Source organism: Globicephala melas, chromosome 10, assembly GCF_963455315.2.
Source record: "Globicephala melas chromosome 10, mGloMel1.2, whole genome shotgun sequence".
Lineage (NCBI taxonomy): Eukaryota > Metazoa > Chordata > Mammalia > Artiodactyla > Delphinidae > Globicephala > Globicephala melas.
The window spans coordinates 31240910-31385088 of record NC_083323.1 but is presented as its reverse complement, the minus strand read 5'-3'; the positions used below and the strand labels follow the sequence as shown (position 1 = coordinate 31385088).

Genomic DNA, 144179 nt, shown 5'->3' with positions numbered 1-144179 from the left:
TGCTGTACACCCGAAACTAACACAACATTGTAAATCAACTATACTCCAATAAAAATTAAAAACAAACAAAGAAAAAACCAAAAAAAAATGAGGGATTAACTTTAAAGTAATAAACTCATAAACTATAGAAATATGTGTAACAACATAATTATACCCACTATTTTCTTCGTTGTTGTTGGTATTAACCAAAGCATTTACCTGTTATGTGTAAGGAATGGGAGAACTAGAAAGGGAGGAAGGATTTTTCTGTTTAAAGCAATGGATATTTATTTATTTTTTTCATGACTCGGTTAAATGTGCAGTATATCAGCCTGGAGTAAAAATGAATATTCTCTACCCTTAGTTACAGATAATTGCCATAAAGCATGGTTAGTGATATGATAGGCACTTGCATAAGACCTTCTGAGATTATCACAGTAAAATGACTGAAAGGTTACCCTTTAAATCAGACCTGGATTCAAGATAGTTCTTTACCGTACTATTTTCGTCGGGTTGCTACCACAGATTACCACAAACTGCGTGACTTAAAACCGGGAAATTTATTCTCTCACAATTCTGGAGGCCCCAAATCAGAAATCAAAGTGTCAGCTGAGTTGGTTCCTTTGGGATGTTCTGAGGGAGTATGTGTTCTCTGCAATCCTTGAAGTTCCTTGGCTTGGAGATGCATGACTCCAATCCCTGCTTCTGTTTTCATATGGCTTTTTTCCCTGTGTGTCTCCATTTCTTCACATGGCCTTCTTATATCGATACCTGTCATTAGAATTAGGGCCCACCTTAAAATTACACCTGCAAAAATCCTATTTTTAAATAAGGTCATATTCTGAAATTCTGAGTGGACATGAATTATGGGGGAACACTATTTCAACCCAGTACATTCACTTACTATTTATATGAGTTTAAACAAGAACTTAATTTCCCTATTCCTCATCTGTAAAATGTAATGATGACAGTAGGTATCTCCTAAATTATTAAGATATTTAAATAAAACATATATAAAATGCTCAGCATATGCCTGGGCACAAGATAACTGCTGAATACCTGCTAGCTAGTAGTAGTTTTGAGAACTGTTGAGTCCAGTTCTTTCTTGTAATGATAATGCTTTTGTAACTAGTATTGAGATAGTGGACCAATTTTATTTTCCAAAGGTTGTGATATTCATCCAGCTAAATAGATTCTTCCTAAAATGTTGCAGTGGAAAACCTTGTAGTGCTGTATGTTATCAAGAATTCTCTGAGGAGTACTGGTGTGCCAGGTATTTTACAATCATAAGGATCAGAAATGGGGAAGTCATGTATCAAAAACATGTGCATTTGGAAATAGGTCACTTAAATTGATCTCTAGAAAGTGTACAACTATTTTCGACTTCTCCAGTGAACTTTACTTAAGCAGTGACTCTTTTAGTCAGTGTGATAGTGTTATAACTAAGAGAGTCATTCTGATCTCCAAGATACAGTTTCTTATTAAATCAAGAAAATTATTTCCTGAATAGTTTAGTTGCTCTTTTGGTTTGTTTATTTTTAATAGACCTTACTTTTTTAGAGCAGTTTTAGGTGCACAGCAATATTAAACAGAAGGTACAGAGATTTCCCACACACTCCCTGCCCCCACACATGCATTATCCCTCATTATCAACATCCCCCACCAGAGTGGTACATTTGTTACAATTGATGAACCTATATTGATACACCACTATTATGCCAAGTCCATAGCTTACATTAGGGTTTACTCTTGGTGTTTTACATTCTCTAGGTTTAGACAGATTTTTAATAACATGTACCCACTATTATAAGATCATACAAAGTATTCTCACTGCCATAAAAATCCTCTGCACTCTGCCTATTCATCCCTCCTCCAAACTCTGGCAACTGCTGATCTTTTTACTGTTTCCATAGTTTTGCCTTTTCCAGAATGTCATAGAGTTGGAATCATAATAGTATGTAGCCTTTTCAGATTGGCTTCTTTAACTTACTAATAGATGTTTATCTTTCCTCCATGTCTTTTCACAGCTTCATATCTCATTTATTTTTAGTGCTGAATACTATTCCATTGTCTGGATATATCACAGTTGATTTATCCATGTGCCTACTGAAGGACATCTTTTAGCATTATGAATAAGCTGCTATGAAAATCAGTGTGAAGGTTTTTGTGTGGGCACAAGTTTTCAACTCCTTTAGGCAGATACTAAGGGAACAGTTTCTTGATTGTATGGTAAAGGTATGTTAAGTTTTATATGAAACTGCCAAACCGTCTTCCAAACTGGCTCTATTATTTCACATTCCCACCAGCAATGAATGAGAGTTCCTGCTGCTCCCCATATTCAACAGCATTTGGTATTGTCAGTGTTCTGGATTTTGGTCATTCTAATAGTGTATAGTGATATCTCATTGTTTTAACTTGCATTTCCCTGATGACATATGATTGGAGCATCTTTTCATTTACCTATTTGCCATCTATATATCTTCTTAAGTGAGATGTCCATTTTTTTTTTTTTTTCCAATACGTGGGCCTCTCACTGTTGTGGCCTCTCCCGTTGCGGAGCACAGGCTCCGGATGCACAGGCTCAGCGGCCATGGCTCACGGGCCCAGCCGCTCCGCAGCATGTGGGATCTTCCCAGACCGGGGCATGAACCCGTGTCCCCTGCATCGGCAGGCGGACTCTCAACCACTGCACCACCAGGGAAGCCCGAGATGTCCATTTTTAAATCAACTTGTTTGTTTTCTTATTGTTGAGTTTCAAGAATTCTTTGTCTATCTTGGGTGTGTCTTTTGCATATATTTTCTCCCAGTGAAAGGCTTGTCTTCTCATCCTTTTGACACTGCCTTTTTAATTTTATTGAAGCCTAGCTTATTAACGACTTCTTTCATGGATTGGGCCTTTCGTGTTGTGTTTAAAAGATATTACCATACCCAAGATTATCTAGGTTTTCTTCTATGTTATCTTCTAGGAGTTTTATAGTTTTGCATTTTTTTTCACACACACACACTGTATTTTATTTTTACAAGAGACAAATAAACTGACACCAAGCATTGAAATGGATGACCACAACAAAAGCAACAATGATTGCAATTACCAAACACGAAACACACTCATACTATGTCATAATATTGACATTCAGTCCAGTAATCCTCCACTGTGACAGCTCCTATACTTTGCAGTGAAAATTGATTTGTATATCTTTTGACTCTGAGTCCTTGTGGGATTTTTTTTTTTTATTCAAACAGAAGGTCACAAAAATTATAATCATCCTCATCAGTTCACTCACTCCCATGTAATTAATTCTTTTTTTCATCTTGATCTTTTGTTAGCACTTTTATGAATTCATCAGTTTTCCATTAGAGTTCTGAAAATGCTTATTTATTCAGTTCAGCAGTATAGTCAGTTACCAGAAACCTATACTTCTCAGAGTCTTTTCCATGAATTCCCTGAAGATGAAACCCTTTTATAGGAACATATTTGCAAAAGCATCACAGTACACCCAGAACTGTCTATAAATGACAAAAGACTTAAAAATGACCATGGTTAAAGATTTGATGAAAGTTCATAATAATGCAATTCACAAGGAAATTTAGTTATTTCTGAGATATACATTTTAAAGTAATAATTAGAATTATGACTTATAACATTATACGAGAACATATAAGATTTTTAGAAAATTCATGTGATGTCTGAAACATTTATATTAACATATTTCCATACAAATAACCCAAAGAAAGTTTAGTATTAGTTTTTTTTTGTTGTTTGTTTGTTTGTTTATAGTGCAGGTTCTTATTAGTCATCAATTTTATACACATCACTGTATACATGTCAATCCCAATCGCCCAATTCAGCACACCAGCATCCCTACCCCACTGCAGTTTTCCCCCCTTGGTGTCTATACATTTGTTCTCCACTTCTGTATCTCAACTATTGCCCTGCAAACCGGTTCATCTGTACCATTTTTCTAGGTTCCACCTACATACGTTAATATATGATATTTGTTTTTCTCTTTCTGACTTACTTCACTCTGTATGACAGTCTCTCGATCCATCCACGTCTCAACAAATGACCCAATTTCGTTCCTTTTTATGGCTGAGTAATATTCCATTGTGTATATGTACCACCACTTGTTTATCCATTCATCTGTTGATGGGCATTTAGGTTGCTTCCATGACCTGGCTATTGAAAATAGTGCTGCAATGAAAATTGGGACGCATGTGTCTTTTTGAATTATGTTTTATTCTGGATATATGCCCAGTAGTGGGATTGCTGGATAATATGGTAATTCTATTTTTACTTTTTCAAGGAACCTCCATACTGTTCTCCATAGTGGCTGTATCAATTTACATACCCACCAACAGTGCAAGAGGCTTCCCTTTTCTCCGCACCCTCCCCAGCATTTGTTGTTTATAGATTTTCTGATGATGCCCATTCTAACTGGTGTGAGGTGGTACCTCATTGTAGTTTTGATTTGCATTTCTCTAATAATTAGTGATGTTGAGCAGCTTTTCACGTGCTTCTTGGCCATCTGTATATCTTCTTTGGAGAAATGTCTACTTAGGTCTTCTGCCCATTTTTGGATTGGGTTGTTTGCTTTTTTAATATTGAGCTGCATGAGCTGTTTATATATTTTGGAGATTAATCCTTTGTCTATTGATTTGTTTGCAAATATTTTCTCCCAGTCTGAGAGTTGTCTTTTCATCTTGTTTATAGTTTCCTTTGCTGTGCAAAAGCTTTTACGTTTCATTAGGTCCCATTTGTTTATTTTTGGTTTTATTTCCATTTCTCTAGGAGGTGAATCAAAAAAGACCTTGCTGTGATTTATGTCAAAGAGTGTTCTTCCTGTTTTCCTCTAAGAGTTTTATAGAGTCTGGTCTTACATTTAGGTCTCTAATCCATTTTGAATTTATTTTTGTGTATGGTGTTAGGGAGTGTTCTAATTTCATTCTTTTACATGTAGCTATCCAGTTTTCCCAGCAGCACTTATTGAAGAAGATGTCTTTTTCCATTGTATGTCTTTGCCTCCTTTGTCATAGATTAGTTGACCATAGGTGTGTGGGTTTATCTCTGGGCTTTCTATCTTGTTCCATTGATCTATGTTTCTGTTTTTGTGCCAGTACCATATTGTCTTGACTACTGTAGCTTTGTAGTATAGTCAGAAGTCAGGGAGTCTGATTCCTCCAGCTCCGTTTTTTTCCCTCAAGACTGCTTTGGCTCTTCGGGGTCTTTTGTGTCTCCATACAAATTTTAAGATGATTTGTTCCAGTTCCGTAAAAAATGCCATTGGTAATTTGATAGGAATTACATTGAATCTGTAGATTGCTTTGGGTAGTATAGTCATTTTCACAATATTGATTCTTCCAATCCAAGAACATGGTATATCTCTCCATCTATTTGTATCATCTTTAATTTCTTTCATCAGTGTCTTAGATTTTCTGCATACAGGTCTTTGCCTCCCTAGGTAGGTTTATTCCTGGTATTTTATTCTTTTTGTTGCAATGGTAAATGGGAGTGTTTCTATAATTTCCCTTTCAGATTTTTCATCATTAGTGTATAGGAATGCAAGAGATTTCTGTGCCTTAATTTTGTATCCTGCAACTTTAGCAAATTCATTGATTAGCTCTAGTAGTTTTCTGGTGGCATTTTTAGGATTCTCTGTGTATAGTATCATGTCATCTGTAAACAGTGACAGTTTTACTTCTTCTTTTCCAATTATATACCTTTTATTTCTTTTTCTTCTCTGCTGAGGCTAGGACTTCCAAAACTATGTTGAATAATAGTGGTGAGAGTGGGCATCCTTGTCTTGTTCCTGATCTTAGAGGAAATGCTTTCAGTTTTTCCCCATTGAGAATGATGTTTGGTGTGGGTTTGTCATATATGGCCTTTATTATGTTGAGGTTCGTTCCCTCTATGCCCACTTTCTGTAGAGTTTTTATCATAAATCGGTGTTGAATTTTATCAAAAGCTTTTTCTGCATCTATTGAGATGATCATATGGTTTTTATTCTTCAATTTGTTAATATGGTGTATCACATTGATTGATATGCGTATGTTGAGAATCCTTGCATCACTGGGATAAATCCCACTTGATCGTGGTGTATGATCCTTTTAATGTGTTGTTGGATTCTGTTTGCTAGTATTTTGTTGAGGATTTTTGCATCTATATTCATCAGTGATATTGGTCTGTAATTTTGGGTTTTTTTGTAGTATCTTTGTCTGGTTTTGGTATCAGGGTGATGGTGGCCTCATAGAATGAGTTTGGGAGTGTTCCTTCCTCTACAATATTTTGGAAGAGTTTGAGAAGGATGGGTGTTAGTTCTTCTCTAAATGTTTGATAGAATTCACCTGTGAAGCCAACTGGTCCTGGACTTTTGTTTGTTAGAAGATTTTTAATCACAGTTTCAATTTCATTACTTGTGATTGGTGTGTTCATATTTTCTGTTTCTTCGTCGTTCAGTCTTGGGAGGTTATACCTTTCTAAGAATTTGTCCATTTCTTCCAGGTTGTCCATTTTATTGGCATAGAGTTGCTTGTAGTAGTCTCTTAGGATGCTTTGTGTTTCTGTGGTGTCTGTTGTAACTTCTCCTTTTTCATATCTAATTTTATTGAATTGAGTCCACTCCCTCTTTTTCTTTATGAGTCTGGCCAATGGTTTTTTAATTTTGTTTATCTTCTCAAAGAACCAGCTTTTTGTTTCATTGATCTTTGCGATTGTTTTCTTTGTTTCTATTTCGTTTATTTCTGCTCTGATCTTTATGATTTCTTTCCTTCTGCTAACTTTGGTTTTGTTTGTTCTTCTTTAGTTTCTTTAGGTGTAAGGTTAGATTGTATATTTGTGAGTTTTCTTGTTTCTTGAGGTAGGCTTGTATAGCTATAAACTTCCCTATTAGAACTGCTTTTGCTGCATCCCATAGGTTTTGGATCATCGTGTTTTTGTTGTCATTTGTCTCCACGTATTTTTTGATTTCCTCATTGATTTCTTCAGTGATCTCTTGGCTACTTAATAACGTATTGTTTAGCTTCCATGTGTTTGTGTTTTTTACATTTTTTTCCCTGTAATTCATTTCTAATCTCATAGCGTGGTGGTCAGAAAAGATGCTTGATATGATTTCAATTTTCTTAAATTTACTGAGGCTTGATTTGTTACCCAAGATGTGATCTATCCTGGAGACTGTTCTGTGCTCACTTGAGAAGAAAGTGTAATCTGCTGTTTTTGGATGGAATGTCCTATAAATATCAATTAAATCTACCTGGTCTCTTGTTTCATTTAAAGCTTCTGTTTCCTTATTTAATTTCATTTTGGTTGATCTGTCCATTGGTGTAAGTGAGGTTTTAAAGTCCCCCACTATCATTGTGTTACTGTCAATTTCCTCTTTTATAGCTGTTAGCAGTTGCATTATGTGTTGAGGTGCTCCTATGTTGGGTGCATATATATTTATAATTGTTATATCTTCTTCTTGAATTGATCCCTTGATCATTATATAGTGTCCTTCCTTGTCTCTTGTAACATTCTTTATTTTAAAGTCTATTTTATCTGATGTGAGTATTGCTACTCCATCTTTCTTTTGATTTCCATTTGCATGGAATATCTTTTTCCATCCCCTCACTCTCAGTCTGCATGTGTCGCTAGGTCTGATGTGGGTCTATTGTAGACAGCATATACATGGGTCTTGTTTTTATATCCATTCAGCAAGCCTGTGTCTTTTGGTTGGAGCATTTAATCCATTCATGTTTAAGGTAATTATCGATATGAATGTTCCTATGACCATTTTCTTAATTGTTTTCTTTTTTTTTTTTTTGCAGTACGCGGGCCTCTCACTGTTGTGGCCTCTCCCATTGCAGAGCACAGGCTCTGGATGAGCAGGCTCAGCACCCATGGCTCACGGGCCTAGCTGCTCCGTGGCCTGTGGGATCTTCCCAGACTGGGGCACAAGCCCGTGTCCCCTGCATCAGCAGGTGGACTCTCAACCACTGGGCCACCAGAGAAGCCCTTCTTAATTGTTTGTGTTTGTTTTTGTAGGTCCTTTTCTTCTCTTGTGTTTCCCACTTAGAGAAGTTCCTTTAGCATTTGTTGTAGAGCTGGTTTGGTGGTGCTGAATTCTCTTAGGTTTTGCTTGTCTGTAACGCTTTTGATTTCTCCATCAAATCTGAATGAGATCCTTGCCTGGTAGAGTAATCTTGGTTGTAGGTTCTTCCCTTTCATCACTTTAAGTATATCATTGCACTCCCTCTGGCTTGTAGAGTTTCTGCTGAGAAATCAGCTGTTAACCTTATGGGAGTTCTCTTGTATGTTATTTGTCATTTTTCCCTTGCTGCTTTCAATAATTTTTCTTTGTCTTTAATTTTTTGCCAATTTGATTACTGTGTCTCTCAGTTTGTTTCTCCTTAGGTTTATCCTGTATGGAATTTGCTGTGGTTCCTGGACTTGGGTGGCTATTTCCTTTCCCATGTCAGGGAAGTTTTTGACTAGAATCTCTTCAAATATTTTCTCTGGTCCTTTCTCTCTCTCTTCTCCTTCTGGGACCCGTGTAATGCAAATGTTGCTGCATTTAATGTTGTCCCAGTGGTCTCTTAGGCTGTCTTCATTTCTTTTCATTCTTTTTTCTTTTTTCTGTTCCATAGCAGTGAATTCCACCATTCTGTCTTTCAGGTCATTGATCCATTCTTCTGCCTCAGTTATTCTGCTATTGATTCCTTCTAGTGTGGTTTTCATTTCAGTTATTGTATTGTTCATCTCTTGTTTGTTTGTTCTTTAATTCTTCTAGGTCTTTGTTAAACACTTCTTGCATCTTCTCGATCTTTGCCTCCATTGTTTTTCCAAGGTCCTGGATCATCTTCACTATCATTATTCTGAATTCTTTTTCTGGAAGGTTGCCTATCTCCACTTCATTTAGTTGTGTTTCTGAGGTTTTATCTTGTTCCTTCATCTGGTTTATAGCCCTCTGCCTTTTCATATTGTCTATCTTTCTGTGAATGTGGTTTTTGTTCCACATGCTGCAGGATTGTTGTTCTTCTTGCTTCTGCTGTCTGCCCTCTGGTGGATTAGGCTATCTAACAGGGTTGATGGGAGGGACTGGTGGTGGGTGGAGCTGACTGTTGTTCTGGTGTGCAGAGCTCAGTAAAACTTTTATCCACTTGACTGTTGATGGGTGGGGCTGTGTTCTCTCCCTGTTGGTTGTTTGGCCTGAGGCAACCCGACACTGGAGACTACCTGGGCTCTTTCCTGGGGTTAATGACAGACTCTGGGAGGGTTCATGCCAAGGAGTACTTCCCAGAACTTCTCCTGCCAGTGTTCTTTTCCCCATGGTGAAACAGTGCCACCCCTGCCTCTGCAGGGGACCCTCCAACACTAGCAGGTAGGTCTGGTTCAGTCTTCCCTGGGGTCACTGCTCCTTCCCCTGGGTTCTGATGAGCACACTACTTTGTGTGTACCCTCCAAGAGTGGAGTCTCTGTATCCCCCAGTCCTGTCGAAGTCCTGCAGTCAATTCCCACTAGGCTTCAAAATCTGATTCTCTAGGAATTCCTCCTCCCATTGCCGGACCCCCAGGTTGGGAAGCCTGACATGGGGCTCAGAACCTTCACTCCAGTGGGTGGACTTCTGTGGTATAAGTGTTCTCCAGTCTGTGAGTCACCCACCCACGAGTTATGGGATTTGATTTTACTGTGATTGCACCCCTCCTACCGTCTCATTGTGGCTCCTGCTTTGTCTTTGGTTGTGGGGTATCTTTTCTGGTGAGTTCCAGTGTCTTCCTGTCGATGATTGTCCAGCAGCTAGTTGTGATTCTGGTGTTCTCGCAAGAGGGAGTGAGAGCACGTCCTTCTACTCCGTCATCTTGGTTCCTCCTCCCTATAGTTTTGCATTATAATTTAGCTCTGTGATCAATTTTGAGTTAATTTTTTGTGAAGAGTATAAGATCTGTGTCTAGATTCATTGTTTTGCATGTGGATGTACAGTTTTTCCAGCAGCGTTTGTTATAAAAAGTGCCTTTGATCCATTGTATTGACTTTGCTTCTTTATCAAAAATCTCATGTCTCTATTTATGTGGATCTATTTCTGAGCTGCCTATTCTATTCCATTGATCTATTTGCCTTTTCCTTCACTGATATCACATTGCTTCTATTACTGTAGCTTTATAGCAAGTCTTTTTTTTTTTAACATCTTTATTGGAGTATAATTGCTTTACAATGGTGTGTTATTTTCTACTTTATAACAAAGTGAATCAGTTATACATATGTTCCCATATCTCTTCCCTCTTGCGTCTCCCTCCCTCCCACCCCTCTAGGTGGTCACAAAGCACTGAGCTGATCTCCCTGTGCCATGCGGGTGCTTCCCACTAGCTATCTATTTTACGTTTGGTAGTGTATATATGTCTCACTTTGTTACAGCTTACCCTCCCCCCTACCCATATCCTCAAGTCCATTCTCTAGTAGGTCTGTGTCTTTATTGCTGTCTTACCCCTAGGTTCTTCATGACCTTTTTTTTTTTTTCCCTTAGATTCCATATATATGTGTTAGCATACGGTATTTGTTTTTCTCTTTCTGACTTACTTCACTCTGTATGACAGACTCTAGGTCCATCCACCTCGCTACAAATAACTCAATTTCATTTCTTTTTATGGCTGAGTAATATTCCATTGTATATATGTGCCACATCTTCTTTATCCATGAGAAAGTATTATTAGCTATTTTAAAGATGATGAAACAGGCTCAGAGAGGTAAGGAACTTGATCGAGTTCACACAATTAAGTGGCAGAGCCAACATTTTAATCAAGATTTGTCTGATTTCAAAGTCCATGCTCTTTCTTACTATGAATCATCTTAAAAATTATGTTTTACAAAGATGCTTCCCCTATGAAGAATCTGAATTATGTTCTCAAGATGCTATTTATCCTTGTTCCAGGCATCACACCCAAGACTCTTGTGCCCCTCAGGCAGCTGCTATGTCCAGCACCTTTGCTGCACCCATTGTAGGGTTTTTTCTACCTCCTTTATGGCCATCTTGCAGGCCAGGGAGCTCAACGTTCTCCCCTCTGTCTCCTAAGCCTGTGGGTGAAACTTTTGATGATGAAACTAAACCTGTAGAAGGAAGATGTCTGTAGAAGGGAGGCCTGGTTCTCACAATAATGATATGGGTCTCATATGAGCAGGGGCATCATTTCATTTCAAGAAGGCTGAGCCAAAGGTCAAGGAAAGGAAAGGAAGGTCAGAGTGAGAATAGACACAGTTACTACAAAACCAGAGTTCTTCCTAGTACAATTCTTTTGTAGTAGTCTATACTCTCTCCAGTTTCAATCATTTCCCCCTTGACTGTCATCTCTCAATCTGTCCCTTTATCATTGACTAGCCTGTCAGAAACTGTTTTCACCAAGGATGTTAACACTTTTTTCACACTTCCTTCTAATAACTTTCCAACAACCATAAATAATTTCCATGTTTATGACTTATTTAATACTGTAGGTCCATTACCCTGATCTGTTTTACCTTAATAACTTTACCTCTAAGCACTCACTTGGCTGTCTATACCTCTAATCTTGAACCCTGAGATTTCTCTCTCCATCTACTTCCTCAGTTTTAGTAAGTTTACTTTTGCTTTCATCATTAGCTTCCCTTTCCACAATTTATTATTATCTTTCAGTTTATTAGGGTCTAAGCTTCATTTCTGCTTATTAGAAGCACTTTCAACAAGCAGGTATACCTCTGTGCCTTGCTGCTATAAACATTCTCCGAGTTTGTTGGATCACACCATACTCCCATAGATATCCAAATTTATCACTAATTTTGACATTTATGGAATTTTATTACTCTCTGGGCTTGCAGCATTTAGGATTATAATTATTTTCCCTCTTGGATCATAGACTGGGTTTTCCCTTGGTCTGTGCTGCCAATCTGGATAAATATCCTTCCTGAAATTGTTTAATCCTGAATCCTATCCTTGCCACAGCCTTATAGGTGAAGCTGTTACTGATTTTACCCACTTCCATATATATGATCTAGATAGCTTCCTACCCAGGCAGAATCCCAGAGTTCATCATGTCAAGTGTATATCAGCTACTCATTCTCTTATTCCCTTGACTGTTAACTGGAGCATATAGTCCATTAATCTCTAAATCTGGATCACTCTACTGATTTGCATTCTTTATTTCCATTCCAGGATTTCTAAATACTATTACATAAAACTGCGTAATTATGTTGGTTTGGCTCCATTAAAATTTTATGTTTTTCAGCCTCAGTAAGATAAGCAATCCTTTTAATCATTCTTAGTCCCTTTACACATTCCTTTCAGTAACAGTTAAAAAAAAGAAAAAAAAAACCTTATGGTTCTTCTCAAGTCCCTAATTCACAAAAAATGATAGTCTAGTTTTTATGTGACCTAGAATTTGTACAGCTTACAAAAACATCTTCAATTTTGCTATTTACTCTAACATTATTCTTTCAGCATCTTTCTCTCTCCCTTCCGTATCAGCTAATGTTCTTTGACTAGGGTGACACAAATGGACTCTCCTGAAGAAAAAATGAATTTATCGGAAAGATATTGTGAGATCACAGTATTAAAAAGAAGTCTGGAGATGGGGACTTGGAAATTTACGGGAACCAAGGAAACCACAGAGGGAATTATAAAACAGTCTCTTTGACAGCAAAAACAGCTTGGTATTCCAGCCTGACCTCTGGGATGAATCTAGTTGTTTCTAGTCTCTTTTCACTCTGCCCATTACTAAGCCTTCAGGAAGAGAGCATCCAAGTGACTTAGGCTTGGTTTACAGATGTTACTTCTTGGCTAAGTGGAAGCCCTCCACTTACACCCCATCAGACTGTAATCAACAGAGAAGCAATACTTCCCCCAAAGGGAATTAGGGTGCTATGAACAAGGGAAAATGAATGCTAGTGAAGCAATCAAAACACAACAAAAATCCACTATACTTTCTGTCACTCAGAAATAATTGGTTCTACTGTTCCCAGTTCTCCCGCAGTGTTCTTGATTCAATCTTGTATAGAATTTCTTCATAACTTTCCTCTCCAATATACTCCTTCTAATCCTGGGTCCTCTTTTTTTTTTTTTTTTTTCTGTTGAGAGCCATTATACATACCAGTCCGCCAGATTATAGACCTCAGAGTCAGCTCTCTTTCCTCTTATTTATCATCTATATTTGTATTGTTATTTTCTGAAAAATATCTCTCCACTTAAGTTTCTCTCCCTTTGTCTCACTTCAACCTGTGGTGGACTATTACAATAGCACCTTAGGTGACTTTTCTTTCTGTAAATTTTTCCAATCTAGTTTTTAATATTGCTTGCAGAATTATTTTTCTAAAGTAGTTAAAATACCAAGGAAATAAACAACACTCTTCATGACACTGTCTTGCTTTAAAAAAACTTCAGTGGCTTTTTAGCAGCTCCATGATAAAGTCTAATCTTTATATCCAGTTCTACAGGACCCTGACTCATCTCACCTCAACTTAATCTTTCTAGAATCAACTCCCTCCATTCTTTTTTTTTTCTTAGATTTATTTATTATTTACTTTATTAATTGTATTTATTTTTGGCTGTATCAGGTCTTAGCTGTGGCACGCAGGATCTTCGCTGAAGCATGCGGGATCTTTCGTTGCAGTGCACAGGCTCTTCGTTGCAGCGTGTGGCCTTCTCTCTAGTTGTGGCGTGTGGGTTTTCTCTTCTCTAGTTGTGGTGCGCAGGCTCCAGGCTGCGTGGGCTCTGTAGATGTGTCGTGGGTTCCAGAGCGTGTGGACTCTGCGGTTCGTGGCATGCAGACTCTCTAGTTGAGGTGTGTGGGCTCTGTAGTTTTGGTGTGCAGGCTTAGTTGCTCTGCGGCATGTTGGATCTTAGTTCCCTGACCAGGGATCCAACCCACATCCCCTGCATTGTAAGGCAGATTCTTTACCACTGGACCACCAGGGAAGTCCCTCAAATCCCTCTATTCTTTAAGCGTTCTTCTAAGAACACACAGTGTTATCCCAATATATTATGTTCGTACCTATTTATTATGGATATTATGATGGTTTTCCCAACAACCCTCTCAGCCATTGGATAGTAATCATGGACTTGGAGGGAAAATGACTCCACCTCCAGATCTAAGGGTGGCTGTGATTAATTTAATCCAAACATGGGAATCCATTTCCACTTATCTTTGTGATTGATTCATGTAAACCAGGTGTAAATCACTTGGTCTATGGCACATCCGTAGCCAAAGTGGTTGATTGAAGAATAGGCTTGGCATAAAAAGAAATGAAATTGAGTTATTTGTAGTGAGGTGGATGGACCTAGAGTCTGTCATACAGAGTGAAGTAAGTGAGAAAGAGAAAAACAAATGCCGTATGCTAACACATATATATGGAATCTAAAAAAAAAAAAAAAAAGACGTCATGAAGAACCTAGGGGCAGGACGGGAATAAAGACTCAGATCTGGGCTTCCCCGGTGGCGCAGTGGTTGAGAGTCCGCCTGCCGATGCAGGGGACATGGGTTCGTGCCCCGGTCCAGGAGGATCCCACATGTGGCGGAGAGGCTGGTCCTGTGAGCCATGGCCGCTGAGCCTGCGCATCCGGAGCCTGTGCTCCGCAACGGGAGAGGCCACGACAGTGAGAAGCCCGCGTACCGCAAAAAAAAAAAAAAAAAAAAAGACTCAGACCTACTAGAGAATGGACTTGAGGACACGGGGAGGGGGAAGGGTAAGCTGGGACAAAGCGAGAGAGTGGTATGGACATATATACACTACCAAACGTAAAATAGATAGCTAGTGGGAAGCAGCCGCATAGCACAGGGAGATCAGCTCGGTGCTTTGTGACCACCTAGAAGGGTGGAATAGGGAGGGTGGGAGGGAGGGAGACGCAAGAGGGAAGAGATATGGGAACATATGTATATGTATAACTGATTCACTTTGTTATAAAGCAGAAACTAACGCACCATCGTAAAGCATTTGTACTCCAATAAAGATGTTAAAAAAATAAATAGGCTTGGGATCTGAGAAAGAAAGGTACCTACTGTTCTGAGAGCTTTCTCCTTTCCTTTGGGTATTGTAATGTGAGGGTTTGAATCTTGGAACCATTATAGCTGCTTTGCTCTGATGAGGGAAGCCAGCCTAAGACAAAGCCACTCCTGAGATGAGGTATCATAGAGAAAGAGAGCCAGAGCCCCTGGGTGAAGCCAATCATGATGCCTACCTGACTTCAGGACCTCCAGTTACATGAGTCAATGCATTTTGTCATTGACTAGTCCATTCTGAGTCAGGTTTTCTATTACTAGCTATTCAAAGCATCCTGATACACTGTTCTCCATGATTACCATGTCCCCCCCACCCCATTTCTATAATTGGAAAATATTAATATCTACTCTTCTTTTAAAGACAACCTAAATTGTTACAACCTCTGTGAAGTTTTCTTTATCTCATGAGCAGCAGTCATTTAGGTTTTTATTCTCTGTTCCATTGTACCTTGTTCTTACTTCAAATAGACATTCATTTATTCAACATATGTATTTATTGAGCATTTTGTATGTACCAGGTTCTTTTATAGGCACTGGAAACAGAAATTAGCAAGTTGACAAAAATCTCAGCCCTCATAGAGCCTATATTCTAGAGGGCAAGACAGAAACTAACCACCAACAAAATGGTAAGATGTAAAGGGATATAAAGTATTATGGAGATAAAAGTATTTTGGGGGCTTCCCTGGTGGTGCAGTGGTTAAGAATCTGCCTGCCAATGCAAGGGACACAGGTTCAAGCCCTGGCCCGGGAAGATCCCACATGCCATGGAGTAACTAAGCCCGTGCACCACAACTACGGAGCCTGTGCTCAAGAGCCCACAAGCCACAACTACTGAGCCCACGTGCCACAACTACTGAAGCCCACACGCCTAGAGCCTGTGCTCCGCAACAAGAGATGCCACAACAGTGAGAAACCGGCACACTGCAACAAAGAGTAGCTCCCACTCACCTCAACTAGAGAAAGCCCGCGCACAGCAATGAAGACCCAACACAGCCAAAAATAAAAAACAAACAAAAAATAAATTTATTAAAAAAATTTTTTTAAAGTATTTTGGAGATAAATTATGGATAAATAAATCTTGGAAAAGGAGGTAGAGGGTGCTGGGGAGAGACTGCAATAGGGTGGTCAGGGAAGATCTCACTAAAAAGGTGAAATTTGGGCTTCCCTGGTGGCACAGTGGTCAAGAATCCTCCTGCCAAGGCAGGGAACACGGGTTCGAGTCCTGGTCTGGGAAGATCCCACATGCTGCGGAGCAACTAAGCCCGTGTGCCACAACTACTGAGCCTGAGCTCTAGAGCTTTCGAGCCACAAGTACTGAGCCCTCGTGCCACAATTACTGAAGCCCGCACACCTAGAGCCCGTGCTCTGCAACAAGAGAAGCCACTACGATGAGAAGCCCACGCACCACAGCAAAGAGTAGCCCCTGCTTGCTGCAACTACAGAAAGCCTTGCACAGCAACGAAGAACTAAAGCAGCCAAAAATAAATAAATAAATAAACAAATTTATTAGGAAAAAAGCAGTGGAATTTGAACAAAGATAAGAAAGTAAGTGGATGTCTGGGGGAAAAGTAAGGCAGGAGTATATGTAACATGTTCGATGTCAGTGTGCCACTGAAAAGCAGGCATATCAGTGTAGTAGAACAGGAGTGAGAGAGGTAGAAGAGTGGGCCAAACTGAAAATGGGGGCCAGATCATATAGGATTTGTAAACTGTTGGCTCTGAATAGAGAGCTTGAGCAGAGAATGGATCTGACTTCTCTTTTTTTTTTTTTTTGCCGTACGCGGGCCTCTCACTGTTGTGGCCTCTTCCGTTGCAGAGCACAGGCTCCGGACGCGCAGGCTCAGCGGCCATGGCTCACGGGCCCAGGAGCTCCGCGACATGTGGGATCTTCCCGGACCGGGACACGATCCCGCATCCCCTGCATCGGCAGGTGGACTCTCAACCACTGCGCCACCAGGAAAGCCCTGACTTCTCTTTTTAAGGACTCATTCTGGTTGCTGGATTGAGAATAGACTTTGGGAAACATTTATCACACTATATGATTATTAGCTGTTTACTAATCTCTGGCATCTCTTCCCCCTTTGATTGAAAAAGCTGCAGCTTGTTTAAATATCCTTGTGACTTACAAGTGTTTGAGAGACAATGGGAAATCATATATTTGTTAAATTAGTTTTATTCTCTTCATCAGGCATAAGAAAAATATATTACCAAGTGCAATCTGAAAAGATTACAGTAAGCTTAATTTCAAAGAAAAGCAACGCTAAATTGATGAAAGGCAGTGGAGTGTAGGAAAAAAAAGTTAAACTTGCACATAGGTAAATAAATATAGGTTACAGTTTTAAAATAAAGAATAGGTTGTCCCTGGATTAAATGAATTAAGATCTAAGGGGGGACAGAATTCTAGCTTAATCAAGTGTGTCACTTTCACATCTAAAATGACACTAACCGTACTATAACGCTGTATGCCTCCATTAAAATGAAAGTATTGGTGAAACATTGGAAAGTTAGTCATTTTCCAAATGGCTGAGTAACAGCAGCATAGACAAATCATCAGATAAGTATCCCATAGTTAAATAAGCTTGTCTCCTGAATCTAAATCAAATTATATATTTGAGGCGTGTGTGTGACTTCCAAATACAAATTTGCAGCTTCACTGAATTTTCAGATAATTCATAATTTTCGCCAAACTTATTCCTTTGCACCGTCATTTGTCTGGTATTTGAAAAGCTGTATTCACAAGTTCAGCCAGAAGATATTTATAAGCCCTATGGTGCCGGGCGTTGGCAAAGGTCCTCCCTGGACATGTACTGAAGGGAACAAGCCACACAAGCGCTTCCCTCCCACGTAATCCCTCTGGCTCATTGAAATTGGATGACCTTCCTGGGAACTCTTTACTGTGGCCTCTGTGCGTGCCAAAAGCCCGAGAAAGCTTGCTGGGTTGTTCTCATTCAGATACTGAGCTTGCTGGGTTCTCATTCAGGAATCTTTAGACACACTTCCTTCTTGCTCAGTGAAACTGCTAATTGGCACAGGAAACATCCCAGCTTTGTCCATTTTCTGTAGAAGCTGGAAATGCTTCTACCTGACTGTACCGGCAGAATTATGTTTTCAGTGGTATGAATGCCCCAGACATTTCAATGATAACCTTAGGGATAAAATAATACACATAATGCAGTTGGTTAAACAGTCTCTTATGTCACGGAATAAGTGGTTACAAACAAAGATCTTCTGAAATTGGGGGCTAAAAAAAAAATGGGTGCTTGGGATATAGTTATTTAAATTTGATTAATACGGTACATAGTGCCTTTCTGTTCTTATGTTCTTTACCCTAACTGGTCCATTTGTACTATTATACATTGAATCTGTTTGTTACTAGTTACAAGGAAGAGGGACTGTTGTGGTCGGTTTCCAAGGAAAGTTTTTCCTTCAGCTCAGAAAAGCATGTTACATTGCCAAGAATGAGGGATATTGTCTCTGTATTTGTCGTTGACCAGGAGCCCATGTCTCCCATATGTATGAAGGAAAAAAACCCTCTCTAATCTGTATTTTTAGGTCTTGTCTGCTTCTAATGAACTTATGTAGAGTGACAGGCAAAAAAGAAATAAAATTACTCATGAGAGCACTTGAGCTGGGTGTCGAAATCTTTTTTAGCCAGTCTTGACGTTTTGAATGTTTATTTACGTCAGATTACCAAAAACTACCTTACTTTTTTACATATGTATATGCAAATGTGCATAAGTATCTCTTTTGAATTCAAGTAGATGCATAAAGGTTTTGTTGAGTCTTTAGAGGGTAATTATGCTCTTTAGCTGTTAGTTTCATGCTTTAGCAGTGATGTTTCTTATCAAGTATATTGATATGAGCAAAGTCCATTCAAAAGTATCATTAAAAATAAGAGATTATTAATATTTTGCTTTGTGTTTCTAACTGCATATTGTGAGGTTTTGGAGTATTCACTGAGAGCAAGATAGAATTCATGAGATCACTGTCCTTGTGTTAAAAATTTCATAACAGGATAACTAGGTTGCTGGTTGTGTACAGAAAAATCCAGTCGTTACTCATGTTTACTGTACTTCATGTATAAGAAGTTCATTCGTGCTGCCCTGTTTCCAGTGTTAGAATGTATTTGATTCATTGAAATTCTATGTGCCCACGATATATCCGGAACTGTGATAAATGGTTGAATGGATAAAAAAGAAGTCTCCTAGAGAACTTTTGTTTAGGTCCTCTTTGAATTGTGATTTCTAATACTTGCCAAGCTGTTTTGTTGGAATTAACTTTTAAAGGATAGTTTCAAAGGGTAATATTCTATGCCTCCCAAATTAAAACTCTATTAGTTTGTGACACAAAACTAAAAACAATTTTCAAGATCATAGTAAGTCAAAGAGGTTAGTGCTGAGAAGGAACAAACTGACAACTAAAACAGAATCGACGGTTCTAGAAATAGAGCCAAAATACACATGGGAGATTTAGCATGTGGCAAAGCTGTTATTTCAAAGCAGTGGGGAAAGATCAATTATTTAATAGGCAGTGTTGAGACAGCTGGCTAGCCATTTGGATGAAGATCAAGTTGGATCTCTATCCTAGAGTTTAATAAATTCTTGTAAAATAGTGGTTGAAAATAATAATAGAAAAACAAACCCTAATAAATTAGAAAAAAAAATTGGACACAGTTTTATTTTTTTTCTTTATTTAGGATCATGTAATGGGCAAAATATGTTTAAACATAAAATATCACCTATAGGCTATAAAGAAAAGGAAATGGCAGAATTGACTACATAAAAATTTAAGGTATCTATGAAGCAAGAAGTATCATAAAAATGTCCAAAGCAAAAAGACAAACTGGGAAAATATTTGCTGAACATATAATCAGAAGGCTAATTTCCTAGATATACAAAATATATTCACAGACCAATAAAAAGATAAACCTGAAAGAAAATTTGGCAAAAATATAAAGAGAGTTCATAGACAAACATAAATGACCAATTATTTATGCTACAAATGTGCACTGAAAACCTACATATGCCAGGACTATTCACAGTGCTTGAAATATATCAGAGAACAAAATGGACACAAATTCTAGTGCTTCAGCACATTCTGTCATGAGGAATGGTAGTGGAAAAGACTGTAAATAATACACCTAATAAATAATTATATAATAGGTCAGCACCAAGGTTCCCAAACTGTATGCCAAAGCATCTCTGTAATCCAGCAAAATGACAGGGACGATGGAGGTTGTCTAAATTTTCAAGGGGAACACAGCACCATCTATCAGACAAGGTACACATTACTACAGCTTAAAATTCATGAGTTCATGCCAAATTGTTTTTAGTGGCATCACATCTTCTCAGAGCCAGCATTTCAGTGGTTGCTACAATAGCAAACTAACACTTAACAAAAATCAAGGTGCATCAGGAAATGAGGGTGGTGTTGTCCATTATGTTTCCAAGCGTTGACAAGCCATTCAAGGCCCAACAGGCACACACATCACATTAGTAAGAAAGAATAGTTAATTAAGAACAAAATATAAATATTATTTTCTTTTAACTTATGTCTATTACTTTTTCAAATGGCTATTAAGTTGTTTGGACTTAACTATTTAATAAATGGAATTGTTAGCTATTTCTTTTGGCTAGAGGGACTGTGAAAAAAAAATATTAAGAGACTAAGGGCACCATGAACTGATAAAGTTTGTGAATCTCTTTGTTGGAAGGTGATGAAAAAAATTCAGAACACAATAATTGGCCTGAGCACTGACGGTAGAAAGGGGGAAGATTGCTATTTGAAATAGGGCTGATAGTTTGGCCTTTGCTGAGACATTTGGGCAAAGCCTAGAAGAGGTGAGGGAGTGAGCCACTGGGATTCGATACCTGAAGGGAGACTGTTCCAAGCCGAGGGCTCAGCCAGTGCAAAAGCCCCAAGATGGGAATGTGCTAGGAACATCCGAGGAGTTCAATATAGCTAGAGCAGAGTGGGCCAAATGCAAAGTGGTAGGAGGTAAGGTCAAGTAAAGGTCAAGGAGGAAAGTTACAGGGACCATTAAAGAACTTTGCTGTGAGAGAAATACAGCATCATTGCATTTTAAAATAAGTTTTAAATGTACTTATATTCCAAAAGGAATGAATAGCTTAGTGAAAAAACACATTTGACTCTCGATATTTTAATAAGCTCTACAGCTGTTAAAGTTGAGATATAGAAAGTTTGAACCACTATTGTATATATTTCAATATTCATTTTTTTAAATTAATACATGTATCTACTTAGCTTTGTACCTTTGAAGGGAATCATTTAATGACATCATTGTTTAAAATGTAAAGCTGTCCTTGAGAGTATTACAGGCTACAAATCCTTCTTTCCCCGCCCCATTTTCTCCTACAAAAGAAATCCTTCCAGTAAGTAGTTAAGCACAGCAGTGCCCAATTTTCTATTTAAAAACAACTGTGCATAAAGAGTAGAAGAAGATAATTTGTTTTACAGTAGTTTTCACCATCAAATCTCTAAAGAGAGTGAATTATTTTTAAGCAGCAGTCTTTCAGGTTACATTATGTTCTGAAAGCTTTTAGAGGGAGTGTTATGCTGACACCCTTGAAAATATTTTAGATGACAAATATTTTACATTATATGAATATTACATGATTATGTTTAATTATACACATGATTTCCTTTTGCCTGAGATTAAAATCCTAGAGAGTCTTTATGACCCAATGTAAGTACAACACTTGAGAGGGTTCATCTCAGAATGAGAATTATTAGGGTTACTTACAAATAGATACTAAAATCACTGTTCATATACAAAAAAGAGTGATATACCTTTAGATGTACTTAAATCACAGCCAAATTGTTATTAGTATAAAATTTATCCTGTTGGATAAATAATTTTTAACTGTAGCAAACAACACTAGTCATAGAATAATTTTCAATTAAGAGAAGTATAAACCTAGGGTATAATTTTAATATTTCCAAGACTTTATTTGGATAATGGAAACAAAGAACTCCTTTTAAAAACATCAAGTTAAGCAGGGGTTTCTGTGTTTTTTCCTTTTTTTTTTAAATTAATTAATTTATTTATGGCTGTGTTGGGTCTTCGTTTCTGTGCGAGGGCTTTCTCTAGTTGTGGCAAGCGGGGGCCCCTCTTCATCGCGGTGCGCGGGCCTCTCACTATTGCGGCCTCTCTTGTTGCAGAGCACAGGCTCCAGACGCGCAGGCTCAGTAATTGTGGCTCACGGGCCCAGTTGCTCTGCGGCATGTGGGATCTTCCCAGAGCAGGGCGTGAACCCGCGTCCCCTGCATTGGCAGGGAGACTCCCAACCACTGTGCCACCAGGGAAGCCCTCTGTGTTTTTTCTTTTGTTTTTGTTTTTGTGGTAAGATCAGAAGTTCAGTTTTGGACCTTAACTTTGAGATGACACTCAGATATCCAAGAGGTGGATCTGGGCCAGATACATTAATTGGGTGTGTTTGCTATATCTATGTTACTTAAAGAAAGTAGATTGAATGAGATGATCAAGAAATGAGTGTATTCTGACAGAAGAGGGCCAAGGACTGAGCCCTGGAGCACTCCAACACTGACAGGACAGGAAGAAGATGACGAAGGAAGAGAAGGAGAAGGAGTGAATAGGAAAGAAGACAAAATAAGACTGAACATATGTACCAGGGAATGTACAGCAAATGGGGATTCTGAACTGACCAATGGAATTCATTGAATAGAAATCTTGATAAGAACAGTTTCACTGGAGTAATGGAAATGAAAATCTGATTGGCTTTAACAAAGAATGGAAGATTTCTACTCTAGTAATCCTATAGGTAAATTGGATCAACCCTCCAGAAAAGGCAAACAAACTAGACAAAATAGTAAAACAAACAAACAAACAAAAAAACTTTTCCAGGGGACTGGTGAACTAAAAAAACTCAGAGAGATATGCAAAGCATTCAGGGGTGCCTTTATCTCAGAGCTATCTACTGATAATGGAACTGCCAGCTAAAAGATTAAGAAGCAAAGTAGAACTTACAACAAATTCTCAGGGCTGGTGGACAAACATTGGACTCAGGGTTTGCCAGGGAGTATGAGCCCTGGTTTTAAAAAAAAAATCCCGGACATTGAGTTGGGATCCTGAAGATGATGGAGTGAATAGGAATAGACGAACCCTCCCAGGGATCCAAATTTAGTTTCAGAAGATCTCAGTTTCTCATTAAGTTAAGGCAATCAGCGGGGAGGGGGCTGACTTTGCCCCTCAGAGGGTATTTGGCCATATCTGAGACATCTAGTGAGTAGAGATCACAGATGCTGCTAAACATCCTAAAATACAACACAAAAGTGTACGGTTAATGGCAACAGTGCTGAGTTGAGAAACTGGATTAAGGTGATCTGGAGTTGCTAGTGCCCCTAGCTGCCTCTGGACACTAATAAAATGTTCTTGGGATGAAAATAATGCTATTCTGGGACTCAGGCTATATGTACAATTGGTTGTATACAATGTCTAGTGAGAAGTCAGAAATGATCAGGTACGTGAGGAGGTAAGACAATGAGATCATAATTAAAAGGAACATGTATGAAGACACAAAATGAAATTATCTCATGAATTTTATATTTTTAACTTTTTCATTATGGAACATTTCAAACATACACAAAAATAGAAAAAGTAGACATGAAAGAAAAATGAACACATGTATTTATCATCCAGGAATAACAATAAACATTAATTCATAAATACTCATCTCATCCATCTCCAGCAACACTGAATTATTCTAAGAAATTTTCATAACATTTCAATTTTATGTATTTCAGAATGTATCTCTCAAAGAGTATTTTTTTTAATATATGTTATGGACTAAATGTTTGTGTCCCTGCCCAAATTCATGTGTTGTAGCACCAACCTTCAACCTGATGGTATTTGAAGATCTGGCCTTTGGGAGGTGTTTAGGGTTGGATGAGGCCACGGGGGCGGGGATTCATGATGGGATTATTGCCCTGAGAAGAAGAGACATCAGAGAGCTTGTCCCTGCTCTTTCTTTCCTCCCATGCGCTTGCACGCACGCGCACACACACACACACACACACACACACAAAGAGGTTATGTGAACATACAGCAAGATGGCAGCTGTCTTCAAGCCAGAAAAAGAGCCTTCTCCAGAATCTAACCATGCTGGCACCCTGATCTCAGAGTTCCAGCCTCCAGAAATGTGAGAAAATAAACTTCTGTCACTTAAGCCACACAGTCTATGGAATTTTGTTATGGCAACCGAAGCTGAAGAATCCAATATATAACAATAGTACCATTATCACTCCTTAAGGAAAAAAAAAAAACCTTTTAATATAATTCATTATCCAGCAAGAGTTTTAATGTCTTGAATTGCTTCATAAACTGTTTCTAGTTGGATTGTGAGAATTAGGACCCAAACGTTGTTCTCAAGACAAATCTACAAAACAAACATTCAGAGAAGTTTAGCTTCTTGCTTTTTCCTTCCAGAGGAGGCAGTTATCTCCTTCTCCCACAGGTAATTATTTAATTTGTTTTATGATTTAACATTCTATATTTTAAATATAAGCAAAGATACACTTATATTCATAATACCTTCCCATTTCTAAGATAAATAATAGTATATTTATATTTTCTTTAACTGCTTTTGATGTGATACATTTTTTTGCTACAGTTTGCTTCTTAACCTCATAGTAATTTAAATTTATTTCCTCAATCATCTTTATTCATTTCACATCTATTTAAGTAGTTTTTCAATTGTTTAATAAATAAATACAGAAACGACAGAAAGGGATCCTTTGTATCTATTTTACATGTTTGAATCAGGAGTTTATAATTTCTCAATTGTTTTTATGAACCATTCCAAAATATCTTTCCAAGTTGGAGTTAAATGATGTGTCTGACTTTTATCAATTTTTTTCTTCTCATGTGTTTTGACCTTTTGTTTTGAATCTTTAAAAAATATATGTTAGAAGTCTTTAAAATGTCATTATGTCCCAACAGCCTTACACTGGGGAGGACATCTTGTTACACAAAAACACATTAGAAGGTCCAAGTTTTCATGTGTTTAAAATACTCTATCAACAATAGGACCCTGAAAAGAAAAAATATTAATAGTTGCAGAATACCAAAGTAATCAGCAATTTTAGGTACTGTGTAAACTGCTTTTACTCTGATGAGATTAAGGGAATGAATTGAATAGGATACATACTCTATGTTCTTACATGTGCTTTTAAAAAAAATCCTTGCAGCTGCTCTGTAAAAGACACTGTTAAGTGAATGATAAGACAAGCCACAGACTGGTAGAAAATACGTGCAGCAACACATATTTGACAGAGGTCTAATCTAAAATATGCAAAGAAGTCTTAAAATTCAACAATTAAAAAATAACCCAATTTTAAAATGGACAAAAGATTTGAACAGACATCTCACCAAAGAAGATATACAGATGGCAAATAAGCATATGAAAAGATGCTCATTTGTCATCAGGGAACCGCAAATTAAAACAACAATAATATACAATTACCTACCGATTAGGATAGCTAAAAAAAAAAACCAACAAACTGACAGTAACAATGGCTGGCAAGGACCTCTCACAGCTGCTGGGAATGCAAAATGGTACAGCCACTTTAGAAGACAGTTTGCATTTTCTCACAAACCTAAACAGTCTTACCATACAGTCCAGCAATTGCACTCCTTAATATTTACCCAACTGATTTGAAAAGTTATGTCCACAAAAAATTGAATGTTTATAGCTGCTTTATTCATAATCACCAAAAACTGGAAACAACTAAGATGTCCTTAATAGGTGAATGGATAAACAAACTATAATACATTCATACAATGGAATATTATTCAGTGACAAAAAGAAATGAGCTGTCAAGCCATGAAAGACATAGATGAATCTTCAATGCATATTGCTAATTAAAAGAAGCCAGTCTGAAAAGGCTACATATTGTAGGATTTCAATTATATGACATTCTGGAAAAAGTAAAAACTATAAAGACAATTAAAAATCAGTGGTTTCCAGAGGTACAGGGGGAGGGGAAGGAAGACTGAATATGTAAAGCACAAGGGTTTTTTTTTTTTTTTTTTTTTTGGTACGCGTGCCTCTCACTGTTGTGGCGTCTCCCGTTGCGGAGCACAGGCTCCGGACGCGCAGGCTCAGCGGCCATGGCTCACGGGCCCAGCCTCTCCGCGGCATGTGGGATCTTCCCGGACCGGGGCACGAACCCGTGTCCCCTGCATCAGCAGGCGGACTCCCAACCACTGCGCCACCAGGGAAGCCCAGCACAAGGGATCTTTTAGGGCAATGAAACAATTCTGTATAATAATATAATGTTGGATATACAATGCTATGCATTTGTCAATGTCCTCACATACAGATTTTCTGGTTCTATAAACATGGCAATTTTGTTAAATTCTATTGTGTTTCCTCACCATTAAGAGAAAAAGAAAGTATGGTTTGTTTATAAATGTACACTCTGCCTTACTGAGTATTTTCTGGTAAGGAAAGCTACTATTTTGGTGAGGCATTAATAAATCCTGATTCTTTCATTTACAATTTACAGGTGACTGTGATGATTGTGAGAATTTTCCAAAAACTGCCTTCTGGTTCCATTCATTTTAAACCTTGTTTCTCCTCCTTCACCCACATACTTCTGGGGCCAGGTCCATAGGACACATTCGCCAGGACATCATGACACAGCCTCTGACCACACACCTTTGGGTCATGATGCCCTAGTGAATTGGCACAGTGGTCAGTGGGACAGTTGCTGGAAGCCATTTGCCACACAGAACATCTACTAATACCTAAAAGATAAATGCAATGACTGTAAATTTTACAAAAATATATTTCTATGTGAATGTATTGCTAGGGCCCCTGCTATGACTTATAAAAGATCTATGTAAGTGAGGACCAAGCATTTAAGCTTCTCCAGATTCACAGAAAATCAGCCTCCAGGTGCTAGGAGTCTTTGGAAGTTCCTTTAATTTTTTTCACTTTTCAAGGTGAATAGCAATCGGGATTGCTAACAGTGAGAATGGGGAATGAGGTGGGTGGTTTGGGAGAGAAAATAATATGAAATAGCTATGAGAATGGAAATAGACTAGGGAAATATAATTATTGAGTAGCATTAGGACCCACCTGAAGTTCACGGGAAGGAATTTATAGAGAAACCAGTAGGCATGATGGTATACTGTACTGCAGCTATGTTTAGCCACACAATATAGACAAAGAGTGGGTGGAGAACTGGATTTGAGCAGGGGCATCATTTACCAAGCACATATTAGGAAGTGAGGGGGGTCAAGGGAGAAGAAGCTGTAAGCAAGACAATGATTCTAATGCTGGATATGAATTTTCACCTGCATTAGGAGAGGAGAGGGGATATCAAAGGTTGACAGTTAGTGGATAATGGTAGAATCAATAGATTGACAGGCCTTGTGGATCAAAGGATCGTTGGAATTGAATCCATGAGGGAGTAAACTAGAAAGATACAAAGTGGTGGCAAGAAATAGGATGCATGGAATTGAGATATGGATGAGTTGCTGTTATTGAAAGTGACAAAGCGTACAGGGTGCATCAGACTAAGTGGCTAGGGTGGTGTTGAGGACTGGCTCACTAAGAGAGACATTTCAAGGACCAGAAAGGATAGGGTGTTGAAAGGATCATTTTCTTTCTTTCTTTTTTTTTTTTTTTACATCTTTATTGGAGTATAGTTGCTTTACAATGGTGTGTTAGTTTTTGCTTTATAACAAAGTGAATCAGTTATACATATGTTCCCATATCTCTTCCCTCTTGTGTCTCCCTCCCTCCTACCCTCCCTATCCCACCCCTCTAGGTGGTCACAAAGCACCGAGCTGATCTCCCTGTGCTATGCGGCTGCTTCCCACTAGTTATCTGTTTTACGTTTGGTAGTGTATATATGTCCATACCACTCTCTCGCTTTGTCACCACTTACCCTTCCCCCTACCCATTTCCCCAAGTCCATTCTCTAGTAGGTCTGTGTCTTTATTCCTGACTTACCCCTAAGTTCTTCATGACATTTTTTTTTCTTAAATTCCATATATATGTGTTAGCATATGGTATTTGTCTTTCTCTTTCTGACTTACTTCACTCTGTATGACAGACTCTAGCTCCATCCACCTCATTACAAATAGCTCAATTTCGTTTCTTTTTGTAGCTGAGTAATATTCCATTGTGTACATGTGCCACATCTTCTTTATCCATTCATCCGATGATGGACACTTAGGTTGTTTCCGTCTCTGGGCTGTAAATAGAGCTGCAATGAACATTTTGGTACATGACCCTTTTTGAATTATGGTTTTCTCAGGGTATATGCCCAGTAGTGGGATTGCTGGGTCATATGGTAGTTCTATTTGTGGTTTTTTAAGGAACCTCCATACTGTTCTCCATAGTGGCTGTACCAATTCACATTCCCACCAGCAGTGCAAGAGTGTTCCCTTTTCTCCACACCCTCTCCAGCATTTATTGTTTTGAGATTTCTTGATGATGGCCATTCTGACTGGTGTGAGATGATATCTCATTGTACTTTTGATTTGCATTTCTCTAATGATTAATGAAGTTGAGCATTCTTTCATGTGTTTGTTGGCAGTCTGTATATCTTCTTTGGAGAAATGTCTATTTAGGTCTTCTGCCCATTTTTGGATTGGGTTGTTTGTTTTTTTGTTATTGAGCTGCATGAGCTGCTTATAAATTTTGGAGATTAATCCTTTGTCAGTTGCTTCATTTGCAAGTATTTTCTCCCATTGTGAGGGTTGTCTTTTGGCCTTGTTTATGGTTTCCCTTGCTGTGCAAAAGCTTTGAAGTTTCATTAGGTCCCATTTGTTTGTTTTTGTTTTTATTTCCATTTCTCTAGGAGGTGGGTCAAAAAGGATCTTGCTGTGATTTATGTCATAGCGTGTTCTGCCTATGTTTTCCTCTAAGAGTTTGATAGTTTCTGGCCTTACATTTAGGTCTTTAATCCATTTTGAGCTTATTTTTGTGTATGGTATTAGGGAGTGATCTAATCTCATACTTTTACATGTACCTGTCCAGTTTTCCCAGCACCACTTATTGAAGAGGCTGTCCTTTCCCCACTGTACATTCCTGCCTCCTTTATCAAAGATAAGGTGACCATATGTGCGTGGGTTTATCTCTGGGCTTTCTATCCTGTTCCATTGATCTATCTTTCTGTTTTTGTGCCAGTACCATACTGTCTTGATTACTGTAGCTTTGTAGTATAGTCTGAAGTGAGGGAGCCTGATTCCTCCAGCTCCATTTTTCGTTCTCAAGATTGCTTTGGCTATTCGGGGTCTTTTGTGTTTCCATACAAATTGTGAAATTTTTTGTTCTAGTTCTGTGAAAAATGCCAGTGGTAGTTTGATAGGGATTGCATTGAATTTGTAGATTGCTTTGGGTGGTAGAGTCATTTTCACAATGTTAATTCTTCCAATCCAAGAACATGGTATATCTCTCCATCTATTTGTATCATCTTTAATTTCTTTCATCAGTATCTTATAATTTTCTGCATACAGGTCTTTTGTCTCCTTAGGTAGGTTTATGCATAGATATTTTATTCTTTTTGTTGCAGTGGTAAATGGGAGTGTTTTCTTGATTTCACTTTCAGATTTTTCATCCTTAGTGTATAGGAATGCCAGAGATTTCTGTGCATTAATTTTGTATCCTGCTACTTTACCAAATTCATTGATTAGCTCTAGTAGTTTTCTGGTAGCATCTTTAGGATTCTCTATGTATAGTATCATGTCATCTGCAAACAGTGACAGCTTTACTTCTACTTTTCCGATTTGGATTCCTTTTATTTCCTTTTCTTCTCTGACTGCTGTGGCTAAAACTTCCAAAACTATGTTGAATAAGAGTGGTGAGAGTGGGAAACCTTGTTTTGTTCCTGATCTTAGTGGAAATGCTTTCAGTTTTTCACCATTGAGGACGATGTTGGCTGTGGGTTTGTCATATATGGCCTTTATTATGTTGAGGAAAGTTCCCTCTAGGCCTACCTTCTGCAGGGTTTTTATCATAAATGGGTGTTGAATTTTGTCAAAAGCTTTTTCTGCATCTATTGAGATGATCATACGGTTTTTCTCCTTCAATTTGTTAATATGGTGTATCACGTTGATTGATTTGCATATATTGAAGGATCCTTGCATTCCTGGAATAAACCCCACTTGATCATGGTGTATGATCCGTTTAATGTGCTGTTGGATTCTGTTTGCTAGTATTTTGTTGAGGATTTTTGCATCTATGTTCATCAGTGATACTGGCCTGTAGTTTTCTTTCTTTGTGACATCCTTGTCTGGTTTTGGTATCAAGGTGATGTTGGCCTCGTAGAATGAGTTTGGGAGTGTTCCTCCCTCTGCTATATTTTGGAAGAGTTTGAGAAGGATAGGTGTTAGCTCTTTTCTAAATGTTTGATAGAATTCGCCTGTGAAGCCATCTGGTCCTGGGCTTTTGTTTGTTGGAAGATTTTTAATCACAGTTTCAATTTCAGTGCTTATGATTGGTCTGTTCATATTTTCTATTTCTTCCTGATTCAGTCTTGGCAGGTTGTGCATTTCTAAGAATTTGCCCATTTCTTCCAGGTTGTCCATTTTATTGGCATAGAGTTGCTTGTAGTAATCTCTCATGATCTTTTGTATTTCTACAGTGTCAGTTGTTACTTCTCCTTTTTCATTTCTAATTCTATTGATTTGAGTCTTCTCCCTTTTTTTCATGATGAGTCTGGCTAATGGTTTATCAACTTTGTTTATCTTCTCAAAGAAGCAGCTTTTACTTTTATTGATCTTTGCTATCATTTTCTTCATTTCTTTTTCATTTATTTCTGATCTGATTTTCATGATTTCTTTCCTTCTGCTAACTTTGGGGTGTTTTTGTTCTTTCTCTAATTGCTTTAGGTACAAGGTTAAGTTGTTCATTTGAGATGTTTCCTGTTTCTTAAGGTGGGCTTGTATTGCTGTAAACTTTCCTCTTAGAACTGCTTTTGCTGCATCCCATAGGTTTTGGGTCATCGTGTGTCCGTTGTTATTTGTTTCTAGGTATTTTTTTATTTCCTCTTTGATTTCTTCAGTGAATACTTTGTTATTAAGTAGTGTATTGTTTAGCCTCCATGTGTTTGTATTTTTTACAGATCTTTTCCTGTAATTAATATCTAGTCTCAGTGTTGTGGTCAGAAAAGATACTTGATACAATTTCAATTTTCTTAAATTTACCAAGGCTTGATTTGTGACCCAAGATATGATCTATCCTGGAGAATGTTCCATAAGCACTTGAGAAAAATGTGTATTCTGTTGTTTTTGGATGGAATGTCCTATAAATATCAATTAAGTCCATCTTGTTTAAAGTATCATTTAAAGCTTGTGTTTCCTTATTTCTTTTCATTTTGAATGATCTGTCCATTGGTGAAAGTGGGGTGTTAAAGTCCCCTACTATGAATGTGTTACTGTCGATTTCCCCTTTTATGGCTGTTAGTATTTGCCTTATGTATTGAGGTGCTCCTATGTTGGGTGCATAAATATTTACAATTGTTATATCCTCTTCTTGGATGGATCCCTTGATCATTATGTAGTGTCCTTCTTTGTCTCTTCTAATAGTCTTTGTTTTAAAGTCTATTTTGTCTGATATGAGAATTGCTACTCCAGCTTTCTTTTGGTTTCCATTTGCATGGAATATCTTTTTCCATCCCCTCACTTTCTGTCTGTATGTGTCTCTAGGTCTGAAGTGGGTCTCTTGTAGACAGCAAATATATGGGTCTTGTTTTTGTATTCATTCAGCCAATCTGTGTCTTTTGGTGGGAGCATTTAGTCCATTTACATTTAAGGTAATTATCGATATGTATGTTCTTATTCCCATTTTGTTAATTGTTTTGGGTTCATTATTGTAGGTCTTTTCCTTCTCTTCTGTTTCTTGCCTAGAGAAGTTCCTTTAGCATTTGTTGTAAAGCTGGTTTGGTGGTGCTGAACCCTCTCAGCTTTGCTTGTCTGTAAAGGTTTTAATTTCTTCATCAAAGCTGCATGAGATCCTTGCTGGTAGAGTAATCTTGGTTGCAGGTTTTTCTCCTTCATCACTTTAAATATGTCCTGCCACTCCCTCTGGCTTGCAGAGTTTCTGCTGAAAGATCAGCTGTTAACCTTATGGGGATTCCCTTGTGTGTTATTTGTTGTTTTTCCCTTGGTACTTTTAATATGTTTTCTTTTTATTTAATTTTTGACAGTTTGATTAATATGTGTCTTGGCGTATTTCTCCTTGGATTTATCCTGTATGGGACTCTCTGTGCTTCCTGGACTTGATTAACTATTTCCTTTCCCATATTAGGGAAGTTTTCAACTATAATCTCTTCAAATATTTTCTCAGTCCCTTTCTTTTTCTCTTCTTCTTCTGGAACCCCTATAATTCGAATGCTGGTGCGTTTAATGTTGTCCCAGAGGTCTCTGAGACTGTCCTCAATTCTTTTCATTCTTTTTTCTTTATTCTGCTCTGCAGTAGTTATTTCCACTATTTTATCTTCCAGGTCACTTATCCGTTCTTCTGCCTCAGTTATTCTGCTATTGATCCCATCTAGAGTATTTTTAATTTCATTTATTGTGTTGTTCATCATTGCTTGTTTCATCTTTAGTTCTGCTAGGTCCTTGTTAAATGTTTCTTGCATTTTGTCTATTCTATTTCCAAGATTTTGGATCATCTTTACTATCATTATTCTGAATTCTTTTTCAGGTAGATTGCCTATTTCTCCTTCATTTGTTAGGTCTGGTGGGTTTTTATCTTGCTCCTTCATCTGCTGTGTGTTTTTCTGTCTTCTCATTTTGCTTATCTTACTGTGTTTGGGGTCTCCTTTTTGCAGGCTGCAGGTTCATAGTTCCCATTGTTTTTGGTGTCTGTCCCCAGTGGCTAAAGTTGGTTCAGTGGGTTGTGTAGGCTTCCTGTGGAGGGGACTAGTGCCCGTGTTCTGGTGGCTGAGGCTGGATCTTGTCTTTCTGGTGGGCAGGTCCACGTCTGGTGGTGTGTTTTGGGGTGTCTGTGGACTTATTATGATTTTAGGCGGCCTCTCTGCTAATGGGTGGGATTGTGTTCCTGTCTTGCTAGTTGTTTGGCATAGGGTGTCCAGCACTGTAGCTTGCTGGTCGTTGAGTGAAGCTGGGTGTTGGTGTTGAGATGGAGATCTCTGGGAGATTTTCGCCATTTGATATTATATGGAGCTGGGAGGTCTCTTGTGGACCAGTGTCCTGAAGTTGGCTCTCCCACCTCAGAGGCACAGCACTGACTCCTGGCTGCAGCACCAAGAGCCTTTCATCCACACGGCTCAGAATAAAAGGGAGAAAAAGTAGAAAGAAAGGAAGAAAAGAAAAGAAAAGAAAGAAAGAAAGAGAGAGAGAAAGGAGGGAGGGAGGGAGGGAGGAAGGAAGGAGGGGAGGAAGGAAAGAAAGAAACAAGATAAAATAAAATAAAGTAAGATAAAATAAAATAAAGTTATTAAAATAAAAAATAATTATTAAGAAAAAAAATTTTTTTAAGAAAAAAGCAAAACAAAAAAAACGGATGGGGGCATCCCTGGTGGCGCAGTGGTTGAGAGTCCGCCTGCCGATGCAGGGGACATGGGTTCGTGCCCCAGTGTGGGAAGATCCCACATGCCACGGAGCGGGTAGGTCCGTGAGCCATGGCCGCTGAGCCTGCGCGTCCAGAGCCTGTGTTCCGCAACGGGAGAGGCCACAACAGTGAGAGGCCCGCGTACCAGAAAAAAAAAAAAAAAAACAGACGGATAGAACCCTAGGACAAATGGTGAAAGCAAAGCTATACTGACAAAATCTCACACAGAAGCATACACATACACACTCACAAAAAGAGGAAAAGGGGAAAAAATCATAAACCTTGCTTTCCAAGTCCACCTCCTCAGTTTGGGATGATTCGTTGTCTATTCAGGTATTCCACAGATTCAGGCTACATCAAGTTGATTGTGGAGCTTTAATCCGCTGCTCCTGAGGCTGCTGGGAGGGATTTCCCTTTCTCTTCTTTGTTCTCACAGCTTCCGGGGCTCAGCTTTGGATTTGGTCCCGCCTCTGCGTGTAGGTCACCTGAGGGCGTCTGTTCTTTGCTCAGACAGGATGGGGTAAAGGAGCAGCTGCTTCGCGGGCTCAGGCCGGGGGGAGGGAGGGGTATGGAGTGCGGGGCGAGCCTGCGGCGTCAGACGCCGGCATGTCGTTGCACTAGCCTGAGGCGCGCCGTGCGTTCTCCTGGGGAAGTTGTCCCTGGATCCCGGGACCCTGGCAGTGGCGGCTGCACAGGAATGGGGGTGTGGATAGTGACCTGTGCTCGCACACAGGCTTTTTGGTGGCGGCAGCAGCAGCCTTAGCGTCTCATGCCCGTCTCTGGGGTCCGAGCTTTTAGCCGCGGCTCGCGACCGTCTCTGAAGCTCCTTTAAGCAGCGCTCTTAATCCCCTCTCCTCGCACCAGCAAACAAAGAGTGAAGAAAAAGTCTCTTGCCTCTTCAGCAGGTCCAGACTTTTCCCCAGACTCCCTCCCGGCTAGCTGTGGCGCCCTAGCCCCCTTCAGGCTGTGTTCATGCAGCCAACCCCAGTCCTCTCCCTGCGATCTGACCAAAGCCGGAGACTCAGCTCCCAGACCCCGCCCGCCCCGGCAGATGAGCAGACAAGCCTCTCGGGCTGGTGAGTGCCGGTCGGCACCGATCCTCTGTGCGGGAATCTCTCCGCTTTGCCCTCCGCACCCCTGTTGCTGCGCTCTCTCTCCTCTGTGGCTCTGAAGCTTTCCCCCTCCGCCACTCCCGTCTCCGCCAGTGAAGGGCCTTCCTAGTGTGTGGAAACCTTTTCTCCTTCACAGCTCCCTCCCACTGGTGCAGGTCCCGTCCCTATCCTTTTGTCTCTGTTTATTCTCTGTTCTTTTGCCCTACCCAGGTACGTGGGGGGGTTTCTTGCCTTTTGGGAGGTCTGAGGTCTTCTGCCAGCGTTCAGTAGTTGTTCTGTAGGAGTTGTTCCACGTGTAGATGTATTTCTGGTGTATCTGTGGGGAGGAAGGTGATCTCTGCGTCTTACTCTTCCGCCATCTTCCCTTCTAGGATCTCTAATGATGTTCTTAAAATAAACCTTACTCACTAGAATATAGAAAAGCTGGATTCATAAAAGTCTCCAAAGGAGGAAAAGGAGGAGGAGGGGGATAAGGAAGAAGAAGCAGCTGCAGCCAAAAGGATCATTTATATGTGTATCAAAATCCCAAGAAATAAGACAGGAGTACAGATGAGTGACAGTGAAGTAGGTGCTCATGCCATCAAGAAATGAAGGAGAAGAACCTGAGAGTTAGTACATGAAAGCAACAGTGAATAGCAGTGGGTATGTAATCTGATAACATGAGATTCAAATCTGGGAGGGATTAAGGAGTGATGACCTAGAAGCAGCAATGAGGACCAGAGAACCCACTGCCAGACCCAGTGACAGTTATGGAGGAAACACAGCCACCAAATGAGAGGGCTGAAGAGGCAGATATATCCTCAAAAGACAGCCTCATTTTCATTTTGAAGAAAAAGTTCTAAAAGTACATTGGATTTTGCTAAGTATGGACTGAAATTCCAAAAGGCACACATTATAGTACAATTTCAATGTCCATCTATAATTTCCTGGCTATGGTAGTGGATAAAGGTTTATTTGGGCTGATGCAAAGTGTTACACATTCTTCTAATAAATGGGAAAAGTAAGGTTAGAGGATAGTATTACATAAATATGTATGTACACATAGTTTTTCTGAGGGTTAACAAGAAATACCTGTTTTCCTGTGGAGGAAAGAACTTTAATGTTGGAGGGAGAATTTTACCTTTATTTTATACTCTGCTGTAGTACAATATTGCAATGCATGATGATGTGAGATAAAATATGAATACTTATTGGGTCTTTGATATTAAGGAATAATTTTTCTTAGGTGTGACAAAGGTATTACGTTCTAAAATTTATAATTTAGAGATACACATATAAATATTTACAGATCAAATATTTGTAGGTATTAGCCTAAAAATAATATGAAAGGGGTGGTGGGTAAGTGGTGTAGTAGGTGACTTAGATAAAATAAGATCATTCAGCACTTAAATAAGATTGAAGCTAGGTTATGGTTACATGGAAGTTCATTACACTACTCTACTTTTGCATATATTTCAAATTGTCCATGATAAAAAGTTTTAGAAAATAACTTTTAACTTATTGAACATTGCAATAGGTAATACCTATTCAGATTCAATTTTGTTTCAATTCCATGCTTTATTATTGCATTAAATTGGGGGAATGCAATGATATAAGTCTTCACGGTCCTAGTCCTCATGTGTTTATAACTTAAAGGGGAAAACAAACAATTAGCAACCCCCTGCCCCCCCCCCCAAAAAAAATTATGAGATGTGTCGAGGAGGGCTTTATAAACCATGTTGAGTTTGGGTTTGGTCCTGAAAAATAATGAGAAGCCATTTCAGTGTTTTAATCAGAGAAAAGTATTATCAGTTGTCTCCATATTATTCACTCTAACATGAGGAACTGATTGAAAAAGGGCTAAATAGTGGAGGAGTGCGATCAGTTACAAGGCTATTATCGTCTAGGCTTATATTGATGGAAGTCTGTAATATAAAGCGTGAGCAGAGGAGGAAAAATCAGCAAAGAAACTGAAAAGAAATGGTGGGTGAATAAGTGTGATGTCATAAATCTAGAGGATGTGGTCTCAGGAGTCCAATACCAACCAGGGGCTAGGCAGGATGATTACTTATTGCCTAAACCACATAAGCCATAATGGTGTATGATCTTGCCATTCCATCCCTCTTCTCAGAAGCACGCAATGGCTTCGCATGGCCCCTAAGAAGAATCTGCCCTCCTGTGGCATTCAAGGCTCTGGTCTCATCTCACTGTGTATCCCTTTATGCACTGTATGCTCAGGATTGGATTTGATGGGATAAATTGAGAAATTTTAAAACTACTTGCTTTGGAAAACACTGCTCAGGCTGGGCATAATTATCCTTCTTTATCAAAATTTCTCATCCTTGTAAATCTTAGCCCAAACACCAACTCCCCCATGATCATCCCTAGGCTATCTATTTCTTCTTCCTGTGTGCCCCAAGTACATTAACTAGACCGCAGTTTTGCACTTAGGTAATTACTTCACTGTGGCTTTATGCAGTTGACAGTGGTTTTCCTATCTTCTCCCCAACTAAGTTAGAAACCCCTTGAGATCCAACAGTGTATTAATTCAATTTTACCTTCTTTGATTACTTTACCTATCTTCCTTGATTACTTAACCAATACATATTTATTGGAATAAAATAATTTATCTCCTTTTGTGCATATTAGAATAAAATCTAGATTAATGATGTTTTCCATAGAAAACTTTGAGTTTACCTTAAATGCTCAACCATGTTATGAACATGTGTGATAACTTTAAGATAATGACAGGGCAAATTTGAGTGCATAAAATTCTTTATTTAGAACAATAAAGTATGTGTATATATAATGTAATTTCAAATTCAAACCTGTATAAAAAAGGGTCAGGACATAAACCTATTTTAAAAAGTACACATACAGTACATACACATCACATTTTACAACCTTTTTTATTTAACTTCAGTCATAATAAAACTATAGAATAATGTTGACATACATTTACATTACAATATGCAAACTCCAATCTATGACTGAACTAGCAATATATCTGTGCATCCATCTAAATGTCTGAATACTTTAAGTCCATTGATTTAAAAAATAGTGGCAAGTGGACACTATAATCACACATTAATCCTTAGAATATAGGAGAATAGGGTATTTTGATTGGAAATTTTTATTTAGTGAGTCATAGCTCAGAAATCAAGTAACTGAAAATACTATGTTTTTTTAGTTTAAACAATTTTATTTTAAAGAACAACATAAGATGTAATTGGAGACGGCGGTTATAAATACATGTACGATGCTTAAGAAACATTTTAGGATCAAGAATATCCATTTTAATATGGATTATTTCTAAAACAGTATCTTGTTAGGAAATGAAAGTACCATTATTTTATCTTTACAAAGGCATTTCCAGCAACACCATAAACTGTGTGATCAAACACCACAAATGAACTGGTTGGAATTTCAATCTGAATGTTTATATTTTAATGCCAATTTCAGAATAATACTGTTTCAAAACAAGCTGGCTTTCTCTAAAATTCTTATCCCACTTTCCAATCCTGAAATATAATTTATGGTTTACCCATCTCCAAACGGATTCGAAAGTATCTTTTTGCACTTAAAAACTTTATGAGCATCTTACATTTTCTGCTCTTAGCTTTTAAGAAAAATGAGAGCATTTAAATGCTTGATTTGGTACACTTCCAAATGTTACACACATCTCATCTTGGGTAAAATGTACTCTTGGTTTTCATTCTTCAGAGGTGATCCAAAAATGTTTATTTAAGCAACGGAAAAAGCCATCTCTTGTGTAAGTGGTTATCCGACTCACCCTACAGGAGACTGATTTTCACTTTTACGAATGGACCCTATTTACATTACAAACAAGAACAGCCATAGCTTTTTATGTTCAAATTGCTTATTCACAGAGATCAGAGTTGGATATTTTATATGCGATAGTTTCAGCTCTATTTTATCATCTTTGTCAGTCACATATCAATAGGTTTCTCTCATACCTATGGTATGACTTGACTTCACCATATAGATAAATAAAAATTGAGAGCCAAAGAAGGGCAGTGATTTACCAATACCTGTTAATGGCAGAGTGGAAGCTCCTGACAATTTTTCCTAACATCCATCCCACTATGTCCAACTGCCTTCTTGAAAAATATATTTCTTAGTTAAATTAGAATAGGTTGGGAATGGCTAAAAGCCCCATACTGGAATTACATTTTGAAACCAGAACCTAGCTTCAGAAAAACATTAAGAAATATCCATGAATTCTGCGTGGAGTTTTCTATTAATTTAAAACTTCATTTGAATTAGAATACCAAAATATGCCACAAAGTTTCTCCGGAGTACTTTAATTCTTACTAAAAGCAGATATTTCATTGTGAACATACTTTATCATACATTGTCATTTTTCACATAGTTAATCCTTTTCAAAGAGAATAGGGTACTTGTTCTGTTAAAGTATTGAAAAAAATAACTTGTTTCTGACTCATTAGAAAGTGGCTGTGTGGTAAGCACATCAGATTATAATACAAAATCAAGCAACGCTTTGATATCACAGGGCAGGCACCGTTTATCAGTGCCAGTTTCTCTATAGATTTGGGTTCTACCACAGAGGTACAAAGCTTAATTATACTTTACTCTAAAGTATAATTTAGCATCTGCAGACTTCTGAAACCATTTTAAAAGACAATTTTGAAACATTACAAAAGAGAACTATCAGATACATGGTACCAGTTTAAAAGGTGATTTCACAGTTTAAGATGTCAGTTGTGAGTTTTCCATGATTTATAAAGGATGTTCAGAACACATATTGGATAAAATAAAGCAAAGACATATATGTATATATATATTTTAATCTCCAAGTAGATATGAGAGTTCATTCCCAAGCAACTACCAACCAAAGTAATGTTCAACATTTTTCTATTGTTCGTGTATTTTACTGAATTTTAGTGTTTTAAAAATTGGTAATCCACACAACTCTCAATGAACCAATACATTTAATTAGGCAGAATACATCTCCCCTTGCCTACCGTGCCAGATTTCATAACTTGCTGAATTTGTTTATTTAACCCTATCAATTAGGACCATGTCCTTGTGTGTTAAAACCCAGCTACCAGCTTTGAGAACAAAAGTACATCTATTATACTCTAAAGCTCATTAAGCAGCATTTTTACATACTTACAAAAACTGAAACCATTGCTGAAACAAACTATTAGATTGAGAAGTATCAATCTTCTCAATTGACACATGACCTACACACATACTCATGTTAATCTATGTCTATTTTCTTCAAAACAATCAACATCACACACTGAGACAGGTCCTTTCAGCCATTAAATTGATCTCTGGTTTTATTATATATAATTGGTTGCACCATGGGATATTTGAGGGACTGAATAAATTAATGCAACTTCCCAAAGCATCTGGGTTGTATCTTAGAGACATGACTAGTGTTTGAGGAACCACAGCACTTTAGAGGAGGGATCGTAGAAATCATCTGAGCTCTTTGGTATAAAAAAGAGCAAGGGCCACTTACTAGAGTTGTATTTGAATTAGCTTTGAACATAAGCTAAAATCCAGCTCTACTAGAAGTTCTTGGACTTTTGAAAACAAAGGAAAGATAGCAGTTTTTCATGCCCTTCTCTATCACTGCATTGAAAACAGTCATGTGATGGTGATAGACATGGCAATGATGTTATCACAAGGATCAAGTTAGAATGGAAAGCTTTGGATTCCTGTATGTGTACGTTTGTGATATATTAAAAGAATCTTCATCAAAATAAACCAAAAGAAATCATTCCTTGACCTTAGTCAGATGGTCCTTTGAAATAAAAAAAATTGGCAAGGGAAATTCACTTAATGTCTTACAAGTTCTGGTTTAAAAATGCAATGTCCATCTTGGGAATTCCTGCCAAGTTCACTCAATATGACAAAAACGCTGTCGCATATTTTAATAGCAAACTGACATGCGTAACTACATAAAGCTTTCTTTTTATTTTTAATTCATAAACCTTAATGAATACAGAGTGCCTGATTTTAAATAAATGGATCCTTTAAACAGATAATGGTGATTATACTATAAATAACTAAAGTTTCCTGATCCCCTGCATTCTTGTAAAAGCCAAGTCACCTAGTTTTCAACACCCATATTAGCATGTGTGTGGTTATCTAACCGTAGATACTAAATATCATAATTTATATTTACTCTCTCCCACAGCAGAAATTGAAAATGCGGCCTCCATACATTCAGTGATTTCTCCTAAGTCCCTTTACATAACTCTGTGATAGTTTTAGAATATAAACATTTTGTAATATAATTTGCAAGCACAATTTGTACACGCCATAGTGGTCAAGGGCGAAGGCTGACTTCACCAGGGGTGCCAGATGCCCCCCTCGGCAGACTGTTCTGCTGGGCAGTGTCCACAGCTTCTTCGTGTGATGACTCTTTCGGAGTCTCTCCTCTGCAAAGGCATCACTGTTGTGTAATTCAGTACTGGCTCCCCTGCATGACTAAAGTCAGACAACCATGTCCGTTCGTCTAGTGGGATACGGTTGAGCACACTCTGTGTCAGAAAGAGACCAAGCTCAGACCCATATCATTCCTTGATCAGCAGCTAGAAGGCTGACCTGCCCCTACCCCCACCCTCTTTTCCCACTGCTTTCTAAATGAACAGTGGCTGATGCTATGGAGTTTTTGTTTTTTGAATTTTTTCTAGATCCCTTTGATAAAAATGATGACCCCCACTATCCAGGCTGAAATCTACTTGCAGAGACCAAGATAACTATGAACTGCAGGTTGTAACTGTAAAATAAAGCTATGTGGTTTTTCAACAATTAGACGTTTCTGGAGGCATGCAAAACGGTACGTGCAGCCTGGGACACGTGCTTTCTCTCCCAACATCAGCTGCAAGTTCTAATTGAGACCACAAATCCCCCAGGTCCTTAAAATAGAGTCCTGCTAGGTGCAAGTTCTTCTTTACAGATGATTAATTCAGTGCCAGTTTCACAGTAAAACACTTTGTTCCAATTTCTGAATCATCCACATAGTCATGGGTAGCAAGAACAGATAAAGATGCGGTCTGTCACTCCAGACAGAATAGGAATTTGTTTAAAGCTGCTTCATTTATGAAGCAAACATGAACTGTTACCCGCCTAGAGAAGAAAAAAGAGAGATTATAGCATATCTGCTTTCTACCTTCTTTTCGTTCTCAGTAGCTGAATTCATGTGGCTTTGAATGAGTAATAGATTTACAATGCATGCTTCACTTACACAGCCTAAAATAACTTGACAAATGTTTCCTAGATGCAGTGATCAGTCACTTGCTGATCTCCCTAGTAACATTTTACATAATCTGAAATGATCTTACTGTTTACTGAGTGTCTCTTCCCATTAGAATGTAAGCCCCATGAGGAACATAGAGCTTTTGTTTATCTTTTTCACTGCTGTATTCCAACACCTAGAACAGTGCCTGGTACAAAATAGATACGGGTGTCCCCTGCTTTTCAAAGTTCCCTTTATACCACTTTGCTTTTACAAAACACCTACTTTAGTACCTGTTTTCAACAAACGAAAGAAATCCAAAGAGGATTTTTGCTTTTATGAAAAAAGGCAAAAAGAGACCGTCGCATTCAGGGTTTGTTCTGCAGTGAGCCTACAGAGGCAGTGTGCACCGCCAGCAGTGAGAGTGGCACCGCCAAGTTCTTCCCCGGAACTACACTTAGCCTCTCAGCATAAAGCCACCATAACTTTGAATTGTGTCTACGAGCATCTGTGCTTTACATAGATTTATTTTATGCATCGCATTAGCAAGATGTATCCTAAGGTGATTGCGTCTTTGCTTTAGGCCATTTTGGTTTAAGACAGGTTTCATTGGAATGCTCTACTTTTGCATAGCACTGGAGGGGGACACTTGTACTCAATAAATATTTCTTGAACATAGAGTGGATGAATGAATACCCTGTGGCTTTCATACCCCCAAGCACAGCACAGATTATCTCCATTTCTGATGAGTGTTATCAATCTATGTAGCCTTGAATTTCTCTAACAAGCCTTTGAAGAGGTTGTAAACAGGTGGTGAGGGGAGAGGGTCTGAAGAACAATGGCGGTGTTCAGAGTGGAGAAGTGGAGATTGATGGAGTGGCATGCAAGAGATATCTGGGACAGGCGGAGAGGCTGATCAGAGGCCACCCACAAATGACAGCCTCCTAGCCACAGATCAGTGCCAGTATCCTGACTGCCTAGCCAGGTTCTAGCAATCACTTCTCCCAGCTGAGGAAAGAGCAGCAGTAGGATCTCCTTCAGTGCTGTCAGCCAGAAGAAGAAAGATAGAAATCCTGGCACCACATTCCTGACAAAGCCTCTGGGGAAGTTCATTTGGCCTCAGCACAGCTTACTGTACTTGCTGAAGCATGAAAGCCAGACTCTGTTTTAGCTTTTCAGTGCTGGTGTTAAACCACTGAGCTTTGGACTCAGCTTTCAGATTTTTCAGCTTTCAGGTGAAGTATTTGTACTTCCTTATCTTTTTTTCTTTTTTAATTATAGGCAGCATTTGCATGCTATCTTCAATCACAACCCCTAAATAAATGTGTATTTTGCATTTAGTTTCTTCCCTACTCTTTTCCTATTTTGTCCTTATTTATCAATCCCAGAACCAGAGATCACTGGTTTTAAAATGTTTGAGATCATTACATAGGCTATATATAAAACTTTATAGTATGAGTGATAAGAAGTACAGTGTTTTTTTCCAGTAATATGCTAAATGTATATTACTCTAATGTAATATACGAAATGTATGCAATCATTAAATGTAATATATTGAAAATGTAAATATATAAAATGTAATAATATACTAAAAACCATATTACATGACAATTTACCAAAGAGAGAACTCTAAAAAATAGAAAACCTGTATTTAGGAAAGCAGAATTAAATACTGGAGGAGAAATTAACAGGCATTAAGAGCAAATTTCAGAAATGCAAATTACTTAGCAGATATTTTAAAAATAAAACTTGGTTAGAAAAGCAGAAGGAAATCACAAAAAAGCAAAAAATATATATATTTTTTGAAAAAGCTACAAATAACTTGAAACTCTAAACGTAAGCGTAGAGAAGCAAGATTGGAAATCTATTCTGATTATGTCTTTGGATCATTTCGCAAAGAAAACAAACATAAAAACCAACAAATGGTTTCCCATAGAACGAAACTACCATTTCTATAATAATACCATGGATTCTGGCAACAACCTCACGAAATAAATAGGGTGAGTATTATTATCCTCCCATTACATTTGAAGAATCAGGGGTTAAAAGACAACTGACTCATCCAGGAACCTACAGCTAATTAAGGTGCAGATTAGACCCAAGTCTAATCCCTTCTAATCCTCTGCATCACAATGTATCTATACAGAGTGAGCTCCAAACCAAAACCTTCAAAATTCTAGAAATTCTTAGGAAATATGTGGTAAAGAGTCAAAGATCTGGCCATTGGTAACCAACCATTATTGAGTCCTGTGCAATCAATGTCCCAGCATAACTTGCCCTCATCCCTATTCCAATTCTAGGATCGACTTTCTTCTGTCTTAGATCTACTGGAAACTTCCAGGTTGTGTTTCTTTTATGAATCTCTCCACCAGCCTAATTATAATAAGAATTACTTTCTAGGGGTTTCCCTGGTGGCCCAGGGGTTAAGAATCTGCCTGCCAATGCAGGGAACATGAGTTCGAGCCTTGGTCCGGGAAGACCCCACAGGCCGCGGAGCAACTAAGCCCGTGTGCCACAACTACTGAGCCTGTGCTCTAGAGCCCACAAGCCACAACTACTGAGCCTGCGTGCCACAACTACTGAAGCCCACACGCCTAGAGCCTGTGCTCTGCAACAAGAGAAGCCACTGCAATGAGAAGCCCGTGCACCACAACGAAGACCCAACACAGCCAAAAATAAATAAATTAAAAAAAAATTACTTTCTACACTTACCATGCTGGGATAAGTCCCTAAACACCACCATCTCAGTATCTACAAACTCATGCTATTTACCGTCAACCAAACTGGGCCTTCTCCGTGATTACACGGTCCTTCTCCCAAGGTCTCAATTAAAATTCTTCGTGGATGACTTCCCAATCCCCAATCTATTATTTGCAGCGCTTACTGTACTCTGAATTTCCAGTGAAGCATATTTGGCCACTGGTTAATAATTCCTAACGGCTCCTTCTCCCATTTTTTTCTATTGGCACTGCCATCTGGTTAGTCCCATAGGCTCCAAATCATCCCTGATTACTGCCTGTGATGTCAAGCCTCACATCCCATTAGGAACTAGGACTTATTCTTTTACTGCAGTGACTCCAAAATGGCCTATGCTTTCCTATCTCCATGGCTGTGACCCTAGTTCAGGTTGTCATTCTCTCACACCTGTTTTGAAGATTGGCCTCCTAAGTGGACTCCTTGATTCCAGGTCACCACTCCCATCCATCTGGCCACGCCAACGTCTGATTACTTTCCGAAACCTCTGCTTTGATTGTATTATGTCTTTTCTAAACCCTCCAAGGACTCCTTATATTACTCAATGAAGTGTAAGCCCTGTACTTGGAATTCAGACCTTGTTTCAAACTGATGCCCATCCTTTCTCAGCATTTTAACCCTTTATGTGTACTTCTACTGGAGTCCAGCTGTACAAACTCTTGAACACAGTCTGTACTTTCAGCTCCCTGATTTAACTTATGCCATTTGCAGTATCTGGATTTACCACTTCCCTATTGCCAGTAAAATTTTAGCAATCATCCAAGATCCAGTTCCATACAAATGCCACCTCCATCACCCTTACAATAAAGCCTTTCTCCAAATGATTTCTCTCCCCAGTTAAATAAGACAATTGTATATGGGTGGTACAATTCTATGGGATGCCATCTGTACCAGTCATTATCTAGAGCTATGTTCAGGGCACATCCTCTACAACCATATGCAGTGGCTTTGCCTTTGACTCATTATTGCATTTCTTTGTCAGCTTCTTTTGTTGTTTTTTAACCAAAATCTCCTTTAGTCTGTTTTAAAATAGGTTATTATGCATATGTCTTATCTCCTTTTGTAGGCCATAAGCAATTTGAGGACAGAACTAGGTTATATTAAGCTTTGCATCCAACAGTGCACGTACTAGAGCTTGTTGGTGTCACATTTGTGGTTAGAATGAAGAGTAAAATTGTGCTATGATCTACTCTATTTCTTTCTCTTAAACTGTGCTACACGCAACCCAATAAATGAAAAATTCTTCTGGGATGCCACATACGTATACTTGTCATTAGCTAGTTGACTAAATACATTTTTAACTTTTTGCATAGATAATTTCACGTTTGATGTCAAATAAACACAGCTTTTGTATATTTTCTCTTAGAGGCAACTTCTTTTGTTTCTGGGTCATTATCTACATTCCTTCCTTGTATTTAAAATATCAAATCCTCCTCTTCATTTTCCAATTATAGGTTGGAGAACTATTCCATATGTTTTCTATTCTAGTGTTCCAATATTTGTCCTGGTTTAATTTCTTTTAGTTCATGAAACTTCTATTTCAGGGAGAAATCCTTGCCACAAACCTGAGTCATTCCTTATATTTTCCCCTTTTTTTGTGAAGCAAGAAAATGACTATAATCCAAATTATATCCAATTTTTAAAATATATAATTACAACTCCATATTTCATTTCTATCTTGGTACTTTTTACTACTGTTCTTCTTATTTCTTGGCATATTTCCTCTCCTACCATGTCACAGTCTGTTCCCCCAAGCCTTTCCCTCCACCACATCCCTTTCCCCAAATTATACTCAAATTTCCTTGGCAGGTTTTACCAAACCTCTGTTGATACAAGGAACAGGCTTTCTGTATACGATGGGTACTCAATAAATGGTTACAAATGATACATATATATTTTGACTTCGGGGTTTGCAGATTCATGATAATGAGCTGCTTCTATTTTCCTCCTTTTATCTATCTTGCCCTCAGTATTTGAATTCTTATTTACTTCTACCTACACACGTCTATTTTTGTTTTTACTCCATAAATTTTATTCTCACGTTACTGCAGTTCTCTGAGGTATTCATCCATCTCTCCATTCATTTATTCAACAGATACATTCATCACTTGTATGTGCAAAGTGTAAACTATATAGTTTAATGGGATTCCAAAATGATATTCAGAAACCAATCCTGTCCTCTAAGAGCTTATGGTTTAGAAGAGGACACAAAACGTCTATGTAAGTGGCTGTGAGTAAGTAACGTCTATGTAGGTAATGGTAACTAATACCGTATTAATATTGTATGAAGTGTAATACAAAATATAATTAGAGGGCCATAAAAGAGAGATTACTTTCATTTGGGAAGTTAGCTTTTTGGAGGTGGTGGTTCTGAGCTGAGCCTTGAGAGAGCTTTGCAGAAATGGTGAGAAGTAAGGTCATCTATTTTACACCAGCTCCTCAATGGTATGTGACGAGTTTATTTCTAAACAATTTGGGGCTTCTTTAACCTAATTTCATTCGTTTAATTATATGAGTAACATTTCAGATTTTAAGAAAAATAATTTAGCCATTTCGCATATGACTGTATTCCCCCTTGCTGTACATACTCTGCTGTCCTACTGACCAAAATCAGCAAATTAAACACACACATACACATACAAGATAAAAATAAACCTTACTGCACTTTTTAAAAGATTGTTTTAAAACATCTTATTTTATTGCAGTAAGAACACTTAACACAAGATCTACCCTCTGAACACAGTTTTAAATGCACAATGTAGTTTTTTTAACTCTAAGCATTATGTTGTATAGCAGGTCTCTAGAACATATTCATCTTGCAAAACAAAAGAACCTTAAAAAAAAGGCCACTTCAGCAGAGCTATCTTCCTTACCACTTGGTAAGATTTTCATTTAGGGTTTATTTATTCACTCAGTCACTTCAACAGACATTTATTGAGCGCCTACAGTGCTTAGGCAACAAGTGAGGTACTTGTGAGGAGATATAGCAAGAACCAGACAGACTCACTTCCTGTCCTTGTATATTCCCTGACCGGCATGTGTAAGTTGCTTGACTACAGCTGCTTTAAAATGCCATCTTTCTTTCTCCTAGACAAGTGCCCTGGGCTTTTCCATCATAATCCATTTCCCAAATGTCACAGGACAAATGCCACAATTAAACACCACATCACCTATGTGCCAAAACAGGATCCCAGTGATGCCATTGAAAAGCAAACCACAGAGAACATTACTTGAGCCTTTAAGGTTCAATTAACCATTTAATGTGTAGTTGGTGGATGTCTGGCTTAAGGGAAGTGAAACAGCAGTGGGGAAAAAACAGTAGGTTTGTACTGGGATTGGAGGTCAAAGACATGTTTCTTGGAATAACAATGATTTCAGCTTGGGGAATACTGCACCCGAAAATAAAAAGGGTCAAGTGAAGGGTTTATTCCTTTACAGTGTTTGACAGGAAACATGAGGCTAGAGGACAGCTAGGATGGGAGCAGAAGAGAGGGTGCTTTTCGTGCTCCAGACGTGGTGATCAAGGGCATGATTCAAGGCAAAAATGAAGTCTGTGTAATAGCAGGGTTAAAATGTTAGAGGCATATGCGACATAATTACTATTATTATATGATGTTATTTTTGGGTTGTTGAAAAATGATGTTTGATAAAAGTGAGTTCCTGGAGGAGACAAAGGCTCTGTGACCCAGTTTCCCTGGGGAAGGTTCAATCTAGAGAGAAATCTCTGAATCTGGGACAGAAGGGAAAGCTGGAAGGACAGTGACCTGTAAGGAAAAGGTGAAGCTCACCGGAGACCATGTCTGTAATAATCGGGCGAGTAAATGATCCTCTAACCACGAGGGAGTGCAGGGGAAGAACTGAAGATTTAGGAAGATGAAAGAACACTTATACACCACTGTAATAAATGGGGGTTCATGAGCAGAACAGAATTAACAGTGAGTTGGCAGAAGTACAAATGGGAAGAGCATGCATGACGTTGGATCAGGTTAGTGCCATTCAGGGTGCTCCCTGCACCGCGTCTGCAGCTTGGGAGTTGAGAAAGTAGACAGGAGAGGGGAGAGGAGGTATAAACATCAGTGCCCTCTGGTCACGTTTTCCTAGTCTCCTTTCTCCCCAGGCCCTTCACAGACCCACACAATCACAACAGGTTATCTGTCCCCGGTTTATATTCAGTGTGTCCTGGGCTCTGGACGGTGATGAGGCACAAGTATTATGTCATGTGGCAGGTGGCGCTACCTTGACAATTTCCCTCTCCTACTGTATGGGATTTTTTTTTTTTTTTTACTGTATGGGATTTTGACCTTTTCTACTTTTCCTTAAAATAGCAGGGCAATGTTTTTGATTTTCATTTGTTTCAGCATTTAACAAATGAGATACTTTTCCTATCATGTTAATCACACCTAATTGAAATTGATTTTATTTATTCTTCTTCTATTAATAATATTTTATTTTAGTCCTATTTAGTCCAAAATATTTTGCCCCTTGTCTAATTTATTTTCTGGCCTCAAAAATAGGAAACACTCAGAAATTCCCTGGTGGCCCAGTGGTTAGGACTCCATGCTTTCACTGAAGGCACGGGTTCAACCCCTGTTTGGGGAACTAAGATCCCCCAAGTCCCAGTGGCGCAGCCAAAAAAGAAAAAAATTAGGAAACGCTCAACTGTTAATGCTTTGTATATCTCCCATACAAGATGAATCCACTACACTGGAATAATACTGCTTGCCTCTCAAAACTTGAGAACGCACAATTACATAACAGCTTCAGCTAACATACTGACCCCAGCTTGATAGAAGACTTAATAAATTTTGGTGTCTAGGATGCTGCATAGTTCTTGTTACATCTTTTAGCTTGAATTCTTAATACTTACCAATGTACGAAAGTAACAGTGTTGATACAAGCCACAATTACACTTCTTGAAACTCTCTCTCTTTTTCTTGCAACATACTGAAAAAGAATAAGAAACATGCTTATTTGCATTTAGACAGAGATTCTGAAGCAACCATGATCTGGGCATTGTAAAGGGCAGTTTTTATTTTTCTGTAAATACAGTAGCAAAAGATTGCAAAATTGAGTGGGAAGCTTACCTTCATAATATTACTGTAGGGAAGAGGGAAGACTTCATCTGCTTCCACATAGTCTCCCCAAGTAGTTAAAAAATTCTCTACGCATATGCAGATACACATACGGAAAATGCTTATATGCACTTAATTTGTGAATATGTACACATACAGCATAAGAGAAAATAACATGCCAAATGAAAACTATAACTGAATGTAAAATCAAAGCATTGGTCCTGGAGCAGTATGGGATAGGGTAAAAATGTGATCAGCGTCAGCCACCATAAGTGGCAAGGTCTCACAAAACAATTTTTGTATTTGGCTTTGAATAAAATACTGAGTAGGTTGAGAAAAATTAAGGGCTCTGAAAGCCAGAGTGAGGTCAAATATATGAAGTATGCAAGAGAAAAATAACTGAAAGTATCTTGACTAGGAAGTGATATTAAGAATGGGGTTTAGGGCTTCCCTGGTGGCGCAGTGGTTGAGCGTCTGCCTGCCGATGCAGGGAACACGGGTTCGTGCCCTGGTCCGGGAAGATCCCACATGCCGCGGGGTGGCTGGGCCTGTGAGCCATGGCCACTGAGCCTGCGTGTCCAGAGCCTGTGCTCCGCAACGGGAGAGGCCACAGCAGTGAGAGGCCCACGTATGGGCAAAAAAAAAGAAATGGGGTTTACAGAAGAATGAGACAAAGGTGGAGTTTAGAAAGGCCGAGGAAAAGAAAGATTCTGTGGTAGCAACTCAGTCAAGACATAATAAAGATATGGATGAAGATAATGACTATTGCCAAAGAAAGAGCTAAGCATGTCTTGGCTATAGTGTGGAAAAGAGGAGAATAAGCAAACGTGCCTCCTGAGCTCCATGACCAGGAACGTGAGCAAGATTCTGCTGTTTATAGAAATAAAGAGAGCAGAGACGATACCATAAGAAGGGTCATGAAGACAATTATATGAAGGTATTTCCCAAGTAAATGGAGATGTAGGATTGAAGAGACAAGGAGAGATCAGAAATGTGGATAAAACTTGGAAGACATCAGTTGGGAGCTGCCACCATAAGAGTGAAACACTTCTTAAAGATGTTATGAGCACATGCACGGTATGTGAAGTGGCAAGGTCAAGCTTACTTATGCACACATTTAGTAAAACAAAATACCTTATCTCATTATCCTCTTCATTAATCTGTATATTTTCAACTGCCCTTGTAAGATTTGGTTGTTTCTTCTGGGAAAAGAACAGTGATATATACATATATTATAAAAATATCAATATATCATGTACTATTTAAGAGGTAAACAGTCTCCACTTCTATGTTTTCGTCAGCATGCAGCATATAAAAATACTTTTGCAATAAGAAATTATGAAAAATGCACGGTTTTATCAACTCAGCATTTTTAGGATGTTGGAGATGAAAGAATAATAAAGAAACTGAAAGATTTAAATAGTAATCAAATGAAAAATATTGTTTTCTTGGTAGGATCCTTTCTTAGAAAAGGGCAGTTTGTTAGCTAATCATTGATGTAATATAGTATGAACAAATAAATATATAAAGTTCAGAAATTTTGTGATCAAGGGGAAAGAAAAAAAGAATAGCAACACTTACCTTCCAGTATAAGGCTCCAACAGCAAACCCAATTATAAGAGAAAAGAATGCCGGCAATGCTACGGCTGCCCATTGTAGGCTGGAGTCTTCAATGGGATTTGAGGCCTTCCCTGTAATTTAAACAGTACAGTGGTGAACACAGTACCTCCATGCCAGAGGTTTTGCTCTTATCCTGTGGTTGTTCCCAACTGTTTCCGAAATGTACTCTTGACCTATCTGTTTAAAATATTTAAAATGCTGATTTTCCTGCTTGCAGTGCAAGTCCATGTAGTCTCCAAAAGATACAAGTTGAAAAACGAAAGAAACACCACAGACAGAGGGCTATTTGACTTGGTTAATGCAGACCCATATGGAACACAGATGACATATACCTGCAGATGATTTCTATCATCAGGCAAATCCATCTTCCATGCCTTTATCTTCTAATATCTTCTCACTTTCTCACACTTCACATCTTGCCAAGAAATTTTAAAGAAGACATTTTGCAACCCGGATCAAGGTCTGGATGCATGCCTCGGGCTATGTTTGGCCTGCCTCAAATATTAAGTTAATACCTGTACATTGTGGTTAGAGTACTTTTAGGGACCTCAAGTTTAGAATTATGGTGTCTCCTCATCACATCTTCAGCTGACATTTATTGGATGCCAGGTAGGGCCCCGAACTGTACCATGGAGTAAAGGTTTGAATTTTCAGACTTTCTGTGTTCGAAAGTCTGAGACTACTGAACATGAAAGAATGGCTGGAAGTACCAGTGTCTCCTTAAGCTGACTCTAAATATGTAATTTAGTGAGAGAGAAGACACACACATGAGTTTAACTTGGGACACCTCCCTTCACCCTGCTTTGCTCTTCCATGAGAAGCAGAATGATTCAGGAATTAAACAACACATCTCCCCCAAGCGTCTCTTGTTCCCAACACAAAACTTAACATTTTGACAGATTTTTCTGTCTATCTCCTTACAAGGAACAGCTTAGTTGTTTGAAAACATTGACACATATGTGTCAACTTGTAAGAGTTAAACTTTCAGTTTTCTGTTGAAGATGTAATACAGTTAGAAATTGTACACTTTCAACAATCGTATGATCAAAATGTAAACCAATCCAAGGGAAAGTGACTGTTTTGGGCTATGATATTTTGCAATGATACTTGGGTACTGTGTCAGCCTATAGTCACCTATTTAACATATAAAATACCTAAAGTACATGATATAAAAGAACCAAACCACTGTATGTGTATCAGCATTTAAGATGGAAAAATAAACTCATAGATTTAACCGAAGAGGCAAGAAACAAATGTTATCTATTATAGTGAGAACAGAAATTGCCCATTTCCCTACCATTGGTAAACCTGGTACAGGAAATTCATTAATTCTATGATTCTTATGTTTCCAAAGAGGCTCTCAAAACAGTAAGTCTGTGTGTGTGTGCTGGGGTAGGAAATGGGGGGGGGATGTAGTGAGTCATGGGTGTCCCTTATCCTAAGGGACATTGGGTAAAGTGGAATCTTCCATTCACGTAACCATGGATCACTTCCTTAAGACTAGACTGACAGCTCTTTTGGCCCACCTCACATCCTATAACCCCATGGGAAATATGTTTTAGGCATCTTAAATTAAAGCTCAACATGAATTCTATCACCAAATTAAGGCTTAGTTATAAAATGGGATTTGGCATAACTGAAGTAATACTGTTATTCCAATAATATAGCTATTTTAAGGGTTATATAAGATTATGTGTACTTGTCAGGGATTTTACTACCATTTATAAAGGTGTTTTCTATGAGGAAATGGATTTGGAGTTAACACGCAATTCTGACCGTTTTAGAAATGCTTATATCGTTATCTGTAAATAATTTGGCTGTTTGTGTTTATATTCCAGTGACATGTTTGAATTCTCCTTGATGGCCAACCCACGATGGCCCACACTGTCTATTGGGATTGCTGGCATGTGATTATGATTTGGCCAGGTGACATACATAGACATGTGCAGAGAGAACAAAGAAAGCTGTTAATATTTTGTCCCCAGCTCCAAAGGAAAACTAATGGGCTAAGATGGTGCTATGGAGAACTCCATTACCTATGTTTGGGCAGCCAGATGCCCCAGAATCAAGGCAGCTAAAACCCTGCTCTTCTTGTTCTATCCAAAAGCCAAATCTTGAACTGCATCGATCAGACCAGAGGAAAGACCACACCCACCAGCAATAAGCAAAAGGAGCTTACTACAGAGTGAGGTGTTCTGGGACTCCCCACTCAAAATCTTTCTCAGGTAGGAGGACAGCCCCTGAGGGAGGTGTTTCTTTAGAGGCTAAAGAAAGCTCACCTCCCTCTACCAGAGCACTGTGACTTTTTAACCACTTTAAACTTCCACCCCTAGGACTATGGCCCTGAACAAAGTTCTGGAATCTGACTAACACGCAGCAGCAGTCCTCCGGCAGGAGAGAGGGAGGGAGAAGGGAGGGGGTCAGACCCACAGGAACTGCACCTCCCTCCCACAGAGGTGTCACCTCACTTTGCTTATTTCTCTTGTTAATGCAAATGGCTTCACAGCCAGGCCTTGGCTAACTCTTCAGTGATCCTGCCATTCCTCTTCCAGGGAGAGAAAAATTGATGTTATCAGAAAAGGCTTGCTTACGCCTCCAGGGCATAATACTTACTACTGCTGCTATCAGCCAGGGATCAATGAGATCTGAATTATGTGCCTCAAGGCCCATATGAAGGGTATTAGGGCCAAAGCTTTTCTTTTATGAAAAGATCGCCCCAGAAAGTGTATGGGGTGGTGGAGCTCATCTGGACAGGATTTGAGTAATCCCAAATTCCTGGGTTGTTTTCATGTTAATTGTATCATTATTATGAAAGCTGTCCACAGTTCAAAATTTGTGGGAACTGATTTGTGTGGTTTGACTAATAACATCAGACATCTCTACAAACGCAGAACACAAACTGTGCAACAATTTTGCCGAACTCCTCTGTAGAGTAAGTCTGCTTATGGGGACCATGCCTATGAACATGGCTCTCTCCTTGGTCCTTAAAAAGTATGCAACTCAGTATTCTCTCCCTTGATTCAGGTTCAAAGCTCACCGCAGGCTTGCTGGCACTTCAAAGCTCACCACTGACCCAGCCTCGGTGCTAGATCTCATTGTTCTAATAATTAATGATGAACACGTACTATACATCAAGCACGGCTCCAAGTATACATGTGCTAACTCACTTAAAACTCACAGAAGGGCTTCCCTGGTGGCGCAGTGGTTGAGAGTCCGCCTGCCGATGCAGGGGACACGGGTTCGTACCTCGGTCCGGGAGGATCCCTCATGCCACGGAGCGGCTGGGCCCGTGAGCCATGGCCGCTGAGCCTGCACGTCCAGAGGCTGTGCTCCGCAACGCGAGAGGCCACAGCAGTGAGAGGCCCCCGTGCCGCAAAAAAAACAAAAACAAAAACTCACAGAAAACCTGTGGAGAGATTATCAACCTCCATTTGATTGAGGGTTCCAGAGATTAAGACAGTTGCCCAAGGTCACATAGCTAGCCAAGGTCTAGAGCTGGGATATAAACCCAGGCAGTGTGACTCAAGACTGTCTGGAAGATGAGTAAGTTAATGCCAAAGTAAGGATTTTCTTCTCTATTATTTAAATATACTATCTGTAAGAATCTCAATCATTTTAAAGACATCCTTTTAGCTTGGTACTAAGGATATTACTGTAACTTTGAAAACACAGTTCCCTTTGGATAACTTATACACTTTTACATTATCCCATGATTTTCCCTTATAAGCTACAGAGAGGGCATTATACCTCTGGATTCCTCCTTCATATGCACTGGTCCTCTGGCCAGCCTGGCCACATTTGGGGTCTGTCTTATCCCTGAAAACCAGCATGCTTTCTTCAAGTTTCCCTGACCCTACTCCCGAAAAAGTCTTACCTCCTTTATGCTACAACTAAAAGCTTTTACATACTTCTATTATACATATTATATTATAAATAATATATATTATAAAATACTATGACTTTTTATTTGTGTCTGTTTCTCCTATGAGAATGTACACCACATAAGAGCTAGTCTTGTGCATGGGTATCTAAGTGCCATAGTCATTCATGAGTGACAACACCTGGCCAAAAGCTGATTATGCAAGACCCATATTTTTTACAAAAAGGAAGAAAAAAGAAAGGAAAACAAAAAAGAAGACTGGTCATTCATGTTGCAATTTAAAAAGTACCTATAAACTCAGAGGTACAGGACCAAATAGGTGTTTTATATTCAGTTTGTCTTTTAAAGTAAGTAGAAAAGACTTTTTCTTCCAACCATGATTACAGCATATTAGCCTTCCCAACTTAAATAATTAATTATTATACTAAACAAATTATACGAGGCAGCTATTTTCAGACATCAGCCAAGAGGCAGCCCAAGAGTGTAATCCCCGAGAGAGGAAAAAACACACGTGGTAAGGCTCACGACTGTCCTGATTTTCTGGCTGGGAGGCACCTTCAGACTTAGTAGTCTCACTGAGGTAGGGAATCAGAGAATGAAGTTCAGCGTTGCTGCCCTAGCTGGAGTTTATGAGGCAGGGTTATTTGTGGGAAAGGAGCTGTGCAGAACAGGAGCGGTAGAAGTCTCTGGAGGAGTCTCCTTAAGTCATTGGTTGACTAATAAGCTGTACAGGCACAGGGAACGACTTCACAAAACCTGGCAATAAACAATGCCCGGGAAGCTATGACTTTAACAGAGACCCTGGCAGTCAATTCAGAGACGAAGGAGTTCTGACAAGCAAGAATGGAGAGATTTTCCAGGTACTCAAGAAACATCTCAGAAACTCTGTGCCTTAGAAATAAAGCTACTCTCTCGCCTCCCTCTAAGAAAGCTTAAAAAACATGACTGGGAAGGAAAATAAATCTGATCTGCTAGGAATTGAACTGCCTACCAGTAAAAAAAACTCAAAAGTCTCTGAAGGAATGCTACAAAATCCAGATATTCAACAACATAATATCCATAATATCCAACATATGTTCAAAAATTACTAGCCATCTAAAGAGAAATGTGACCCATAATCAGGGAGAAAAAAATCAGTTAATAGAAACCAAGCTGGGATGACCTACATGTTGAAATTAGGAGATAAGAACTTTAGAGCAGCTGTTATAACTATATCCAAGGACCAAAAAACAAAATATTGTTATAATGAATATGCAGATGAAAAATCTCAGCAGAAAAATGTAAAATATAAAAAGAATCGAATGGAAATTCTAGAATACAAAGTACAAACTTAGAAATGAAAAGATACACTGGAATCAAACCTGCAGACTGTATACCACCAAGAGTGAACCCTATGTAAACTATGGACTGTGGGTGATTATGATGTGTCCATGTAGATTCATCAACTGTAACAACTGGACCACTCTAGTGGAGGATGTTGATAATGGGGGAGGCTATGGGTATGTGGTGGTGGGGGTATGTAAGAAAATCTCTGCACCGTCCCCTCAATTTTGCTGTGAACCTTAAACTGCTCTAAAACAATAAAGTCTTAATAAAAAAAATATTTAATGGAAAAATGAAAATTTACTGGAAGAAAAATTTAGATTAGAGATGTCAGAAAAGCCGGGGAACTTGAAAACAGATAGGTTGAAATTATTCACTTTGAAGACTAGAGAGAAGAGAGGTTGGAAAAAAAACCAAACTGAACAAAACCTCTATGATCTGTGAGACTGATATTATCAAATTGCCTAACATATATGGGATTGGTACATGTGTGATTCTACATGTGTGTGATTCCTCTCAAAAGGAGCTGAGAATGAAGAAAAAAATGTTTGGAAAAATTATGGCCAAATTTCCCCCAAATTTGAGGAAAATAAGCTTACGTATCCAAGAAGCTTGGCAAACAACAAGAAAACCACTCCTAGGTGCATCTTTTTTAAACTCCTAAACAGAAGAAAATTTTGAAAGGCAGAGGGGAAAAATGATCCAGTACATACAAGGAAAAACATCATACAAATGCTGCCTGCCTTTTTGTCAGAAACAACAGAAGCACGAAGACAATGAAGCGACATCTTTAAAGGACTCAGAAAAAAAATTCTTTTAACCCAGAATTCCATGTCTAGTAAAAAGTACCTGCAATACTGAAGGCAAAGACATTTTTCAATTAAAAGAAAAAGAAATTGTTTTGGTGGCAACAGATCTGCACTACAAGAAATGCTAAAGGAAGCTCTTCAGCCAGAAAGGAATTAACACTAGACAGAAATTTGGATTTACAAGAGGGAATGAGGAGTAACAAGAAATAATAAATATGTGGGTAAATATAAAAGATTCTTTTTCCCTTCTCTTACTTTCTTTAAAAGACATATGATAGTTTAAAGTAATAATTTTAAGACTGCATTGTGGGGCTTATAACCTATGTAGATATATGTCAACACAGCACAAAAGATGGTTGTGGGCAAGTGGAACTATCCTGCTTCAAGGTTCTTATATTGTTTCTGGATGTGCTACAACATTAACTCTAAGTAGAATGTTACAAGTGAAGGTGTATGTGGTAATTCCTAAAGCAACCACAAAATGACGTCAAGAGGTGCTGTTGAAAAGCCAACAGAGTAATTAAAATAGAACACTACAAAAAAAAAAAAAAAATCAACACAAAAGAGGTCTGTAAAGGAGGAACAGAGTATCAACAAACAAATGGGGCCAATAACAAAATGGTAGACCCACATCCAACCATACCAATAACTGTACTAAATACAAACAGATGAAACACTGTAATTAAAAGTAAAGTACTAGATAAAATAGCAAGGCCCAACTATATCCTGTCTACACGAGATGTACTTTTAAAATAAAGACAATATGTTGAAAATGAAAGGAAGAAAAATGATATACATGAAAACAGTAAGCAGAAGAAAGGCTGGCTCTACTAATGTCAGACAAAATCCACTTCAAGACAAGAGCTCTACCAGAGTTAATATGGGATATTGCAGTAAGATATAAAGGTCACTTAATCAGGGAAGACATAACAATAATAAATGTATAAGCACCTAATAGTAGACCTGCAAAACAGACGAAGCAAAAAACTCAGAACCAAGAGGAGAAATAACCAAATCCACATCCCACATGGAAAAGGAAATCCCATTTCCTTTTCCAAAAGGAAAGATTTTTAATGTCCCACTCTCAGTAGGTAATAAAAAATTAGACAAAAAACTTAATAAGGATATAGAAGATCTAAACAACACTATCAACTACTTGGATTAAATCTGAGAATGCTACACCCAAAACTTAAATAATACTCATAAAATGTCTCAATAAATTTCAAAAGATTACAGTGTATGTTCTCTGACAATAGTGGAGTTAATAATAAGATATCTAGAAAAAACACATATTTTTAGACAACAACCCACTTTTATATTACCCATGAATCAAAGAAGAAATCACAAGGAGAATTAAAAGAAGTATTTTAAAGGTATGATAATGGAAACACAACATATCAGAATGTGTAGAATATAGCCAAAGCTGCTTTTAATGAAATTTATATATGTGCTTATATTACAAAAGAAGATGGTTTAGAGTCAATGATCTACTTTTTCTACCTTAAGAACTTAAGAAGTTAGAACAAATTGAGCAAATTAAACCCAAAGTAGAAGTAGGGAAATAATAAAGATAAGATTAGAAATCAGTGAAATACAAACAGAATTTAAGAAGACAAAATTTCTTCTTTGGAAAGATTAATAAAATTCATAGTTAGTAGGAAAGACCTTAACTGACTAACATACAAAGTGTCTCTTCAAAACTTTTCAGATCCAATGTGTTATGTGATTCAGAATTTTAGATCTTAGAAGGTTTGGTCCTGTAAATATTGTATATTATATAATATTTTCAATGAGGTCTGGGTAGTACCCTATAATCAAACACATTAATATTTCCTAGTGAAATGCATAGATATTCACCTTTAGAAAGATAAATATTATAAATAGCTTCATCACAATTCAGGTCAGGTTTTGTTGGCAAAAAATCCAAAACAAATTGGATTTTAGAGCTTTTTCTTTTAATTTCTGAATTGTAGCATTGCTATTGTGGATTTGTATTAAATTGATTACTCCTTTTTACAGATAGGTCTTTGATGTCCTTGAACATATGAGAGTGCCCCATTACTAAGTCTTAAGGGATGGCTTTCTTAGCTAAGATTAAAGGATGAATTTTTTTCCCCCTACAGTTGCCATGAGGCTAGAGGATCAGGATACTTAGTAAATCCAATGACCTTTATAGTGACCTTTGCCTCCATTTGAAAAAAAGACATTAGACTTCCAGGTAACTGGGTTCTTCTTCACCACCGAGGACAGAAATCTCAGAGAAAGAATATTCTCCCCTAACATGTAATTTTATAGTAAAATAACAAAAATCATCAAATTTCCAAACACACAATAGTAAATAGTGATATACACAACAAAACAGAAAATATCCTTGGAATTTTATAAAACCAGCACTTGTATTTTCCACTTTAAAAGTCCATTTTCGTCAGGCAAATTCTACGCGAAATATACTTTAAGTCAACAATGAAAAAAGTTCATAAATCATACATCTAAAAGTAATTTTATGCCTTATTTAAAATAATCTTAGCAGAAAATTTATTGCCCCGATTAAACATTATCTCTAGCTATAGGGAAATCCAATTGTACAAACCTAATATTTAATTCTCAGGAAGATCATAAGAGGAAGAATAGCAACAGAACAGTGTTAATAGTAATGATTGTAAAAATTTCCTTTAAAGCCCATGCAATACTCCTACAGATGCTAATTGGAGCCATGCATGCATTAAATCAGATACATGTACTTACTATTACTGCTACTGCTGTCATTCCTAAGGGAACTGGCTGCAACAGGGGGTAACATAAATGGTTTTGTGACACTGACTCTGGAATCTAAATAGAAAGCAATAATGTGTCAGTGTTGCATGGTGATTTACATAAATTACAGAGTCCTCAAAAGGTGAAGTGCAATATCAGAGTACTTTCCAGGTCTGCTTCCCAAATCTAGATTATTCAGATTTGAGAAGGGGACATTAAGAAGACTGGAGGTGAAGAAGAATATAATTGTACGTTACTAGCAAATATCAGATAAAAATATGACTATCTCATATATTGTTTACTCATGCACAATAAGTGTTGTTTTGGCTTGAACACCAACAAATCTACAACTGTTTGTTTCTTTCATGCCACTGATATTTGCTTTTATATTAGACATACACACATCTTTCCCTAGCTACACATATATTTGAGTCAAAGGTAGATTCTTACCTATACATATAAGACTCAAACTTGCTTTTTATACTTGTATTAGAAATGCTTATATGTCTTACCTTTTTCAGGACTTGATGTTGAAGACATCACACATTCACTAGTTTTAGAAGCCACCATCTTCAAGTCCTTGAAGGCATCGATGGATTTATTAAAAATTCCAAAGAATTTTTCAGGAGTAAACAGCCTAGGTTCTGGGCTCTTAGATGATTTTTTTACATTCTAGAAGAAGAAAAAAAATAGGATTATATTTTTCAAATAGTCTATAGATTTAACTGATGTCAAGGTAATAGACTATAAATGTGTCCTTGAAAGATTCAAGTGAAACGGACACTTTTAGACAACTGTTTTAACACATATAATTCAAATTTGTACTGCAGGGTAAATGATCCCATCCAGTTCAGTCTGGGGCTCAACTCCGGATAAAAGGAAGAGGGTGGTGGTGAGGGTGAGAAAGGTGAATACAACATCATAACAATGAAATAATCCTAACAACAAATTACAGACACTGTTCTTTAGAGATGCTCATTAAAATTATTACTCCTCATTAAAAAAAAATACCCCTCCATTAATACATGCTCCAAATAGTCAATAATTTAAAAGTCTGACGATAATAAGTACTGGCAAGGACATGGAGCAGAGGGGTCTCTTATAAGTCACTGGAATGCCATAAATTGGCACATTTGATGTTACCTAGTAAAGTTGGACATGCGCCCATCCTGTGACCCAGAAATTCCACTTCTAGGTAAATACTCTGAGGAAGCTCTTGCACAACTGCACCAAGAGGCATATAAGAAAGTTATTCCCAGCAGTGCTTATAAACCCTTACACCAATAAACAGGAGAGTGGTTTAATAAACAGTGGTGTATTGAATCAATGGAATGCTCTATAAACAGTAAAAACACACACACACACACAAAAAAAACACAGCTTTATGTGGATATATCTTATAAACATAACGCAGAGTGAAAGAAGCAAGTCTCAAAAGAATAAAAAGAGTATGATTTTCTATAAAATCCTCCAAACAAGTCAAAGCTCTATTTTAGGAATTCATAAATACATGATTATAAATAAAAGCAGGTAATAATAAGAGTTAACACCTATGTAGCACTTACTATGTACTACTCTATGATTAGTAAACGGACATTCTCTGGTATTTGGAATGCTCTTCCAGACACTGCCATTTACTGACCACCTAACTCATCTTTCATGCCCCAATGCGTATGTTATTTCCTTCATGATACCTCGTCTAATATACCCTACTTTTTGTGACCTCTACTTCTTATCAATGCCATTAGCACACTATTTGTACTGATACGATTAGCACTCTATTTGTACTGATACGATTGACATAAAAAGAGATGTTAACTCTAAGAGATGTGCTCATCTTAAAAATTTTTTAATTAAAAATTTATAAATTAGAAATCTCACAAATATGCCCCCATCCCAGCCATGACCAATCAGCACAGGTTTTAGAGAAGAGTAATAAAAAGCAATCCCAATGAATACAAAGTTACCTCAAATGAGTGTTCTTCCATGCACTCCACAAGGTCATCGACTATTTTCACAAGTTTGTCTATGATAGAGTAATTACTCAAGCCTTCAGAAATATTTGAAAACTTGTCCAGAAGATCAGTCAAGCTGACTGACAATTGTTCCACCATCTCGCTTATCCAACAATGACTAGGCTGTAAGAAATTGAAAGAAAAGAAGATAAAGCACCTATTTTAAGTACAGGTGGATTACCTGTGGATTACCCTTCAAAGCCATCAATGTTTCAGTAATGGACTCCCGGACAAAGGATTTCCTTATATCAGAACAGGTTAGTTCTTATGTTTTGTTTAAGTCATACCCAACATCTGTTTCAAAATTTACAAATGCATAAAGATCAGAGGAAACTGTTGATGGTAAAGATTTTGCTCTTCCATGGAAGTAAAATTAAGACAAGAGCCAAGACAGAGTCCTTGACAAGGTTCAGATACTAATGGAATTTAAAAGAACTTTAGGCCCAGAGGAAACTACAAAAAAATTATTGTGGGAGAGAGTCCTAGTCTTCAAGGAACTTCCAGTCTTTTGGTGAATTGGAAAATGAATCAGTGGATTAATAATAGATTATTTTTCTAAAGACCTTGATAGATTTCAAGGCTTCTTCATAGATGAATTCTCGTGCGTGTTTTTTTTTTTTTTTTTTTTGCGGTACGCGGGCCTCTCACTGTTGTGGCCTCTCCCGTTGCGGAGCACAGGCTCCGGACGCACAGGCTCAGCGGCCATGGCTCACGGGCCCAGCCGCTTCGCGGCATGTGGGATCTTCCTAGACCAGGGCACGAACCCGTGTCCCGTGCATCGGCAGGCGGACTCTCAACCACTGAGCCACCAGGGAAGCCCCCCGTGCGTGTTTAAAAAACTAAAAAGTAGCCCTGGCAGAATGTGGTCTGAGAGAGAAGTACGTTTGCCTTAGTGGCAGGACCAGCTACATAATTTGTGCGGCCAATGGCAAAATGGAAATGTATTTATTGTTCAAAAACATGTTCAAAAAAATGATTAAGAGTTTCAAGATGGCGACAGCAGAGCATGAAACCAAGCATGGAGCCCCCTCCCCATGAAGCCAGACCTGCCCACTGGTTAGAAGCTCAAGCCTTGGAGTCAGATATAACTGGGTTCAGTTCTGGCTGAGACTCCAGACAAGCTACATAAATTCTCTGAACCTCACTTTGCCTCTCTATAGAATGGGAATAATGGAAACAAGGTAGTTTTGAGGAGATGAGGTACATAATTTGAATGTAAGTTTCATGAAGGCAGTATTTTTATAAAATCTTGTTCCCTACAGTGTCTCCTGGGGCCTAGAACAGTGTCTGTCATATGGGAGTTGCTCAGAAACTAATTGCTGAACTGATGTAGGTGTGATTAAAAAATGAATGAGAGGGGCTTACCTGGTGGCGCAGTGGTTAAGAATCCGCCTGCCAATGCAGGGGACACGGGTTCAAGCCCTGGTCCGGGAAGATCCCACTGGCCACAGAACAACTAAGCCCATGAGCCACAACTACTGAGCCTGTGCTCTAGAGCCCGCAAGCCACAACTACTGAGCTTGTGTGCCACAACTACTGAAGCCCACGTGCCTAGAGCCTGTGCTCTGCAAGAAGAGAAGCCACCGCAATGAGAAGCCCACACAATGAAGAGTAGCCACCGCTCACGGCAACTAAAGAAAGCCCGTGCACAGCAACGAAGACCCAAAGCAGCCAAAAATAAAAAATAAATTAAAAAATAAAAATGAATGAGAAAAAATACTCCATCATAGGGGTCCATGTTTTTCTGGAAAGGGCTAGATGGTAAATATTTTAGGCTTTCTATGCCAAGAGGCAAAAATCAAGGATATTGTGTAGGTCCATTTATACAAGAGAAAATAAATTTCCACAGTTTCTTTTATTACAAAGTTTAAAAGGTAATGATTATACTTGAATATAATTTCTTTTGCATAATAATTGAATTTAGGGCTTCCCTGGTGGCGCAGTGGTTAAGAATTCGCCTGGCGATGCAGGGGACATGGGTTTGAGCCCTGGTCCGGGAAGATCCCACATGCCGTGGAGTAACTAAGCCCGTGCACCACAACTACTGAGCCTGAGCTCTAGAGCCTGTGATCCACAACTACTGAAGCCTGCGTGCCTAGAGCCCGTGCTCCGCAACAAGAGAAGCCACCACAATGAGAAGCCTGCGCACTGCAACAAAGAGTAGCCCCCACTCTCAGCAACTAGAGAAAACCCTTTTTGCATGCAGCAGCGAAGACCCAGTGCAGCCAAAAATTAAATAAATGAATAAATAAACTTAAAAAAATTTTTAATTTCTTTTGTAATACAGGTCTACCAGTAAAAAGAATGGAATGCTTTATATTGGGTCAACATTTTGCTTGGGGTTAAAAGCATTCTCTACCATCAAGTAGACTGTAAAGGTTTATCTGTAAAAAACAAACTCAGCTACCTGTCCATATAAAAGTAGGCAGCAGACTGGATCTGGCCTATAGGGTATAGTTTGCCAACCCCTGCTATAAATGGCTGTGGATCAATAAAGGTTTAGATTATTAGGAAAAACTTCTTAGTATGTTAGAATGGATTATAATTTTTTTAAATTAATGTGACATCACTTAAAATATAATCATTGGTCATAAATTCACATACTTGGTATACTGTAACGTTATCTTCTCTCTTATAAAGATCTTTAAAGTAAAGGTCCTGATTTATTTTTTTAACTCTGTTAAAATGTTATACTGAGAAAAATAAGGTAATTATTGGCAAAGATAAAATGGCCTTGGCTTATTAAGATCCTAAATAATTTAAAATGACTCCTATTGTAATAAAAATGTTGTAATCAGAGAGAGTAACTGATGCCATGTAAAACGAATAAAACCACTAAACTTTATTTCTTTACCTACCAGCAGAATATCTCTGTGGGGGAAGGTCGAGTAATTTATGTATTCTAAATTATACAAGAGGGCCATTTTACATTTATTTAACAGAACAGTTTTAATTAATATGATTCAGCTGAAAGGGAAACTGGCTTATCTACAGATAGGTAAGCTGCAATTTCTGGAAGCATTAAATGCCATTCAAAACTTTTAGGGAGTGTTGGCTCTGGCTTCAGATAAGTGGAATAAACAAACCCCTAAATGGGAATTAGTTCAATTAGGCCATTTCATTTGACACATCAACCAAGTTCTCAAAGACTGTGTTTCCAAAACATGTTGAGAATGAACTCTTTGTTTTGTAAAATTAACGCTTATCTCAAGCATATGCAAGTTCATATTTGCATCGTTAACAAGTCTCTTTACAAGCTGTCAGTCTTTCTTTTGGGGCTGACTGCTCTCCAAGTTTCCGCCTGTTTAGACAGTGATAATTCCCTTTAGATAGTCAGCCCTATCAGCAAGGGGCAGATTTCCTAGGATATAGGAAACAACACATTCTGTAAATACTGCCTTAATAGTACTTATTCGGTAGAACAGCCTTCACCAATTCGTTCATTCCGTTGAAATTGTGCAAATTTTTCCATGGCAAGCAGATCTCATGTATTAATCTTTTCAAACTCTGTCCTTGCTCCACTTTGTGAATAAGCTTACCTGTCCTCTCAGATCCTCTGATGTGTAGGAACCAAAATCAAATTCCCTTGTTCTGAACTAAGGTACTCCTTTTGTTTCTGTGGTCTTTGCCTTAAATGAACAGGTTGGGTTTTTTGTTGCTGTTGTTTCTTTTTGGTTTTGTTTTTTGTTGCTTTTTTGTGGTTAAAGCAGAAAAGAGTTTGTTTGTATGTTTCTTATTTTTAACTGGGAACTCGGGGGTGCTTACTGCCACTTCTGTTTGTCTCTATTTTCAAATGAACTCTATGTTTACATTCCATATTCAAGTTCTTATTTAACTATGACTACTCGCCCCATGGCCACCCACCCTTGTTTTCACATACCTAATCAACAGTCCAAGCAATCAACTTTTCCCAGTAACATTTTCAACCCTAAACCTCTAATTTCTTAGTTAAATCCTGCCTAGCCCAATAGCTGCCCTTTTAGAAGGACATTGAGTCAATGTCCAATTGACTCAAAAAAATTGAGTCAATTTTTATGAAAAATTCGTTGATATTTGATATAAACTTCTGGACTACACTGCTGAAAAATATATTTCTAAACGTCTTTAACTGTATTTCATTCATTATTCATTCTTGGAAAAGACTAATCCAAAGTTCTTTCTTGTCACTAAATTTGCTTAAACAGTTATATTTTAGCTTTTAAAGATTATTGGATTTATTAAAGATAAAATTGAGGTAAACAATATTAAATATTAGCCAGTTTTAACTCGTCTGCCTGCAAGAAAGGAAACCAGTTTTGACAAGAATATCAAGCAGTTTCGCATTTTCTTTTTAATTAAATATAGTCAATGATTTGCAGAGAGAACAAAACTCAGTGAACTAAATATTTCATTTCTGAGATGATAGGAAGTCTCTCTGTTTTTCACCTCTTCCAAGATTATGATTAGGAAATAGATAATTAAAAGTTTGAGGGTCACAAATTTAATTTTTTCCTTTACCTTAATAACAGGCATTATTGTCACTCTTTATCTTTCAGAGACCATTTTAAACAAATAGTTTTATATAAATATTAACTCACAACATATATCAGAAGAATGTAAGCTATACATAATGTTCTTTATTTCACTAGAAGAATGTGAAGAATTAATAAAGTTGATAAAGTCACCCAGGATGTCAAAGAGGTGATGTAAGGAGTACCTTTCAAATTCCTGAAGTACACATAATTTAATGTTTTATTCACCCATATACATACAAAAAGAAATATAGTTTTTGCTTTGAAAAACTCCAAACTCCTTAACTCCATACTCTTAATTTCTTACCTTCTTTCTTGGTAGCCTCTGTCTTACATTTTCTGGGTCAATTATAGCAGCTCTATTTAGGACTACTGGAGCAACACATGCTTTCTATTCATCTTTGTATGTGTGTGTATATATATATATATTATATATGTAATGTATATATATATATACACATACATATATATATACACACACACACATATAACATGTATCATTCTAGAATGCTAACTGAATCAATGATATTGACTCATTGTCCTTGACCTGCTAGCATGCCACCACAGAAGATCTGGGTAAAAACTGTGAACTTCCTAAGGGATTTTAAAATACCATAAGCACCAAATTAATGATTTAACAATTAAAGATATAAAAACTACTACAATTGAAAGCATTCTAAACATAACCAGGAATATGACCGCTTCCAAAAACCAACAATGAAAATTTAAAATAGATGATATATGAATTTCATAAGATGTATGACATAATACCTCTGTGGACCCAGAACTGGTAAATTTGAGTCGCTGGCTGAAATAAAAACATCCTGGGGACTTGCTAAATCTGGCCTGCTTTCTCATCTCCATCCCCTGCTTCATTTAAGAAACTGTTCCGGTTTAATAGTAGAAAACATTTGACACACTCTTCCACATCAGTCTTAGATGAAGAGAGAGTCCCTAAGAGCAGTCACCATAAGCCTTTTGGAATTAAAATCTGAAAGTGGACAAAACATACTCTAACATTTCTTCATGGATGCACTTGGCACTACTTTTCCATTTGGAAACTGTCTTAGATACGTGTCTGCTTCGTTAGTGGGCCTCATGGAGTTGTCTGCACTGTGAGGGATTTCTCCACAACGGAGCTGGGGTAAAATATCCATTAGAGACTCAGAGGGAGGAGAGGCCTGGCTCATAAGCTACGAGGCTGCTGAGGAATAGTCACAGTCGGTCTTCACTCCATCTTCTAATCCAACCAATCGAATTACCAGGATTACCACCCAGTTTGATCGCTTTTGTTTTGTTTTCTTTAATGAGTGTCAACCCTCAATCTTGCCAGAATTAGAGAAATAGAGGTATGGATGCCCAGGGTACAAAAGCATTCCTTTCTTTCCTCTTGTGCTTCTAGCATTTACCTACTGGCTGGGCAGACAAAAGAATCTAGAGCCATGCCACTGGAATCACAATGGTTTAGATCTGGAAGAAATGCTGAAGACCATCTGGTCCAGTCCCACCAATTTCATAACTGAGAAAACCAAGGCCTAAAGCAGTGAAGTTGCTTGCCAAGATTACACAACAAACTTAAATATTAGAAACCAAGACTCCCAAGCACTCGTCTAGTTCTTTTATCAGTGAATACAGTCAAAGCACATACAGCTGAAGTATTTTCTTCTGCTGGGCTCTCCATGACTCATGTGGTCTCACATCTGGACGAGGCACACTGGTCCTTAACCTCAAGAGATTTCTTAAGAACTGGAAGTGGCTCTGTCTCATTTCAATGAATCCAGAGCTATACTACGGAAAGAAAATTTCTCCCAGCAATCGTTGCAACCAAAGAGCAAATGCTAATCGCCTTTAGCGAACTCTCTCTGGTTTTTACTCTTAGGGCTAGAAAGCTGACACTCCCTGCCACTCTCAAACATTCCATGGGCAGGCAGATTTAAAACATTCCTACAATAACACTTTGTAAAATATTGTGCGCTCACATTACTACTGTAGAGTCTCCAAAATCTTAACTCCCTTTTAGATGAGCTGGGTTTTGTCATTTATTTTAGTCTTCTGTCTAAACAATTAATTTGGGTTTTCAGTGTTCACTGTAGACATCTAACTTTGCATTTTCTTGTTTGAATTAAAGTGATGTAGAAACCTCAATCTGATTAAGATGGTAATCAGTCCAAACACTATAAATATGTGATGTTTCCCGGGGCAGGCCTCTGAATCAGACACAAAATAGCACCATGAGGAAGGATCAGCGTGGGGAGGTGAGGGCAGCAATGATGAACTAGAGGCTGTGTCTAATTCTAACTCGGTTAACACACTTCGTGATTTTAGGCAAGTCACTTATTCAGAACTTCAGTTTCTCTATAAAATACAGGGGTCTGTCTAATCTGTGCTAGCTGATAGGGGGTCCGTTAGCCACCTTCAGCTACTTATCACTCAAAATGTGGCCAGTGTGACTGAGGAACTAAAATATTACTTTTGCTTAACTAATTCAGTCTGTTGAAAGTTAAAAAATCAATACTTGATTTGGTGACTGGAAAACTTTTAGGTATGTTTGGAAAAGCTTAGGTATGGGAATATGCATTTTCAACTGTAAACTTTATAAAAAGCTAAATGAATAAATATTTCTGATGAAAATTAATGTCTTACTGGAGTGTACTGTAGGTATGAAATGCACAGTGGATTCTGAATAAATATAAAAAAATGAAAACTATCCCACTGATAATTTTATATTGATTGTAAGGTACAATGATAACATTTTGAATATATTGGACTAAATAAAATTTAATATACTTAATTTTTCCTGTTCCTTTTTATTTTTTAAAATGTAGCTACCGGACAATTTAACATTACATATGTGGCTTCTATCAGATAGTAATGGTCTAGATGTTCTGAAAGTATCTTAATATAATCACTTATTTATTAAGATGGGCCCTGTACTTTGAGAATACAAAAGAGCCACTTAAAAATCGTATTTAATCTTATATTTTATTCACTTACCTAACATTTTACACTTACTCCTTTGAAATACATACTCTATTATATGAGAGATAGAAGTAATTAAGTACAGTGTCTACTTGACTGACATCTATTTCTATAGGGAGCACATCAAATCATAGGGGAGGATTCTGAGGATCCACACTTACAAATAGTGAACTTGCCCTGCAGCCACAGCTGACTGAACAACAGTGCCCTCCTGAGCCAGATGGGTCAATCAGAAAGTCCCTCCCCAAAACTGGTAGTAATGATAGGAACTGACAACGAGTCTCTGAGCAGGGTCAAAACCAATATGTAAATGTGGGAGCTCTGGGGCAGCGATATGCCCCCCAGGTGACTGGAACAGAGAAAAATTCTGCACAGGTAAAACAGAATGAGGCAGAGCTGCAGAGAAGGGGAAAGGAAAACCTGGTAGCTTTCCAATCCTGGCTCCAGTCCCTTCATGAGGCCTGGCTGCATCCCTATCCTTGACTGGAATGCTATTCTTCAGTCTTCTTAAAATAATGGGACTTTTTTGTTTTGTTTTGTTTTGTTGGTAAAGCTTGAGTTCATTACTGTTAGTGAGAACCAAAGGAATATAAACAAATGAGATGGGCTCCTCAAGATTTGGAAATCACGCATTTTTTGCCAACAGTTAAATGTTTACTGGTAAGTAGTTTTTGAGTAGCTACTACCTGCTTAAATGGTAAGGAAATACAAAGGAGTAAAAGATTTGATCCCTAATCTTTAGATAAATACAGCAAAAAGAGAAAATATAACAACAAAATAATTGTGATGACATAGGACAATCATTGTACGTATACTATATCTTGGGTTTTTCATATCTTAATTATTTCTCACAACAGTACTTTGAGACAAGTCCATAACGCATACGATTTTAAACAGCTATGTAAGCAATATATGATCAAGTACCCCAAATGATTTGTTTCTGGACAAATTCTATAGAAATTCAGAGATAATAAACTAAAAGGTAAGGTCCACAGAGCAGATACCACATCAGTGTTGCTGACTACTTGTCCCCCACAAGCATCAAGCAGAAGCACAAAATAGGGGTGATGTCAATTTTTAGTGGCCAAATGATATGGGGAAGAGAGCATGGTCTGGAACACTAGGAAATGGTCTTATGAGAAAGAGGGTTCTTAAGTTGACCTTGGAGGCGGATGACCACTAAAATGCTTTTAGCCCCAGGGTATTGTATAATTCTGTGGGTAGAATTTGGATGAGAGGATGGGAGAAAAGAAAATTCCTAGCAAAGGGAAGTAGTACTAGGCAGCCTTGGAATTGAGAATAAGCAAGGTGATTCTAGGAGGCAGGGATGCATCTGGCTGGAGGGGCGAGTCTGTGTTGGGGAAGAACGGGTATTAAGATGAAGTGGTTTTGGTGGGGGTAAGATTAGGGAAGGTCAAGAACATCAGATTCAGGAATTTGGCTTTCAGCCTTCAATCGCTGAGAACAATGAGAAGGTTCTTGATTAAGGAAATGACTCAATAAAAGTAGCGTAACAGAAGGTTCACGGAAACCATGATTCCTCAGAATTGCATGATACAGCTCTTAGACCTAAGAGTTTTTACAAAACGCACACATATCTAAAAGAAGATAACAGTGTGACATTGAGGTGCAGATAATGTGTGATGAGTTACAGTTATTCGCCTCATCATCAAAATCTTGTAGATTCTATTCAATTGGTGCCTCAGGGAAATTACAAGTGATTACATGTTAGGGCACTTTCCTCCTTCCTTCCTTCTTCATTTTCTTTCAGCAGATAATTTATTAAGTGCCTATCATATGTTGGACACTGAGGATAGAAGAGCAAGATTATACAATGCCTGCCCTCAGGAAGTTTACAGGTGAATAGAAGATTATCAACTAAATTCCACAAATAAACGAAAGCACTACTACTCTGAGGAGTGCTATGAAAAGAGTTTCTAATAGGAGGATATGGCTTCCTCAAGGAGAGGGAAGGCTTCCTTAAAGAAGTGACATTGAAAATGAAAGAGTCAGACAAATAACAAATGCTGGAGAGGGTGTGGAGAAAAGGGAACCCTCTTACACTCTTGGTGGGAGTGTAAGTTGGTGCAGCCTCTAGGGAGAACAGCATGGAGGTTCCTCAGAAAACTAAAAATAGAGCTACCATAGGATCCAGCAAGCCCACTCCTAGGCATATACCCGGACAAAACTACAAGTCAAAAAGATACATGCACCCCTATGTTTAGAGCAGCACTATTTACAACAGCCAAGACATGGAAACAACCTAAATGTCCATCGACAAATGAATGGATAAAGAAGTGGTACATATATACAATGGAATATTACTCAGCCAGAAAAAGGAATGAAATAATGCCATTTGCAGCAACATGGATACAGCTAGAGATTATCACACTAAGTGATTAAGTCAGAAAGAGAAATACAAATACCATATGATATCCTTATATGTGGCATCTAAAATATGGCACAAATGAACCTACCTACAAAACAGAAACAGACTCACAGACATAGAGATCAGACTTGTGGTTGCCAAGGGGGAGTGGGGGAAGGAATTTGGGGTTGGTAGATGCAAACTATTACATTTAGAATGGATAAACAATAATGTCCTACTGTATAGCACAGGGAACTATATCCAGTCTCCTGGGATAAACCATGGAATGGAAAAGAATATGAAAAAAAAAGAATGTCTATATGTGTATAACTGAGTCACTTTGCTGTACAGCAGCAGAGCAATCTCTGCTACAATCACAGCATTGTAAATCAACTATACTTCAATTAAAAAAGAAAACCATAGAAGGAAAAAAAAAAGAAAATGAAAGATTCAGGAGTTACCTAAACAAAAGGATTGACAAGCACTCTAGGTACAGAGAAAGGCATGCAGGAAAGGAACAGTGGCAGCAAGGAACATGTGAGGTTGAGGGACTGAACAAGAATTTGGAAAGGTGCCAGATCACGAGAACCTTGGAGGCCTTGTTTAAGGAGCTCCTTTTCCTAAGAACAACCATTCAAAGCTTATGAAGAGGAGGGGTAAAATGATCAGGTGTATTTGTTTTGTTTTGTTTTTTAAAGAAGAACCACCCTGTCTTCTAAAGAAGAGTTGAAACCTCGCATAATAAATCCTGGAATGGCGAGGGAGATGAGAATATCCCAGAGGGAGCAAACCAGGCAAAAGAAGGTGGGGACAGTTGAGATAGTAAAATCGTACAGGAAGGGTGCTACAGAGGGAAGATGGCTGGGAGGCATATTGTTAGAATAACATTATGTATGGCCAATGGCTTATTTAACCTTGTCTTTAAAAGAATAATGATTAAAAACTGACAAGACAGTAAAGACTGGTTCAGGTAAAAATCATCAATAGATGCTAAATCCACGAGAGAAATTTTGATGAAGAACTGTACATGGTCTTCAAGTGTCTCCCCAAAGATTGCTTCTTAGTTGTTAATGAGTAAATACACAGAAATGGTGGAACACCTGAACCAGGAGATCAAAACATGCAGCAAGAGAAGATGGACATTGTGTGCCTTTGGATGTGATAACCTGAGGACACGTCATCACTTAATGTAGCATCACGGCTTGGAATGCTTATTCTGAATATAATCATTAAAAAACATTAATTGTTTCAAAGAGAAATATTTTATCGAAAGGGGAGGGCTGTATAACTCAAAAATTTCATTGTCATAAAGACAAAGAAAGGCTGGGAAGTCTTAAAGTAAGATCAAAGAGACACGATGCATTAGTTTCCATGAACTTAGTGGGCTTAAAAGAGCACAAATTTATTATTTTATAGCTCTTGAGGTCAAAGTCCAAAATGGGTCTTCCTAGGCTCAAATCAAGGTGATCACAGGGGCTGTGTTTCTTCTAGTGGCTCTACAGAAGAATCCCTTTCCTCGCCTTTTCTAGCTTTTAGAGATCTCCTGCATTCCTTGGCTTGTGGCCCCTTCATCTTCAAAGCCAGTAGCGTAACATCTTCTCTCTGGTCCCTAAACTCCTGCCTCCCTCTCATAAGGATTCATGTGATCAGACTGGGCCCACCTGGATACTCCAGAATACTCTCCCCATCCCCAAATCCTTAATTACATCTGCAAAGACCCTTTTGCCATGGAAGGTAATATAGTCACAGCATGAGACATCTTTGGGGGACCATTATTCTGCCGATCATGGATGATATTAAAATGCAAATCATGATCCTAGATTAGATCTTGTACTAGAGGGAAAAAAATGCAAAAAAAAAAATTTGACAAAATTGAAATACAGCCAATAGATTGAAGTATTTTAGTTACTGCTAAATTTATTGAAGCAGACAACCATACTGTGGTTATGTAAGAGAAAATCCTTAGGAAACACACACTGAAGTATTTTAGGGGTTAAACAGCCATTTTGTATGCAACTTACTCAACGGGTTTAGAAAAATAACACATGTGCACACAGAAAGCAAGCATTTAGTAAAGCAAATGAGGCAAAATGTTAAAAATAGATGAATCTGTATTAAAAGGTATATGGGTGTTCTTTAAATATTCTTATAACTTTTCTGGAAATTTGAAAGTATTTTCAAATAAAAAGTTAGAAGAAAACTGATAAATATGTAATTTAACTAAAAAGGGATGCATTTTTTTACTCAAATACCACAAGCAACTCATAGTTTATATCATTTTAGAGGGGTCAGAATGACAGCAGATGTGTGGCCCAAATTCAGCAACTCAGTTTTTGTTCTTTCTATAATAACATTACTTGTAAGTGGAAAGGGTCAGAAATGTTTAGGATTTTTTAGTTTAGGAACTTAAAGGAAATCCTAACAGTCTGACACTATTATAGTTTCAAAGAGTTTAAAATAAAATTGGTAATTATTGTTAGATTTAAATACCAACCAGTGGATCACACCCTGCTATTTGTGAGAGACAATCTGCTGGGTAATTTTCTTAAAAGACCCTTAGAAAAGTAACCTCCCCTTTTCAGGAGTATATAGCTTATTTTTAAAACAAAAGCAAAAAATAAAGTGTATTCTACCCTATTGCTTTCTTCTGCCTAGTGCCTCTGGAAGAATTTTACTGCTCTGGCCCCAGAGAATCTTTCTGGTACCCATACTGGCTCCCACTCTACCCTCTGTTGTTTAAAGACAAAAGATACAGCAGCTGGGGCTCTGACCACTGACAAATAATCAGGGGCCTCTCCACTGGGAAACTCCTCTGGTCTTGGCAGAAACTAACATTTTAAAATGAAGGTAAAACAAAGCGTAAGACCCCCTATTTCTACCCAAAGGCCTATGCACGGGCTTGTTTTTCTTGCCAACGGCGGTAGCCAAGAACAGAGTTTCTCCAGTTGTGCCAGGACAGTGTGCCAAGACCAAATAATAGCGGACTTTTCTCAATTACAGAAACAAGAAAAAAAAAATAGGTGGCAATGAATCAGCTTTATTTTTACAAGTTTAGCGCTTGTTATCAATAACCGATACTGAAATCTATGATTTAGCACAATCTATGATTATACTAGCACAATCTATGATTTATACCAGCACAAAATAATCTATTTCGCTATTTTCAGTTTAACATTGTTTTTCAAAGAGTTGCGTGATTTCTTTGAGAGAGCTTGGCAGTCCCAGGCCTAAGTGCTTCTATAGTCAGGAGCAGGGTGCATCTTTATTACTTAGATGCTTCACTTAGAACACTTTTCCTTGCTATTATAATTATTTAGTTACCCACATTTAGGGTTAAAAGTCAGATGACCTAGGGTTTCTTTTTAAGGCTCTATCACTTTCTAGTTGTTTAACTTTGGGCAAAATGCTTCTGGGTTGTAAAGCTCAGGGTGTCATTTGTAAAATAGGAATCACAGTAGCTATCCTGCTTTCCTCGCAGGGTTTTTCTGATCATCCAAGGAGATTAAAAACATGAAATCATTTTGAGAATAGAAAAGCATTATGAAAAGGCCAGCTACTCCCCCCGCCCATTATTATTAAAGTTTTTGAACATAAGGCTAATTGATGTATATGTTTCTTAAAGTGTCTCATAAAGTGCTAGCTCCATAGTGTTTCCTAAACGGACACTTGCTGAGTGAGTAAGCAAATGATTAATTAAGTTTCAGGCTGCTATAATGTTACATTATTATTTCCAGAGAACTCTCCTAATTCAATAGGACATTGACCTAGACTTGCTAGGTCAACAAAGAGGATAACTTGTTCAACAAGAAGGTACATGTTCTAAGGAATTCTAAGGAACGTAGTAGAGAGTAAATATTTTAGTATAAACGAATGAAAAGAAATATGCCTTTCAAGAGAATGTTCTTGAAATGACAACCTTATAGTCTTTGAAAGACATTTTAAACACAGCACTGAGTGGCGTGCTTAACATACTTGAACTGGTAATAATTTTGATGGACTCGTCCACAGAAAGGACTCAAAGTTTAAGACAACTTGCACAAAGTCGATGTGTAATAAGTATTTTTGTTAAGTTATGGAAAGATGTCAAGTTGCAGAGCAGAGAGTAACGCAAATGATTTTAAATTAACTCAAAGGAACAATACAGTAGTTAAAATGAATCAACGTGGAACATGTTATACGTCAAAGGCATGTTGCAAAATATAAGCAAGTTGCAAAGTGATACATGCAGTATAATGGCATTAACATAAAATATGCAAAAAATTGGTATCTTATGAATGGATGTACAGTTTGCAATCAAAGTATTAGAGCAGGGCTACTGTGGGCTGTTGCACTCAACACAGCTCCAAGGGGGTGGTATCTTCAGGTCAAGCCTTGAAAACATGCACTGGAATGAAAAATTCCAGCTCAGAATACTTATTCCTAAGAGACAAAGTGAGCACTAATGGGTATAGGAAAGGGGCATATATGGGGCTTTAGTTATATTTATCATAATTCAATATTAAAAAATACATTTGAAGCAAATACTGCACAATGGTACCATTTGACAAGCTATGTGATGAGTACACAGGCATTACATTATTCCCTATGCTGGAAATATTTCTTTATGTATGAATACTGATACTATGTAATGAGAAAAACAAAATTGCTTAGTTACAGTAATAAAGGAGTACCTATAATCATAGCCACATATTTTTATTGTAAGGTTTTAAGAATCAATCACATTGCAAATAAATTCAGAGATAAAACATTTGTGTTCTCAAATTAACTCAAATTAAATAGGAGACTTATATAGGACCTTTTCAGGTATGAAAATAATTTACATAATTTTACACTCAAGCCTTTTTTGGGGGAAGACTGAAGGAAAGAGAGAAATCAGTGGCTAGCTCTAAGGAAGGTGATCTTATTTACTTTGGGAGTACAGGTGTAAGACACATGTGCTGAAATGCTCATCCAAAACTAAAGTTTAGCAGTTGCCTGAGGAAAAAAAATATGTAAGTCAAATTCCAAAGATACCTTCTTCAAATTCTGACAATTAGCAAACTCCTAAATGGCAGATAATTTCCTATCTCAATATGAATGAATGATCCCATCTCTTTTGTCAGCTACCAAAATGAAACCCAGAAATGTACAGTTTACATACCAAAACGTCCATCCCGGGGACATATCTGAGGGTTATCTTATAGTCTTTTGGAAGATTTGCCACCTACAGAGACCAAAAAAAAAAAAAAAAAAAAAAGGAAAAAAATATCTGTAAGAAAATCCATACATATCAGTCATATTGTTTTTAGTGGTTTGGAGAAAAACACCTACAAACCTATTATGCTTTTAGTTACTACTGAATTTCAATATTTACATATATAGTGATTTTTCATTCTTGATTTCCCTTTGCAATCAAAGGCACTCTCCAGAAATAAAGTGATAATACAAATCTTTTTTCCTCCAAATTCAGTTATGGGTGGCTAAGTATAATCTACTGAGTTTTGGAAACATGATTTGAATTTCAATTTCCATCTGTGGTCTTGAAATTTCCCTCTAGGATTATATTCCTATTTGTTCCTCCAAAGGATCAGTAACACAGTATATTTTTCTTGTAAGTGGTTTACCAAGTGATATATCAACATCACCATGGAATCTGTAGAAACGCAGTCGCGGGCCACACCAGACCTACTGAATCTCATGTAACAAGTCCTCCAGGTGACTCTGATGTACGCTTAAGTTGGAGAACTACTGTTCTACGTTGATCCTAGAAAAAAATGTTTGCGAAATTTCAAAAGATCAATGATACTTATGAGTGGCAAATGCTTTATCACTTAATTAATTTAGAAAGATTCAGTTCTGTGATATAACTTAATCCACTTAGCTGGTGCTGAACGTTTGAGCTGCCTCAAGTGTTTATCTAGCTTCTTTTAAAGGCTTTCAAAGACTATCTAACCCATTTCCACCAGTCACTGTGGCAATAAGTTGAACAAGCACCTGATTTAGAACCAGGGAATTTGGAACAAATCTAAACTGTACTTTGGTTTCTCTCATCTGTAAAGTGGAGATAAAAGTACCCATGTCTGACAGTCAATTTATGAGCTGAGATGAGTGAACGTGCCAATCAATCCATATTCTTCACTGAGAGCTATACTGTCAACTGACTTCCAAGGCACACATCCTGGTAACTTACAGAGTTCTAGGTTCACTTGTCTCCTTTTCTACATATAGTACCACCTCTTACATCTCACCCTTCTAGCACAGATAAAATTTCCATCTGTATCATATGGCCCGTTTATAATATGTATAAACTGACTTAGCCCATTGAGTCTTAAAATAATATACAATGTAAAAAAAGTGGTTTTGCTTTATTATATCCTCAATGGGTCTACCTTGCCTTGGTGGACTCATTTTCCCCTTTACCCTGTCTCTAAAATCATTCCTATTCCCCATAGTAAGCTGGGATGTTGTGCATGTTTGCCAGACTAGGTCATCTCTGACAAGTCTCCCAGAACACAGTCCATATGGTTTCTTCTTGGCTTTGCCAATAGCTTCTGGAATCTGAGAACAATTTGGTGAGAAAAGAATCTAGTTAAAGGCATAAGCAGTCAGAGGGGAGCCAAGGAAGTAGATGATCCCACTGTGCATGCTACCATTCTACTTCCAATGGTACCATCTCCTACTCATCTCAGCCTCCAGCCTAACACTTACCAAATATTTATGATGTGCTGGCACTGTGCTTATCAAGGGCTTATGTTGCATGATCACATCCAAGCCTCAGAATCCCTTTCACATACTATCTCTATTTAATGAATGAAGAACTTAAGGCTCAAAGAGGTCAAGAAACTTGACTAAGGTCACACGATTACTACGTGTTAAGTCTGGACTAGAATTCAGGTCTCTGACAGCAGAGCCTCCCTTGCCTCTTAGCTCAACTACATATTTTCATCTATCTACTCTCTGCACACTTGTCCTAGATATTTTCCACTTGTGAGGCTCACCATCAACCCTCCTCATGCCACCCCCAATAAAACAGTAAAGTCCTGGGCTTCCCTGGTGGCGCAGTGGTTGAGAGTCCGCCTGCCGATGCAGGGGACACGGGTTCGTGCCGTGGCCGCTGGGCCTGCGCATCCGGAGCCTGTGCTCCTCAACGGGAGGGGTCACAACAGTGAGAGGCCCACGTACCGGACCTTGTTATTTTATGTAAGCCCCAGTGGAAAACATAGCTGACCTAAAAGCTGGAATCAGAACGAGCAGCAACATGCTGTTTTGTTATGAACCAACCGTGTAAATGAAAGTCATTCCAGATGGAGAAACATGGCAAGAAGTGGCAGGTGTTCTGAACACAAGCTGCTTGACAATCTAGCCGTCCTTAAGCACAACTAACGTTATCAGAAAATAAACACAGAATTGACCGAACTGGTATTCAGATAACTTAGGATCTGAGTATGTACCGAAAGGGCAGAAAAAATGTAAGCAATATGCTGGCCAATTTTGTTTTATTAGTAATCTATACGTAAAAATTGGTGCAAAGAAACCTTACAAGAAGTTCTCTGACCAGCACACTGAAATCTCCACACCTTACCACTTGGGGGGTATATAATAATAATTTCTGCATTAAACTGATTTACTGATATTTAATTTCTGGTAGAACTGAAAAGTAATACTATTTTTGAAAAATGCTTTACAGTTTAAGTTTTCATACACAGTCTCTATCACGACCCCAGAGATATGTTATTAAGCCTATTTCACAGAAGAAAACACAGAGAGGTTAACTGGCATCCCAAGGTCACAGTCATCAGGAGTACCTACTGGAGGTAAGGATACAAATCTTGGCGCTGTGCGCTGGTCTCAGCACAGTTATCTACAGATCAGTCTCCGCATTATTACTTTCTTGGCTTGCATTGGTTTGTTTCCAATTACATTTGGAAGAGAAATTAGGAAGTCAAGTTGTATATTTTTATGGCTGCTTCATGAATTATTATATTACTTTCCAAGCATTTATAGTATGTTAAATAGCATTCAGAAAGCACAGAATTCTCTTATGTATATTGAGCACTGTGGAAATTTGATAAGAGTAGAGGGAGCCTTTGACCTAGAACTAGGAAGATAAGCTGTTCCTTCCAAGCAGTTAGTTTGATGTAGGCCTCACAACACAGGTCCCGGGGACACACTGCTCAGGTTGGATCCATGTCCTGCCACGTGCTAACTCAGAGATCTTAGGCAAACTACTTAATCTTCTTTAGCCTCAATTTCCACATGTGTAAAATGGGAATCATAGAATCGAGCTAGTGGATCTATTAAGACTAAACAAGGATTATATAACTTGTTTAAAATACTTAGTGCTTGAGCATGGTGTATGAATGAGTATGAGTATTTATTATTAATTGCAAGGGAGTGGGACATTCTAGGTATAGGGTTATATGTAAAGACAAAGACATGGGAGACCAGGGACAGATCATTCAGGCTCTAGCAGGTAGGAAGTAAGAAATACCCCGGGAAAGCCATTATTAGTGAGGGACCTAAATGTTGGGCCAAGGAGGCCAAGAGGGAGGCAGTGAGGTCCAGCGCGACCAGTTCCAGTGGAACAAGTTCCAGCGGGACCAGTGAAACCTCTGCTCCTCGTCTGTAAGATGAAGAGGGTGAAGTAGATAACTATGAACAATTCAGTCTGATTTACCTTTCTCATGGAATTAAGCAGTGGTGCTATACTGCAGGTGTTTAAGCTGGAAGGGAACATGACTGTCAATTTAGAAAGGTGAGTCTGGAGGGATGGATTGGAGCAAGGAGAGAATAGAGACTGGGGGCAGTTTAGAACACCATTAGGAAAGTACTGATTATGTATTAAATATTTATACAGAGACCGTACGCTGAAAAAGCAGAGATGTGGTTTAGATTCCAGGGAAGCATACTGTTGGGAGGGTGAAATGGATACATAACCAAGGCTCCAGATTTTGAAAAAACCAATCTATTCTCGTAAAATATGTTCAGGGCAAAAAATAAAATAAAATAGAACCTAACTGGTGGAAAATTTACCAAAGGTCCAATTATTCCAAAGGTCCAATGAACTTTGTGGTGTGGAGTGTGAGGATGTAAGTACTGTGCCAGATCATTAAATGCATAAAACTGCAAAAACAAGTCACTCTGTGATGGGCTCACTCTACTACTAGATGGGCCCATTTGCTATCTTTTTCTGGATGTCTTAAGGACTGACCATACTCAGTGACACGAGGAGGTAAAATGCATACGAGAATGGCATGTAGAAATGCCAGAAACCCAGCCAAGAAAAAGTCTTTGCAAGCCAGACAGGCACTGGCTGCCTACCATACCCTGCAGGTATTTGGACTCAGGAGAAAAAGAACTCAAAGTCAGAACATTTAACTCCCTCTCTAGATCACTTATCTAAAATCTTTGGATTTCATGATTCAAATATCATTGAGGTCTCCAAGTCTCATGAAATCAGTGGCTTCTTGGACATCTTTAGTGAGACACACTTGTCTCAGTTGTTTCTCCCAAGTTCTAGATAAGAATCAAAATGCAGCAGTAATAACTCATGATTCCCTTGACACTACATAAAATGTTGCACATATGTGAACTTTCTGAGGAAAGAGTCCAGTTTTCAGAGTGCTGGGAGACCCAGAGAAGTTTAAGAATCACTGCTGTAGAGCAAAAAACCTAACCTTCTACACTTATATTTTAAATATCCCAGTTCACTCCTGCAGCAGCTTACTGTAATGCTGGTTGTTCAGTCTTCAGAAATAACACAGGACAAAGATTTTTGCCTTTAAAAAAAAAAATTAATTTATTTGGCTGTATTGGGTCTTCATTGCTCCACGCGTGCTTTTTCTAGTTGCGGCGAGCAGGGGCTATTCTTCATTGCGGTGTGGGGGCTTCTCATTGCGGTGGCTTCTCTTGCTGCGGAGCATGGGCTCGAGGCACGCGGGCTTCAGTAGTTGTGGCTCACGGGCTCTAGAGCACAGGCTCAGTAGTTGTGGCGCACGGGCTTAGTTGCTCCGCGGCGTGTGGGATCTTCCTGGACCAGGTCTCAAACCCGTGTCTCCTGCATTGGCAGGCGGGTTCTTAACCACGGCACCACCAGGGAAGTCCCAGCTTTTTGTCTTTTTATTTCTCCTTATAAGCCATCTCTTGTTAATGTTGACTAAAAATCTAACTAACCAAGTTAATTACCCTTTTTTTCGTTTAATAACAACTCAATTAGTGATTTATAAAAAATTAACATGACAACTCAAAGACTTTTCTGGGTCATATTTTCTCAGTGAAGAATATCTAAATGAAGTTAGATGACCCTCATTCTCCTTTCAGATAGAAGAGATTAAAACATTTTTGGTTTATTTCATAGACACACTTTATAATGTGGATTCCAATTAAGTAGTACTAATTGAACTTCTATAATACGACTGCTTCCTAATAAGATAAGGTGACTACTACCTAGGAAATAAAATTCAAGAGGATGGAATGCTAATTCTTAAATTTCAGTTGATATTGACATCTTAAGTTAAAACATCATAAATTATGAACTGGGTTCTTATGCTCTAGAGATGGGCAGTTAGGGGTTCAAACCTCTATTCAGCTCCCTGTTTCCAGGTGAGGATTGTCAGGTTACTAACCATCACCAGGCCTCAGCTTCCTAATCAATAAGCTGTTGGTAAAAATAATTACCTCCTAGGGTTGTGATGACTAAAAGAGAAAATCCATACAAAGTGCTTTGCATGGATACTCACACAATAATGATTACTTTAAAAAGTCAAGGAGCAGGAGATTTTGTACCTAAGTGGTTTATCTTATAATGGAAGAACAATTTTTTCTTTATGATAAGATTGACATGCTTGGTAACATAGCCCGCTACTTGTCAGTTTTTACGACTATTATTTCTAATACGCTTCTGTCCTTTCTCTGCATACTATAAGTCCTAAATTTAGCTTAAAACAGAGAAAAGAATTTTCTACTGACCACAGGAGCAGAAATTTAAATGCTAAATATTGCAAACTAATCAAAATAAACTTTAAAAACTCTCCAGCTATCAAACCATTGTTCTTCAAGGGTCAAACAAAATTATGTGAGACCTCTGCTCTTAAAGAGAAGATATGCTTAATAAAGCTCAGAGTTCACCTAGAAATGGGAAGTCTCAGAGACTCCAATCTTCCATTTTAAGGCAGTGGTAATTATATCCAAAGAACATCGTATTTGAAGAAGAATAAAAATTCCGCATCATTCAAAACTGTCCATTCAAAGTGTGAAATTTGTTATCTAAGTGTATTTTTATAATCTTCCATTATTTTAAACTCTAAGAGTCATGTATTAATATAATCTACTTAAAATAAGTGCCTACTTCAAGACCAGGAAAACCACGAATTCTTGACTTTTAATTCTACTCTACTCATTTGTAGACTGACCTTGAAAAGACAGAGTAATTTCACCTTGACAAGATGGGGCTGGGACAGCAACCTGCCTTAAACATTTTGAGGAAGACAAATAATTACTCAATAGATAGTAAAAGATAAAAAGGTTTTTAAAAAAGCAACAAAGTCATATTCAATTAAATTCCCCCAAATGAAGGAAAAAATACCACAAATGAAAGGAACAGCAGGAAGAACAAAAGGAAAAATTAATTTGAACTATTTCAATATTTGGATTCCTCCTTAAATTAACACTTAAAAATCATTAAAAGCTACAGCTGAACCATCCCATAGATACAAGTTTTTAGAGTTTCATTCATCCCCTTCCCAGATACTTGACCCTTTCTTTAGGTAGGTCTGAGTTTGCCATTTAAAACAAGTCCTGCAACATTTTTTGGAAACAAAGCAAAATGTTCTGTAAATAGATGAACTATTATGCTGAGTAAACATGCCAGAAGGATTTCAAACGAAAACCACGGGGATTGCAGGGGCAGTAAAAAGTGTCCAATAAGAGATTTAAAAGGAAATGACAGTAAAGTCATAAATCGTGTGCTTCTGTGACATGAGAATCACCCCAAGCAAACAAACTTAATGTTTGTGGGCACAGTGCAAGGTGCCACCTAAAGCAAAGGAGGAACTGGCAGAATGGGCAAAGGAATGATTTCAGCTGAAGAAATTACTATGAAAAGCAAGGTAAAAAGGTACTCTCAACCCACTTTCTTTTTCTCAAATAAAATGTACCAAAGTTATGTCTGCAAAGAAACCAGATCCTCTTGTTCGATATAACCTCCTTTTGTCAAGGCATAACTGAAGCTTTCCAAAAGGTACAAGCTAAAAAAAGTATCTCCATGGAATAAAAGAATCTCAGAGCTAAAAAGGGTCTCCCAAGTTATCGGATTTAGTAGTTCTTATCTTTTTGGGTGTCACAGACGTCTCTGGGAAGCAGATGAAAGTTATACATGCTCTTCTTAGAAACACACATAAGGCACACGTAGGCATAATTTAGAGTTCCATTTGCAAGAATTTCAAAGTTTATGAATCCTAGATTAAGAACTAAGTATTGATCATGTCCTAGTTCCTCATTTTCAAAACCACAAGTTGAATCCCAGAAAGGTCTAGGGACTTATTTGTCCAAGGTCACACAGCTGAGTAATTAATGGCAGAGCTGGTATTCAAACACCCCGGTAAGCCTGACCTACTTGAAGATGCTTTTTTGCCCCACTGTTCTCTAGAGAGAGGCTGTGATTATCTATATCCATAAAACTCAAAAGTGACTCATGTTGTTGCTTGAATTAGTGAAATTATGAGTTTTAGGCTAAGGATGGGAACACAGCTTCTTTTCAGACATGGAAACAACCCAATATTGTAAGTATTATGGCCTAAGCGGTCCTGCCACTTCTATGCAAATAACTATCACCTGGCATATTAGTCAGAAACATTAACGTTCCTACATCTCATCTCCACAAGCTGTGATTCCGTATTTCTGAGGCAGGGCCCTGATAGCTATACTTTTAACACGTACCCTAAGAGATTGTGACTGGATGGTTCTCAAATCATATCCCACAAATGCTGATTTAAAGCAGTGGCTTGCAAACATTTTTTTAAAAGCTCAATTGTTTTTTCAAGCCAAGTCTTATTTAGAAACCCAGACACATAAATAATAAAAGCAGAGAGGCTAGGTGGACTCTTGAAGCCAGTTTGAAAACCACTGTCCTAGAAGATACAGCACAGGTAATGGGATCAGGAGCTGGGCTTCACCACTCTTGGGTCTCAGCTTTCCTATTTTGGAAGTACTTCGTCTAGATTGTTTCTAAATTCCCTTCCGACTCCAGTATCCTATGACCCCACAAATGCCACTACTACCATTACTGACAGACAGTATTTAGCAGGCACTTGCTATGTTCCTAGCACTGTTCTATTCACTTATTTAAAGTTACTCTATGAGGTTAAGTACAGTTGACCCTTGAACAACGTGGGTTTGAACTACATGGGTCTACTCATACCCATGTTTTTGTTTTTGTTTTTTTTAACAGTTAAGTACGGCAGTACTACATGATCCATGGTCGGTTGAATCTGCGGATGCAGAACCACAGCTAGGGAGGAAGCTTGTATACAGAGGGCCAACTACAAGCTGTGAGAAGGATGTTCCACTGCTAACTCCCATGTTGTTCAAAGGTCAATTGTACTGTTAATCTATTACACTGATGAGGAAACTGAGGCACAGAGAGGTTATGTGATAATAACTGTGGTAAAAAATTTATATATACATTCTCTTATTTAATCTATACTACAAAAGGTAAGTAAGAACTGAGATTTAGAAACGTAGTTACTTATCTAAGGTCAAAGAGCAGGTGTGCCAGATTCTAAAATCCATTCTTTGAACCAATAAATTAGCATAGGTTGGTTCCCACGCTATACCAGAAAATCTTTCAAATGGTATCCATTTACGTGTGGTTATTGCAGACTGAGTGATATGCACTCATATATTCATAGAGATGGGTTAGCTCCCAAACTAGATTATAAACACTCTGAGACCAGGGATTATTTTATATCTTTCAATGTCCTACTCTATGAAATATTGGCTGGGCATTAAGTAGGTCTTTATTCAGTTAGAAGTGATCTTCTAAGTCCTTTTTCGTTACTAACTTGATTTTTCCCCCCCGATAATCCAAAGTAAACACACTAATTTCATTTAGATCAACTCTTGAAATTAAAAAGTTCCCCTCTGAGTCAGGTGCTCGAGGGGTGACAGAAAGATTTTTTTCAGTTTAATGATTTTTTTACATTTGCCCTTGGGGGAAGGAATTATATTTTAGTGTTAATAAGTATCTCTTTCCAGGCACTTCTTTCTCCATGCTTCCTGCCATTTTTCACTGTATCAACTGATAGGTAACAGACTGAAAATAAGCAGATGGTCAAAGACAAGAGTGGAAAATCTTGGAAGGTGCTTATAATACCTACTTGTGCCACTTGAAAATATCGGTTTGACATTTCACAGGAAGTGGTGCTCATTAAGTAGTGTTCCTCACACAGCAAAAAATAATGACTATAAGTAATTTTTCTTAAATACCATTTTAATTTTGGACATGCTCAGCGTGTGGTCAGATACACCATCACCTTCCATCTATGACTCCTTGCCCACATATTTGAAACTGGACACCTAGGACCACTTCAGACCTCCCCTGCTCATCTTAGCTCCATGGTTCTACCAGCAGCCCCATGAGAGCTGTAATTTCCCAGTTGTGGCCTACTTTAAGCATATTTTGGAGACTCGTATTAATCTAACATTTATATAAATCCATACAACATAGATAAAACTACTCATAATAAGAAATGAGATTAAATCAAGGTCACAATACTTTGGTCTCTAAACTGTGACAGAATAGACCATGTAGAGCACTGGTTCTTAAACCTCCTTTAAGGAATGTCTTTAAATGTAGATGCCTTCAGGCCTGCTGAATCAGTGGGGCCCAGACACCTATGATTTTCGTAAACGCCACAGGTGATTATGATGCTGCACCGTGGTACACATCCTTACTTCACTGAACAAACATTTCATGAGTGCCTTCTACTGATACCAAATTTCGAATATAAACCTTTTCTTTTTAATATAGTTTCTTGATTCACAAACTAACATGCAGCTTGAGGGAAAGGATCATGATACATGTTTTAAAAAAAGTTCTTCATCACCCCACCCCCATCCTTATACCTAGCTGGGCATATAGTAGGCAAATGTTGCATTGCTTTGGTCACCAGCTCCTCAAATAAAACATGGTGATATATCTTCAGGCACTGCACCAGACCTGGACTTTGTAAATATCCAAAGAAATCTGCATGGGGTGTGTGTGTGTGTGTGTGTGTGTGTGTGTGTGTGTGTGTGTGTGTGTGTGTGTGTGTGTGTGTGTGTATTCTTAATTCTGCATTGAGACTAAGCCAGCAAGACTCAGATCGTAACATTAAACTTCTGTTTTGGAATTTGGCTATGAACCCAAAATAAAACACATAAACGGGGAAATGCATATCAAAATAGGAAAGATAAATATCTCAAAAAATATACTTTTCTTTCTTTCTACATACTACAATCCTCATTTCTTTCCTATTCTCACATCACGTCCGTTCCGTAGACAATATTCAAATAACTGAGTGCCATTTGGCTCTTTTGAACCATGAACTTAGAAAACTGCTTCTCAAACTTTGTTCATCCTGAAAGCACACACTGTAGCTCAAGTGAGCATGTACAATCACCGCTAGATCGTGAGAGTTGGGAGGAAGGCATTTCAGATGCTGTGTCATGCTCTCCCTCTCTGTGGTTTGCATCTTAAGAGAAGCATGGCACAAAGCCGGCAGTGACCAAGGGGCACCAGTGTAAAATGGCTTTTCCTGAGGGAAGAGTTCCAATGTGATGGATGTGGGAGATGAATCTGGTCAACATTTGGGCAACAAATGACTCCAACTGTGTTTACTGAGGGAGCAAACACCCACCCGCATGTGACAGGGTCTTCAAGCTGCTGGAAAGGGGAGAAAGACCATCTCAGATCTTTTGTTAGGCTCGTTAGAGAAGAGTAGGAAGGCATGTGGAAGGGAAATAAAACACTTTTAAGAGATAATGGGGAACAAGCTAGTGCTGGCACATCAGCACACAGAGAACTCGCCAGTATCCTTCACTGCCTGTGAAGGAGATGAAAAGACCAGCAAAGAAACAAAGCCACTTCCGTGGCGTGCAACAGGCCAACTTTACCAACAAGATGCTCCATGACCTTAAATATCTCCCTAGCTGCTCTCTACAAACTCTTTAGAATAACTCAGTGACTTCTCTCCTGGTCTTCGAAAAATACTAATTTGGGGCAAGGAAAAAGGAAATATTTTTCAAAAAGTACAAGAAGAAGAGTCACAGCAATTGAAAGCATTCCTTACTTACCAATTTTGTAACGTCTTTCACATCATCAGTCACACGGTTCCTGCAGATCCCTTGAGTTTTGACGAGAGGATTAAATAGGAGCAGTTGAAGATAAATGCAAGTGATAATCCAAGTCTAAATGAAAAGACAAAAAATGCTGGTGATCATCAGTGAAAATCCGTAGTCACTAAAACTATTAACAATTAACATCTTCTGCCTTAATGTGGAAAAGGGAATCTACCTTTTTTTTTTTTTTAACGCTACTGGCTTAAATACAATTAGATGCAATTAGATGCTGAGCATTCAAACTATGCTGACCAAATTTTTAAAAAATTTCTTTTAAAATATGGTTTGGATTTTTCATTTCAATGACAGTATTGTTAACTTTTGTCAAAAGCTTTCTACGGGCAATTCCCCAATGGCAATTAGGAATGAACTTGTAGCAACATGTGAAGTATTTATCACTTAAGGTGTTTTCTAAAAACTAGGGAATGCATAAAATTCATACCTGAAGGCACCAAAAGAAACTTTCTCTACTTTAAATGTAGACTGTTTGGCAAGTAGCAGCAAAACGCTGAGCAGTGCTTTAATCCGATAATCTAATAGTACACCCAGTTAAAGTGAGGGGGAGAGACAGAGATTTAGATATAGGACAGAATTTAACCTAACTGTGAGACATCAAAAGAATCATTGTTTTGAATCACAGCTTTTTGGCCATTTAATAAGGAAAAATATTTTCTAGTCAATGGGAAGATATTCTTGAATCCTAGCATGAACCCACACTCACACGCCCCCCAAGACACCTCTCTTTGAAAATAACTCTTTCAAATATGTAAAATAGTTACCTTTGTGCATGGCTTATTTTTTCTTATTACACTATATTTTATGTTTTTAAAAATCTGGGCATCTATTTTTTTTCTTCAGTATCTTTACAACACATAGCAGAACCTTGAATATAAAAAACTCTTAAATTTGCTGGGTGAATCAGTGACCAAGGTAAAAAAAAAAAAAAGAGTGTAATGCTTCAAATTTGATACCGGTTTATTGAGCCTGTATTATGAGACAGGGACTGAGCCAGTCACTAGAGAAACAAAGGTGATAAGACACCCTTGAAATGCAGATGCAGGTAAGTAAGTGACACCCACACCCCAGTGATAAATGCTTTGGGAACTCAGAGGAGGAAAAACTTAATCAGTTGACCTTAAGGGACAGAACTCGTGGCAGAAAGACAATGCCAAGAAAAGCCACAGAGAAAATGTGACTCTGGCTGGATTTTAGAGGACAAAAGAAGAGTTTGCAAGAGTTGACAAGGAAGGGACAAGTATTCCAGGAAAAATAAACAGCATGAGCAAAACATGGAGATGTGAAGATATTTTAAAATATGAGAGTTCTTTTAAGAGTTAACATTCATCTATGGCATCTTAAAATTACACAAAGGCCCATCTGCACATGGCTAGAAATCTTTCCTACTTATTATGTAACCAGCCATGTATTATATGGAACTGGATTATTATTTTCAATTAATATCTGAAAGCTAAATAGATATTACACTGGACCAAATTATAATTATCATTTACTAAAATTTCTAAGACTCAATGCTACCTACATAGATAATAGTGGCTTCGAAACAAAACTAAAACCCTTTTATTGTTTTACCACTGTAATCTACGTCTTTTAGCAGTAATCCTGCTTAATTTTGTTTAAGGCTACTTTGAGCATGGTGGGGTCCCACTCTTCATAGCATCATCTCCCTTGGACCAAAATGAAGACTGAATTGTGTAAATGATTTGTTTGGGGGATTCTTCTTTTTGGACAATCCCAACACATAAAATATCCTCTAATATCCCTTCATGTATGTAAGTATAATTGCTTAAACTCAAGCTTTCTTTCATACTGTCATTGCTAAGACCTAACCCTCCCTTGAAATATATTTCTCCAAGATCCTCTTCCATGATATGATTTTGGAATCCTCCCTAAGGACCTCTGTAAATGGCCAATCTCACTAATAACCATATTCATATTCTAGGCTCTAAGAAATATAAAGGCATGGGGTGGGGGAGGGGGAACTGGAGGAAGGTGGTCAAAAGGTACAAACTTCCAGACATAAGATAAATAAGTATTAGGGATGTAATGTACAACATGATCAATATAATTCACACTGCTGTACGTTATGTAAGAAAGTTAACAGAGTATATCCTAAGAGTTCTCATCACAAGGAAAAACATTTCTATTTCTTTTGGATTTATATAGATTTTGTATCTATATGAGATGGCAGATGTTCTTAATATGGTAATCTTAATATGGTAGTCACTGAATGATGTATGCAAGTCAAATAATTATGCTGTACACCTTAAACTTATACAGTGTATATGTCAATTATACCTCAAAAAGACTAGACGAAAGAAAAGAAATATAAGGGCAGAAATTCTGTTGACTTCTCTTTGCCATGTCTTATGCCTGACACTGAAGAAACTACACAAACATTTGTTCACTCATTCATTCATTCAGCAGATATTTATTAAGTACCTAGTGCTACTGTGCCAGGCACTGTTCTAGATGCTGGGGATATATTAGTTAATAAAAAAAAAAGCAAAAATTCCTGCCATCATAAACTTAGCTTTTAGTGAGGGAAGGCAGACCATAAACAATAAACATAATAAATAACCAGATTATATAGGTCAAAGGTGTGCTGTGAAAAAAGAAAAATTAGATCACACGAAAGGGGATCAGGACTATAATGCCTACTCTGCTCTACTAGCAGCATGGTCCTAGGTTCAAGGTGCCAGTCACACTCATAAGGCATCAGAGGCTTCACGCAGCACCAAGTGTACTACTGAACTGATATCTGATGGGGCCACATTGGGAAGGCAATGTTTTATCAAAGATGAGATGGAGCTAAGGGAGTTATCCAAGCAGATGTCTATGGGAGAGTATTATAGACAGAGAAGCTAGTGCAAAGGCCCTAAGGTCTATCTTGTGTTGTTGTTGTTTTCAATTGAATCTTTCAAGATATTTTATTATAAAAGTAATATATTACCATTATCAAACATTTGGAGAAGAAAAAGAACTTAGTTGGAATGTCACTACCCTGACAACTTAGAAAGTATATCTTTTTTCCCCATTATTATAAAATAAATGCATACTCATTGATTTAAGGAATCTGCTTTAAGGAACAGCAAGAATAAACCAGGGGGGCAGTGAAGTTGATGATGTCAGAGAGAATGGAGAGGCCAGATCATGTAGGGTCTTGTATACCCATCTGGACTTTTGACTTTTACTGTGAATGAAAAGGGATTCATTGCAGGATTTTGAGCATAGGAGAGATATGACATATTTAAAACTTTTTTTTAAAGACACTGTTTGGAAGTTTCTTACAAAACGGAACATATTCTTACCATATGATCCAGCAATCATGCTCCTTGGTTCTATCCCAAAGAGCTGAAAATGTGTGTCTATACAAAGACCTGCACACTGATTTTTATAGCAGCTTATTCAAAATTGCCAAAATTTGGAAGCAACCAGGATGTCCTTCAGCAGGTGAATAGTTAAATAAACTGTGGTATATCTGGGGAATGGACTTTTACTCAGCACTAAAAAGAAATGAGCTATGAAGCCATAAAAAGACATAGAGGGGAAAAAAATGCATATTACTAACTGAAGAAGCCAGTCTGAAAAGGCTATACACTGTTTTTCTTTTGTTTTTTTGTTTTTGCAGTACGCGGGCCTGTCACTGTTGTGGCCTCTCCCGTTGCGGGAGCACAGGCTCCGGACGCGCAGGCTCAGCGGCCATGGCTCACGGGCCCAGCCGCTTCGCGGCATGTGGGATCTTCCCAGACCGGGGCACGAACCCGTGTCCCCTGCATTGGCAGGCTTACTCTCAACCACTGCACCACCAGGGAAGCCCCCATACACTGTTTTGATTCCAACTACTATGACATTCTATAATAGGCAAAACTATGGAAACAGTAAAAAGATCAGTGGTTGCCAGGGGTTGGAGGGGAAGGGATGAATAGAGCACAGAGGATTTTTAGGGCAGTGAAAGTACTCTATATGATACTATAATTCTGAATACACGTAATTATACATTTGTCTAAACTCATAGAATGTTCAACACCAAGAGTAAACCCTAGTGTAGACTATGGGCTCTGGGTGATTAAGATGTGTCAGGGTAGGTTCCTCAGTTGCAACAAATGCACCACTCTGGTGGGGATGTTGACAATGGAGGAGGCCATGCACGTGGGGGGGGGCAGGGGACACTGGGGAAATCTCTGTACCTTCCTCTCAATTTTGCTATGAACTGCTCTAAAAATATAAATTATTTCCAAAAAAAAAGAGATCACTTTAATTGCTGTGACTTTAGGCTAACAATAGGTAGAAACAGAGTGACCAATTTGGGGCTATTGCTATAATCCAAGCAAGAAAGTGTCGTAGCAGTGCATTGCCCAGAGGTGGTTAGATTCTGGATGCCTCCTGAAGATTGAGCCGATAGGATTTCCTGACAGTTGGAGAGTGCTTTGAGAGAGAGTCAAAGACAACTCCAAGGATTCTGGTCTGAGCAACTGGAAGGATGGTGTTGCCATCAAATGATATGGGGAAGGCTGAGGGGTAGAGAAGGTTTGGGGGGCAGATCTGGAGTTAAGTTTTGAGTGTGCTCAGTTTGAGACGTGTTTTGAGACATCCTAGTGATGAAACTAGGTCAGGATATTTCAATCTGGATTGAGGAGGGAAGTTTGGGCTGGATATATAAATATGACAGCTTTTGATATATAAATGGAATTTTAAGCAAAAGAGTAGATGAGACCATCAAGGGAGTGAGTACAAACAGAAAAAAGAACAAAGAAGTGGGTCCTATGGTGCTCTAACCTTAAGAGGTCTGGCAAAAGATTTAGAACACACAAAGGAGCCCGAGAGAGGAGCCAGAGGAGAAGGAAGAACACAAGTTAAAAAAAAAATTAAAAAAGTAAAAGTACCTTAAGGAGAAGGTTAAACTATGAAACTACGTCAAATACTCGCAATAGGTCAAGTAAGATGAGGACTGAGAACTGATCATTGGATTTAGCAGCATAGTCACTGGTGACATTAACAAGAGCATTTTTATTGAAGCAGTTTGGGAAAGGCCAGGCAGGAGTGGATTTAATAGAGCATGAGAGGTGAGTGATTAAAACCAGTGCATAGAGAGAGCTCTTTTAAAGAGGTGTGCTTCAAAGGAGAGCAAATAAATAAATGAACAAAGAAATAAGTAAAAACAAAGTGAGACGGGAGTTGGTGAGGAATTAGGTTAGGGGGAGGGGAGAGTCTTATTTATAAGATGGTAAAAATACCAGGATGTCTGTATGCCTATGGGGATGATCCAGTAGGAGGTGCAATTGGCACTGTGGGTTAGAACAGAGAGACATCAGATGTCCTTGAGAAGACAGGAAGGGGTGAGATCCTGTCTCAAGCAGAGGGCCTGGCTTTACATAGAGTACATACTGTAGTTCATCAGTACCATCAGGCAGGATGTCTATGCAGATGCTTGTGCTTTCTGAACAATACAGTGAACAACAGCTTCCACTTACTGAACATTTACTATGTACCAAACATTTTGTCTAGCTTACCACAAACAAAATTTAAGTTTCATATATCCTAACTCTGAAGATGAAGAAACTGAGACAGAGAGAGATTCAGTGACTTCTAAGTGGTGAGATCAGGACAAAAACTCAGGTCTGTCCAATTCGAAATCCTGTCCTCTTCACCACCTCATACTGTCACAGCACTTCAAGAAAGCTGTTATATCACTGGTGAGGACTCTGACGCCATCTCTCCAAGACTTTAATCATTTTTCAAATATCACGCATATGGAGATAAGTTTGTTCCCTATTCCAAGCTAAAGCTGAATATTGTGCATTTTTCAGAACTTTTAACTTTATAATTTTTATATATGTTCTTTGATAGTTTAAAAATATATATCAATACAGACTTCTATAATAATTGCAAAATAATTTCACCAGGGCAGCATTTTTTTTTTGGATCAGTTATACACAAACATCTGTACAGATGATTTTGCTCAATTTATTGGAGTCTATTTGGTTAGGACTAAACTTAAATGTGTTAATACATTCAAATATCCCTGAGAGAATGTAAATTGGTGCAGTCACTATGGAAAACAGTATGGAGGTCCCTCAAAAAACTAAAGATAGAGTTGCCATACAATCCTGCAATCCCACTCTTGGACATATATCAGGAGAAAACCGTAATTCAAAAAGATACACGCACCCCAATGTTCACTGCAGCACTATTTACAATAGCCAAGACATGAAAACAACCTAAATGTCCATCAACAGATGAATGGATAAAGAAGATGTGACACATATATACAATGGAATACTACTCAGCCATAAAATAGAACAATGCCATTTGTAGCAACACAGATAGACGTAGAGATTACCATATTAAGTGAAGTAAGTCAGACAGAGAAAGACAAACACAATACGATATCACTTATATCTGGTATCTAAAATATGACACATGAACTTATCAATGAAACAGAAACAGACTCACAGACATAGAGAACAGACTTGTGGTTGCCAAGGGGGAGGGAGGTGGGGGTGGGATGGAGTGGGAGTTTGGGATTAGCAGATGCAAACTGCTATATATAGAATGGTTAAACAAGGTCCTACTGTAGAGCAGAGAATTATATTCAATATCCTGTGATAAACCATAATGGAAAAGAATATGAAAAAGAACGTGTATGTGTGTATGTATATACATATATATATGTATGTATAACTGAATCACTTTGCTGTACACCTGAAATTAACACATTGTAAATCAACTATACTTCAATAAAATAAATTAAAAACCAAATATCCCTGAGAAACTTATATTTCATGAGGCATTTTATTTTAAAGCTATTAAGTAAACTAATATTTTAACTTAGTATATACAGTTGACCCTTGAGCAATGCAGGAGTCATCCGTGTGTAATTTATAGTCAGCCTTCCCTATCCCTGGTTCCTCAGCATCTGGGGATTCAACCAACCTGGGACCATGTAGTACTGCAAGTATTTACTATTGAAAAATATCCACATATAAGTGGACCCATGCAGTTTCAAATGCATGTTGTTCAAGGATCAAGTACTTTGCTACTGATGAGTATTCAGCTTTCATAAAATTCAATCATTCACTCAGGCATAACTAAACGTTAGGATGGAGGAGCAGTCAAGGCAGAAATGTACTGAGAATTCTGCACAGCAGTAGTAATACCTCCCTATCAGTATTCTTGGGAGAGTGCCGAAATGAGGAGCTTACTTCTTTAAATGGAAAAGTATTTTTTCCATATTATTCTATGCAGAAATTTTTCTAATATATAGTACACACATTTCCCTGATTTCCTAAACAGTGGCTAGAAATATTAAACTTTGCTTCTCTTTGATGATTCATTTTCATCAAATAAAGGGAAGACTAAATGAAATAAGCCAGACACAGAAAGACAAATATCATATGATCTCACTTATATGTGGAATCCAAAAAAAAAGAAAAGTTGAACTCATAGTAACAAAGAGTAGAACAGAAAGGTGGGTGCCAGAAGCTAGGGAGTAGAGGAAAATGGGGAGATATTGATTAAAGGGTACAAACTTTCAGTTATAAGATGAGTAAGTTCTGAAGACCTAATGTACAGCATTTTGACTACAGCTAATAATACTATATTGTTTACTTGAAATCTCCTAAGAGAGTAGATCTCAAGTGTTTTCACCACACACAGAATAAAGGGTAACAGGATAGTTTGACTGTGGTCATCATTTCACAATGTATCCATATATCAAAACATCCCATTGTGCACCTTAAATATATACAATTTTATTTGTCAGTCACACCTCAATAAAGCTGGGGGGAAAAAGCATTTTGGTTATGTAGTTGTGACTGCCCACCTCCAAGGAGCTCCAAATTACTGTACTTGTTTGAATGACTGTTTTTACAATTTTATTTTCATTTTTGTTGGTTTGTTTCTTAGTTTACCTATTTCTCCCATACTGTCAGGTCATTATTTGCAACATATTTTTACTGTTAACATGCCCATCTCTAGCCTCCTGTAGTCCCGGAGGCAAACATAACACATGGCCCATGGGTGGTGCTTATAGTAGGCAGAATAATAGCAAAAAGACGGCCACGTCTTAATTTTCTTGGAATTTGTGACTATATTGACTTATATGGCAAAATGGACTTTGCAGATGTGATTAAGTGAAGGACCTTGACATGGAGAGATTATCCTGGATTCTCTGAGTCCCATCTAATCACACAGGTCCTTACAAACTGAGAACGTTTCCAGCTCTGGTCAGAGAGATGCAGTGATGGGAGAAGGGTCAGAAAGATGTGACACGATAAGGACCTGACTTGCCATCGCTGGCACTGAAGATGGAGGAAAGGGCCCAGGAGTCAAGAAATGCAAGTGCCTTCTAGAAGCTGAAATAAGCAAGGAAACAATCTCCCTTAGAGCCTTCAGGAACGCACAGTGTCATCGACACCTTGCTTTTAGCCCAGTAAGCCCCATTTTGGACTTCTGAATCTCCAAAACTATAATATCATAAATCTGTATTGTTTTAGGTCACTAAATTGGTGGTGATTTATTCCAACAGCAATAGAAAAATAAATCAGAGCTCAATAAACTTACTCTCTGGGTGAATTACTGAATGAATGGAGCAGTGTGCGATGTTCAAGCTCTTCCTGGTAAGGAAAACACACTGCCCCGCCAGTATTCTGGGCCCCCAACGCCTGCTTTAAGCAAAGTAGCTCAGTTTTTTTCTGTTCTATTTTTTCATGCTTCTGGGTAAAATTTTGTTCAAACAAAGGTTTCCAAGGGCAAAAAAGAAAAGAAGTTCACGCTTATGAAAACCGGTAGTGTGATGGCAGGGTATAGAAGATGGATCCAGAAAACCTCTGAGCCCCACCATGTGACCTCAAACAAGCCAGTGAATCCTTCTGAGTATCTGTTTATCAGTCTCTAAAATGAGAATCGTTTTTGCCTTACCCGTTCATGGAGTGGTGGTGAGAATCTTTTCAAACCACAGGTGTTGTGCAATTATTTGCTGTGTGGATTATAGGTTTTGGATTGTCTAGGAAATCAGGAATACAAGTGCTTAAAAACCATACAAACAAGAGTCCGGGAAAGGACTTTATAGAATCAATCTTGCATGAACAAAGAGTCTGACCTTTAGTACATGGTATGTTGATGCTGATTTGGGGGTCAGATGCATTTTTCAATTTATTTCTTAGTTCTCAACTGTGTTGAGAGTAGCTTCGGTTAATGGACAATTGGCTTCCAATGGAGTTTTCTCTCTCTTCCTCTTTCTCTAACTTCTGGAGACTCCAACAAGGGTATTCGGGTGCCTGAACGTGTGGGCACGTGCGCACACACACACCCTATTAGACAGAAAGCTGAAGCAAAATGTCCCTGCGTTTGTGACTTCTGCTCTAAAATGGATTGTTTCCATTTGGGTAATCATCTCTTGCTGTTTTTACTGTAACACTCTCTGCTTCTGCATATGACATTTTTCTTTGGCTACTTTTGGCATCGTACAACTCTTCTCTCTAGGTCACGCTTGTTGTGTGATAACCTCTCATTTCACGATAACCTCTCACTGCACAGTCACATTAAACGAATCTTATTGTCGGCAGTTCTAGATTTTTTTTAATTTAGAGGCATGCGTCAAAAGTGTCCCCTACGTACTCTGCACAAGACACAAAATTCCAATAACCCTTTCTTTGCTAAAAGTCGCCTTCAATTTATTTACATGATGAAAAAACTAATGAGAAATCCTTATGCACTGTTAGAACTAAAATATGCAGTAGAAACAGTCGTGGTGGAGGGAAGTAATAGTGACTAAAATACACAATTGTGAATGACAGATATAGCAAGGAGGTCTCTTTCTGGGAGCAGGTTTTAACAGTGGCAGATGGTACTGAAAAGGAACTTTAAAAGGGAAAATTTACAGGAAGACAAGGTTGGAGACTCTGAAGGCAAAAGTCTTACTTAAATCTCATTTTTGTTGAGAACCAATCTCAAAAGACCCCAGTGGAATATTCACCCATTCATCAATTCTTCCTGAGCATAACAGCCTTCCGTACAATAAAATGCCACATTCCAGAGAAAGGAACTGCAAAGCCCCCCTAAAGCAAACTATTTACTTGATCTGAACATGTGTTATTACACAGAAGTCAGGTTGCAGACTCCTTTCCTTTAGTAGAAACTACCATGCATGCAGCCCAAGAACATCAGGGCAACATATGCTGTTCAGGAAACCAGAAGATTCCAATCTTCTAACTTGGGGGAAAAAACAAACTTTTCTATGACCACGAGAAGTGGTTTTAAAATATTCATTGCCAGGATCCACGTTACAGACTTTTCAAAGTCGAAAAGGTAAGTGGGGCATCTGTGTAGCTCGTTTTCTTTATGCAGAGAACTACAAAATAGTATTAGGACTGCCCCGAACAAAACAGCAGCTGCTGCCAGAAACAACATTCATCTCTTCTTTAATCTCGCCTGCCAGCTAGCCAGGCAGGCAGTTCCCTTGCAGCCCAAATGTGCTTTGGAAGAGAGCCAATTGGCTCAGCTACCCAGAGCCAGGAAAGCAAGTTACCAAGATACAGGTATAGGAATTAGTCCTGAGTTCAGATTTTCTGCGGTCATAGGAACAATACCCTCCCCAAATAATCTTAACCTAAAGCAACAACAGACTGTCGGTCAGTGAATAACGGTTTAATTCTACATGACTTCTTCCTTAAGATTTTTTATTGCTCAACAAGATTTTACCATTTAACATTATGAAGGAAACACCTAAGCAACCTACACTGACTCAAATTCTTCTCTACTGATTGTCCAGTAATCTCGAAGGGTCAAAGAAAACCGCAGATTGGTCATTTTAGTGCTATGAGGAAAGGAGACATTAACAGGCCAGTTAAGTGAAACTCAAACAAGCTGAAGTCCAAGTTGGTCCACTAAAATCCTGTAAAGTTACTCACTCTTCTGCCTCTCTCAATACAGATCTTTTTGTGAAGTAGAATATTTGGTAATATGGGTAAGTATGCTCTTATAACAAAATCTGAACATCCTAGAAGTGAATTGCTTAATAGAAAAAGGCAGACAATGGCTTTAAGGTAAAAGGAGAACTTAAGGATTTCAAGGTATTCAATCTATAGGAAGAAATGGGGAGACAGAGAGAATCACCCTGTGACAGTTCATCCTTACTCTATATTTAAATGCTACTTAAAGGGAGAAATGACTCACATATATTGACTCCTACTAAGGCCCACACATAGCAGTTTGCAGACATTATTTCGTATGATCTTCCCATCAACAAGGTAGGTTATTTTTATCCCATTTTGTAGGCGAGTAACACATGATTCAATGAGACTAAGTAACTTGTTTATGGCTACTCTGCTAGTAAATCCCTGGACCAAGTTTATTCTTTTAATTTTATTTTATTGAAGTGTAGTTGATTTACAGTGTTTTAGGTGTACAGCAAAGTAATTCAGTTGAATATATATATTCTTTTCCATTCTTAAGTTCTTACAAGATATTCAATATAGTTCCCTGTGCTATACAGTAGGTCCTTGTAGTTTATCTATTTTATATATAGTAATGTGCATCTGTTAATCCCAAATTCCTAATTTATCCCTTCCTCCCTTTCCCCTTTGGTAACCATAAGTTTGTTTTCTATGTCTGTGAGTCTATTTCTGTTTTGTAAATAAGTTCCCTTGTCACTTTTTTTTTTTTTTTTTAAGATTCCACATATCAGTGATCTCATATGATATTTGTCTTTCTCTGTCTGACTTACTTCACTTAGTATGATAATCTTTAGGTCCATCCATGTTGCTGCAAATGGCATTATTTCTTTTTTTTTTATGGCTGAGTGACATTACATTGTGTATATGTATCACATCTTCTTTATCCATTCATCTGTTGATGGACATTTAGGTTGTTTCCTTGTCTGGGCTCTTGTAAATAGTGCTATAATGAACATTGGGGTGCATGTATCTTTTTGAATTACAGTTTTTTCTGGATATATGCCGAGGAGTGGGATTGCAGGATCACATGGCAACTCTATCTTTGGTTTTTTAAGGAACCTACATACTGTTCTCCACAGTGGCTGTACCAATTTACATTCCCACCAAGAGTGTAGGAGGGTTCCCTTTTCTCCACACCCTCTCCAGCATTTATTATTTGTTGACTTTTTGATGATGGCCATTCTGACTGGTGTGAGGTGATACCTCATTGTAGTTTTGATTTGCATTTCTCTAATGATTAACGATGTGGAGCATCTTTTCATGTGCCCATTGGCCATCTGTATGCCTGGACCAAGTTTAAATCAAGACTAGAAAGAAAAACACTGGGCCAATCAGATAATAAAACTGACTTCATTTATATCTAATGAACAGTTAAGTTTCATTTACAATGCCTATGCTGTGGACAGCATATAGGTCTCTTTAACTGCATCAGTTTCTAATTGAAACAACCATGTCAAATTATGACTAGGCTGGATAAACAAGTAGTGCATGTAAATCAGGTTATACTTGCGGTAGCTTAAAAAAAATTGCATAGCTAGAGGGAGAGGAGAGCTCAAAAAAAGTGATAAGTTGTTCTTTCTGGTAAAAACAAAATTGAGTGCTTTCAGACTTCTAAGAAGAGCTATTTATGCTAATTATTCATTCAACAGACACATATGGAGTACCTGATAATTACAGAAGGTAAAGATACAGAAGATATGGTCATGGCCTCAGGAAGCCCAAGCTCTTGGCGAACACAGCAGGTAGAGTATCTAAGAAGGGAAAGGCCCAGGGGGACAGCTAAACCTGACTTTGGGGTGGGGGAGGGAGACTGAGGGAGGGGCTCAGAGAGAGCTTCTGGGAGGAGACATCTTTTCCAAAGGTGAGTGGAAGGTAGCCAGGTCAACGGGAGCTGGGGCAAAGACCCCTGACAGAGAAAGTAAAGAAGCAGGTGCCCACAGAAGTGAGGGAAGGAGACAAAAATGAAAAATTAGTTTCAAGGAATAAGCAACAATAGATGAGGCTAAAAAGATATGCAGAGGTCCTCCCAATTTTGCTAATTGATTTGGATTTTATCTTAAAGGCACTGGGGAGCTCCTGGCAGACTTTAAGTAAAGGAGTATCAAGATCTGATTTATTTTTGAAAAGTTTATCAGTCATCAGAATGAAGGATACATGGGGTGGAGGGGGGCAGCCAAAAAGCCTGGGGGCAGGAGGTCACTTAGGAGGTCAGTGAAGTTATCCAGAGGCCACATGAGGAGGGCCTTAACTAGCAAATGGCAGTGGGAATGGAGAGAGACAAGTTTAAGAGGATGTAGAAGTAAAAAGGAAGAACTTGGGTACTGACAGAAAGCGTGTAGGGTATCGGCGGGGGGGAATCACCAATGACTTCCGTGCTCCAGTTTGGGTGACTGAGGCAGAAGTGGTGCTATTCCCTAAGCCAGGATATGCAGCAGAAGTGACAGCTGGGGATTGGAAGTTATCACCCAAAACGCTGGAGAATACCATTATATAAGAAGAAGAAAGAATTATCTGCATAGGAGACAAGAGAATGAGAAGCCAAATATATGAGAGGCAAATCAGTTGATTTGGGGGTACTGTGGCCAATAGGAAAATAAAGTACCAAAGGGAGAGTATAATCAATAAAATAAGCACTAAAAAGATGTCAACCTGTTGGTTGTTGAAGAGGATGTAATGGAGCTGACCTTGATGAGGACAGTTTCCATGGAGTGAGACCATGGAGGATGAACCTTAGGGGTAAGTGAGAGTGAAGGAATTTCAAGGGCATACTACAACAGAGTGGTAATGTCTGGAAGGGCTAGAAAGTTCAGTTCAGTCTTGGTAGATAAGAAGAGACATCTCTGAAAGAATGGGGCTAAAATGATAAACCAAGCCTTCTTCCTCCTTAAATAGCCTGTGCATGGGGGAACTCACCTGTGGTTAAGGAGAACCAGGTTAGCTCAGAGACTTTGCCCCTGTGTGAAAATACCTACAAAGGACTTCTACCTCAGGCTAGAATCTAGGGTCTAGGTATACAAGTTTTATTATTTTTAATAGAGACTTACGTGAGAAAATAAGTATTTGTGCCAGCAGTATAGATTTCATCAGAAACAATGGTAATAGATAGGTCATTAGCTAGTCATAAATATAGGTCTTCAGCAGTTTTATAAATGCAGAGGGAAAGGACGTATTTTACAGAGATGATAGTTGATGACTAATTCTAATCAATATTATGAGGAAGACGACATGTAACAAACCAAAATGGTCTAGAAAACTGGTGGGTGCAAGTTCACCATTGAACCTAGATTTACATATCTGTTGCTAATTCTTTTTGCTATAAGTGTTTGTTTTCAAAAACAATAAGAGCGACAGGCCCTCAACATTGGCAAGTACAGGAATATCACAATAAGAAAAAAATGACAGTTCTGAAATCCACATACCCAAATTCAGCACTTCGTGGGCACTGATTCTTTGGGGATGGCATTGTTCACTATTATGTCAATTAGTTGCTCTTAAAATTGAACCGCGATGACATGCAATCCAAGGGTTGTAGCTTTCCAAAAACAGCTACAAAAACCTAAATCACAATTTGTATTCTTCCAACTATGTGATTCATTTCTGAAATTGTGATCCCCTGTAAATCAAAAGTTCTGCAAAATCTGTACAATCTTTTGAACTCCAAACAACTGAGAGATGGAAAATGAGTGTGGGCTCCACTTGCTATCTGATTCCATGCACTGAATTTGGACTGAATGCCTAAACTTCCTAGAACTTCTTGTGGTTTTTTTCCCCTATGGCTGTAATTAAATGTGTTCAGATGTTTCGTCAGATCAGCTACTGGGAGTCTGACGAGTTTGGTCTCACAGGCCCTTTTAATTTTTAAGAAGACTCAATCTGAGGAAGCAGCTCAGGAAATCGCCAACAAAAGTTTTTGTTTGTTTCCCACCTGGGTTTTTGGACGACAAATAAACTAAATCTTTATACTCTGCTGGAACTGTTCCAAGTAGCATCTAAACGAGGGGGTCAAAGGCCTGAGCTCAAAGAACACTCACAATCTTGATCATTTTCTCCATCACATCAGATGACAAGCCAGATTTGCAAAGGTCACTGTATGAGTTTCCCTGATTATGCGATGTGTGCCGGACATACCAAGTACCTCTGGTTGAACTGAAAAAACTGCTGAAATGTACCCCTTCATGGAAGGTGCTCCAACTGAAACAAGGGGAGTTGCTGTCTTATGTTTAGATCAAAGTGTAATCATCTGGGGGTATTTATTTAGAATGCAGATCCCTGGGCATCATGTGGAATCCAAAATTCTGAGGGTCCATCTCAGGAATGTGTTTCTTTTTCTTTTTTTTTTTTTTTTTTTTTTGCGGTACGCAGGCCTCTCACTGTTGTGGCCTCTTCCATTGGGGAGCACAGGCTCCGGACGTGCAGGCTGAGCGGCCATGGCTCACGGGCCCAGCCGCTCCGCGGCATGTGGGATCTTCCCGGACCGGGGCACGAACCCGTGTCCCTTGCATCGGCAGGCGGACTCTCAACCACTGCACCACCAGGGAACCCCAGGAATGTGTACTTTTAACAAGATTCTTAGGTACTCTCTGAAGTCTTAGACATACTATTTTAGGCTGTACTAGCTCATGGGTGCTATATCATTAGAGAAAATAAAAATGTCTGAAAAGGTAAATAAGGTTGCATTTGGTTCAAGGGCTACATATTAGATACTCCTGATTCAGAGGAACTTGGAAAAAGAAAAGTTAAGTAGTGAGTGTAGAGGATACTGTGAGTTGACTCAATTCCCATTCCCACTCTCTGAGCATATTCTTCTATACTGTAGTGGCTGCAAAATTAAAATCTCCATATCTTGGACTCCATTGCAGTTAGCTAAAGTTGCAGGTACTTAGGTTTCAGCTGTTAGGCACAACTCTGCAAGATTCGATATGGAAAGAAAGTCCTGGAGAAGAGAAGCTGGATGGATGCCGGGCAGGCATTTTGCTGGGTGGTAGTGAGGCACCCTGCCGTCAGCAGCAGTCCTGGTTGTACAGCACTTGCTGTTATGTAGCTGCTTTACAGATGGCCTTGGACTTAACCGTGTTCTGGGTGATGGGAGTGTTCTGAAATCTCAACCTGTTCTTCTAGCCCTTCCAGTGGTTTTATAACCCATCAAATAAACTTCAATATATCCCTTTATGTTTAAACTAGCTAGAGTAGATTATATTGTCTGCAACTAAACCCTAAGCACTAGGAGAGAAAAATCCAAGTTACTGAGCATTTATTTCTCATAAAGATCAGTCTAAACTTTCCTTAGGAATTTTCTATTAGTATTTCAAAATTCAAATTGTAAAATAACAATCATTTAAATTTTATCTTTAAAAGGCAGTTTAAAAAAATTATTTATTTATGGCTGCATTGGGTCTTTGTTGCTGCTCATGGGCTTTCTCTAGTTGAGGCGAGCAGGGGCTACTCTTCATTGTGGTACGTGGGCTTCTCATTGGGGTGGCTTCTCTTGTTGCGGAGCATGGGCTCTAGGTGCGTGGGCTTCAGTAGTTGTGGCTCGTGGGCTCTAGAGGGCAGGCTCAGTAGTTGTGGTGCACGGGCTTAGTTGCTCTGCGGCCTGTGGGATCTCCCTGGACCAGGGCTCAAACCCATGTCCCCTGCATTAGCTGGTGGATTCTTAACCACTGCGCCACTGGGGAAGTCCTAAAAAGGCAGTTTTTGATTGGCAATCCATGAGAATGTTAATGCAATTCTACCACCTGAAGCCCAGCAATAATGTACCTTTGACATGTCCAAAACATGTTCCTCTGGTAATTCTACCACCTGAAGCCCAGCAAAGCGTCTGCCTTTGACGTGCTCAGGACATGTTCCTCTGATAACAATACACTTCAACTGCAGGTTCATTGCTTATGAAAGAGATGAGATGATGTTTAGAAAAGAAGAACATCAGCAAAGTAAGATGTAGATTCAAATCCTGATTCTGTCGCTTACATGCTGCAACCTTCAACAAATTATGGAACCTCTCTGAGCCTCGGTTTTCTCATGGTGATAACATTTCTTTGGATTTTTGAAAAGATTAATAAATAAGAGAATGTTATAGTAGACCATGACATGACTGTTAATGCTATACTGGTATGCCTTGGAGATATTGGGGGTTCAGTTCTAGACCACCGCAATAAAGAGAATATTGCAATAAAGCAAGCAAGTCACACTAATTTTTTGGTTTCCCATTGCGTATAAAAGTTGTATTTACACTATGCCATCATCTATTAAGTGTGCAATAGCATTACAACTCAAACAATGTACAGATCTTAATTAGAAAATACTTTACTGTTAAAAAATGCTGACCATCATCTGAGCTTCAGCAAGTCATAGTAGTCACATCAAACATCACTGATCACAAATCACCATATTATAATAATGAAAAAGTTTGAAATACTGTGAAAATTTGTGATACGGAGACACAAAGTGAACAAATGGTGTTGGAAAAGTGGCGCTGATAGACTTGGTCCAGGCAGGGTTGCCACAAACCTTCAATTTGTTAAAAAAAAACACACAAAAAACCCGTAATATCTGGGAAGCGCAATGAAGTGAAGCGCAATAAAACAAGGTAGGCCTGTAGTTATTATTTTATCACTACTACTAATTTTTTAAATGTTGACTTTTAAATTAAAAGCTATGCTAACAGTGGATGTCACAATCCCATTTATGTTCTGCTTCCCCCATAGATTAAAGATCAGCACAGCAAGGTGATAAAAAGAGGTTGTGAAACTGACCCTTGGGCTTGGATTTGGGATCAGCTCTCCCAAAGCGGGCAGGCTCATCTCTACCTGGAGCAAAAGTGAGACTGAATTGTTTGGGCAATGGGTGAATGTTAACCTGAATAGTAGAGTTTCAAAAGTCAACTTTAGCTTCAGTAATAATCCAAGATGGCTTAAGAAAACAAAGTGTGTTTACTCAAGCACAGAGAACGGTATAGAGTGGGGGGCTGGGAGGCGGTGATTCTAGAATCAGGCTGCCCTAGCTTTAATCTCTACTCTGCCACTGACTAACCTTGTGGCCTTTGGAAAGTTATTCATCTTTCTGTGCTTCAGCTTCCTCACCTGTATTATGGGCCTAATAATAGAACTTACTTCACAAACTTCACACAAAGTTATATAGACACTTGGTATATAGCATCTGACAGCCAGTTCACCCTCATAAATGTCCATGATGGTTATTATCACTGCTGTCTTTTCAACCACACCTAGAACAAGCATCCCCAGTAATGTCATTTCCAAAATTGAAGCCTGGTGGTTCAAGCCACAACTCTGAGCACCATCCTTGATCCTTCCCATTTCCCTAGTTCCATATCCACTCTGTCAAGTGCTATTAGTTCTACCAGCAAAATAAATCCTGAAACATTCACTTCCCTCCGTCTCATCTTGTACCACTACAGCTTGTGCCGAGCTTCCCTACTCCTGCCTGCAAGACTGCAAGGACCCCCTAAATAGCCTTCTTTGCTTCCATGCTTGCTACCCACAAGACTGTGGTCTTCAGGGAATGCAAAACATCACCACCTGCTTGCAGACTCTGAATGCTTTTCCATTACATTTACGATAAAATACAAACTCCTGCTCAAGGTATACAAGGCCCTATTTAACGTAGACTTGCCCACCTCCATGCTCATTCTCACCATGCCCTCTTCCCACACCATACTCCAGCTACACTGGCCTCCTTTCTGTTCCTGAAACACCGGGAATGTATTCCTGCCTTAAGCCCTTTGCACTTAGTTACAAGCTTTCTCCCTCCTGGGCTCTGAAAGAGGCAAGTCGTTCTGATCCTTCAGGCTTCAGTTCAGCTATCACCTGCTAGGAAAAGCCTTCTCAGGTGACCTGCCTTAAGCAGCTCCAGCACTCTCAGATCAGTTTTATTTCCACCGAAGCACTTTTCATCAGAAATAAGAAACTGATGATAACCCAATTTGTTTACTCTCATCACCTGTTCCTTCTGACAAGTGTGCAAATGGGGTGAGGACGAGAATTACACTATTCTTGTTCATCATTCTTATCTCTAGCACCTTGAATTGCTCAAATACTCCTACCATCAAATTCTCTTTCATATAGTACGGACCATTGTGGTAGCACTCTCTAAACTGTCTGAATAGAGAATAAATTCAGGTGTGTGAAATGGGGCACAAATGAAGTCAGGACAGTGTGATTCACTCCTTAGCAGATGGTGGCCCTATCACACAACGGAATTGCAACATCATCCACCAGTTGTGCTTGTTACCTGTCTCCTGCTCGAGTTTGAGTCCCATAAGGCAAGTACTTTCTGTCCCTCACTGTTTCGTCCAAAGTGGGTAGAGCAGTGCTGAGTACAGACAAGCCTTTCATAAATATTTGTTGAATGAATGAATGAAGGATAAACAGAAGAGTTTTGCTCATCCATTAGGCATAAACGATTATCCTCCTTCCTACTCTTGGGTCCAACAACTACTAAACCTTAATGATAACAAGGGTGAGTAATGTTGCAACATTCTCTTAATTATCCAAAATGTGACATTAGATAAATGCTTCTCAGTTTGAACTTTTAAACTTTTTCTTTGCACCTTTAAATACTTCTCTAGCCCCATGAAAATGGAAAATTAGGATATAAAACCAGGGATAGACTGTAAGCCCCATGAAGAGCAGGAATAATGTGTTTTGCTCACTGCTGTGCTTTAGCCTCTAGCACAGTGCTCTGATTGTAGTAAATGCTAAATAAACTATATATTTTTAAATAAATTATTTTTAATGAACAACCAGTGGAAAATGCCTTCACTGGCAGATGTGGCCAAGATGTGATAATGACCCAAAGTGCAGGCCCGCCTATAAAATCCCCAGATTCCCTTTCTAAAGGAACTAGATGAGTATCACGTGTAGTTACTTTCCTTTACTGACTCAACGGGGGCAAAACAAAACAAAACAGAAAAACAAAAAAAAACCCCACAGACCTGGAATGCAGACACTTTCCTACAGTAGGTTCAGTGGAAGTCTCTGAGAGGTCTACAATTCTGCACTTTATTTAGAATTCAATATAAGATGCATCTATAAATTTCTTCCTCTCTCCCAATGAGCTGCAATCCATCAAAATTTCTAAAGCAGCCATGTATAAAAAATTATTCATGGTGACTCTGCACTGGGAAACACATGCAAGGAATATGATTTCACTTGGGAGCAGGCGTGTTCAGAAGTGATGACATAGGTTAAGCTTTTAAATGCTAATCTTATCTCTTCTCAAAGCACTGGATGACTTATCTGTCATCCCTACCAGAGAAGGCAAAAGAAAAATAAAAAAGCTCACACTCACAGAACTAAATTATTTTTTTTTACGTCATCCAGACCCATTCCTAGTTTGACTAAAGAATAAAATCAACTACCTTTTCTTCAGAGTAACACAGGCATAATATCACTGTTCCCCTCTGACAAGACTTGTTTGCAAGAAACAGAAAGTTGCATGCCAGACTACTCAGGAGTGGACTCAAATCACACTCCCCCTCACCACCCCCCTCCAAAATAGGCTTTATTATTGCATTTTCATGCTAATAAGCATGATTAAGTGGCAACTCTTTTATTCCGATTTTTCACCATGACATCATGGAGTTGTGCTGAGCAATCTCCATAATGTCACTATGTAGGAAGAGACTCCACATTCAGCAGAGACGGAAGATGTAGGACAGAAATCAAAAAGAAGACTTTTTACAACGTATCAGGATGTGAGCAGTGGCATCACACAGTTTATTATTACTATTTTTTAAAAGGTTCTGAGTTAACAATCTTCAAAGTAAATGTCAACTATTTTGTGTTATGAAATTCTTCCTCCAAGACAACCTGGGAAGATTATCAATTAAGCTTTCTTGTTTAATAAAACAAAAGAAGAATATGGAAAATGTACTTTAAACCCTGCTCAAGTCCTAACTCTAAATAATGCTAGGGGAAAATAAAAAGGAACTTTCTCCTTGGGTCAGGAAAGAAGATGAGTGAGTATCCATTGCAAGATTATCCTTTGGGCTTTTTTCAAAGCAGCTGCTTTGCTGTGGAATCAAAAGTGGCTGGAGGAATATATGTAAACAGGAAGACTGCTTGGAAGGCAAAGAGATTCTCTCAACATATAGGAGAGAATGGGAATCTCAGGAAATGAAGACAGGGCCCTGTATCCAGCTAAATGAAATTTAAAAGATATGCTTCAGCTGCTGTATGATTCAAGTGCCAAAGCTGCACAAGCCATTTTGCACATCCACTTCATTGTTTAATTTTTGTGTGTCATCTCCTCTTCTCATTTATGGTCCTTTTTGGAAATTCTGTTTGTAAATTGAGACAGGAGGTAGATTCTGCTCCTTGTTATGTAATCATTATCCAAAACTAGAAAAAGTTTTATGGCTTTCAGAAACGATAACCTTTCAGTTTACACACAAAACCAAGCAGCTTACCTGATTTAAAAAAACAGAAAAAGAGAAAAGGTAAAACAGGCCATGCTGTAAGGTTGCATAACTTTAACAACTTCAGAACTTTTGAAAACTTGGCGTCAAAACATTGGGTTGGCCAAAAAGTTCATTTGGGTTTTTCCGTAAGATGTTATGAAAAAACCCAAACGAACTTTTTGGCCAACCCAATAGTTTTGTGAATTTTTTAAAGTACACAAATCTAAAAACGCTTAACTTTAGAGCACTGAATTGTAAAGCAGTTGTATCATTGCCTTGGGTCACTAAGATGGTGGCTTCTAATCACAGATGAAATTTGAAAACATCACTTATTAAATCCTTCTCCAACTTTCTTCCCCCACACTTAAATATGTCTTTGATCTTGAGTAATGAAACATCGTTTTTGCTAAATTCCTTAACTACATCAGTCTTAAATCCACAAATATCATTTAAAATGAACCATCTAAAATTCTCATATTGTCTATTGCCTCATATTTATTTCATCAATTTCTTGCTAGAGATTATACACATCAGAATCTAAAACTACACAACATCCTTTCCTTGTCTATTGCACTGGCTAACCATTAACCAACACAAACTGTGGAAAGAAAATATGAAAGGAAGCTTTTTGAATGGGGGTGAGCTGGGAAGAAGAATTCATTTACTCTATTTATAAGTCTTATTCATTATTATGTATCAAGAAAAACATCTTACCTAGGCAAAAAGAGAAGATGTCAGCAATACTAATACTAAGCAAACAGACTGGGTTTAAGACTAACTAGTTGTAAGATGCTGAGCGACTTGCACAACCTTCCTAAGCCCACATTCCTCTTCTGTAAATGGAAGGACATAACCACCCTCATAGGTGGAGAGAATCAGGGGAGATGAAAGTATGTAACACACTTAGCTCAGGACCTGGCACATGGAATAAGCATCACAATCAGCATTTTCTTCATCATCAGCAGCTGATTATGTACTAAAGTCCTTTCTGGCTCTTATACCCTCTATAACTTTGAATTAGCAAGCACCATCTGGCACCTGCTATTCAACCTATTGTGTTATTTCCTTAAAAATGGCCAGCAACTTGCCCCCCACCTTCCTCTTTTATTAATCCATGGTCTCTACCCTCTTCTACAACCCCAAGTGGCCCACTTCTCTCTCCAAACAGAATTATGTTTGAACAACATATGTTTGTGCCAGGTGGTACTGAGTACAGTTATATGCGTTTCCTATGTATGACATCAATGCGTGATAGTAATGTTCCTCCTACCTTCCAAATAACCCTCCTTGGCACCAACCCATGTGTCAATTGAAGTCAGCAGGCATAAAACCGATAAGTACTCAGATCCATGCTTAGAATGCTATAGTCAAAGATTCAGTCAAAGATATATCTCACGTGATCCATTAACTCATAGTTTGGTTCCAAAAACCTTTACTAAGATTTTGGTGTTGTACCACTAGCTGGGGATACCAGCATGAGGCAATTTAGCCAGGTAGACAGGTAAGTAAGAATATAATTTCATTATATTGTTTTCAATATATGATTTTTTTTTTTTTTTTTTTTTGTGGTACGTGGGCCTCTCACTGTTGTGGCTTCTCCTGTTGTGGAGCACAGGCTCCAGACGCGCAGGCTCAGCGGCCATGGCTCATGGGCCCAGCCACTCCGCGGCATGTGGGATCTTCCCGGACCGGGGCACGAACCCGCGTCCCCTGCATCGGCAGGCGGACTCTCAACCACTGCGCCACCAGGGAAGCCCTATATGATTTTTTTTTTTAATGCTATAGAAGCACGGGGTAAGATCACTAAACACAAGGAAAGTGGGGGCAGGGAGGAAGGGCAAACAGCCTTCAGGGAGGACTTCCAAGAGGAGGAACCATCTCAGCTAGACCAACTGGAGGATGAAGAGGGGCTACCAGGGCTTTCAAGACCAAATGCAGTTGTGGAATATGTCACTATTTCACTGTACTTCGTTAAGTGACGCCAGCATGAAATTTACCACTCAGGGAGCAGTAGAGATAAGCAACAGCCAATCACAGAGAATCTTGTACAGTGTGTTGAGGGTTTGGACTTTATCCTGCAGGTAATGTAAAGCCAATGGACGATTTTAACCAGGGTAGTCACATGGTCAGCAGTCCATTAATAATCTAGATTGTGTGCATTAGAGAGAATCTTTAAAATTACAGAATTCACTCTTCATTTTGTTGGATAACAAAATGGATACCCTCAGAGGGATGAACCCCATATCAACACCACATAGTTGAATTCAGGATGTGGCTCTCCTATACAGTCAGCAAGTGCTTGTTCTGACTTTCCTGCCTTGCCCCACCAAGTGCCAGGAAACACATTTCAAGTAAATATGCAAAGCTAAGTCCCTTATAATCCAGCCCTCCTCTTAAGTGACTTATAAAAACCAATGATTCTGTCCCATTCTCCTTTGGGCCTTAAAAGAATGGATGTAGACTTTTTCCTTTTTCAACGTTTAAAAGATTTTTGCTTTTTGGTTTCACTTGAGTCTTGGCTCAAATTGTTGTGTTAGATCCTACTCTAAACTGAACCCAAAGTTACGTCACACTTGTCTGGGTTGATAACTTAATTTTTGAGGTAGTGATAGTCAAAGATTCAGTCAAGAAACCTCTAGAAAGAGCGTTCAGATTATACAATGTCAGAAAACAGGAGCTGTTTTCTGTCTTTCACAAGTGCTTTGAACAAGTCCATCAAAAGGAACTTAACAGTTTAATGTTCTGTACAAGAATGGAATGCTTGTTTACCTGAAGTAATGGACAGATAAAAGTAACGTGCGTCTGTCTTGATTGATACAAAACTTACTTGAAGATTAACCTGGCCAATCAAGCCCTTAAGCTCTAAATACCATCACCCACAAGGAAAACCTGGATTCATAATGCAAACATTCCCAAACTGTTGATCCTACACCCTTAACTAAATTCAACACATGCAAAGAAAAAAAAAACAAGAGCAAAAAAAAAAAAAACCACAACCTACTTTGAATGCAAAAATGAATTTTTCTTGAAAGCAGCTAGCATTTACCTAGGTTTTCTGGGTACCTGGCATGAAATAACCCTTCTCATGTACTGGCTCATTTAATCCTCAAAACCATGTGAGACGTTAAACACTATTATAAATGTCATTTTAGAAATGAGAAAATCAGAATGTTAGAAGAATGATTCAAAGTCATCCAATTTGAAGAGGTGACGCCAGATCTATGCGTCTCCAAAGCTATTAATACATACTATATAAAGTAGTGTGCGGCTCATTTTGGAAGACATTAATAAACTCAAAGCTTTCATGTATTTAGAAAGTTTGAATTTTTCATTACTCAAGGCTTAGAATAATAAGTATGACCGTAGGCCTCTGAATGGAACACCACACACAATAACTGGTGACACAGCCAAGTCATGCATCAGCATTCTTGGTTACAAAGGGGGATGCTGACCCAGATCCAGACCCTTACTAATCTCAGTTCACGGTCACACAATCCAATGTCACATAATCACCCATAATCTCTCTCTGCTTTTCAATGACAACAGGTTTAAATAAATTGTAGCCATCACACAAGTGAAGCAAACAGACAGAGTAGACGAATCCATACTGATCTGTTAGCTGGCATAACCCAGTCCCTAAAGATTAGAGATACTACTTACTGAACATCAGTTCTGGGTCAGCCAATTTCCATATATTATCTCATTTAATCTTTGTATTCTTCCAACCACGTAATATTATCCTTACCACCCCATTATACATATGAGGACATTGAGAAAGAAAGTAAATAACATGCACGTGGGTCTTGGTGAATAACAGAGCTAAGGACTTAAGCCTCATTCTAACTCCAAAGTCCATGCTCCTTTGAGTGTCTACATGAGGCCAATGAGTCAAACATTTGTACAAACACAACTTAGTTCTTAATAGTATAGCAGGAAAATGTGTTAAGTCTGAAAAGTACTTTTTTTTATAATAGTACAATTCTGTGAGTGACAATCACAAAGCAGGTATGCAACATCCTATTTCCAGGTTAAAAAGCTACAAAGTATTATTATTCCATTTTACAGAAAAGGAAATTCAGTTTAAGAGAAGGTTAAGCAAAGTTAAATAATTTGCTTAAGATCCCTTGGCAAGCTAGAGCCAGACGTAAAACCTTGGTGCTTTTGACACAAAAGCCATGCTCTTTCCTTTCTCCCTTGACAAGTGGCTATATTTCTGTTGATGCAGAAAATGACTTCTCCTCCCAGATAGGGAGAAGTAGATCACTCACCAATTCATGGGAAGGACTCATGTTCTGTCCCCCCAATTCCAAGCATAGCATAGCGTTTAGGAATGTAGGCTCTAGTTCCAGACCGCCTGGTTCATAAGTCAGCTCCACCATGTATTAGCTCTGTGACCTTGGGCACAGGATAGAAAGAAGTAACTTTGCTCTAGGTAAACTATCTTGCGATTATAATTATACACATTTAGCTCTTTTTCAGTTTTTGGTTAAAGTAGAGAATGAAAACAATTATTCAGGGCTAAAGTGAATTCCAAGCCTGAGGTATTTGGATAAATTGCTTGAACTTTCCCTTTCATTCTGACAATGGAGACTTTGTAATTAAAGTCACTTTCTTAAGAAAGGAGTCACCACTGTTGATAAGCTTACCATTTGTTTAATGCTGAAGATCAGAGTGAATATTTATTTAGGATTTCCTAGGTGCCCGGCACTGGACTAAGGGCTTTTTGTGGATTCTTTCATTTAATCTTCACAACCACCTTTGAGAAATGTACTCCTGCCCTCTCTCTTTGGCAGATAGGGAAACCGAGGCTCAGAGGATTAGCCAACCAAAGTGGGTCATCTAACTGCAGTCTATTTGGTTCATCACACCTCTGTTCTGTTGTTTCCTTCACCTGCGTTCAAATGATTCCAGGACCTTTTAGCAACCTTTTAAACAACTTCATTTCCACTAAACTGATAAATTACATAGCGATGCTGCCCCTAAGGGTGCTCCAACAGTCAATTGTTTCAAAAAATCTAACATCAATGCAGAAAATGAATTTTTACTATTCATGCGGTTGGACTGACAAGGAATTACAAAGCAAAGGTCACAACTTTAATGGCTGGTAGCTTTAACAAACAGACATAAGCATAAAGACATTATTAAGTAGTTTTCTAAAAATGATCACCGCCACCTAAAATTGTGTTTGGAAACAGCATGAAAATAGAGCAAACTGATTAAAGTAATCCCCGGAGCATCTTTTATCCCCCAAGAAGTTATTTTGCAACACAATTTTCAAATATTTAAAAACCTCCCCTCTGCCAAGAAAAGTACCATTTTATTTGAAAGACACCAAGGTTTCGGCAGTAATTCTTTTTTTTTTTTTTTTAAACATCTTTATTGGAGCATAATTGCTTTACAATGGTATGTTAGTTTCAGATTCACAACAAAATGAATCAGTTATATATATACATATGTTCCCATATCTCTTCCCGCTTGCGTCACCCTCCCTCCCACCCTCCCTATCCCACCCCTCCAGGCGGTCACAAAGCACCGAGCTGATCTCCCTGTGCTATGAGGCTGCTTCCCACTAGCTATCTACCTTACGTTTGGTAGTGTATACATGTCCATGTCTCTTTATTGCTTTGTCACCGTTTACCCTTCCCCCTCCCCATAGCCTCAAGTCCATTCTCTAGTAAGTCTGTGTCTTTATTCCTGTTTCACCCCTAGGTTTTTCATGACATTTTTTTTTTTCTTAAATTCCATATATATGTGTTAGCATACGGTATTTGTCTCTCTCTTTCTGACTTACTTCACTCTGTATGACAGACTCTAGGTCTATCCACCTCATTACAAATAGCTCAATTTCGTCTCTTTTTATGGCTGAGTAATATTCTATTGTATATATGTGCCACATCTTCTTTATCCATTCATCCGATGATGGACACTTAGGTTGTTTCCATCTCTGGGCTATTGTAAATAGAGCTGCAATGAACATTTTGGTACATGACTCTTTTTGAATTATGGTTTTCTCAGGGTATATGCCCAGTAGTGGGATTGCTGGGTCATATGGTAGTTCTATTTGTAGCTTTTTAAGGAACCTCCATACTGTTCTCCACAGTGGCTGTATCAATTTACATTCCCACCAACAGTGTAAGAGGGTTCCCTTTTCTCCACACCCTCTCCAGCATTTATTGTTTCTAGATTTTTTGATGATGGCCATTCTGACTGGTGTGAGATGATATCTCATTGTAGTTTTGATTTGCATTTCTCTAATGATTAGTGATGTTGAGCATTCTTTCATGTGTTTGTTGGCACTCTGTATATCTTCTTTGGAGAAATGTCTATTTAGGTCTTCTGCCCATTTTTGGATTGGGTTGTTTGTTCTTTTGTTATTAAGCTGCATGAGCTGCTTATAAATTTTGGAGATCAATCCTTTGTCAGTTGCTTCATTTGCAAATATTTTCTCCCATTCTGAGGGTTGTCTTTTGGTCTTCTTTATGGTTTCCTTTGCTGCGCAAAAGCTTTTAAGTTTCATTAGGTCCCATTTGTTTACTTTTGTTTTTATTTCCATTTCTCTAGGAGGTGGGTCAAAAAGGATCTTGCTGTGATTTATGTCATAGAGTGTACTGCCTATGTTTTCCTCTAAGAGTTTGATAGTTTCTGGCCTTACATTTAGGTCTTTAATCCATTTTGAGCTTATTTTTGTGTATGGTGTTAGGGAGTGATCTAATCTCATACTTTTACATGTAGCTGTCCAGTTTTCCCAGCACCACTTATTGAAGAGGCTGTCCTTTCTCCACTGTACATTTCTGCCTCCTTTGTCAAAGATAAGGTGACCATATGTGCGTGGGTTTATCTCTGGGCTTTCTATCCTGTTCCATTGATCTATATTTCTGTTTTTGTGCCAGTACCATACTGTCTTGATTACTGTAGCTTTGTAGTATAGTCTGAAGTGAGGGAGCCTGATTCCTCCAGCTCCATTTTTCGTTCTCAAGATTGCTTTGGCTATTCGGGGTCTTTTGTGTTTCCATACAAATTGTGAGATTTTTTGTTCTAGTTCTGTGAAAAATGCCAGTGGTAGTTTCATAGGGATTGCATTGAATCTGTAGATTGCTTTGGGTAGTAGAGTCATTTTCACAATGTTGATTCTTCCAATCCAAGAACATGGTATATCTCTCCATCTATTTGTATCATTTTTAATTTCTTTCATCAGTGTCTTATAATTTTCTGCATACAGGTCTTTTGTCTCCTTAGGTAGGTTTATTCCTAGGTATTTTATTCTTTTTGTTGCAATGGTAAATGGGAGTGTTTTCTTGATTTCACTTTCAGATTTTTCATCCTTAGTGTATAGGAATGCCAGAGATTTCTGTGCATTAATTTTGTATCCTGCTACTTTACCAAATTCATTGATTAGCTCTAGTAGTTTTCTGGTAGCATCTTTAGGATTCTGTATGTATAGTATCATGTCATCTGCAAACAGTGACAGCTTTACTTCTTCTTTTCCGATTTGGATTCCTTTTATTTCCTTTTCTTCTCTGATTGCTGTGGCTAAAACTTCCAAAACTATGTTGAATAAGAGTGGTGAGAGTGGGCAACCTTGTCTTGTTCCTGATCTTAGTGGAAATGCTTTCAGTTTTTCACCATTGAGGACGATGTTGGCTGTGGGTTTGTCATATATGGCCTTTATTATGTTGAGGAAAGTTCCCTCTATGCCTACTTTCTGCAGGGTTTTTATCATAAATGGGTGTTGAATTTTGTCAAAAGCTTTCTCTGCATCTATTGAGATGATCATATGATTTTTCTCCTTCAATTTGTTAATATGGTGTATCAAGTTGATTGATTTGCGTATATTGAAGAATCCTTGCATTCCTGGAATAAACCCCACTTGATCATGGTGTATGATCCGTTTAATGTGCTGTTGGATTCTGTTTGCTAGTATTTTGTTGAGGATCTTTGCATCTATGTTCATCAGTGATATTGGCCTGTAGTTTTATTTCTTTGTAACATCCTTGTCTGGTTTTGGTATCAGGGTGATGGTGGCCTCGTAGAATGAGTTGGGGAGTGTTCCTCCCTCTGCTATATTTTGGAAGAGTCTGAGAAGGATAGGTGATAGCTCTTCTCTAAATGTTTGATAGAATTCGCCTGTGAAGCCATCTGGTCCTGGGCTTTTGTTTGTTGGAAGATTTTTAATCACAGTTTCAATTTCAGTGCTTGTGATTGGTCTGTTCATATTTTCTATTTCTTCCTGATTCAGTCTTGGCAGGTTGTGCCTTTCTAAGAATTTGTCCATTTCTTCCAGGTTGTCCATTTTATTGGCATAGAGTTGCTTGTAGTAATCTCTCATGATCTTTTGTATTTCTGCAGTGTCAGTCGTTACTTCTCCTTTTTCATTTCTAATTCTATTGATTTGAGTCTTCTCCCTTTTTTTCTTGATGAGTCTGGCTAATGGTTTATCAATTTTGTTTATCCTTTCAAAGAACCAACTTTTAGTTTTATTGATCTTTGCTATCGTTTCCTTCATTTCTTTTTCATTTATTTCTGATCTGATTTTTATGATTTCTTTCCTTCTGCTAACTTTGGGGTTTTTTTGTTCTTCTTTCTCTAATTGCTTTAGGTGCAAGGTTAGGTTGTTTATTCGAGATGTTTCCTGTTTCTTAAGGTAAGATTGTATTGCTATAAACTTCCCTCTTAGAACTGCTTTTGCTGCATCCCATAGATTTTGAGTCGTCGTGTCTCCATTGTCATTTGTTTCTAGGTATTTTTTGATTTCCCCTTTGATTTCTTCAGTGATCACTTCATTATTAAGTAGTGTATTGTTTAGCCTCCATGTGGTTGTATTTTTTACAGATCTTCTCCTGTGATTGATATCGAGTCTCATAGCATTGTGGTCGGAAAAGATACTTGATACAATTTCAATTTTCTTAAATTTACCAAGGCTTGATTTGTGACCCAAGATATGATCTATCCTGGAGAATGTTCCATGAGCACTTGAGAAAAATGTGTATTCTGTTGTTTTTGGATGGAATGTCCTATAAATATCAATTAACTCCATCTCATTTAATGTATCATTTAAAGCTTGTGTTTCCTTATTTATTTTCATTTTGGATGATCTGTCCATTGGTGAAAGTGGGGTGTTAAAGTCCCCTACTATGAATGTGTTACTGTCGATTTCCCCTTTTATGGTTGTCAGTATTTGCCTTATGTATTGAGGTGCACCTATGTTGGGTGCATAAATATTTACAATTGTTATATCTTCCTCTTGGATCGATCCCTTGATCATTATGTAGTGTCCTTCTTTGTCTCTTCTAATAGTCTTTGTTTTAAAATCTATTTTGTCTGATATGAGAATTGCTACTCCAGCTTTCTTTTGGTTTCCATTTGCATGAAATACCTTTTTCCATCCCCTTACTTTCAGTCTGTATGTGTCTCTAGGTCTGAAGTGGGTCTCTTGTAGACAGCAAATATATGGGTCTTGTTTTTGTATCCATTCAGCCAATCTGTGTCTTTTGGTGGGAGCATTTAGTCCATTTACATTTAAGGTAATTATCGATATGTATGTTCCCATTCCCATTTTCTTAATTGTTTTGGGTTTGTTATTGTAGGTCTTTTCCTTCTTTTGTGTTTCTTGCCTAGAGAAGTTCCTTTAGCAGTTGTTGTAGAGCTGGTTTGGTGGTGCTGAACTCTCTCAGCTTTTGCTTGTCTCTAAAGGTTTTAATTTCTCCATCAAATCTGAATGAGATCCTTGCTGGGTAGAGTAATCTTGGTTGCAGGTTTTTCTCCTTCAACACTTTCAATATGTCCTGCCACTCCCTTCTGGCTTGCAGAGTTTCTGCTGAAAGATCAGCTGTTAACCTTATGGGGATTCCCTTGTGTGTTATTTGTTGTTTTTCCCTTGCTGCTTTTAATATGTTTTCTTTGTATTTAATTTTTGACAGTTTGATTAATATGTGTCTTGGCGTATTTCTCCTTGGATTTATCCTGTATGGGACTCTCTGTGCTTCCTGGACTTGATTAACTATTTCCTTTCCCATATTAGGGAAGTTTTCAACTATAATCTCTTCAAATAGTTTCTCAGTCCCTTTCTTTTTCTCTTCTTCTTCTGGAAGCCCTATAATTCCAATGTTGGTACGTTTAATGTTGTCCCAGAGGTCTCTGAGACTGTCCTCAGTTCTTTTCATTCTTTTTTCTTTATTCTGCTCTGCAGTACTTATTTCCACTATTTTATCTTCCAGGTCACTTATCCGTTCTTCTGCCTCAGTTATTCTGCTATTGATCCCATCTAGAGTACTTTTAATTTCATTTATTGTGTTGTTCATCGTTGCTTGTTTCATCTTTAGTTCTTCTAGGTCCTTGTTAACTGATTCTTGCATTTTGTCCATTCTATTGTCCATTCTATCTCCAAGATTTCGGATCAACCTTACTATCATTATTCTGAATTCTTTTTCAGATAGACTGCCTATTTCCTCTTCATTTGTTAGGTCTGATGGGTTTTTATCTTGCTCCTTCATCTGCGGTGTGTTTTTCTGTCTTTTCATTTTGCTTATCTTACTGTGTTTGGGGTCTCCTTTTTTGCAGGCTGAAGGTTCGTAGTTCCTGTTGTTTTTTGTGTCTGTCCCCAGTGGCTAAGGTTGGTTCAGTGGGTTGTGTAGGCTTCCTGGTGGAGGGTACTAGTGCCTGTGTTCTGGTGGATGAGGCTAGATCTTGTCTTTCTGGTGGGCAGGTCCACGTCTGATGGTGTGTTTTGGGGTGTCTGTAGACTTATTATGATTTTGGGCCGCCTCTCTGCTAATGGGTGGGGTTGTGTTCCTGTCTTGCTAGTTGTTTGGCATAGGATGTCCAGCACTGTAGCTTGCTGGTCGTTGAGTGAAGCTGGGTGCTGGCGTTGAGATGGAGATCTCTCGGAAATTTTTGCTGTTTGATATTATGTGCAGCTGGGAGGTCTCTTGTGGATCAGTGTCCTGAAGTTGGCTCTCCCACCTCAGAGGCACAGCACTGACTCCTGGCTGCAGCACCAAGAGCCTTTCATCCACAGGGCTCCTTAATTTGGGATGATTCGTTGTCTATTCAGGTATTCCACAGATGCAGGGTATATCAAGTTGATTGTGGAGCTTTAATCCGCTGCTTCTGAGGCTGCTGGGAGAGATTTCCGTTTCTCTTCTTTGTTCTCACAGTTCCCAGGGGCTCAGCTTTGGATTTAGCCCCGCCTGTGCGTGTAGGTCGACGGAGGGCGTCTGTTCTTTGCTCAGACAGGACGGGGTTAAAGGAGCCGCTGATTCGGAGGCTCTGGCTCACTCAGGCCGGGGGGTAGGGAGGGGCTCGGAGTGTGGGGCGGGCCTGTGGCGGCAGAGGCCGGCAAGACGTTGCAGCCTGAGGCGCGCCTGTGCGTTCTCCCGGGGGAGTTGTCCCTGGATCCCGGGACCCTGGCAGTGGCGGGCTGCACAGGCTCCCCGGAAGGGCGTGTGGCTAGTGACCTGTGTTCGCACACAGGCCTCCCGGTGGCGGCAGCAGCGGCCCTAGCGTCTCATGTCCGTCTCTGGGCTCCGCACTCTTAGCCGCGGCTCGTGCCCGTCTCCGGAGCTCCTCCAAGAAGCGCTCTTAATCCCCTCTCCTCGTGCACCAGGAAACAAAGAGGGACGTAAAAGTCTCTTGCCTCTTCGGCAGTTCCAGACTTCTCCCCGGACTCTCTCCCGGCCAGCCGCGGTGCACTAACGCCCTGCAGGCTGTGTTCACGCCGCCAACCTCAGTCCTCTCCCGGCACTCCGACAAAAGCCGGAGCCTCAGCTCCCAGTCCCGCCCGCCCCGGCGGGCGAGCAGACAAGCCTCTCGGCTGGCGAGTTCCGGTCGGCCCGATCCTCTGCGCTGGAATCTGTCCGCTTTGCCCTCCGCACCCCTGTTGCTGTGCTCTCCTCCGCGGCTCCCAAGCTCCCCCACTCCGCCTCCCGAAGTCTCCACCCGCGAAGGGGCTTCCTAGTGTGTGGACACTTTTCCTCCTTCACAGCTCTCTCCCGCTGGTGCAGGACCCGTCCCTATCCTTTTGTCTCTGTTTAGTTTTTTCTTTTGCCCTACCCAGGTACGTGGGGGGTTTCTTGCCTTTTGGGAGGTCTGAGGTCTTCTGCCAGCGTTCAGTAGATGCTCTGTAGGAGTTGTTCCACGCGTAGATGTATTTCTGGTGTATCTGTGGGGAGGAACGTGATCTCCCTGTCTTACTCTTCCGCCATCTTCCCGGAAGTCCTCTCGGCAGTAATTCTTAATTCCATAAATTAAAATGACATTTTTCCAGTTTATAAGGACCTCGCACACAACAGGTCAGCTGACGCAGGCATTCGATGGCTAAGGAGACTGAGGTGGGAGAGGCTGGGGACCAAACCCTGGATCCCCGACTTGTGGAGGTGCTGCTGCTCTTCACAGCCATTTACCCTCCTGCGTGGTCCTGACAAGCTGCATCAGAAGCAACCCCTCGCTCTCCCGGGAACCCTGCTTCGCTTGCTCTCAACCTTCCCCTTATAAGATTAAAAAACCATCATCTTCACCCGCAAATTTTTTTTTAAAAAAAGGCTTGAGTCTTACAGATCGTATGTATATGTATATTTAAATATGGGTCCATTCCATTGACGTGGTTCAATGGAATCTAGTTTTTAGAATTAAATAGGCTTGGGCTTCCCTGGTGGCGCAGTGGTTGAGAGTCCGCCTGCCGATGCAGGGGACACGGTTTCGTGCCCCGGTCCGGGAGGATCCCACGTGCCGCGGAGCGGCTGGGCCCGTGAGCCATGGCCGCTGAGCCTGCGCGTCCGGAGCCTGTGCTCCGCAACGGGAGAGGCCACGACAGTGAGAGACCCGGAAAAAATAAAGAATTAAGCAGACTTGGCTCCAAATCCAAGCTCTTCCACTTACTTGCAATTTTTTTCCCTTTTAATCTTGGTTAAGTGTTCTTAATCTCTCTGAACTTTAGTTTCCTTGTTAAAAAAAATGAGATCAATAATCTCTTTCATAACATTTTTTTTTTTTTTTTGGCTAGAATCAAATGAGATATTCCTGTGCAGTTTGTGGCCTGGTGCCTCATCTATAGTGAGTAATCAACGGATATTAACATATTAACTAGTCTTATTCATTCTTTCTCTTGTTTTTTTTTTGGCCCTGCCCCGTGGCATGTGGGATCTTAGTTTCCGGACCAGGGATCAAAACCATGCCCCATGCATTGGAAGTGCAGAGTCTTAGCCACTGGACTGCCAGGGAAGTCCCCTATCCTTTCTCTTCTTAAGCAGCTTGTCTTTTGGCCTATTTTGTATAATTGTTGCCTTTCGTAGAAAGGGGAGAAAGATAAAGGGGGTAAAATTGGAGGAAAATTTTGTTTAATTTGCTAAGAGTGCTTGCGAGTGTTAAAGAAGGTAGATTGTGTATAAATAAGGCAGTTAAGGTATTAAGCTCTATTATTTTAATTCATTTATTCATGCAAGCCCTATAGCCAAAGGCAGGAACTGTGAACAATGAATTTATGTCTTACAGCATGTGGATTTGCTGAAAGCTTCCATGATTCCCTCCTCTTGCAGAGAAGGAACTGATTATTTACTAAGAGCAAGTACCTGTGCCCTTACACAGCCTGTCTCACTTAATCACGACATCAGTACTACCAATAGATAAGTTATTTCTGCACCCATTTTAAAGATTGGGAAGGAAAAGTTCAGAGAGAAACACTTACTGAAGGGCACACTGCTAGTAAGAGGCCGAACCACTACTACATTTGATTCAGTCCAGTGTTTTCTGTATTCTCACATGCCCACCAGTTTCACTTAGTAAATAATAGTGCACATTCACTGAAAATTAATACTGTAAATGGGGAACAAAGTAGCCTTTCTAATCATCAACCAGACACATCTGTGTATAACAGAGCCAGGACAGTAGTTAAAATTTGCCTTCTGTTAAAAAAAAAAAGAAAAAGGCTTCTAGAAAAGGTTGTTGGCACTTAACAACCTGAAATCAGGCATTTATTTATTCAACAACATTCCATCTGTGTTCACTGAACCTCTAGTATGAGCCACTCTGCTAGGTAACTGGAATCACAAAATTTTTGTTGCCAACTATTACAGGCAACTGTTTTTAATATCTGAATTGTGTTTGTTTTTGATTTAATGTTCCTATAAGCAGAACGTGTATCTTTGAGGTTCTGAATAGGCCGCACTAATACACTGTGGCAGTGACAGCTAAATCTCTTTGGGTGTTAATCATGACCATAAAACACTTGGAGTTGGCACGTTAAAGACCTTTTCCTCATCTGTGAATTGGGGTTTAAAGAAAACAGTACCTACCTCCCAGAAGAAAAGTTCTTTGAATTCATCTTGGAACTGTTTTCTACTAAATGCCATTTTGGCATGATCTTATTATCAAGGTGATTTGATTTTACAAAACAATCATGAAAGTATTTAAAATGGATACACATTTAAATGTCAAATGCTTGACACAGACTGTAGTAAATTTCATTCCTTCAAGCTGAATCATTTATGTGTGACATTTATACAGAAATGCAAACAATAAATGGTCAAATCGATAAAAGTCTATGGAATTGTTTAAGACTAAGAAAGATCCAAATTTCAAACGGGGAACTATTTTTTATAGTCCACTATTTTCTAGTACTGTTAAGAGGTAGAGTACCATTATGGCCATAGTACATTATAAACAAATGTGTCCTAAACTTTTAAAGTATTTTCCTGGGCAGGGGTTAAGAATTAGAGAAAACAAAACTGTTACAATTTGTTGCGTAACAATGGAAGGATTATATAAACCCTATTTTGTCGTTTGATGCTTTTCTACACAGAATTAATTTCATCCAGCACTAAAAACATTATACTAATATCGTCCTTTTGATTCTTCATGAACGTTTTCTAACTACTTTATTATCCCTGCATTTTAGCAACCCCTTTGCACCACCTGGAAGCAGAAAGCACCAGCCCAGCTCCTTTTACTGTGATAATTTATCTTTCTAACAAACAGTAGAATGACCTGTGTTAGTTCTCCACCTAACAGAACACATCAGAGATCTCTGGGTAGGGCTGGCTGAAGATAGCAGCTTTCTAAAATCGCCAGAGATCCAAACTAAAGTAATCACAGAGGTTTTAGTCGGTCATCAAAAATGGAAATCCCTAACGTGTTGACTATTTCAGAAGTGTTAAACTGTAGGTTTAACACAGAACCATAAATAACGATGTGTGACTGCCGGGGTTTGTTTTGCAATCCTTGGGTTTTCTAGATCACATTAGAAACCCTTTTATATGAAGCACCTCTACCCTGCCTCCCTCCTCCCATCTAAAGTTCGGCAGTGAATGTAAATTTTAACAGCCATCCATATGGACAACGCATACCAGGAAGGGTGCAAGGCCTTTATAAACACAACCTACTTTCTTTGCAACACTCTTCTTGGAAATCAAGGAATCTGTTTTTTCACAAGGTAGCTGTCTAGGAAGGCTTTGCGAAAGGGACCCCAAGTAAACAGTGGAAAACTCAGCACAACGGGGTTCCTCACAATAGACAACCACTATTAAGCTGTAATTTTTAGAGGCAACCTGGTTTACGACCACTCAAACACTGGTATTTAGAAGAAACAGGCCAATTACAAGATGTGATTCAGCCCTGGACTTTAGTAAAGGCACTTAAATGGAAAGGTCCTTGGCTTCAGAGATTTCAAGTCAAGAGGAAAAAGAGGAAAAAGTGCTAAGCACCCACAGGGCTTTTAAACAAAAGATGAACTTCCGCTCCTGAAAGGGCAACAGAGTATGTGTATGCAAGACAAACAACGGCCCCCTTCAGGCTGTGCTCTGTCCTCCCTGGTCTCCAGTGGGGGCACAGTATGCAGTCAGGGTACATTATACAGTGGGGATGCCCTTTCTGCAAAGGTGAAGGAGGCTGGGGCTTACTTTTTCCAGTGAGCACTGACGATGGCTTTGCTCTCGCTCTCTCGTCTTGTGCACCCTTTTGCTTGGTCACCCTAGAGAGCAAAGGCATTCTTTGCAAGGCCACTGTCAGATTTTTGAGCTGCTGTCTGTGCACCAGGAACACAGAAAAGGTACCCTAACTGCCCCCTTAGAGACTACATTCTAATCAGCAGCCCTCCAAGCACCAAGGCAACAGCTACACCTGCAAAGTCAAGTGCTGAATTCCTTCATCCAGATAAATGAAAGATAGCTACTGCTACTTTTTTTTAAGTGTCTGGATCATTGCCTCAATTCTGAACATGGTTTTAGCAGGAAGTTCACTAGATTTTGCTGGTGCTTAGAGCATTATCATCATTGTCACAGCTCTATTTTCTGTGGAATCCGTGGTCTCTTGCCTGGAGGAGGGGGTCCAGACCTGCAAAAAGTCAGGGCAAGGAGAGACTGAGACTCGGCAACGTGCCATCCACAGAAACTGTCTTTCCCAGAGGCAGAAGGGCTGCTCCCTCCTTTTTCAGCCTCTGTGTCTCCAGCTGCAGACCTCTTCCCTTCACTCTTCTTCTCAGGATTAACTCTAGGGCACAATATTACTGAGGCTCAGTGACTTGCCCAAGACTATGAAGATCCAGTGACCGGCCCTGGAGCCAGAACCAAGTGCAGGGTCCGTACCTCTGATTCCCTGCACGGAAGTTCTTTCCACTACAGGATCAAATTCTCTCCATTTCTTCTCCACGCACACAGATATTGGAGACCGCAGGGGTAGAAACAATGAGCAAATACGGGGAGGCAGACATTCATTAGTTATGTAAGATGACGTCCTCTGGCTGTCTGACTTTGCCTTATGATTCTTCTTCACTTAGAGGATTTAAAGATTGGGAGAGAGAAAGTAAAGATCCCTTTCAACTATGGATATTGCCCAGATAGCAAGTGCAAATACCATTCTTGTTATAGAGGAATATCAAGTAGCAGGTGAAAAGGCTAAAAGTAGAATAGTCTAAGTTGAAATCTCCTTCATTTCTCCCCATTGGCTGCTTTATCATCATAAAAAAAGGGTTAAAATTTCTATTCACACCAAAGCAATGACTACATGAATCTCGGAACCAAAGGAAGCTAAAATGCCATCTGGTTCAAACATCTATTTTACTACTACCTTAGACATAGAGAATTCTAGAACTGGAAGGCACTTAGAAATCACCTAGTCCTACTCTCTCATTTTACAGTGGAGGAAACTGAGGTCCAGAGAGATTCAAATGTCTTCCCGAAGTCATACAACATAGTATCTGCGCTAATAAATGAACTCCATCCCCTAATAACCAAGTCAATGTGGCAGCCTAGAAAAAAATAGTAAAATGTAGTCAAAAGACAAAGAGAGTTACGTAACAGACAGTCTTCCTTTAGATGACACACACTGCAATTTTAGAAAAAGATCCATGAGGCCTAATTATAAGAAAATCACCCCCTATCACCTCCATTTTTCTGGACAGAAGGAAATAGGTAGAGATGGGATAATGACAATTCTCTCCAAGTCCCAGCCCCTGTAAACAGTTTTTATCATGCCTATAATTAAGTGAAAAGGCAAAAACATCTCACTGCATCTATAAATCAGTAAGTCTATAGTCAATGGTTTCTATGAGACAAAGTCTAAATAAAATAACCCTGAAAACAGCATATATTATAAAAGCATCCTGGTGTTCCTTCAATTTGTTTTATAAATTGTTCTGACTACACAGGTGGCTAACACCAAAGAGAGTCTCCTGCAGGTGCTCATGATTCATGTACTAGAAAACAAAGATAAAAGATCACTCCTGACAGATTTATATCCAAATGCCTTACCCTAATTTACGAAAGGGAACATTAAGGAAACTGAGAAAAGAAAAAAAAAATCTCCCAAACTTGCATAATGAAAAAAATTAAAATGTCACTACATGTTGCCTGATAAAGACAATAAAGACACACTGCAGACACGAATGCTTGTCCTCACTCTGAAGAGCAAGTTCACGAACACCAAGGACAGGAAACTGACCCAGTCTCTTTAGTCTAAAATGAAATAAAATAAACCCTCAGAATCAGACAAGAGGCACTTAGAAAGCAAAAGTATGGAAATATGAAAGTGAATCAGAGATGGTGATTATATTCCCATTTTCGATTCCTATTTTCAATTTTAACTCTTATTTTCACTTTTTAAGAAAAACTTTAGGGCTTCCCTGGTGGCGCAGTGGTTGGGAGTCTGCCTGCTAATGCAGGGGACACGGGTTCAAGCCCTGGTCTGGGAGGATCTCACATGCCGTGGAGCAGCTAGGCCCGTGAGCCACAGCTACTGAGCCTGCGCGTCTGGAGCCTGTGCTCCGCAGCAAGGGAGCCGCCATAGTGAGAGGCCCGTGCACCGCGATGAGGAGTGGCCCCCGGTTGCCACAACTAGAGAAAGCCCTCGCACAGAGACGAGGACCCAACACAGCCAAAAATAAATAAATTAATAAAATCCTACCCCCAACATCTAAAAAAAAAAAGAAGAAGAAAAACTTTAAAGCATTTATCATCTCTCCTGCCACAGATAACCTTTCTTTTCATACATTCCTGATTTGATAGTACAAACAGGTATCAGTTTATAAGGCTGAATGCAGAGATCCAGATTTATGAAAATTTGGTCTCTGTGCTTTGATGGTTAAGCAACATTTACCTGCAAAAGCTAGTTTTTTTCTGGCTTTTAAGTTAGTCGGCAGGCAATTCTCTTCTCGGGGATAATAAATCCAGACTGTAACTACAGTAAGCCACTGTGCTGGGATACAGACATATATAAAATCTCATTTAATCCTTACAGATCTTTATAACTATTTTATAATCATTGTACAGATTGCAAAATGGAAATCCCAGGAAGTTAAACCAAGTGCCTAAAGTCATTTGTCTTACCAGTGGTAAGACAGGAATTAGAATCAAAGTCTTGAAAAGCTAGAACCTAAGATCTCTCCACTATATCTCAGGTGTTCCCTAGACATGGTTGGGGAAGGGCACACTCAGTGGGGCTCGCCGGACCATGCAAGAAACCTCCAGTTTCAGACTAGCTATTTGGGGAGAATTTTTTTTTAATGTTATTGATGGTGATGGAAAGATTTCAATAACCCTATCATTATAGCATAAATGTGATTCATAACTTGCGATCTCCAAATCAGCAGTTAGATATAAATAAAATTTGGCGATTTTAATTGGTTTGGCTTGGGCCGGGCCTTCAGACTTCCATATGGTTATTTTCCTTGTTTTATGTTGCATGTAATCGACTTAGCACTTGAGTTTTAAAGTCTTGGCAGAATCTATCAATTAAAAGCTACAAAAATTAGGATTGTTCAAAGCACACATTCCAAATGCAGTGATTTTAAGGACAAAATTTAAAAATGCTCTTTTCATAAATGTTAAATTTTTCTGTAAACTTGCATCATCACCCAGATGACAAACTTCATACAGACAAAAGAGGGATATTTTCTCTGGAAAAACAAAAGCTAATAAACATTCTATTTGCTTCTTCTGAGAACTAATGTGTGCCTAAAATGGCCTTTTCTACACCGTTCGCCAGATGAATTTTTCCTATCTTCATATTTCTAAAACTGACAGCAGTCGTGAAAACTCTCACAGACCAGACCATCTCAAAACTAAAATGTAAGTACAACATCAATAAACATGGCACCAGCCCTGTTAAACTGATAGCACTTTTATTTATTTATTTATTTATTTTTGCTGTACGCGGGCTTCTCACTGTTACGGCCTCTCCTGTTGTGGAGCACAGGCTCCGGACGCGCAGGCTCAGCGGCCATGGCTCACGGGCCCAGCCGCTCCACGGCATGTGGGATCTTCCCGGACCAGGGCACGAACCCGCGTCCCCTGCAACGGCAGGACTCTCAACCACTGCGCCACCAGGGAAGCCCAGCACTTTTCTAACTGGTCTTGCAAATTAATGTCCAATTGTTATTTAATATACCAGTTTATCAGAGTATTACATTGAAAAAAAATGATTATACATTGAAATAATGTTCTTTCTAAGCCAGAGACACAATTCCCTTCAGAAAACGTAAAACCACACAATATGGATAAAATACATTCAGAAATCTGAAAAACACAAAATGCTTTCATTTCTGTAGACTTGTGACTAAACTTATTGTTAAAATTGCTCCTCACGACTACTGCCCATGTAATTATTTCCCATATGCTAAAAGTTCATCACACGCGCTAAATAAATTAAAGAATCATTTATCAAACCTCAAGTGGTTGTTGGTGCATTTCCACATTTATTTAGCTTGACTGAAAGTCCAGAATGCCTGGTGTCCCTGTGATTCTTGGAGAGATGCACAATTCAAGTGTATTTTTAAAATTATCATTAAATTCTCATTTTATATCTTGGGTAATGGAAGGGTACACAACTGTTTGTTTTATAACAGAACTCTGGAATTGATGCCATCTTTACAAATGATTATTTAAACTATTGAATGTTAATAGATATTCCTCCCTGGCAAATATAACATTAGATTCAGTAGAACAATCTTACGACTTAATGTCAGATTTCCTTATGCTACTCTCCATCCATACAGAGGTGCACAGGAAATTTCTTTGTAACTTTTGGATTAGAAAATTTAACAATATGAATGAGGATCTAAGCACCCTCCCCCATTTCCACTGATTATTTCATTGATTTCATGCTATTTCCAGGGTCCCCTTTTTCTGTGGCAAGAATATGGAATTGCTAGACGTATCTTTAAAGGAAACCTTGAAGGTCATTAGATCCCAGGCAATGAATGCCTTCATTCACCAAGGGCACTGCCCTCCTTTGCCTTCAGTCCTTTAACAGCAGCAAGTTCCCCCAAAGGGCTTGCACTTTTACTCGGCCTGAGCAGGTCACATTTCTAAAATATTTAGCTGCCTGCAGTGTCTCTGGTCAGCAGTACTGAGTCACTAACACCAAGGAGTTTCAGGCTAGTTTGACCTCTTTCTAGTTTTCAATGGAATTATCCCATGTAATCCAATTTACACAGCCATTTAATCAAAGTGAGAAAGGAGATTACAGAGCTCACTTTTGTTTTGCAAAGCAAGGGTGCAAGGATCATCAATCCTACTGACTCTCAAAGTGACTTGATAGTACATCGCCCCCCTTTGGATTGTTGGTCATTAACCTGATCTGTCTCCAGTGATCTTGTTTAAATAGGAAGGTTTAGGCTCTTTTCCTGAACTAGAAGGTAGCGGTTTCTCCACCCACATCTCACCACTACCATTCACGTGAGCAGATGCTACTATAACAAAGAATTGGTTCCCCATCCGCCCATGCTTATTATTCCACAAAGCAGAAAGCATGTACGAATCAAGTAATTAGATTAAAACTTCTCTTCTGTTGCCAGTCTTTAACATTTGCATTTCAACAGCCCACTGTGGTGATCCCAGGTGCTTTGCCTATAAACTAACCTGCTTGCAGGAGAGGAACTTGCGCTCCGCTCCTCTCCTCGGTCTTGGGCAGCTGCCCTAGAGACTACATAAAAATTTCTTCCAGGCCACGTCCCTCCCTCCTGCCCTTTTCCACGCGGGTGCAATGGGCTCGAGTCTTCATACTCCCCTCTGAATATGTACCCTTCCCAGGTCTAGACACCTATTTAAAATATGACACTAAGTATGTCATTAAATAAAGCATTTTCAGCACATTCTAAACTGAAGATCTGTACCAACCTTTCCCCCACCAATTCCACCCCTTCGACACACTTCAGGAACTGCTATCTCCGACAGCACCTCTGGGGGGTGAAAGGGCAGCCTTACCCAACCCGCGGCAGATAACAGAAAAATTCCTAAGGGGAGAAGTAAGTGGAGGTAAGACCTGCAGTGGCAAAAAGAACTGTGCATGGGAGTACGGTGGCGGCCCTTTCTAAATCCAGATATCTGCTGCAAGAAAACAAACAAACTAAACTAATTGTACCCCTGGACGGTGCTTTACCACTGTGCTTCTGTATAATGCACAATTTTGCAGCACTGGGAATTACCTCAATAACTACCATCAGAGGTGCCCATTAACACACACACAAACAACTTTTTCTCTTCTGTAATGGAAGAAAGTGGGTGCAATGTGGAGGTATTACCCCCTTTAGAGCTCTCTTGCCTAGAGCCGCAAACCTGGCAGACGCCGCGGGAGTCAAGTTTCCCGGGGCTGGCCGGGGAGGTTCTCCGCCCAGCGGAACGCGGCCACTAAGGAACTCTGGGTTGGCTAAGTTCCAGCGGCTGCACCCGCGTCCGCACGAGCCAGGTACCCACCCAGGGGCTGCACAAAAATCTGGGTGCGCGAGCGAGCGTGGCGCATGGGGAACTGTTGTAATGTCCCCGAAATCCACGGGAAAATGTCTGCGGTGCAAAGACATGCCTTTCAGTAATCACTTAAACTCTCCGGCCAAAGGACAGATCCTTCCATCTTACAGGAACTGCGGCTCCCGACTGACAGCTCCCAACTTAAGGGCTACAGCTCCAAACTTGACACGGGCTCCCTCTCATCACTCCCACTCCTCCTCTCCCAGGCTCACCCGGGCCGGGCGGCTGGGGCTCGCACGCCACACCCGCCTCCCCAGCGCCCTCCAGGCTCTTCCGGCAGGCACAGCCCCGAACGCCCTGGCACTTGGGGCCGGGACGCGCCGGCCTCCAGGCGCGATTTTCTTGGAGAGCCAGCGAGCTCCCGGACGCGCCCTACTCACTTGTGTCTTCTTCATAAGGAAAGGCAGCGCTGTGATCCAGCCCAGGCAGCGGTGTGGCAACTCCGTTTAGCTGTTCTGGAGCTCCAGCATATTGCATGAGCAGCGGCTGCAGATAGTCCACGCATTGGGTAGCCCGAGCGCAGCGCCCTCTCCACTGCTCGTGCTTCGCGGAGCGCTCCCGGTCCCGGCGAGAGGCGGCGAGTGAAGCCCGGGTAGGGGAGCCGCCAGCACTTTTATACAGCTCCCTCCCGCCTACTCCGGACACGCCTCCTTCCCTTCCGGAGCTCCGGGGAAGCAAGGCTGGGCTGGGCCACGGGAGGGAGACCCGGGAGGGCGGCCGGAGCCCCGCGAATACACCAGAGTTGGACAAATCAAGCCAAGCGCGTCCCCACGCCGGGGGGCCCATGTGCGCACGGCCGGGAGGCCACCAGGGCGCGGGGGCGCCGAGGGTGAAGCTGGACACCATGCAACCGCCGCTCGCGCTGCACGCGGGTAGTCGAGAGTCCCTGCTCGGCCTCTTAAGATCCGCCGGGGCTCACCTGGCACCGCCGGGGGACGGAAGAAATACCTCGCGCGCTGGCGAGGGCCCGGAGCTCCCTCTTTTCTGTAGAGGCGGTGTGGGAGAGGTCACTGGGGGCCTAGCAAACAATTCGCCCCGTCCTGCTTTATGGAAATGTTTTTAAAGCTTAATTAGGATCTATATAGTTAGGCCATTGTCTTACCCTTGTTGTTTTTAAACAATTACTTTAGTGAATGAATATTTAATCATTGAAATAACAGTTGACTCAGGATTGAATACTGCTAAGGGAGATGCTGTTTCCAGAATGGTTTACTGCTGCTTCTTTAGAAATTAAGATTGAAAGAGAAGCGATAGGTTATTAAACGTGGAGATCACCAACCCAGCCAGAGTTTTGAAAACTGTACTTTTTTGCTGGAGAAGGTTTTGGAGTCGGAAAGATAATGCAACAACAATAATAGTAGATAAAACCATTATATGATGCACTTAATTACATACCAGGCGCCGTACTAAGTACTTTACAGAGATTATCTCATCAAATCTTTTCCATAAATCTATTGTATAGGCCCTGTCATTTTTATTCCCAGTTTATAGCTGATGAAACAGTCTTAGGTCAATTTTCCCAAACCACAGCTAGGAAATGACAGAACTTAATTTGAATCCAGAGCCCTGGCTATACAGCTTTTTGTTTGTTTCTTTGTTTGGGGCTTCGTTGAGTCTTTGCTGCTGCGTGTGGGCTTTCTCTAGTTGCCCGATCGGGGGGCTACTCTTGGTTGCGGTGCTCGGGCTTCACATTGAGGTGGCTTCTCTTGTTGCGCAGCATGGGCTCTAGGCCTGCAGGGCTTCAATGGTTGTGCCTCGGGGGCTCTAGAGCGCAGGCTCAGCGAGCCATGTGAGATCTTCCGGGACCAGAGATCAAACCCGTGTCCCCTGCATTGGCAGGCAGATTCTTAGCCACTGTGCCACCAGGGAAGTCCCCTATAGAGCTTTTAAAAAATACTTAAAACAAATATTAACTCTCCAAACCCCGCCCCTGCCACCCCCCCGCTTTTTTTTAGTCTGTGCTGTGTCTTCATTGCCGCAGGCGGGCCCCAAAACCCTTTTATATTTGTTCTTATAACTGGAGAACACTAAAAAGCATTTTATTAATTTTTAAAAGAAAATATTTACTAGACATTAACATCAATAGTCTATGAAATAAGAATAATGTGTAAATTTAGGAATTAGGTATTTTAATAAGAGAATAGGATTCCAAATTTGCCTTAATTAGTTCAGTGTGCCTTTTTTCAAAATGAATATGCCAAACCTATAACCATGAGAAACAAGAAACTAGGTAAAATTTGAAGCTCACTGTGTTAATTTTCTATCACTGCTGTAACAAATAACCAAAACTTAATTGCTTTAAACAACACAAATTCATTATCTTAACGGTTTGGAGGTGAGGAGTCCAAAATGGATCTCCCTGGGCTAAGTGTTGGCAGGGCTGTGTTCCCTATAGAAGCTCTAGAGAGTTCCTTTTCTTGCCTTTCCAGGCTTCTAGAAGCTATCCAGATTTTTTGGATCATTCCTCTTCAAAGTCAGTTGTGGTGAATTGAGTCCTCACATCACCCACTCTGCCCTTCCCTTCTGCCTCCTTCCACTTCTAAGGGCCTTGTGATTACCTTGGGCCCACCTGGATAATCCAGGCTATACTCCCTAAATCAGCTGATTAGCATCATTAATGCCATCTGCAATCTTAATTCCCCTCTGCTATTAAGGATAGCCTATTGACAGGTTCTGGGGATTAGGACACTGACATCTTTGGGCGTGGCAGGGGTGCATTATTCTCCCCACCACACTCAATAGCGAACAAATTCAGGGAGAACATGGAGTGGAAATGTGGGCTTGTTATGTCACTCTGCATCCTTCATCAAGTGCTTCACTCCAAGTGGCTACAGAGCTCTGACTAGGAGACTACCTCCCCCTCCATGGTTACGAAAATAAATGTTTGAAAAAACCAAAAGTTCAGAGTATTAAATAATTACTTTTACTTTCAATCGAAACAGTGCTACAAACCATTTTAAGCAGAAGTGAAAAGAAGTCTGTAAACAGAAGCAAATGCGACGGTATAGGAAAATCATTTAACTAATGACTCCTCTCTGCCAATCCCAATCTTAACACAGCCAGCCTTTAGGAGTAATTTTGGTCTGCCAGAATCTTCCAAAGAGTTGCATATATATTATGCACAAAGGAGTTACACTCCTGAAATGTATCATTATGGTCTAATGGAAAGGGAAACGGGTTTGAGAAAGGTTGATTCTATTTCAGACTCTGTTGCAGGCTCTATGACCTTGCCACCAATCAGGGGTTTAGCAGTGTGGCATGCATAACTGCAAAGGCTCCCCAGGTGACTGTAGGTGCTGCACTGATGAACATCTTTATCTTACCAAATGAGTATAAATTAAAATGTGTATTTTTAAAATGTATATAATATATACATGTATAACCCACATATATCAAACAGATGATTCCAAGTTGAATATTGCTTAGAAAAAAAGAAATTTGAAGGGTCAATTTAAAAGCAGTTTAATGTATAACATTAAATAAATATAACTGGTAGTAAAGGAAGGTGTATAACGACAAAAATCATGACATTGGTAGAATTACTGAAGCTTGGCAAACATCAATCTAACTGTACTAATTTTATGAAACCAATAAGAAGGAATAGCCTAATAGGTTAGAACAGGTTTAAAGAAACCGGGGAGTAGACCTAGCAGAAATTCAACCCAATTTCTTTACAATCAACTGGATAATTCATCTCAGGACTCCATATACTAACCTCCTAGAGTGACTTGCTCTCTTCGCTTCCCTTCCTCCCTCCTTCCCTTCTTCTCCCTCTCAGTTCTTTCTCCTCCTCCCACCTCCACAGCTCAATGGCTTTCTAGCTACACTAATATCATCACTGACTTTCTCATCCATAACTGTATCTGTTGTTTCCTTCATACTGATGCACTACAGTTATGCTGTATAATCATGATACTTGAAATCAAAATGAAGAGAATATGAAAGCAGATACCAAAGAGGTTAGAAGAAGTAGCATGCAAATCACAGACTGTGGGCAAGCTCTTCAGGAGGTCAGAAGTGGGTCAGAAAGACAAAGATCTTCCTTCGGTGTAGGCCTTTGAGAGGAGACAAAGGCCAGCCTCTAGTCCCTTAGCAGAAGAAAAACAGGAGCTACTTAAAAGTGAACAAGAGGTAGGGCTATGCCCCAAATGGATAGGAAGCATCAGGAATTTTTTCTCGTAGAAAAGTAGCTCCTGTTATAGGGTGCAGGGAGTTCAACATTTGATACATTGGGAAGAAAGTCTATCCATGATTATCTAGTCTTTACTTGCATACTTTCAGTGCTAGTTGGTCCACCATGCTGTTTTTGATTAATCTAATTATTGGAAAGATTTTTCTCTTTTGAGCTTTAACATTTGTTGTTGTTTATGTTAAGAGATAGGTTTAATTTAGTAAGGAAATCTAGTAAGTCTTGTGCGTATGAAACATCTCTTGTTTGTTCACCCATTCTGGCTGCCCTCTGTTAGACACATCACTCTTTGGTCACAAAACTTCCTGTGCTGAGAACTCTGGTGGCTTGCCATTCATTGCTCTTGGAATAAAGAAAAGCAAAGAATTTAAGGCTTCCCAGGTCTGGCCCCCTCCCTGCCTCTCCAAAGTCAATTTGTGCTGTGCTCCCTGCTCCAGAGGCAAGAAACCTTTTCTGTTCCTCAGAGTTCCCTCCCATTTCAGAGCCTTTGGTTATACTCTTCCTTCTGCTTCTGCAGAGACCACTTTGCTCAAATCTCCTCTTTACCCAGTAGATATTTTCTTATTCTTTAGATCTCAACTCAATATTCCCTATATTCTCTTCCTCAGGCAGGTTTTCCCTAACCTCTGATTTGATCAACTCCCCTCTTATTATAAACTCAAGTATGAATTCCCTCTTTCGTAGCATTTATGAAACATTTGTTTGTGTGATTATTTGATTAAAGTCACTGACTATGACTGTCCTCACTCATTAGTTTATCTTCAGTGTTTAGTACAGTAAGCAGAACACAGTGAATCTCTTAAATACTTTTCCAATTAGTTTACTGATGCCAGGCAGGAGGCAGGAATCGGATAAGGCCCAGAGCTTGTACGACGTCAACAATTTCTCACAACAATCATGTAAGGGAGATAATTTTTCTGTTTGATAAATAAGGAAACTAAGGACCAATAAGGTTAAGTAATTTATTCAAGATCCCTCGGTTGGTAAGTGGAAAGGCATGATCTAATCCAGGCATGTGGACAACGGTTAGGATTTTTTATCTGCTCTACAACTCTCCTATTCTTCTTCCTCTGCTACTAGCATCCCACTTTCTTTTGTAGAAATCACGCAAGATGATCCCATGTCTCTCAGAAGGGATTGTCATTCACAAGGCTTTGCCTCCCCTTCCCCCCTCACTGTAGGGGTTGGTTTAGGATCCAGGTCTGGCCAATCCCCTGATTGGTGAGGTATGGGTATATCACCTGAGGTGGGCTAATCAGAATCCACTGAGGTATTTTCCTGCTAAAGTCAATTGGAAAGATTACCTTCTTCCTATGGAGTTGCCACAAGCTACAAAAATGTGAAGTTTCCTTTATTCTATTGGTGTCTGGTTTGGCCAGCCTTAAAAATGATGAAAGATATCCGTTCACAGACTATTCTTTGAAAAACCCCAAATTTCTTATATTCAGGGGATACCATCAAACTCATTTGTTTAGTTTTTTCTTGATTATAGAATAAAGGTTAGAAAATATTGCCAAGGATAGTAAATACTTAAATTATTGATAGTCGGCCTTCTTTTCCCTTTACATTGTGCTTAAAAATTAATCACAGGTCCAATTTAAAAACAACAGTAAATAATTACATTCCTGAAAAAACGTTGAGCCTGTATGATGTCAAATCAGAGATATTTTTTAACTCTTTTATGAAATCTAGAGATGTTTACAATATTAACTCAGAATGTTCAATTTAGTGTTGTTAATAAATATTGATCACATATCAGAAGGAATTTGGTTGACAAAAAGAAAGGAGTGTTGGGCTTCCCTGGTGGCGCAGTGGTTGAGAGTCCGCCTGCCGATGCAGGGGATACGGGTTCGTGCCCCGGTCCGGGAAGATCCCACATGCTGCAGAGCGGCTAGGCCCGTGAGCCATGGCCGCTGAGCCTGTGCTTCCGGAGCCTGTGCTCCGCAACGGGAGAGGCCACAACAGTGTGAGGCCCCCGTACCGCAAAAAAAAAAAAAAAAAAAGAAAGGAGTGTTTCCTGAAGATAATTATAATATACAAAGATCATTATCGTCCATGGATATCAAATAATCTAGAAGTTATTAGACATCATGACCTACTGAAAAAGTGAGATTATCAAGAAATTCTAAAGGAATAGACTTATTTAAACATTCTAGTAGAAACCTGAGTAAAAAGGAATCCAATGGATCTTAGAGAAAGAATTTCCTGGTACACTTAAAACTATTAATTCAACTTTGCAGAAATAACTCATATTATTTATTCATTAATTAATTCATTTGACAAATATTTTAATACTTCCAGTAATTATAACAAATAATTTTAAATTACTTCCAATAATCTCCCCTAAAATGTATCATTCATTTCTGTTATCACTGCCTCACTTCAGAGCTGATGAATCTCATTTAAACTATTGCAGTATATTCATCAAATGTCATCCTGTCCCATCCACTTCACCAATATACTCTTCCCATCTACTTCATCATCACTGCCAACATTACTGTAGCATCTATAAAAATCTAGGCACAGCACCTCACTGTCTATAAATGTATTCTGATTCTCCATACCTAGAGAATAAAATCCGAAGCTCCCCACAATTTGGCCACAACATTTGTAGCTCCCTAGACTCATCAACTGTACTAGCCACTTCCTTCCAACTAGCCATATTGGACTTCTCAACATTTTCTCTTTGACACCTTTGTTCCTGCGTTCACATTGTTCTTTTAGCACGGAGTAGTAGCTTGTTCTCTATTTTCTGCCTGAGATCTCCTTTTCATCATTCAAATCCTGGTTCAAATAACACTTCCTCTTTGAAGCAGAGTGGTTGCTCATTCCTTACAAACTTCATTAGGCTTACAATTAATGGGAAAATTATTTTGTAATCCATGAGCCCTCATCCAGTGAAGGAGAGAAGGATACTTCTCAAAATGTGCTGAGTGAAAGAACAAAATGAGCTGTGGAAATTTGATGGGAACATTCTAGGGAGAGAATATGCATATGGGGGCTTGGTAAACGTTAACTATGTCTTCATGGTTTTTTTTGCTACTAAAAGTTTAACAAGTATTTTTTGACTCCAAATTTATTTTTTAATAAGTATAATTATTTCATTTAACTTATATAAATGTTTTTGTTTATGTCTTTTTCTAATCCTTAAAGATTTCAGAAACTGAGTTATTTCACAAACACGTAGCTTTTAAAACTAGAAGAGAATTTTGATAAAATGTGGTTTACACGGTTAATCTACATATGAAGAATTGATGCTACAGACAGGCTTATTTGAATGAGGGGTAGAACACTTGTCTCCAGAATTGACTTATGAAACACTTTCTGGCTAGTCCGGAAACACTACTTCCAAGGAATCAAGATCAAAGAGTAAATATTCTACCCTTGTTTATAGTAAAGAGTGATTATTAATAAGACAGTGATTTTAAGATTATTTAGAGGAGAATTTCTAGGCAAGAGAAAAAGGTAGAATTGATTTTCTAAATAATATGTATATTCTGGGAATATGCTTTTCTATAGTCTATATTCCCAGAATATAGGAGAATGTTCACTATATATATATATATTAGACAATCAAATACCATGAACTGTTACAAATTTTATATGTTTTACTACAGGTCCCTCTTCTCCATGACATTTAAAAATATATTATTTAACTCTATGTTTTTGCATAATTTTCCTGGATATTAAGACTTTCATATATGTCTCATAACTTTTATGTGTATTAGATAAATTAATTTAGGTTGATGTTTTTGTCAGTGATGTTATCCTCTCCACTTATCTGATTTTAAAAGAGATTTGTGACTTCAACTGTGGCAGTGTTCTTTTGTACATTGTACTTTTGAAATGTGTTCTCTAGTGAATCATTTAAATGAGAAGTTTCTAGAGTATGGCCTATTTCCTAATTGACAAGTTTGTTCTATACAACTCTTGAATGGCACAGTTAATAAAGAGTATAGAGACATAGACAAATGCACTAGTACTTTGTAAAGCTCTAATGATATAATATGACTCCCCTAGTTATCTCTTCCTTTAAAAATTATAAACAGGAAATAACAGAGAAGCTGTCATGTATTTGGAACCTTCTTTCTTTCCTTCTGCAAGGTGGTGGGTGAAAAGAATTTGACATTAAGGCAGCTAGTGAACAGACAAACTTTACCATTGTGGGTTCAAAAGTCTGAAATAAGCATTGTGGTTACTTTTTTTTTTTAGTGGACATTCAACTTGCTTGGACAAGTAGCAGATTTTTCGTGTCTCCCTCCAGCGTCATCAGACCACTTATCAAGTTTGGATAAAAGACATTTGTTAACAATGTACCTTATTGTCTATGTTTTCCCTCAGCTAGAAACTATTTGCAATGACCCTATCTTCAGAGGTTATGGGGATCTTGACCAGTTTTCAACCTAGTCTAAAGAGGCCTTGAAGGAAGAGATGGCTTTCAGAATTGAGATCCAAGCTTAGAATGGCTAGTAAGCCCTAGACATTGTCATCTTAGCCACATACAGAGGCCACCCTCACCTACCTTCCTTTAAAAAATTTTTTTTTCCATTCAAATCTGTCATTCCATACTATGGAGACCCCCATGGCAAATCCCCGTTACCAGCTTTCTTATTCTGAAGACTATACCCAAGGTGAGACAGTAGATAAAAATAAGGTGAGCTGATTATTGTCATAATCATTGATTTAAATATATGTTTTGTTTTTCATTTATAAAGAACACATGCTTATATTGGATTGATTATTGCTTAAAATATGCAGTGTGGTATTGTGTGTGTGTTATTTGACTGAGGGCACATCCCAGATGCTGGAAACATTCTATTCAAGAATTTCAGTCCAGGGCCGTCCAGCTAGCTTTCAAATTAGAAGTTCCATGCTCTAGAGGTTACTAATGCAAGCACTTCTATTATTCATATCTATGCTATCAAAATCTAGCTTATTTCAGCATAGATTTTGGAAATAAGTTAGAAATAAGAATGTTCCCTATTATTCATAAACAGCATACTATATGGCAAATAATTTTTCAGAGGTGAAAATGGTGGCTTATTGACCAGCATCATTAATGTAAGAAGACCATCTCATCGGCAAAAATTAAAGCTCTTCAGGATACCTGTACTGGCTAAAATTGTTCTAGAAGCAGTCATGAACAGGGTATAATAATTCAAGAAGGCCTGAATTTTAGCAGTAGAAATAATGCTTTTAAGACCTGAGCCCTGAACAGACTGGTTCCGGCCATCGGTGTGAGAGGATTTCTAGTGATGTGTTTGTTTTGAGAAACTATTTCATGTAAGATGCTAATGGAACACTTAACTGTATCAAGAGCTGAGACTTTATCAAGCTATAAAGAATATTTTGTGTCACCTGATTCATGTCTATTTATCAATATATTAGTCTATATGTATTGCAGAACTGGGTCTGTGATTTGCTTTCAAAAATGACCTGGTGGCCACATAATCTACCATAAAGAACCTAAGACTTTTACATATTGAACTGGCTTGAGGTCTGTTCATAATTGTTTATGGAACACTTATCAAGTGATAAGTACTTTGCAAATATTATTTAACCTTTATAGTAATCTATACAATAATCCTCACAATACTCCTAGCACAACTGTATTGTTTGGTTTTGGTAAACCATCTATGCATAGGGTGATGCTAATCATTGTCATTATCTAGAGAAAGAGAAGCAACATGATCAAATCCACCTATGAGGTGGGCATGGCACAGTCACCTGTTTTACAGATGAGAAAACTGCAGCCACAGGGTAGTTAAGTGACTACTCAAGGTCACACAGATGGAAAGTGCCCAATCTTGGATTTAACCTGTACCTGAATGACTCTAAAAGCCCATCCTTCTAACCATGATATTTTACTGCATCCCTTAATGATTTTTTCTTATTAATAGAAGAATTTATGGGCTAAGAAGTGACTTAAATACTTCTGATAGTACAGTATTTACATTGCAGAGTTTTCTCATGGAGTCTAATGACAGAAAATAATTTGTCAAGTCTAGGGCATGCTGGGTAGTTATCAGGACTATAAGATAATTAGACACTTTTCAAAGCAGGACTCTCAGCGTGGAAAATGTCCTTAAGGATTTTGATTCAAATGACTGATTTCATGACAATGAACAGCTCCAAAAGCAAAGAAATGTTCTTTTATGTAGAGCAAAGGAAATAGGCTAGCATTGAGTCTTTTCAGGGCAAACTTTGGAAGCTTAAGATTATCTGTGCTGATTTTTCCCCTAATCCACCTTATTGGGTTTCTGGTTACCCGACCTTAATATAGCTTGTACAATATCATCTCTGTAACCTTTGTGTTTGTCGGCTTATCTTGATCAACTATCAGTGCAAAGTGAGAAGCTGCCTTTCATCTGGTTTCCAATGGTGCTAACTAGGAAAAGAGAAACCAAAAAGTTTGCACTGAGCAGAAATAAAGTAGTAAAGGTATTAAAGCACTGAGAGCGAACCTAAAGAAGGTATTTGAAGAAGGAAGGCTTCCTAGGGAGAAGGTTCACTAAAGAATATCAACACCATAGGATGTTGTGAACAAAGAGGGTTAGCTAAAATCTTGATTTTTTGCAGTGGTACAAAGTTTTCCTATTTGAACTTCAATAAAGAGTTTTTGTCAATTCATCCTTACGCTGAAGCTGTTCTCCTAAATCTATTGCATCAAAGATCTGGCATTGTTAAGGAAGACAGTCCTTGAACTCTCAGCAATATAAGCAGAACTAGCAAGAAGAAAAGAAAGTATGATGCTATATAAACCTTTCTCTCTGAAAAGAAAATAGAACAGGTTTGAATTTTGGAGACCAGCTAAATCAGGCAGAAGAGCAGAGAGAGGCTTTGTAGTCAAGGACGGAGGGAAAAGTGAACAAGGAAGTTGTAAAATGCAAAATGATTAATTTTACTACTGTGTATTAAATAAAAGGAGGAGGTATATTTTGTGTATCTAACATGCTTCCTTTTACACTGTGTGGTAGTGAAATGAACATTGGCTTTTCAGTCAACAGACCTGGGATTAAATCCTGGCTTCAGCAGGATTTCTTTCTGCCTGGGAAATTTAGGGCAGATTCTTAAACCTCTCTGAGCCTCAGTTTCCCCATAGGTTAAATGGAGCTCCCAGTACCCATCTCCCAGAAGTGTTGGAGACTATATCTGTCACTAACCTTCTGTTTGACTTTGGGCAACTCAACCTCTCTGAGCCTCAGAAGCTCCATCTATAAAATGGGAATAGTCATGCTTTCTGGCTCCAATCTAGAACATTTTTCCTGCACATGTGGACAAAACATACAGGACTGATGCTCTTGATGGTTTTTGCTCTGTCAAATCAGAATAAAAATGACTACCTAGTAGTTGCCTTCTAAAGATTAGACAGTGATACATTTCAAGTCCCTAGATCATAGTAGCCAGGCAATAAGTGGTACACAATTGGCATGCAGTAAATGTTCGGAGTACATTGTTAACTTCTCATAAGATCTGTTGGTGGCATTGGCTTACTCAATACTCATTTTCATAGAGAAAAATATATACCATAGCAGACAACATATGAGACAAAAATTTCCCGTATTTAAATCGTGTTCTCCATTTTTCAAAGCATAATCATATTCTCATGGAGAAGGATACACACATCATACTTCCTATTTTCCAGAAAAGAAGGCTGAGATCCAGAGAAATTTAGTGATATTCACCAGAAATGGTGTGATTTAGCAGGATCAGGGCTGGAATCTGGATTCCTGAATTCTGTCCCCGTGATCCTTCCATCGCCGAACAGTCTCGCTGTCCTATGGTTCTGGTATATCTTTCCAGAAATCCTCTGTTAGGGTAAATTGTAAGAGCAAGAAATCAGCAATCAAGATAGCCTTTCCTCTTACGAGTTCATGATGTGTTGATATCCGTGGCTTTTTGTTTCAGCTTTTTAAGTGCAAAAAAGGTAATGAATTCTCTGTAACATTTAGAGAGGAACAGAGAACTCACTTTTGCTAAATTGAGTGGACTTGTGCCACTATCAGCTTTGAGCCTTGAACTGACTGCAGACCCTTGAAAGTTGAAAATTAGCAAAATGTTTT

General features: G+C 38.9%; 1 protein-coding gene and 1 pseudogene across 3 annotated transcripts; one reads left to right on the top strand and one right to left on the bottom strand.

Annotated features, from left to right (window-relative positions):
• Nucleotides 1–37400: 37400 nt before the first annotated feature.
• Nucleotides 37401–132521, bottom strand: KITLG (KIT ligand). 3 transcript variants are annotated; one of them, XM_060306363.1, is made up of 10 exons: nucleotides 132308–132521; nucleotides 88264–88377; nucleotides 77093–77155; nucleotides 62047–62217; nucleotides 60592–60751; nucleotides 60071–60154; nucleotides 51275–51384; nucleotides 50828–50895; nucleotides 49489–49565; nucleotides 37401–41169 (listed from the first exon to the last, which is right to left on the bottom strand). In XM_060306363.1, exons 1-9 carry the CDS (start codon nucleotides 132320–132322, stop codon nucleotides 49526–49528), a joined length of 825 nt encoding a protein of 274 aa, XP_060162346.1. In that variant the 5' UTR covers nucleotides 132323–132521; the 3' UTR covers nucleotides 37401–41169; nucleotides 49489–49525. The 3 variants fall into 3 exon arrangements, with proteins under 3 accessions (XP_060162346.1, XP_030712284.1, XP_030712287.1); XM_030856424.3 differs by having other exon boundaries at nucleotides 37401–41758; nucleotides 132308–132520; XM_030856427.2 differs by lacking the exon at nucleotides 60071–60154 and having other exon boundaries at nucleotides 37401–41758.
• An 8165-nt stretch (nucleotides 132522–140686) lies between these two features.
• The window catches only part of LOC115852601 (small ribosomal subunit protein uS2 pseudogene), a 6418-nt pseudogene continuing 2925 nt past the window's right edge, over nucleotides 140687–144179 (top strand).

Bases quoted from the DNA above. Each gene is read 5' to 3' on its own strand.
- KITLG (XM_060306363.1), bottom strand. The intron at 51,385-60,070 runs GTAAGTACATGT...TTTAAATTACAG, and splicing joins TGACAGCAGTAGCAGTAATA to GGAAGGCCTCAAATCCCATT. The intron at 50,896-51,274 runs GTAAGTGTTGCT...TTCTTTTCCCAG, and splicing joins TTGGAGCCTTATACTGGAAG to AAGAAACAACCAAATCTTAC.